The sequence below is a fragment of the Miniopterus natalensis genome, chromosome X (assembly GCF_054644295.1).
Source record: "Miniopterus natalensis isolate mMinNat1 chromosome X, mMinNat1.hap1, whole genome shotgun sequence".
NCBI classification, from domain to species: domain Eukaryota; kingdom Metazoa; phylum Chordata; class Mammalia; order Chiroptera; family Miniopteridae; genus Miniopterus; species Miniopterus natalensis.
The window spans coordinates 20,930,279-21,074,457 of NC_142103.1; the positions used below are offsets into that span (position 1 = coordinate 20,930,279).

A 144,179-nucleotide genomic window follows, 5' to 3' on the forward strand; every position below is an offset into this window, starting at 1 on the left:
GGGAAGAATCCATTTCTGAGTTCATTTACTTTTCATGTTTTCCATGTGGACTCCTCTATCTTCAAGCCAGTGAGACTGGCTCAAGTCCTTATCATGCTTCAAATATGTCTGACTTCTTTCTCTGCATCTCTCTGTTTTTAAAGGCTCTTGTGATAACATCCAGAATAATCTTGCAATCTTAAGGTCATCTTATTAGTAACCACAAATACACTTGAATAATTTATTTTGCTATAGAATGTAAACATAGCAACAGGCATGGCACCAGAGGGTGAAGGTTATGGGTGCCAAAATTCTGCCTACCACAGATAGAAAGGATATTCTAGGTAGAGGGAGCAACATGAACAAGTTCACTGAGGTGGACCCCAACTAGGCATATTCATGGAGTTGAAAAAGCCAGTGTAGCTAGAACTTTGTGAGTAAGAAGGACAATGTGGCAAGATGAGGTTGGAGAGGTGGACAGGGGCCAGCTCACACAGGGCCTGCAGACAATGGTCAGGAGTCATCTGTATTTTAGTTGAAGGGCACTAAGAAGCCATTAAAGAGGTTAAAGATAGAAAATGACATGATCTGGTTGACATGTGAGAAAAATAATTCTTGCTACTGGGAGGAGAATAAATTGGAAAGGAGCAAAAATGAAAGGGGGAAAATTATCATGCAGAATAAAGATAATGAATGCCATCTTTAATTCTAGAGCTCCTAACCCTGTTTCAGTGACACAGTACTAGAAACCAAGAGCTCTTTGTAGAATATCATGAAATATTCATGTTTAAATAAAAAATATCTACAAATATAAGTCTATGCAATATTTATAGGAACACATTCTAACCATTAACTTATTGCTTTTCCTTGAATTTTTTTGGGAAAAAGACCATCATTTTCTTTCATATTTTATTTTTAGTGTCAGAATACTTTGGTTTTGTTCACAGAACACAGTATCCTCTGAGAGGATAGTTTGAAAAACACCCTTAAGAGAAGAGCAATGTGTTGGGGCATAGAGACTGATGTAGGCTAGACCCAACACCTGGGTCTTTTCTGTGTCCTCTCAGTCTCCTCTTATACTCTTTGCCAGTAGTTTTAGATAGCTGCTTGCATTATCGTTATGGGAAGAAATGCAAGGTCAAAAGGCTACACAGTATGAAAATCCCAGGTTCAGTCTACCTTATCTGATCAGTGGGAAGCAAGATACTTTGGTCTGATTCCTGTGAGGGTCCTCTGGTTCCAGGTTAAACAAACAAACAAACAAACAAACAAACAAAAAAAACCTGCTCTCGCTCCACCGGCTTGGCTCAGTGATTGAGTGTTGACCTATGATCCAGAAGGTCACAGTTCTATTTCCAGTCAGGGCACATTCCTGGGTTTCAGGCTCCATCCCCAGTAGGGGACGTGCAGGAGGCGACCAATCAATGACTCTCATCATTGATGTTTCTATCTCTCTCTCTCCCTCTCCCATTCTCTCTCTGAAATCAATAAAAACATATTCTAAAAAACTGCTCTGAATCTACCTGGCATCTTGATCAGACAGGCTCCCATGGACTCCTGTCCTGGAGCTCTTTGTATAAAAAGGCTCCAGCTTCTGGTAGTTCCCCACCAAGGCTCCTCCCCTCCTGCCCTGTGGCTTTTAAAAATTCTCTGATCTATGCTCCTTACAGGATCTCAGACTTCTTTCTCCTACTTTCTCATGCAGTCCATCAATGTATCCACCTCTCAATGAGTCCTTCAAATGTCCCATTTTTTCTAAATAACCCTTATGTTTCCTTTCATTATTTCTCAAGTCCCCTCCTCCCAGCATCACACATCTGGGGCTTTGATAGCACTTGTCCATTCCTGTCCCTCACATTCACTTTGTTCAGCTCATCCATGCTCAGAACATACATTTGCATGTCTAAAGTCCCATTAACATTATGATTATGCCTTCCCCATTCATCCTTCAGTTTTCACAACATCACATACATTGAGAAGAGAGAAAGTGTTTCTATAGGAGCCAGGATGCAGGTGTCAGAATTGTGAGTGAGGCCTTAAAGGTGACACTGTTGGATTCCTGAGAGCCCAGACTGAAGTAGCTAGGAGTGGGCTGAAGAGGCGCTGGAATGTCCACTTAAGGATTTGTGGGAGATTCTAGGATCTGAAAAACAAAAGCAATATTGTCATCTTTTTTGGACAAGTCTACCCCATTTCAAATGAAGCGGGGCCTGTGTATTGCCCCATCTTTATATCTATTTAGAGCATTGGGGGTTTCTTTGGTGATGGCAGGGGACGATGGTTGTGGGGAGAGAGCACAAGAGAGCGTGAGAGAGCTGGAGAGGGCACTAAGGCGGCACAGAGATGTATAAAAGAAACATCTTTACAGCATTTTGAGAAACCATATGCAAAAATGTGGAGGGTACAGGCTAGTCTGGTTCTGGCAATTGCTATGAACATGACATTTCTGCAAATATGGCTCAGGTGGAAGCTCTTTCTTGTACCAAATTATAAGAGAAATGTTAAATATTTATTGAGTATTTACTACTATGTGCTGGGCTGTGTGCCAAGCTTTTTGTCTTAACTCATTTAATCCTCACAATAACATTAGGAAGTGGAAGTTATTATTTTGATTACATTATATGTGAGAAAACTGAGGCACTGAGAGAAGAAGCAACTAGTTCAAGGACACATATCTAGTAAGTGGCAGAATTAGGATTCAAGCCTGTGTCTGGCTAAACTTGATGCCCATATTCATAATAAGTATGCCATACTGGTATTGTTGGCCAGTCAGGGAACCATTGTAGAGGCCAGAATCCCCCTTCTCATCCAGCTCACCTCTGTCCCGAATCCCTCTTCTCTTCTCTGCACCCATCCCCAGTACTTCTAATGCTTTCTGAGAGGCCCAAAGCTTAGGGAATGGGAAAGACTTAGAGTAGGATTATAGTCAGGTCACAGCAGAGAAGCACCCTTTGGTGTCTGTGCTCAGGCAAGCACTAATGACCAAAGAAATTACAAGCTGTCTTCATGTGAGCCAAATGCTTATTTTGTATTTTTCACAGAGGAAATTAAAAATCTGTACACCCTTCCATGTCTGTTCTAGGGTCAAGCATCTGCTGGATGTGTTAAAGCCTAAGGCTCCCATCTGGATTTCTTCAACTCTTTGTCCTTCACCTTGCCTTTCTCCCCTTGCCTCAGCAATGTCTCCTGCCTCTCTGTTCCTTTATCTTTTTGTCTCCCACTTCCCTCACTCCCCTTTTCATATTTACTTGCTAAGCCATAGACAGAAAAAAAGAGTTTTATTTCTACTCTCCAGGATGATTTGTGAGCTGGTCACATTTTCTTCTACTGACTGCCTCTGATCATTATGTTCTCTCAACAGCCACCCATACAGAGGTTTGAGATTTAGGAAATGAAGGGGGTGCACTCGTGGTCTGTGTGGATAAAGCTGAAACCTGGTCCTTCCATTGAAAAAAAGGTGTAAAATACCAAATAAAAATAATAGTCACTTAGTTAAAATACTGCTTTCAATTTCTCAGAATGTTTTTTCAATCTTTGATATTACAAGGCATGTTCAAGGTGTGGCCTGTGCAACAAACTATAAAGCTATATTTGTACTATTCTCTCTCTTTTGGGCTAAAACTCTGTGAGGTAGACTAGGCACGTATGATTAACTTTATATACTGACACTCAAGTGACTTCTCCATGGTCATATTGCAAAACAGAGGCAAAACTAGAGATAGAATCCAGGGATCTCATCCTTAGCTCTAGAGATCTTTTCACTGTTCCGGACCCAGTGGATATGATCCTTCCCCTATGCTCTGGATTTTAGGAGGCTACAGTTGCAAGTAGCTCATGGATGGTGCTCTTGAGTAACAGGAGACATATAACAATAATGCTAACTTTTCCTGAAAGCACTCCTGTGTTTTACATGCTTTTTTCCCCATTGAGTTCCCACAAAATCTGATGTGATAAGTACTATTATTGCCCCATTTTATAGATGAGAAAACTGGATTACAAAGAGGTTGAAGCCTGGGGTACTTAGCAGAAGTACCCTTTGACCAGCTCAGGCTGACATTACTAAGTCCAGAATGCCTGATAGAAGGTATTATTTGCTTCATTATAACTTTGGATTTGGGTCATGGCATCAGATATGTTCCCCTCTCAATTCCCACTTTCCAGTTAGAAATACCTTACTCTTCATCTCTCAAACTCAGACAAGAAAATCCTATTCATATTTGAACATTTCCTCCAGACAAAATGTGAAAACCATGACATGTGCAATTTGGTAACAATACCAACAATCTTACCTTATATAATCTAGGAGTTAAAAAAGTTCTAGAATGGCTACCATCAATAAATCAACAAATAACAAGCGCTGGCAAGGATGTGGAGAAAAGGGAACCCTAGTTACACTGCTGGTACGAATGCAGACTGGTGCTGCCACTATGGAAAACAGTATGAACTTTCCTCAAAAAAATTAAAAATCAAACTGATATATTCTTAGGAATATATCCTAAGAATCCTGAAACACCAATCAGAAAGAATATATGCGCCCCTATGTTCATAGCAGCGCTATTCATAATAGCTAAGATTTAGAAACAACAGCCCAAGTGCCCACCAGTAGATGAGTGGATAAAAAAGCTGTGGGGCATTTACACCATGGAATACGAGGCAGCTGTAAAAAAGAAGGATCTCTTACCCTTTGAGACAGCATGGAGGGACCTGGAGAGTATTATGCTAAGCAAAATAAGCCAGTCAGAGAAAGACAAGTATCATATGATCTCACTTATATGTGGAATTTAATGAACAAAATAAACCGACTAACAAAATAGGTCTAGAGACGTGGAAGCATGACACAGACTGACGAATCTCAGAGGGAATGGGGGAGGGGGAATGGGTAGAGAATAACCAAAGAACTTATATGCAAATATGCATAACTCATGGACACAGATCATCGTGTGGTGAAGGCCTGGGGTGGGACGGGAACTGGGTGGAGTGGGGCATTGGAGGAAAAATGGGGGACATCTCTAATACTCTCAACAATAAATATTTTTTTAAAGCTGGGCTCAAATCCCTCCAATTATTGGCCGTTTTGACTTTAACAAGTCAACCTCTCTGTTATCCAGTTTTCTCACCTATAAAATGGAATGATAATTAACATATACTTTAATATGTTTTTACTTACTTCAGAAAGAGGAAGGGAGAGGGAGAGAGACAGAAACATCAGTGGAGTCATTGATTGGCTGCCTCTTGCACGCTCCTGCTGGGGATGGAGTCCGTAACCTGACCGGAATCGAACCTCAGTAACCTGACTGGAATCGAACCTCAATCTCCTGGATCATAGGTCAGTGCTCAACCACTGAGCCACACAGGTGAGGCTCATAATTAATATTAATCACAGCAAGTTTTGTGGGATTTAAGTGAGAAAATGCTTATAAAGTACAGAAAAGCTTCTAGAAAATGTTACTGCTATTGTTATACTTTTCACTATATTGTCTCCTGTTACTTCTTTTGAAAGTGTCACTATCCATTCTGTGAGGCAAAAGCTGGGACAGAAAGTGAAATGACTTACTCAGGACCACTCAGAGTCCATACAGACAGGATGGCGTTGGCTCTGGTGACGACAAGAGCTCCTCCTCAGGGCTCCAGCTCCCAGCTGCCTGTGTATGTTTTAAAGGACTCCATTGAAAACATATGTGCTGCTTTCCAACCCCCACCCCTTTTCTTTTTTCTTTTCTTTTCCTTTTTTTTTTTTTCTTTCTTTTCTTTAGGGAGGAGAAATGAAAACAGATGCTGTAAGACCAGGGGAGAAATCCCAGGAAAGTCTTGTTTTCAGTTAATTCTGTATATTTTATTGGCATGGTTTATGTCTTTCTCTCTATCCCCTCTGCACCTCTACTGCCTTCATCTGCACTTAAAGTGGCCCAGGTGAACCGAGCAGTCTGAAAGCAGCAGGGGCAGGAAAATTTCCCTGGGGTCTCCAGGTCCAGATTGCGATAGATTCCGTGTCCTTGGAGAGTGGCTTCCTTTTCTGCAGAGCTTGGAAAAAATATCTCATTCTCTTGGGTTTCACACAGTCTCAGGTTCCTTCCTTCAGATTTTCTGGGCCTCTGTTGGGGGTGAGGAACAGGCTGCACCCCTCAGCCCTGGTCTCCTCCCCCTCCCCCAAACACGCACTTCCTTTATAGCAGCTGCAGCTGCTGGGTCAGCCTGGGAACCCAAACCCCCTCCTCACACCCCTTTCCCCCAGGTAAAAATAAATAAAATGTCAGTGAGCTGATTGCTTTTTGGATTGCACCTCACCGATTTCTTCCTGTTTTGAGTTTTCTGGTTTCTTAGTGGGAAGTACAAACCTTGCCTTGACTGGCCTGGGTGTGATTTCCTTCTTTCTGGCTCCTGTCCCATTCTTCCCCCTACTCCCTCCTTTCCTGCCTTGACTCTCTTATCTTTTTAATTGGAATTTCTCAGTAGCAAAGGGTTTCCACCTTCTCCCAAATTAGTGCCTGGAAAGGATAGTGGAACAAAGTTTTCTGTAACCCAGCAATTGGAGCAGAGAAGTGGAAACTTCTCATCTATCTTTTACCCAAGACTTACTATGTGACTGTGAGCCATTCTCAGTGACAGTGCCATTTGGCTTTGAGAAGGGTGTATTAGTTACTATCAAGTTACCCCAAATAAGCTTACAAAAAGTGTGCTTGCTGTTCTACAAAATACCTTCAAAACAAATCTCTTAAAACTTTACCTGTGCCACCAAGCCCCTTCTCATAAACAGAGAATGTGAAAACAAACAATAAAAGATACTTGGAGGGAGGAGAGGGCGGCTTCCCCATATAGAAATTCTGTAGCTACCACTGGCTGTTCACATTATATTCTACTCTCTTTCTCAAGACTGCAAAAACAATACCAACATTTAACATCTTTGGAATGGACTGTGATGGTTGTAGAATTTTGCTGCTGTGTATAGGTCCCAGATTGTGGCCTAGACATATCAATCAGAATAACGACCTGGGTGGTGCTTTGGCAGTACTGTCTGTAATCATTATAAAACTATATAAAACAGTTAACTAACGTTGATCAAAATCCTTATGTAGTGTAAAACCCTATCCTATTCACCTGTTGTGTACTCGAGTGCTCCTCAGGTGGATCTGGAATGCATGGAAAACAGAATGGAATTTCCTCAAAAAATTAAAAATGGAATTGCCATTCGACACAGTGATCTCACTTCTAGGCATATATCCTAAGATCCCAGAAACACCAATTAGAAAGAATATATGCACCCCTGTGTTCATAGCAGCATCATTTACAATAGCTAAGATCTGGAAACAGCCAAAGTGCCCATCAGTAGATGAGTAGATAAAAAAGCTGTGGGACATTTACACCAAGGAATACTATGCAGCTATATAAAAGAAGGAAATCTTACCCTTTGGGGCAGCATGGAGGGACCTGGAAAGTATTATGCTAAACAAAGTAAACCAGTCAGAGAAAGACAAGTATCATATGATCTCACTCGTATGTGGAATCTAATGAACAAAATAAACTGATGAACAAAATAGAAACAGAGGCATGGATGCATAGAACAGATGTGACTGATCTCAGAGAGGAGGGGGTGGGGGGGGACAGGAAGAGATTAACCAAAGAACATATATGCATAGAAATGTAAATAAAACACTTTGTTTTAGGGCAACTGAATAACAGGGGCAATTGAGGAAGGAGTAGTAAAGTTCTGGTTGTCTAAGCAGAGTTAAGGGCTGGAAACCTTGTTCCTATCTTCTCTTGGGAGCAGACCTGAGAGACTTAGGGATTGTGAGTCTAACTTTTGGATGAAGGCAGGGGTAGATCCTGTCATAGAGAAGTTCACATGTAGTAGGGATGAGAAAAGTGCACAAAGAAGTATATTGGTTATGAGAATGGCCCTTGTGCCAGTGCCAGGACAGATGGATTCAACCAGGTTTTCCATTAACCAGTAGTGTGACCTTGAACTAGTCATCCCACCCTACCTAGTCATTGAAACACAGAGATAATAGTTCTACCTATCTCATGAAGACAATGAAATGAGTTCATACGTGTAAAGTGCCTGGCACATACTGAGAACTCAATTGAGAGGTACTATTTATTCAGTGCTTACTCTTTGCCAAACTCTGCGCTATGTGCTTTACATGCATTGTCTCCTTTACTTCTTACAACTACCATATAAAGTAGAAGCTATTATTATTATTACCCATTTTCCAGATGGTGAAACTGAGGATAAGAGAAGTTAAGATTATGATGGTAACTGAGTGTAGAAAGTGCTACAATACATAGGTGCAACAGGAATACAAAGATAGACATGTGTAACTCTGCCTGGGAAGATCTGGGGAAGGCGTAACAGAGGAGGACACATTTAAAGTGAGCTCTAGCCCAGCTGGGCGTGGCTCAGCGGTTGAGCATCGACCTAGGATCCAGGCGATCAGGGTTCGATTCCCGGTCAGGGCACATGCCCTGGTTGGGGGTTCCAGCCGATCAATGACTTTCTCATCATTGATGTTTCTATCTCTCTCTCTCTCTCCCTCCCCCTTCCTCTCTCTGAAATCAATAAAGATATATTTTTTAAAAATAAATAAATAAAGTGAGCTCTAAAGGATAAATAAGTGTTTATCAAGAGGGGCAGAGAGTATGCAAAGGAAAATGCATGGTAGTTGAGCATAGCTAGAGTGAAGATGTGGGAAGGGTAGGTACTGGCAAGAAATAGGCCTGAAGGTTGGCTGAAACCTGTTTGTGTATGACACACTAAGGAGTTTGGACTTTATAGAGAATCATCAAAGACATTGAAAGTCTGCATACAGGGAGGCAATTTAGGTGACTGATAACGAGGGTCTGTACTAACATAGTAGGGCGGAATAAGTTCACTTGCAATGTAGCCTCAACTGTCACCTCAAAAACTCACAATACGGTGCAGAAGACAGATCCCAAATCAAAGAAAAACCAACAGTTACAATACAATGTGGTATGCTCAGTGAGAGAGAGGCACACACAGGGTGCTGGAGAAGCACAGATGGCAGTCAAAAAAGGCTACTCATAAGAGGGGCAAAAAGAGTTATGCAAGCAAAGTAAGGATAGGAATAAGGTTGTCATTCCAGTAGTAGGCATAACATGAGCAAAGGTGCAGAGGTATGCAACAACATGGAATGTGGAAGGAGCCACAAGTATTTCAGTATTGATGGAGCAGAAAGTGCATCAAGAGAAAGGTTAGGAAAGTGGTAGGTGACAGGCTTAGGGAGAAAGGCAGAGGCTGAGTTTAGGGGGATTTTATATGTCATGCCAAGGAGTCTGGACTTAATCTAGTAGGTGAAGGGGAACCATTGAAATAATTTAATTAGGGATCTACCAGATGTACCGATGCACTTATTAGACTAGTAGTAGTATGGAGGGTGGGATTGGAAGGAATGAGATTAGTAGAGGCAAGACCAGAAGCAGAAAAACTTAGTATAAAATTACTGTAATAGTTTACACTAAAGATGATGAGTGACTCAACTAAAGCTTTCCAAATCTCAGTCTCTCGCCTCAATAATCTCCCTAGAGCTCCAGACTCCAGGGATGATAGAGAGGAGGGGAATGATTGGGAGAACTGAAAGTGGCAGAACTTGGTGACTGGTTTGATATGGTGGTTGAAGGAAAAGAGTTGAGGAGGATTCCCAGGTTTTTGGTCTTAATGATGAGTGAATTTTGGTTTCACCAACCCAGATAAAAAATGGAGAACAGATTCTGGAAGAAAAATGATGAGTTTAGTTTTGGACATCTTGAGTTCCAGATGGTTGTAGGGCATCCAAGTGGAGATATTCACTGGAGATTTTTTGATATATGGGTCTGGAGCTCCAGGGAGATGTCAAGGCAAGAGATTGAGATTTGGAAAGCATCAGCATATGAATGATGGTAAAAATCATCAGAGGGAATGAGATCACCTAGAAAGGAGATGCATTGTGAGAATAGAGGAAGGCCAAAGATAAAAACTTGGAGGACTATCAGTTAGCACTCAAGGGGCAGACAGAGGAGAAGGTCCAAGAAAGGTTGGTACTAGCCCTGGAGTATATATTTTAGGAACTGTGGCACTGAATGAGAAAGCCAAACATAGTAGCCTCAATCTTTCCTTCTTGGAACTTTCTAAAACTATTTTGTGGCCTACAGGATTGAGGATATTAAAATTTTTAAGATAGCATATTTTCTAACTTTTAATGTAGTACTTTTTTCTCAATATTGTTGCAAATTGCTTTACATCAATACTCATAAGAAAGTTTTCTGAATTCCTTAACTGAAAACCTGTTTAAGCAGAAAATTGTATTTATTTTCTTTGTCCCATTTACTTAAAATGCTTTTGAAGTATCATATTCCTTTTGACCCAGGAAGAGTTTCTTCCTTTTAGTTTGAACATATGTAAAGCATTAAGCACCAAGCACAGTTGTAAGGACCATAGTAGGTGACCAGCACAATTCAAGTGGCATTGCCTTGAATCCATTGTTTTTACCTAAATATGCACACTCTATCCTGTAGCTACAGGCACACACAAATAAGTTGGGTCTTTCTGAAATAGTGATGGCTCAATTTAAATCTTGCCTTTCAGGTTTTTGTTTTAATTTTTTTGGCACTGAAGGGCAAATTAGAAGAAGAAGGAAAAAAAAGGCTATGTAGATTCCAGGGACTGTTTCCTTTTAGATTATTACAGCATGTTAAAAACTGATCACAGTTGATATACAGCAGCTTGCCTCTCTGCAACATGCCTCAAATGCAAAAATCCTTGGTGATGGACGACTGTGGGTAAAAACATACATGCATCAGATTTCTTCCCTGATAGTTTCCAGACCCTATTTTAGTGGGTTTGGCTTTCAAGGCAAACTCTATTCGACAGCACAGAAGTAGCACTCAGTCATTTCCCCCACACTTGGCCTACATTCAGCAGGCGGGCCTGACTAGCTGCTTACATCCTCTCCCTCCTAAGGGAGAAGGGAAGTTAGAGAACTCCCTGGTGAGTGCTGAGTTGCCATCTGTGTATATGGTTTTATAGGAGAGAACCAAACTACTCTGCTTTCTCTCAACTTAATTGTAATAAAGCTCTGAAGAGATTCTCTGGTTGGATTACCTCAGAGAGAAGGAGAGAGTGGGAGAGAGAGAAAGGAGAGGGAGGAGAGACAGAGAATAAGGAAAAGGAAAAGGGGAGGAGGAGAGAGGAAGGAGGGGGAGAGAATATGAGAGAAAGAGAGGAGTATATGCATTGCCACTGACATGTACTACTTTCCTGTGTGTGCTTTTTATTTGTGATGGTTAATGCCCAGATGTGTCCTAAATCCCATGAAGCTATTTCCTTCCCAATGATGAGTTGTAGCAATCCAATCCAAATATAACCCTTGGTATTTTTCATGAGGAGAGGATAGAGTCCTTTGTTTCCTACATACCTTTTTTTGTTAGTACAATGTTAAGTTAAAAAAACAACTCTAGTCAATGTTCTAATAACCTACTCCTCCTTGCCTCCCCCTACAGAACTGCTGATCTTTGCTGCTCTGCAAGTAAGCTGTGCTCTCATCCAAGACAAGACTTCATCGATCAGTTAAGATAAACTTGTTATTCCCTTGCCAGTCTATAGCTAACACAAAAAACACATCAGCCTTCATCACCACCAAGTCCCTGTTGCTGTTGCCACTCTATTGACCTCTGTTCCAGAAGATGAGGGTAAGGGAAATTGTTTTTTTCATCCTTTGGCACCAAAAGAAAAGAAAAGGTAAGATAAAGAAAGGAAGGAACAGAAAAATAGAAAGGGAGAGAAGAGGAAAGAAAAAAAAAGAAAACTCCATAAAAACTATCCCTAGGCTCCACGCCTAGCTCATGTGGCTTTCCCTTCTTCTCTGCTCAGGAATTCACTAAACAAATGGTATTTCTTTGAGCCATAACCTTTCCATTTCCTACTGTGAGGTCAAGGAAAGTATATGATATAATGGAGAGAGGCCAGACATTGGAATCAGATCACCCTGGGTTCCAATTCCAGGAAGCAGCAGTGTCTGACTCAAAGAAACTCCCTTTCTTAAGCAGTTTGTGCTTGAGTCTCCTGTAGCAATGCCAATCCTTCTGAGCTGTATATATTTTTCTATTATTATGTGGTGCTTGTACTATCTCACTGGGAATCCACTTTCCTCGAATGTGTTTGGCTATGTCAGAAACGGAATCCAATCGACAAAGTATGTTGTTGCTTAACACAAATATATGGACACACACTTGTACACACACAATGTGTACATGGTAAACATTCCAAACCTAACAAAATAAATACAATAAAAAGTCTCTATCCCTCTTGCACAGCAGCTCTCCGTTCCTCTTCAAATGTTACTGCTGAACCACTGTTAACTACCCTTGTCTGACAGGTAAACTCTACCATGAAGAAGAGGTTGGTCCAAGTTGCTCCTGGTTTGTACAGGGTGCTGAAGTAGAGAGTCCTCAGTAGTTTAGGGTGGGAGGCATGAGGCCTTGGGCTCTAATAGGGATAATAGTCCTGAAAACAGGTAAGATGACAGGGTGGGAAGCATTACCTGCTTTATAGTTACACTTCCTTCAGGGTGTGACTCTTAGATCATGGAATGAAAGAATCCCATTGAAGGAAAAACCTGAGGTCCAAAAAAGGAAGGGCTTGTCCAAGGTCACACATACACACACCCATTTAGAGGCAGAGGTGGGATGCAAAGCCCTAGGTCTCCAGCTTCCTTTCCTAATTATTTTCCTAATTCTTCAGCACCTCCACCAGTGATACAAACCAGTCTAAGAACTCTGCTTCTGGCACCTTCCCTTTATCTATACAATGAGACTTACAGATCTCTTGGGTCCCTCAAAGGGAGTTTTCCTATTTCCTTCTCTTTTTAGTGGAGACACGACAGTTTGGGTGTCTAGAGAGAAAATTTTCAAACTCTAAAGTGATCTGAATCACCTGACCTTACTGTTAAACGTGCCACTCTCTCCCAGCTGTTTTGAATCTCAACGAATTCTCTCTCGCTTTGAGAAAGGTATAACACCCAATGGAATTTTTTGTATTTACACAATAACTTTTCTTCCAATGCAGCCCTATATCTATAGAGGAAAATATCATCTTTTCTTTTTATTTTTATTATAATGTTTCTGTTTGGTTATAACATTAATACACATTTATTAGCAAAATAAATATTATGGAAGAATACTGGGGGAAAAATAAATTAACATGCTGTTCTTAAAACCTTTTTGCCAACTGTCAAGGAAATCCCCACTCTGGGCACAAGAGGGAGCTTTTAGCTAAAATGAAAAAAAAAAAAAAAAAAAGGGCAGTTTAATGTAGGCTCTGTTTACCCTCTTTATTGTCTTTTCATTAAAAATTTAACTTTGTTATCTTTGAAAACCCATTAGTTAACTGATCATGGAATCATATAATGATAGAGCTGACAGGCTCCTTAATTATCATGACCTCTCCCCAGTGGTTGATATGGTTGCCTCCTCTTTTCTTTAAAGGTTTGTGATCTTTGGCTCCTGAGAGAATACTCTGTCCCTGGCTGTGTTCATAAGTTTTTGACCATTTCTCTTCCTTTGCTCTCCCCTTCCATGCGGATGCTTTTTGTCTTCTCATTCTGCAATATATACACACTTTCCTTGGCTGACCTTATCCATTCCCATGGTTTTAACTTCCATTATGTGCTCATTAATAAGTCGCCGTGCATATATCCTATTATTAAGTCTATGCCAAGGTTCAGGTTTATATATTTCCTTACTAATAGACAAGTCAAAGAATATAAAAGCTTCCCAAAGGGAAGGTCAGTTAGCCTGACCCAAGGGGCAGTAAATTTGAAAACTACAGAACAAGTTGGTTAGGGAGTCTCTGAGTTTTCAAGGTGCACAGTGAATCACCTTGGATGACTATAAGAACTGTGATATTATTGAAAAAGAAGAAAAAAGAAAAAATAGGGAAATCAACAACAACAAATACTTGAGAAGGTTCTCAACACTAGAGCACAACAAAAAGTATCACATAGAACTGAGTTGTCCAGTATAGAAGTCACTAGTCACAAGTGGCTATTGAGCATATGAAATGTGGCTGGCTTGAACTGAGATGTAAAGTAGGCAAAATACAGTTCATAGTTTTTATATTGATTCCAGAACAGCTCTGGATCATATGAAGTATTCAACAAATTTTAGCTGCTACTATTATTAGACCCTCAATTCTGGTCATTCCAAATTTTTTTATGTAATCCAAACCATTCAGGCATTTTGATGCTTCTCTACCTTTGTGAATGCTGTTTCTCCTGCTTGGAATGCTCTATCTTAAGTTCTTCACTTATTAAACTCTTACTCATCCTTCAAGACCCAGCTTAAATATCACCTGCTGTGTGAAGCTTCCTTATTTCCAGGGATAATTTTTTCCTCTGTACCATCGTGTATATACTGCTGCCATTGCAAAAATTATAGTACAGTTATGGTTGGTTGTGTTCGAGTCCCTTGTATCAATGCCAATGCTCCTGGGCTGTATATATTTTTCTATCATTATGTGGTACCAGTATTATCTCACTGGGAATCTACTTTTCTCAAATGTGTTAAGCTATGAAGGAAATGGGTTCCGATTGTGGCTTAATTTATGTGCTTCTTTCCTCCATTAAACTCTTAAACTCAATAGGGATAAGGGCTTGCCTGCTTCCTCCTGATATCTCCAGAATCTAGCACAACATTTGCCCCATAATAGGCACTCAATAAATATTTTCCAAACTGAAAACTGAATTATCTAATCAAACCACCTATCTTTACACGTGAGGAAATTAAAGTTCAGAGAAGTAATGGGGCTTTTGGGATAAGATCACGCTTTGGATCCCAGGGGACAAGGGACCTATACTCTTGCCCCTGAAAAAAACATGCAAAAAGCAACCACAGAATACAAGTGTAACTAGAAGTAGAACTTAGATTAACCCAGATCCTTCAGTTTCTCTACCTTGTGAGACAATATCATGAGAATGAACGCCAAACCCTGATACTGAACTAAGCATATGACCTGTATCAAAACTCCCACTAGTTTCTGATCTCAGGATGTTGTTCAAGAAAAAAAAAAAATTTCATTTATAACCCTTCTTTGGCTGGTTAGATAGCAGGACCTGCAAATGATTGTAGGGTCCAAAATTGATGTACCTTTGGTGGTAAAAATACTCTGAGTCAGATGACTTGGATGCTAGTTATTATTCCACTACTAACTTCTTAGTTAAGTTACTTAAAATTTCAGCAACCATTTTCACATCTGTAGAATGAGGGTGTTGGATCAGATGAAATCTAAAGTCTAAAAAATTCCCTGTGACTATAACGGGATTCTTTATAACCAATGGGACTCTCTTATTTTTAGAGCTTCTTAGAGTAAGCATACATTTCCCTTCGGAATGCCTTTGGTTTTCTTACATCTCTGAGATCAGCAATTAAACATGGAAATAACATCTCAGATTGAAATAGTGTTTGTAGATTACAAATTACTTTCACACGCAATATTTCTGTTTGTAAAGCCTTTGTGAGGAAAGTAGGCTTGTTTTTATACCAGTTTGCAGATATTGAGGGGTGATGGAGGAGGAGGAGAAGACAGAGTTAATATTTTATTGAGTGTGTCATATGTTGTTGTTAGAACTCTGCATGTACTACCATATTAAATTATTCTAGATGAGGATTCTAAAACTCCATAAGATTAAGTGACCAAGTGAGTAATTACAGAACCAGGTTAGATCTAAGTTGGCTCTAATTTCTGTGTTCTATACCAATCACTTATCTTCCTGCAATAGACTGTTTCCCTTGTTTTGTGCACCATCAAAATAAAGAATGAGTAAACATCTCTTATGACAGCCTTTCACATTGGGAAGGTAATACTTTTTACCCTTTTAACTTTCTCTTCTGGTCACAAAGCTAAAGTTGGCTCACATCATCTCATGAGAGCTAATTCTGCACACCTCTTCCTGACTCGCCACTCAATGACATCACTCTGGTGGCTTGAAATGGCCATGGTGGGAGATTTTTACACTGTGAATATATATATAGATGCTACAAATTAAGGCCTCCTTTCCCCTTAGGGAATCTGATGTTAAACATTTACAAGCACATGCCTGGTTCTGGAAGAAAGAGAGAAATACTTGAATCTTGTTCTGGATTCCATTGAATGAAGTGGTCACTTGTATTTGAGTAAAAGATAGCAGTGTAGACCACAGCATCTTCCTTAGTTGAAGAAAGGGAGCAGTTATTCCTCCTTTGCTATATTTCCAGATATACCTAGATTTGAAGAGAGCTGATAGAGCCAAGAAAGAATTTGCTATTCCAAATTGTTACTATTCTCCTTTCTGTTGGATTCTGAAAACTGCAAAGATCCAGGCTCTGATCCATTGTGGAATTGGCAAATATTTTTAGATAACCTGCTTCAAGCAATTTATATTGGTTTAGGGTGACAAGTGGTGAATGGTAATGCTTGTGTTTCTTGATGACCAATTCGTAGCTTTTGTCCCCCATCAGTGTACCTATACAAGGCATTATTTGGAAATATTTGCAATGTGTATTTATTGTCAGTAGTATATGAAAAAACTTACATTTTATAAATAATCACTCTGAGCATCTTTACTTGGTGTACACACTGTTCAGTCATCAGAATTCCTGTATGACCAGCTAATACACGTACTCCCATCTAAGGAGAACTCTATGTCTCTTACAGTATTTTAGAGCTGGAACAATCTCTGTCATTCTCTTGAGGAAAGGGATGATGGAATATCTAATCTGATAGTGCACAGCATTGATCACATGAACACTTCATAAAGTTCAGCTAACTGAGTTATGCTCATTTTAGTGAACTGAACTTCAGATTCCTCCAACAAACTACCCTAAACACACTCCCTGGAAACCAAAAGCCCTGTATCTCCCAAGGTAGCTTCAGTTCCAAGATTTCTGTCTGAATTTAAATCTTAATGCCAGAAAATGTGCCCTACTTTGTGGTTCATGAAAATATCATCACTACATACACTGAGAATGAGACTATTTTTCTGGAAAAAGAAAAAAAAAAACATCATTATTTATACATTTCATTAGGGTATTAGGTTTTGGAACTATTGTATGATCTGCATAAATGGGCAGAGCTCTTAAGCTGAACTGATGGAGACATGACAGAAACCAGAAGAAAGTCACTAGAGCTCAGGCCTCAGGCATATCTCTTCTCAGCAGCTCCCCCCACCCCTGAGGAGCTGTGTCCATGACCCATTCCAGAGGACATGCATGTCTATCCACATGTGTATCCTGAAGGGAAGGTTTCCTGTTGGACACAGGACAGGCAGTATCCACTAAACCCCTTCCTGCAAACCCAGCTGTCTGTTGCCATAGCTACAATACCTGAGCAGGTTTCCCTCAAGGCCTTGGCTGGGCCCAGGGCTTTGAAGGAGAGGCCAGGCAACTTAGCTTATGGCACAAGGAGAAGCCTAAGCAGAGGTGTTTGTGGGGGCGAGTTGAGAAAAATATCAAGAACAGGCACAGACGGATTGATTGAAGGAAAACTGAGTAGAACTCCCCTCTCCAGGAATTTCTGCAAGGGCAAAAGCATGAGGACAGAATGTTCTGAAAGAAGCTGATGGTGGGGCGCAAGGTCAGATGTGTTTGGTTGAAGGATAGCTAAACTAAGTCCCCTCCCCTGGGTGTTTCTCTGAAGATGGAAAACTGAGGACAGAACTTTTTGGAAGAGATCTACGTGATAAAAGGCAGAACCTATCAGAGAGGCTGTTTCTGGATAGGGAGACTGATTATCATATATGATTGTGATTCTCAAGGTTCTAAATAGACAGCAAATAAACTGCTTTTATTATATGGATTTTCTTTCCTATATTAAGGCAAACAGTCTTCAGCTCTTTCTGATTGTAAGCCACATTATGGGACCAATTTCTTTGTACTATCTTGCTTCCCTTCTGCTTCTCCTTTCTCTCTTTGTAGTTTAAAATATGGTCTCTGTACATCCAATCCCAAGGCTTGAGTGTATCAGCCACAAACACTCCTTAAACCAGATACTCAACAAATTTATAGATGCAAAGTTGAAGAATCTTGTATTGTTGTGGGGAAGAGAAGAGAAATAGAGTGCTAAATAGAGTAGAAAGAACAAGTATGGTACTAGAAAGAAGGTGACATGAGGTTGGAACCTGGCAAAGAAACTGACAAAACCCCAAGGCCCAGGGGAAGCTTAGGCTCTAGGTAAACATGAAAATTAATTCCAGTGATCTTTGAGGCTGAATGAGATAGCTCTGGGTTCTGGGGAATATGCTTAAATGCTTATCTGAAGGAAGAAAAGATTAAGAAGTCATCGCCAAAATTGCATCCAGCAATGTTTGTTTATCTACTAGTTGTCTGATCCATATAAGTGAATACTTATTGAAAGAAGAGGGGGAAAACTGTTACCAACAAAATTAATCCAAGTGATATTGGATTGTGGAAGAATTAGTTGTAGGGTCTATCCATATAAGTAGCCCCTCTCTTAAGAGGAAGAAGGAAAAAAAGCCACTCCCAAAATACATGAAGTGATGTTTGTTTCTAGACTGGTTATGTGTGTTATAAAATACTTGTAAGTAAATGCTTATCTGAAAGAGGAGGGAGACAAATGCTAATACCAAAATTAATTCCAGTTACATAGGATCCCAGGCAAGGTAGTGATGGGGCCTGAACAATGTAAGTAAATGCTGATTTATTTATTTATTTATTTATTTATTTATTTATTTATTTATTTATTTATTTTTTTAAAAACATATCTTTACTGATTTCAGAGAGAGGAAAGGAGGGGTAGAGAGAGAGATAGAAACATCAATGATGAGGGAGTCATTGATTGGCTGCCTAGCCCGCAACCCGGGCATGTGCCCTGACCAGGGATCGAACTCTGATCTCCTGGATCCTAGGTTGATGCTCAACCACTGAGCCACGCCCGGCCAGGCAGTAAATGCTGATTTAAAGGAAGAGGGGGAAAAATGTCATCCCGAATTAATTACAGTGACATTGGTTTCTGGAATAGTTATTAGTGTTGCCTGATTCATAGAAGTAAATGCTTACCTGAAGAAAGAGAGGGACAAAAGTCACCACCAAATACATGTTCAGATAAGCTGCATTATATACCACTTATTAAAAAGACCATGTGGATGTGGCTGGCATTGGCTTTTGTCCCAAAGTGCCATTTTGGTGATGAAAAATAAATAGAAGAATGAGAGAGTCTCCTCATACGATGAGAATACTGGGTGTGGTTGAGGCAAGCCATAGTAGACAAAAGTAGTAGAAGTCTTGTCTCCTAGTAGGCAGGGACTGGAAAGTAGTGGCAACAAGTTATCCTAAGTCATAATGGAAAAGAAAGAGGATGGCTAAAGTGGGCAGGAAACTCCAGCTACAATGGTAGAGGATGAGAAATCTGTCAGTAGATAGGAAATTCCAACTACAATAGAAAGCAAATCTGCTTTCTTAGTGGAAAGGAAAGTGGGCAATTGCACAGCCAGGGAATACTGATTGTGGATGAGCAAATCTTACAGTGGAAAGGGATGTGTGTAACTAGGAGAGGACAGAATATTGCAGGTAGCCAGGAATCACTGACCAGGTCTTCAAGCGGATACAATTGTGTACAGATGGCGGCCCCCGAACCATGATCTGCAAGGTTAACAATATAGAGGCAGAGTTCTTGAAGACTGGACTGTGAGACTTTTGAGAGAAGTGCCAGTGAGCTGTGGAACCTTCTATACCACTCCTAGTTGATAGCAGCAATAGAAAGATCAGAATCTGAATTGAAAGCCAAAGCTTTCCTCCAGATGGGTAAGACACCAAAAAGTAACTTAAATTCATTATAATGATTTTAGGGAGTATTTGGGGAGGGGGATTAGGAACTGTGTTTCATTGTTCTGAGCCTTAAGCTCCCATGAGATAGCAGTTGTATTGCACTAAAGGATAATATTCAGAGTCTTCTCAGTTATACCATGGTCTAGGCTTTTCTCATGATGGTAGAAGGATGGGATTGGAACACTAATAATACCAATGAACAGTTAATAAGCATTTTTCAATCCAGAGGTATTTTTCCTATCAGGAAGCATTTATGCATTCAATATTTTTTTTAGAAATGACAATACTAATCATATTTTAAGTGTAAACATTATTTTTAGAGGTTAAAATCAGTAAAAATCTGTCCCTGAAATTTATCTGAAACGGAATTCTTATGCCCTCCCTGACTTCTTAGTTAAGTATTTCATTATATAGCAAGTCAAACACATTTTTAGCTTTTTACAGAAAAATATCTCATATTTCCAAAAATAGGTAAGAAAAAAATCTCAGGAATAGCAGCTCCTTGGAATACCAGTGTTGGTATATTTAGCTAAAACATATTTTAAAGTATTTAAAGTGCTAATATATCTTAAACTTATTTCTCTTAAAGCATTTTTCAACTACAGCTAACTTGTGAAAACCTTTTAAGCTTTATCTTATAATTCCATAAAAAGATAGTGCTACTCAAAATCTATTTGGTAAGAACAGAGATATAGAGCTTCAAGAAAATTTTGAGGAGACAAGTTCAACGTTTTAAGTGATTTGATTTAGAGCATAGCTGGGGCTAGCCCAAATCTTGCATTCAGATAAATTCTCCTTCCATTATCCATATGGAGTGAACTATAAAGTACAGCTATAACACTGAACACTTAAAGTTTAGTAAGATATAAAATTTCCAGATGGAGTTGGCTATTTTGTTGGCACTGGTGTTAAGTAGCAGTATAAGTACAACTATAAAGTGGGACATTTCAACTTTAGCAAGATTTTAGAAGTTTTCTAGGTACAGCTTTTGTTGGCTTTGGTTTTCTGTGGTAAACCAGGTAATGGTGTTAACTGGCAGAATTTGTCTAAATTTTTGTGCATACTGTTTTCTGAAACAATTCTCTGCTGCTTAATTTGTTGAAAGCATAAGGAAACAGCATTTATAATACAAATAATGGAAGTGATGAGACTTCTCATGGACAGAAGCTGAGAAATGTGTTTTATTATGTCTTTCTCCTCCCACCCTCTCTCTCCCTTTCCCTCTCTTTCTTCCTTCCCCCCCCCCCTTGCAGGGTTCTGAATAATCCCTGAGTTGTTCATTATTTCTTAAGCAACTGGACTATTTCAGACCTGCTTAACTATATAAAATTATGTATATTTTGGGCTGCGTATTAGTATCTCATTGCTATAAAATGAAAAGATACCTGAAACAACATATTGTGTTTTTTTCTTTTTTAATTGTTTTCAGTTACAGTTTACATTCAATATTATTTTATATTAGTTTCAGGTGTACAGAACAGTGGTGAGAAAATCATATATTTTACAGAGTGATCCCCCTGATATTTCCAGCACCCAACTGGCATGATACATAGTTATTACAATATTATTGACAATATTTTCTATGTGGTATTTTATATCCCTATGACTATTTTGTATCTACTAATCTGTACATCTCAATCACTTCACCTTTAATATCTAGTACCCCAACCCCTGTTTCCTCTGGCAACCATCAGTCTGTTCTCTTATCTATGAATCTGTTTCTGTTTTGTTTACTCATTTATATTGTTCTTTAGATTCCATATATAAGTGAAATCATGTAGTATTTGTTTATCTCTGACTGACTTATTTCATTTAGCATAATACTCTCTAGCTCTATCCATGTTGTTGCAAATAGTAGGATTTCATACTTTTTAATGGCCAAGTAATATTCCATTGTATGTATATATATCACATTCTCTTTATACAATCGTCTACTGATGGGCACTTGGATTGCTTACATAGTTTTGACATTGTTAATAACACTGCAATGAACATAGGGGTGCATATATTCTTTTGAATTAGTTTTTGGGGTTCCTTCAGATATATACCCGGAAATGGAATTGCTGCATTGTAAGGCAGTTCCATTTCTAATTTTTTGAGAAACCTCCATATTTTTTTCAATAGTCCTGGACCAATCTGCATTCCCAACAACAGTGCACAGGGTTCCTTTTTCTCCACATCTTCACCAACACTTGTTTATTGATTTATTGATGATAGCTGTTCTGACTTGTGAGGTGATATCTCATTATGGTTTTAATTTGCATTTCTCTGATGATTAGTGACTATGAGCATCCTTTCATATGTCTATTGGTCATCTGTATGTCCTCTTTGGAGAAGAGTCTATTTGGGTCTTTTGCCTATTTTTAAATTGGATTCTTTGTTTTATTGGTGTTCAGTTGTATGACTTCTTTGTAAATGTTGGATTTTAACCTCTTATTGGCAAATATGTTCTCCCATTCAGTGGGTTGTCTTTCCATTTTGTCTTTCCATTAAAGAACAATATAAATGGTGTTCTTTGCTGTGCAAAAACTTTTTACTTTGATGTATCCTCTTTGTTTATTTTTTCTTTTGTTTTCCTTGTCCAATGAGATGTATCAGAAAAAATATCACTAAGAAAAAGATCTGAGATTTTAATGCCTATGTTTTCTTCTAGGATTTTTATGGCATCAAGTCAAGCATTTAAGTTGTTAATCTATTTTTATTCTTGTATATGGTGTAAACAGGTGGTTGTTTCATTTTTTGCATATACCTGTCCAATTTTCCCACCACCATTTATTGAATAGACTGTTTTACTCCATTTTATGTCCTGTCTCCCTTGTCAAATATTAATTGACCATATTGGCATGAATTTATTCCTGGGTTCTCTATTCTGATGCTTTGACTTATATGTCTGTTTGTATGCCAGTACCAGGCTATTTTGATTGCTATGGCCTTGTAATATAATTTGATATCAAGTAGCAGGATTTCTCCAACTTTGTTCATCTTTTTCAATATTGCCGTGGCTATTCAGGGTCTTTTGTGGTTCCATATAAATTTTTGGATTATTTGTTCTAGTTCTGTGAAATATGCCATTGGCATTTTGAGAGAAGTCACCTTGGATTTATAGATTGCTTTAGGTAATATGGACATTTTAACAATGTTAATTTTTTCTATTCCTGAGCACAGTGTATGCTTCCATTTACTTGTATTTTCTTCAGTTTCTTTCTTCAGTGTCTTATAATTTTCCCAGTATAGATCTTTTACTCCTTGGTTAAATTTATTCCTAGGTATTTTATTTTATTTTTAGATGCAATTGTAAATGGGATTGTTTTCTTAGTTTCCATTTCTGATAGTTTATTATTGCATTAAAAATGTTACTGATTTCTGGAGATTTATTATGTATCCTACTTTACTGAATTTATTTATCAGTTTGTAGTTTATGGTGAATATTTAGGTTTCTCTATAGATTGTACCATGTTAGCTGCAAATAATGACAGTTTTACTTCTTTCCTTCCAATTTGAATTCATTTTATTGGAATTCAAATAAAATTTGAATTTTTGTTGTGTGATTGCTGTGGTGAGGCCTTCCAGTACTATGTTGAGTAAGAGTGGTGAAAGTAAACATCCCTGTCTTGTTCCTGATCTTATGGGAAACACTTTTAGTTTTTGCTCATTGAGTATGATGTTAGCTGGGGTTTGTCATATATGGTCTTTATTATATTGCATTATGTTCTTTCTATTCTCATTTTCTTGACAATTTTTTAAATCATAAATGGGTGCTGGATTTTGTCAAAAGTGCTTTCTGCATCTATTGATATGTTTATATGATTTTTATCCTTTATTTTGCTTATGTGGTGTATCATATCAGATGATTTTTGGATATTTGGACCAACCTTGCATCCCAGTAATATATCCCACTTAATCATGGTGTATGATCTTTTTAAGGTATTATTGGATTCAGTTATTTAATATTTTGTTGAGGATTTTTAAAAATTGTTTACAGTTTTATTTAATGAATATTAATTACCTTGCAGAAAACACAGGATTTCTACCAATTAAATAATAATAATATAAGAAGAAAGATGTATCTGTACACATATAACCTTGTTCAACAAAAATCTTCTCTTTGTGGATCCAAATTCACGAATAGGCCTAAATCAGCAGTACCTATTGTTCATTTATTATGGGTAGATTCCCCATTTTACAAACAAACTTCTTATTTATGGAAAGAGGTTCAGGGTTTCAGAATGTCTTTGGTGTATATTTCCTGATACCAGAGGGCAGAATTCTCCTGTATTGAGGATTTTTGCATCTGTGTTCATCAGGGTAATTTTATTTCTTTGTAGTATCTTTATCTGGTTTTGCATTTAGGATAATGCTGGCCTTGTAAAAGGAGCTTGGGAATCTTCTTTCCTCTTGAATTTTTTGGAATAGTTTGAAAAGGATAGGTGTTAGTTCTTTGAATATTTGATAAAATTTCCCTGTGAAGTCATCCAGTACAGGACTTTTGTTTGTTGGAAGTGTTTTGATTAATCCTTCAATTTCATTAGTTGAAATTGGTTCAGATTTTCTGTTTCTTCTTGATTCAGTTTTGGGAGATTTTATGTTTCTAGGAATTTGTTCATTTCTTCCAGATTGTGCAATTTGTTGGCCTATAGTTGTTCGTAATATTTCCTTATAATACTTTGTATTTCTGAGGTGTCAGTCATTACTTCTCTTTTGTTTCTGATTTTGAGTTTTCTTTTTTTTCTTGATGAGTCCGCTTAAAGTTTCACCAATCTTGATTATCTTTTCAAATAACCCCCTCTTGATTTCATTGATTTTTTGTATTGTTGTTTTAGACTCTATTTCATTTATTTTTGCTCTGATCTTTATTACTTTCTTTTACTCACTTTGAGTTTTGTTTGTTGTTCCTTTTCTAGTTCCTTTAAGTGTAAAGTTGGATTGTTTACTTGAGGTTTTTCTTGTTTATTGATATGAATGCATCTATTTTTGTTTTATTCTTTATAACTGTGTTCCTCTCCCCCTTCTTCCCCACCTTCTTTTTAAAGGAAACCCTTTAACATTTGTTGTAATAATGGTTTGAAGGCAATGGACTCATTTAGCTTTTTCTTGTCTGGGAAGCTCTATATTTCTCCTTCAATTTTAAATGATAGCCTTGCTGGGTAAAGTCTTGGTTTTAGGTCCTTGCTTTTCAACACTTTGAATATTTTATGCCAATCCTTTTGTCCTGTAATGTTTCTGTTGAGAAATCAGCTAGCAATCTTATGGAAGCTCCCTTGTAGGTAACTGTCTTTCTCTTGCTGCTTTTAATATTCTCTCTTTAACCCTTGCCATGTTAATTATGATGTATCTTGGTGTGGGCCTCTTTGGGTTCATCTTGTTTGGGACTCTCTGCACTTCTGGGACTGTATGTCTTTTTCTTTCACCAGGTTAGGGAATTTTTCAGTCATTGTTATTTCAAATAGGTTCTTATTTCCTTGCTGTCTCTCTTCTCCTTCTGGTACCTCTATGATATGATGTTGTTACATTTCATGTTGTCACAAAGGTCCCTTAAACAATCCTCATTTTTTTAATATTCTTTTTCTTCTGCTCTGGATTTGGTGTTTTCTGCTACCTTGTCTTCCAAACCACTGTTTTGATCCTCTGCTTCATCTATCTTACTGTTTATTCTTTCTAGTGTATTCTTAATTTTAGATATTATATTCTTTATTTCTGACTGAAAATCTTTTTTTAATCGTTTTTATGTCCTTTTTCATACTGTTGAAATTCTCTTGAAGTTCCTTTAGCATCCTTATAATCACTTTTTTTTTTTTTTTTAAACTCTATATCTGGTAGATCGCTTGCTCTCATTTAATTTAGCATGTTTTCTGGATATTTCTCCTGTTCTTTCATTTGTGGCCTGTGTCTTCGTCTCCCCATTTAGCTACCTCTTTGTCTTTGTTTCTGTGTATTAGGTAGATCTGCTATGTGTCCCGGTCTTGGTTGGGTGTCCTATGTATTATGTGTCCTGTGGGACTCAGTGACACAGTCTCCTTGATGACCTGAGTTGGGTGTTCCAGGAATGTCTGTTGTTTGGGTTATGTGAGTCCTCCTGTTATAATTGCCTTGATTGCAGTTTGCCCTTTCATTCACTGGGTCCACCCTCAGGGTGGCTGACTGTGAAGATTAACTCCCACCACCATGTATTAGCTGCTGTGCAGGTGCTGAACACATGAAGCAGAATTCACCTCAGCATAGCCTGGTGCCTGCTGAGATATCTTTTTAGATATGCTGTTGTGAAGCTAATTGGATCCTGACCTGATGTGGCCTGAAGCTTGCCACTGGGTGTGTTGGTTCTGGAGCTTCCTGGAAGGGACTCTGGCACAAGTCAATGTCACACACTGCCTGTGACTAGCCCTGAGCAACCAGTTTTGAGCTGCCAAGTGATCCAATTTGTGGCTGTCTTTTCTGGGCCTGGGTGTGTGCAGAAAGACCAAGCTGTGCACCAAGTCTGTCTTCAACCAACACTGAGCCTGGGGGCAGGTCATCCAAAGGCCCAAAGCATTCTGAGATCCACTTCTGCCTGCTTCTGCCTCCTGGCTGCTTATTATGCTCAGTCACTAAAAGAGCCTCTGGTGGTACACAAGTTGCTGGAGGTAGGTTCTCACTGAGTCAGGTAAGGATGAGTAATGTTTACAAAATTGATACAAGTTCAAACTCAGTGCTAGTGCTGGGTCTGAGGTCACTCGACAAAAATCCAAGGGTACACTAAAGCTAGCTGACATCTGCTGAGTGTTGCAGACCTTTGCGGTAGGGTGGAGCATCAGGGAGTCATCAGAGTGAGGCAAGCAGAGTTTATCAGGCCCAAACAGTCTAAGAATTGGCCAGGTGAAGGGAGGGGTCTGCACTGGTCAGGTGTGCAAGGGAAAAATGGCCTCCATCCTGGAGCCACACAACTCAGTCTGTCTGGGATTCTTCCAAAACCTTCTGGGGAGCTTGAGCTTGCCAGGGTGGGGCTGCTGGGAACCTGGAGGGTGGAGCTAGTGCATCTCCAGTGAGAGGGAGGCACCAGTCAGGTTTGAGAGAAGGTAGGGGAAGTGGCTCCTGCCCCAGAGCCATAAACCTCAGACTATCCAGGATTCTTCTCAGACCTCCTGGAAAGCCAGGAGTCTGGAGGGTGGGGCACCAGCATCTAGTGTTTTCAAAAAATACTTTTTTATCATAAAATTGAAAAGATATAGGAAACCCTATAAAACAAATGTGTAGGTTAGTTTCTATGAAGCAAAAAGCTTTACAACCACTACCTAGATTAAAAAATAAATTTTGTCATCCACTCATCCTAATCAAAACTGCTTCCCTCTTCTCAAAAGTAATCACAGTCTTTTTTTTTCTTTTTTTTTCTTTTTTATGTCTTTATTGATTTCAGAGAGAGGAAAGGAGAGGGAGAGAGAGAGACAGAAACATCAATGATGAGAGAGTCACTGATCGTCTGCCTCCTGCACGCCCCTGACTGGGGATCAAGCCCTCAGCCCAGGCGTGTGCCCTGACCGGGAATTGACCCCCGATCGCCTGGATCCCAGGTTGACGCTCAACTGCTGAGCCACGCCCCGGTGGGCAAAAGTAATCACACTCTTGACATTTATGGTAATCACTTCTTTATTTTCTTTATAAGTTTATCACCCAAATATTCATAACTTATTCAGTTATGCTTTCCCCTTCCCCAGAGATTTCTTTAATCTAGGGACTATTCTGTTTTTCTTTTAATGTATCTGTTGAATAAATGATATCTTTTGTCCTGCAGAGTTCCCCATAGTCTTGATTTTGCTTGATGGCTTCCTGTACTGTAGTTTAATATATTGTTCTGCAATGAATTTCCTATAGATTGATAGTTGATTCTGCAAGCTGGATCAGATTTTTTTTTTTTCTTTTGGCTTCATAGATGGTGGCGTGTTCTATAATGGAGGCACATAATGTTTGGTTGCCTCTCTTTTCTATGATGTTAACTGTTGTTAATGATCAATGACATCAGATTTTAGGTTGACAATGACTTTCCAAATATTTTGGTTGTTAGAAACTCATTCTCTAAACAGAGGGAATTGTAAGAATGATATTTCCTGAGTCCTCACATGTTGATAAATTTCTGACCCTTTCATTTGAAAATCAGGCTGGATACAAAAATCTTTGGCTCACATTTTCTTTCCTTGAGTATATGAAATATGCTATTCCATTTTCCGCTGGCATAATGATTTGTTGCCAGTCTGACAATAATCTGTTTTTCTTTCTTTTATGAGAGATTTGGGTCCTTTCATTGAATTGTTTCCCTTAAAGTTTAGTAGTTTTATTAGACTATATCTCTTTGTTAGTTGCTTTGGTTGGGTTAATTTCCTTTCTAGATATGCAGCTCTAAATCTTATTTCGGAGATATTGAAGTATACTTTTTTGGAAATTGTTCTGTTTCCTTACTTGATTTTCTTCTTTGAGTATTGAAAGCATATGAAAAGTAAAACACTTATATAGTTGCTGGAGGGACATTAACATAAGAATGAAAAGAGAATTACTAATCAGTATTTAAGGCTGAACTGAGATTAAATGGCATACATTGGTAGTGGAGCAAACTTTCTATTGCAGAATTCAGCAGATACAAACAAAACAGATGTTTGGGTATAGTGGCAAAGCAGGTAACATGGAAGGGTAAAGGATTGAGAGATTTTTGGATGCTTGTTGAAGTATAGCTGAAATATCTGCCAACATATTAATTGTACAAATAAGTCAAACAATGCAAGCAGGGATATACTGAACAGTTTCGATTTTTTACTATTTTAAATTTAGAAAATGTAAATGCATGACTACATATGATATAATTCTTATTCATTTGTAAGAATGTTCATAATATATTAGCAAATCAAAAAGAAAATCTTGATAAACCATCTGTCCCAATTTCTGGTTGAAAAAATATATTACATATCGGTATATCATCAGCCAGGCCATAAAAATAGTCACACATGGTTGTTTTGTTTTTTTTTTAAATATATCTTTATTGATTTCAGAGAGAGGAAGGAAGAGGGAGAAAGAGAGTTGAAACATCAATGATGAGAGAGTCTTCACTGATCAGCTGCCTCCTGCATGCCCCTGACTGGGGATCGAGCCCGCAACCCGGGCATGTGCCCTGACTGGGAATTGAACCTTGATTTTCTGGATCCTAGGTCGATGCTCAGCCACTAAGCCACGCCTGGTCGGGCAACACATGTGGGTTTTTGTTATGCAGTGATGACATCAATGAAAAATTCCTGAGAGTAAGGATCCTTTAATTGGAAACTCCTTTTTATCAGTCATTTTGGCAGGTTTCAGATTTCTCAATAATATTATTTCTGCTAAAGTTTAGACCTGTGAGCTGAAGTTACCCACTTAGAAAATGAGCAGTGTGGGTCTCTGTGCACAGACTGCCTTTCTGAAATGGGAATCCTTCAGTTTCTGGGTATTTTCTATGTCTACACTCAGTTTAAGGTAATACTAGACAAAAATAGTAATGTTAAACAAGTATATCATTTTATTGGTTATTTTCTCATAGAAGTGGCAAAAGTGTCCCTTAGTCAAATCCTTTTTTACTCTCTTTTAAGTTTCTCAGGGTTCCTCTTGTCACATCTGACACCATTGATGTTTACTGATTAATTTGCTTTCTTTACCACTTTCCCCTAGGTTCCTATTAAACAGGGGCAATGTAAGGAGTTGAGATACTGATGTTATTCTGGAAAAAATGTTTATATCCAGATGGTCTTGCCTTGAACAGAAGAGAAGGGAGAACCTTGACAAACATCAACTCTCATCCATAAATCTGAAGGAATTTTGCAATCAACTTTAGAATCTTACACGAAGTTTTATTACTTTTAGCTACTTACTTCTCTTCTTCTTATTACTACAAAGTCAATTCCTCTTTGACCCCCTTGCTTGCAATTGGCCACTCAGTAGCAATTTCTTGCTTACCTTGACTAGGATGGTGAAATGGAGTTGGAATATACTGGGATCAACAAAATAGGATCTTAACCTATGGTTCTCGACTAATTTACCCAGTTTGCAGTCAGTCCTTGCAATAATCTGTTAATGGATCTCAGCCCATTTATGTTCCTATCTACTTTTAAGGTGTCTTTTGCTGCTACTCTTCAAAGATGTCTTCAGGATGCTGATGCTTTCACCAGGAACCCTAATGCCTAAACATTTTGTTGGAACAAGGCAACATTACAGAAGCTGAATTGCTCTTTGTGACAATGCTGCAGATGCCTACATTTAGACTGCCAACACTGCCTCAAAGACGGTGTATCAAATTCTTGCCAAAGCTACTGGCACAAATGCTGCTGATTCTTTGGCTTTCGATGTCCTATGGAGATTCATTCTGTTACTGCAGCCTCTTTGCTAAAGTATTTAAATTTAAGTCTCAGCCTGGCAGGACGTGGCTCAGTGATTGAGCATCGACCTGGGATCCAGGCGATCGGGGTTTGATTCCCGGTCGGGGCACATGCCCGGGTTGCGGGCTCAATCCCTGGTCAGCGGCGGCTGATCAGTGACTCTCTCATCATTGATGTTTCTATCTCTCTCTATCCCTCTCCTTTCCTCTCTCTGAAGTCAATAAAGATACATTAAAAAAAAATTAAGTCTCAGAGGACTGGCCTAAAATATAGTCTGATATGCATCATGCTATACTTAAAGTCTACCTCCCCTCTGTTTTCAAACACTGGTATATTTTCATTGAATCTAATTTGTTCATCTTAGTACTTTCCATATGAGGAATCCTTAGATCTTAGTATAATATCCTCCTAGGCCCACCAATTATCAGGATAATGCTCATACTGTGCTAAGTGCCCCTGCTATATTTGTCCCCTCCTCATTACACTCAGTGAAATTTTTATTGTCTTTGTTAAAAGGCTACCTTTACCCAATAACCAGTATGAGTAACTGACACTCTTTCAAGAGAGATCTTACACAATGTCAAGGTATTAAGGAGAGGGAAAGGTGGTGCCACCTGGTTCTTGCCTATTTGTTCACACAAGTTTCCACTGCCTTGTTGCCACTGTCTCTGTCTGATGACTGAGGGGGCCCAGCAGAGAGCTGCTTTTCAGTGCCTGCTTGGGACATGGTGATCTTTGTGTTACTTCTATTTCACATTTGGGACATTGGTATATTTTATGAGATTTCTTATGGTCCAGTCCTATCTTAGACACACATCCCATAGCCATTTTCTTCCTGGAGTCATGAACCCTCGCTAGCCAAGAATCAGGATGCTGGCCTTTGTTTTTGTTATCCATGTGCTTCTTTCTTTCCATTTTTTCCCCTGTCTCTTAGCCCAGGGCAGTGTTCAGACTGAGATAAACCACAATCTCCCCACCTTTCACTACCCCTATGAATTAATAAAATTCAACATACTTCTCTCATATAACTCAGCTGAGGTGAAGTGAGGTGAGGTGCACAGGGGCAGTTTAAATATCTGTTGCAAAGCCTTGGAGTAGGTGTCTAACTACTGCTTGATGTTTTTTTAAAATGTGTATCTGTGAAGAAGTAGTTCACTTTTACTATCTTCAGCTTTGGGATATTTAACTGAAATTGTGACAAAAAGTCTTATTTAAAAGTCTATAAATCTTTACCATTAAATGTCAATCTTTCCCCTTAGTATAGCAAAGTACAGGTACTTCCCTAAGTCTTACATGTTGTTTTAGGAACATTCCTCTTCTAAGACTGGAGAAGGCTCTCTCTAGCATCCTGAAATACAAGCATGCTTAACATAATCTGGGATAGCTACACTGTGGGATGACCCCAAGGGGAGTGCTGAGCAGAGGTAATGAGGAAAAAATTAAGGAGGTATTTTAGTTGTATAATAGGACAAACAAGGCTACGTGCTTAAGTTTCTCATTGATGTAGTCACCAGTTAGTGTTAATAAATGAGTTGTTAGCATAGAATTCCAGGAGAGAAAGCAAGTTCATATGACAAAGGGATAAAAACACCTTGATATCTTGCTATGGATAGGTGAAGAAGGGAAGAAGTTTGGCACTGTGGAGAACACAGGCAATAGATTGTTTTGAGAGTAGCAGGTTAATTTGGGCTACCTTTCTTATTAGGGGGCTGAATTAGTAGATAGAGACCATTTTCAGTTCAATTTTGGGATGCTATGAAGCACAAAGTTCCTAAGAAATATGGAAATTAAAAGATTTGAAATATGTAGAAAAGACTTTATGGGTAAGATCCAGTGAGTGGGGTGTGTATGTATATGTAGCAATACTGCAACGTTTTGAAATTTTGCAAGAAGACGGATGGGTATCTGAAATATCACTCAAAGAGGAGACAGTTTGAAGATGTGCATTTTTCCAATGTATGGTGACCATCACAATTATTGTTTCTTTTTTTTTTTCTTGGTACACTTTCTTTTTTCCTAACACCACCTGAAGTCATGTAGTTACCTAACCAATGTCTACTTGTACTTCAATCTTTTAATAACAGTGCTCTGCACCTTTTGAACCTAGCAGGATGATCCTCTTTTGGATGGCCTCCTCAGTTTTTGGAACAAAGTCAGAAGGAACAAAATCTCAGGATCTCAAGGGAGCCCTTTAGGTACCATTCAACTAGGACACCCCACACCAGGACTTGTCTCCAGGTGCCACACATATGAGAATGATCACAGCACTTGGGGAAATGCCAAAGCCCTGATGGTAAATTTTTTCAACTGCCTTTATTAACAGATGCTAGACTTTAGACAATGGAAATTGATGGGCTATAATCCTGTGCAATTCCAAACTTGGTAAAGAAGAAACTCGAGATAACTTCAGTTGGAATCATTTAACTACAGAGGTCTTGACAGAGCTACTAGCTGGATCAACTAACTTTTTTCTTTGTGGTTTCACAATATGTTCAATAAAGGCAAGTTGAATTGGATCTTCATGAGGAAGATGAATAAATCTAGATTTTTGTATACCAGGCACCTATAACACTTTCCATAGTGAATAATTTATACTTTTTCCATTATTTGAAGACATTTTGGAAGGTAACCCATACACAAAAGCACTTCCACTAACACCCAGAAAAAAAGATGCTTTCAAGTCTTTGAATGAGCTTTTCATAACAGGTTAAATGATCTGTCCTCATTTGCACACAGGAACCTCAAAGACAAATCTATGCATTCTACCTTTGGGTGGTGTGTGGAGTGCTGCTTTGGATGTTTTCTATTATAGAGTGACCAAGTTGGGAGGGTTGTCTTTTGTTATAATATGTAATTCAATATTTTTGTATATTTTAAGCTAAAACCAGTGTCTTATACTAGTTCTTGGGTACTTTCTCTTCTTAGTTGACCAAAAACGAATAATTTTATCTGACCATTTTTGTATTTCATCCGAGATCACAGTTGAATTTTACTATGGCCTATGCTAGCAACAGAAGTTTAGATTATAAAATATGCATTGAATACTGGGCGAATTGCTTTTGCCTGGGAAATGTTTTCTGTGGGGGAGTACATATCTAAATTGAGCTATTGCTGTGGTTACATTTAGTTCTTGATTATGGCTGTGTTTTCTGACTTTTGTGGGAGTAGGCATAGAGTAACATTTTTTGGTTTCCTAATGTTTAACTGTAACTTTTAAAAAATAAAATCGTGAGAAATTTTCGGTGTAGTAATTTAAACTCAGAGGCAGTTTAAGGGACCCATGAGTTTACACTAAACTGCAACATGTTATCATCCTTCTATCTGGGACAATGGAATAACCAGAAAATGAGAGAGGATGATGCTTCTTCCACATTTTTGAGAAGGTATGCAATTGGCTTTATTTATTTATTTATTTAGTCAGTCGGTTAGTAATGCATTTTGATTATTAAGTTGACTCATATTTGTAGAGTGGCAGCTGAGATTCATTTTGTTAGAACACTAAATTTGAAACAAAAAGATGAGTTGATGAGTGGATAGACATTGCAACCCTATATTTTACAGAAAAGCTATATTTTGAAGTGGCATATCACTGGCCATGTGTGTGTTTCTTGAACACATTATGTATAGAACTCTGGCCAATCTGGACAGCATAGTTGAAAATAAACAGTAAAATGAGAAAAATAAATATTACCACACCAGTGATTACATTAAATGTAAATGGATTAAACTCTCCAGTTAAAAGGCAGAAATTGGCAAAATGTATTTAAAAACATAATGCAACAATTTGCTGTATATAAGAGACACATTTTACATTCAAAAACACAAATGGGTTGAATGGGGAATCCAAGATCATGGTGGAGTAGCTGGAAGCTACACTCACCTTCTCTCAGGACCAAACTGGAATTACAACTAAATTATTGAACAGTTACCCTGAATAACCAACTGAAGACTAGCTGAAGAGAAGTTTTATAACCAAGGATTTACAGAAGCCACATGGAGATTGGTAGGAAAGGCAGAGACATGAAAAGGGCTGGCCCTGCTCCCATGGGTGGCAGCTGATGTTCCAGAGGGATATCTCAGCTTCAGGGGTTCCTACTGAGAAGTGTGGAGCCTAAACACCAAGCCAGGCTGCCTAGCCCAGAGCACCAGAACCAGAAAGAGGCATCCATATAACACAAGGCTGTGAAAAGCAAAAAGATTTCTGTCAATCAGTGTGAGAGAGAGGGGTCCACTAGAGACACTGGCTTCATTTTAAAGGGCTAATGCACAAAATTTCATTCATAGCCACTCAACCTGGGCTCATTTGAGGAAAGACTGGTGTTTGTGGCTCTGGGGAGAGAGCTAAAGGGACAGCTGGATAGAACTTCCAGACAGAAAATCAATAAGGACATCGCAGCCTTAAATGACACACTAGATCTGAGGGATTTAATTGATATCTTCAGAGCGTTTCGCCCCCAAACAGCAGAATATACATTCTTTTCAAGGGCACATCAAACATTTTCTAGGATAGAGCACATGCTAGGACACAAAAAAGGTCTCAATAAATTTAAGAATATTGAAATCATATCAAGCTTCTTCTCTGACCATAATGGTATGAAACTAGAAATCAATCACAAGAAAAAAACATGAAAAACACACAAAGACATGGAGGCTAAATACTACATTAATAAACAATGAATGGGTTTACAATGAGTGAAGGAATTAATCAAAAGATAGCTTGAAAAAAAAGAAAATTTGAACACAACAACCCAAAACCTATGAGACACCTGGAAAGCAGCCCTAAGATGGAAATTCATAGCGTTACAGGCCTATCTCAAGAAAAAAGAAAAAACTAAAATGAACAATCTAACTTTACATTTAAAGACACTTGAAAAAGAACACCAAACAAACCCAAAGTGATTAGAAAGAGGGAAATTGTAAAAATCAGAGTGAAATAAACAAGAGTCTAAAAAAACAATTCAAAAGATCAATGAAATAAGAGCTGATTCTTTGAAAAGATAAACAAGATTGATAAACCTTTAACCAGACTCATCAAGAAAAAAAGAGAGAGGACCCAAATACTGTAAATAAAATCAGAAATGAAAGAGGCAAAATAGCAACTTACACTAAAGAAATACAAAGAGTTGTAAGAAAATGTTATGAATGACTATATGCCAACAAATTGGACAGCCTGGGTGAAATAGATAAATTGTTAGAAACATGCTATTTTCCAAAACTGAATCAGGAAGAATCAGAGAATCAGAATAGACTGATAACAACTAATGAAATTAAAGCAGTAATAATAGTAAAAGAAACTTCCAGCAAACAAAAGTCCTGGATGAGTTGGCTTCACAGGTGAATTTTACCAAACATTCAAAGAAGAACTAAGAAGAACTAACACCTATCCTCCTCAAATTATTGCAAGACATTCAAGAGGAAGTAAAACTTCCAAACTCTTTTTACAAGGCCAGCATTATCCTAATTCCCAAACCAGATAAAGACACTAAAAAGAAAGAAAAATTACAAGCCAATATCCCTGATGAACATAGGTGCTAAAATCCTCAACAAAATATTAGCAAATCAGATCTAGCAATACATTTAAAAGATCATATGTCATGACCAAGTGGAATTTATTTGGGGGATGCACGGCTGGCACAATATTCACAAATCAATAAATGTGATAAAACACATAAATAAAATGAAGGATAAAAATCACACAACCATATCAATAGACACAGAGAAAGCATTCAACAAAACCCAGCACCCATTTTTGATAAAAACTCTCAGCAGGAGTTTTTTGATTAATGCTTCAATTTCATTAGTTGTTATCGGCCTATTCAGGTTTTCTGCTTCTTCTTGATTTTGCTTTGGAAGATTGTATGCTTCTTGGAATTTGTCCATTTCAGCCATGTTGTCCAATTTGTTGGCATATAGTTGCTCATAGTATTTTCTTACAATCCTTTGTATATCTGTTGGGTCAGTTGTTATACTGCCTCTTTCATTTCTGATTTTATTTATTTGGGTTCTCTGTCTTTGTTTCTTAGTGAGTCTGGCTAAAGGTGTATCAATCTTATTTATCTTTTCAAAGAGCCAGCTCTTGGTTCCATTGATTTTTTGTATTGTTTTCTTAGTTTCTATGTCATCAATTTCTGCTCTGATCTTTATTATTTCCTTCCTTCTACTTCCTCAGGGCTTTTCTTGCTGTTCTCGTTCTAGTTCTTTTAGTTGTTGTGTTCATCAGATCTTTTTTTTGTTTCTTGAGATAGGCCTGTAATGCTTTGAATTTCCCTCTCAGTACTGCTTTTACTGTGTCCCATAGATTTTGGGTGGTTGTCTGTTCATTTTTATTTCTTTTCACGAAGTATTTGATTTCTTCTTTGATCTCATTGGTAACCCATTCATTGTTTAATAGCATGCTATTTAGCCTCCATGTGTTTGAATATTTTTGAGGTTTTTTTTATAGTGGTTGATTTCTAGTTTCATGGCAATGTGATCTGAGAAGATGCTTAATGTGATTTCAATCTTCTTGTATTTGTAGAGACTCGCCTTGTGCCCTAACATGTGGTCTATTTTTGAGAATGTTCCATGCACAATTGAGAAGAATGTGTATTCTGCTGCTTTGGGATGAAATGTTCTGTAAATGTTAATTAAATCCATTAGGTCTAGTGAGTCATTAAAGGTCTGTGTTTCCTTGCTGATTTTTTGTCTTGTTGATTTGTCAAATGGTGACAGTGGGGTGTTAAAGTACCCCGCTATGGTTGCGTTGCTGTCAATCTCCCCCTTAAAGTCCCCCAAGAAGTTTTTCATATATTTATGTGCCCCTGTATTGGGTGCATAAATGTTTATAAGGGTTATTTCCTCCTGTTGGATTGATCCCTTTAGTATTATGTAGTGACCATCTTTGTCTCTTGTTATGGTCTTTATTTAGTAGTCTGTTTTGTCAGAAATAAGTGTTGCTACTCCAACTTTCTTTTCCTTTCCATTTGCATGGAATATTTTTTTCCATCCCTTCACTTTTAGCCTGTGTGAGTCTCTTGCTCTCAGTTGGGTCTCTTGTAGACAGCATATATTTGGGTCTTGTTTTCTTATTCATTCAGCTACTCTGTGTCTCTTGATTGGACCATTTATTCCATTTACATTTAAGGTTACTATTGATATAAACTTATTTAATACCATTTTTCTCCTTTATGCTGATGTACCTTTCTCTCACTATTTCTTCTTTTTCTTAGAGCAGTCCTTTTAGCATTTCTTGCAATGCTGGTTTGGTGGTACGGAACTCCTTTAGTCTTTTTTTTGTCTGGGAAGCTCTTTATTTCACCTTCAATATTAAATGATAGCCTTGCTGGATAAAGCAATCTTGGTTGCATGTTCTTGCTTTTCATTACTTTGAGAACTTCATGCCACTCCTTTCTGGCCTGAAGAGTTCCTGTTGAGAAATCAGCTGTTAGCCTTATGGGGGTTCCCTTGTAGATCACTGCTTGTCTCTCTCTTGCAGCCCTTAATATTTTCTCTTTGTCTTTGATGTTTGCCATTTTAATTATGATGTGTCTTGGAGTGGGTCTCTTTGGGTCCCTCTTGTTTTGAACCCTCTGTGCTTCCTGAACTTGTGTGGCTTTCTCTTTCAATAGCCTAGGGAAGTTTTCTGTCATTATTTCCCCCACCAAGTTCTCTACCCCTTGCTCACTTTCCTCCCCCTCTGGCACTCCTATAATGCGAATGTTGTTTAGTTTCATGTTGTCCCAAAGCTCCCTTAGACTGTCCTCATGCTTTTTAAGTGTGTTTGCTGCTCTGATTGAGTGATTTTTTTATACCTTGTCTTCTAAGTCACTTATTCTGTCCTCTGCTTCATTGAACTTGCTTTTAATTCCTTCCAGTATATTCTTTTTTTGTGGAAAAGAAATATATCTTTATTGATTTCAGAGAGAGGAAAAGAGAGGGAGAGAGAGAGATAGAAACATCAATGATGAGAGAGTCATTGATCAGCTGCCTCTTGCACCCCCAGGGGCGATCGAGCCCAGAACCCAGGCATGTGCCCTGACTGGGACTCGAACCCCAATCGCCTGGATCCTAGGTCGATGCTCAACCACTGAGCCATGCCCAGCCGGGCTCCAGTATATTCTTGATATCAGATACAGCATTATTTATTTCTGTTTGATTTTTTGTTTATGTTATGTATCTCTTTTTTTCATGTTTTCCCTGAAGTCCTCGATCGTATCCTCTATTTCCTTGTTTTTCTCATTAAGTTCCTTGAACATCTTCATAATCAATACTCTGAACTCTGTTTCTGATAGCTTGCTTAACTCCATCTCATCAAAAACTTTTTCTGGAGATTTTTTCTTTTCTTTAATTTGGGGGTTGTTTCTTTGTCTCCCCATTTTGGTATGTCTTACTGTTTGTATCTATATATTAGATATATTTGCTGTCTCCCTGTCTTGTGGGGGTAGGATTTTGTCTTGTGAGTCCAGTGGAGCCCAGGGGTGTGCTTTCCTTATACTTCTGAGCTCTTTGCTCTAGGTGTGTCCCTTCTGTGGGTGTCCATTTTGTGGTTTCTTTATGTTGTCCTGTTGTGGTTGTGTCTAGATTGTCATTGACCAGTCTTTGGGAGGACTCTCCTCTCAGGTTGGCTAACTGTGTGTCTCAGCCCCAACCTTATTGTGTAAGCTGTTGTACAGGTGCTGGCAAGGCAGGATAATACACAACTAAACTACCCGGAAACAAGGGGTATCTTAAAAAATATCTTGACAGTCACAATGAAAACAACCCAAATGAAAATAAAACTGGGAAAGTGAAGGGAGAACACACACACACACACGCCGCAAAAAATCTTTAAAAAAAGAAAGAGGGAAAGAAAAGTAATGCTTAGAGAGAGAAGTATATTGTTGTTAATAGTGATGAAAATTTAGAAAATAATAAACTAAAATGTAAAAAATAGAGAAGCTACTGGAAAATAATAGAGGCAGAGAAAAGATTCTGAAAGAAAGGCTAGCAAAAAATTAAGGGAGAGAGTAGAAATAATATAATAGTTGAAAATGAGAAAATAAAAATATAATAAAGAGAATAAGAGAAACTAACAATCAAACAAAAAGACAGGAAGACACAATGGAGGGTAAGAAAAGAATAAAAGAAAAGAATAAGAAAAAAGAAAAAGTTATGCCAATGGATTGAAAGGAGAGAGATAAAGCCTGGGCAGGGAAGGAGTCCAATAAGAGATTTGGGGTAAACTATGGAGGAAGGCAGTAAACTTGGTTATAATGATAAAGCCCCAGTCATTAAGCAGAGGTATCAAGAAAGTCTTGATAGTAGAAGCAAGGATAAAACAAAGCAAAGCAAATAAATAAAACAAAACAGAGAAACAAAAGTGAAAACAAGCTAAGCAAAACAAAATTCTTTTATTAAAAAAAGGAAAAAATTTAGTTAAAAAATGTTTTTAAAAAATTATAAAAAATTATTATAAAATTTAAAAAGAAAAACCAAATAATTTTTTCCCCTTTCTCTTCTTCTTAAGGGAAAAAGAGAAAAAGTAAACAAACAAGCACACAAATAAAAAAAAACCCAAAACAAGACAAAAACAGAGGGGAAAAAAAAACAGTCAATCAGGTGAGCTTCTTCTGGGCAGCTTATATTGTCTGCTGCTCTTTGTGATGTATGCTGATTTCCGTTCTCCTGGGAGGTACTGGTGTATCAGCCAATGTGAGGAGCTATCTAGGTTTGGCTCTGGTGGCCTTAGGTAGATGGTTGATCTGAGGCTCTCCATCGACCACCTCCTCCTTTCAGCTATTTTGCCACTTTGTAGTTGCCTGGTCTTGCTCCAGAGTCTTTTGTAGAGTCTTTAGGGTGTGGGATGGCTAGTGTAGCTCAGGGTTTCACTCCCCTTACTTAGAGGTTTCACTGTCAGGCACTCACTATTGGGAAGTTAGTCTTTGCTCCAAAGCCAGCTCCTCAGTCCTTACCCTGTCCTCTGATTCTAGTTCCCCATGCACTGGCCTGCTGCAGGTTCAGATCTACTTCAGCCTGTTGCCTTTTCTGTATGGGGTGTTTCAGCAGCCTGGGCTCACTGGGTTTGATTAAAAAAGCATTGTGGTAAGTAAGCCCTTTGCCTGCCCAGCCCCCAGCAGGGGTTTTCAGCTTTTCCTCCAGTTCCCAAACAACAGTCCCTTAGAGTCTTATTCTTGTAATGTCCTCCTGTGAGCTGTTCTTCCTTCCCCCTCAGGACTGTGCCCTGCGGGTGTGTCTGGGGCCTCATAGAGCTGGACCAGCTCTTTTCCTGTTGGGGTTGATGCTCCCAAGCTGCAGGAGAGGCAGGCGGGCTCTGCCCCTCCTTTCCCAGATCTGGTTGGCTGGTCGCACCAGGTCTGCCCCTCAAATAGTCTACTGTGCGGACACCAATCCTAGCTTCCGCTGGGCTGTCCACCCAGTGCATGCTGGGAAGGTGGGAGCCAGTTCCATGATCAGAACTCAGAAATGCAGAAACCAACACACAGGCAGAGAGTCTGCCCTGCAAGGCCCTGCCATCCATGGGCCACAGCACCCAGCAGGAGGGGAACCAAAGTAAGCTCCATGCAGCTCCCCACACCGCTGATCTCAGCAAAGCTGGGTAGGTTCCACATGCCACCACGGCACCCCTCAGGGCTGGTCACAAATCCCAGACTTTCTGCACCCGGAGCTCAGGGCGGGAGGGCTCTCCTCCCCTTCCCCACACCATGCAGATTCAATGCTTTCTAGGGCTCAACACACTGCCTTACAAGGGGGCAGAGGGTCCCTGTGTGTGGCTGCTCAGTGCCAACCTCTGGTCCCTTAATACTCGGGTGACACACACTTTGGGACAGCCTTTCCTATGTTCAGCACCCTGAGCATTAGACTCCAGCTGCGTCCGCCATTAGAAGTTTTGTTTCACTAGGAAGGTGCCGTCCTCTCCTCGTGGACTCACCACTCCCCTGGGTCTCTCTGCCCTCCTTCCCCTCTCCTCTGCTCTGGGTGTGAGATACCCACTTTTGGATGCTGGTCTGCACTCCTGAGGGGAGGGAACTTTGCAGCTTCCAAGCCTCTGGGCTCGGAGCTCATCATAGACTTCAGGGGGACTCCCCCTTCCTATGCCTCCCCTCTCTTACTGGACTCTATGATGTTTCTTCAGTGCTCCCTACTCACACACTGTCCACTCAGGTATGTTTCTCTGGTTTTTCCAAGCTGGCTATGCAGTATTTTAGGAGTAAATGGAGTCTGTGGCTGGGAGCGGGGGCGATCTTTTGCTTCTCACAGTGCCACCATCTTCCCTCCTCCTCTGTTGATTTTTTAGAGAGAGTGGAAGGGAAGGAGGGGAGACAGAGAGAGAGAGAGAGAGAAACATCAATGCAAGAGAGACACCTGCCCTTGACCTGGAATTGAACCTGCCATTCTTCAGTGCATGGGCCGACACTCTAACCACTGAACCACAGTGGCGAGGGTGCAATGCACTTTTATTTAAAAATAACAGAACAAGTAGATGTTGATGAGGGAGAAACTTTTATAACGAACAGCTTTTCACCTTGACCAGCCACATGACTGAACTCCTGCTGTTGAAATAGAAGTTTAATAAATATATAACCTGAAAAATATACTATTAGTATCTCTTCATGGGATAACAGCTGAAGGCCACCATTCCTTTGTGTGGTGCCAGGATACTTAGAATAGGACTTTATTACTTAAGTGGATAATGAAGTGAGAATATAAATTTTTGTGTTGATGCAAGGAAGAGGTCTGACAAAGGTCTGGCTTCCAGTCAATAAAACAGCTAAAATGCAGAGATCCTCTTGGAAAGGCAAACTACTTGTTTAGAGGGTCCCTTGGAGAGGCCTCAAGAGGGAGCAGAATTCTCAGATAAAAACACTTAGGACTCCAGAATATGCAGTCATCCATGAGAAAATGTTTAGCCTTCACAAGGAAATCTGTCTAATGCATGCTGCACACTTGTAGCCAGCTGCATGTTAACATTCTCTGTTTTAAAGATAAGAAATCTCTCCCTTTCCCAAAAAGGGGAAAAATGAAGGAAGAGGAGACTACCACATTGAGTCCTTCCAGTTGTATATATTCTAAATTACAAAGCCCAAAAGTGCCAAGGCTGCCCATAGAAGATTCTATTGGCCTGATCCAGGGGGTATAATGTGCTATTACTTAAAGATTAAAGAATAGATTAGAAGTCTTTAAGGTTTTAGGACCCACAGGGGTTTGCCTTGAATGAAAAAACAAAGGAGATATTTTCTTAAATAAAAGAAGAAAACGAATATTTTTGAAACTATATAAAATTGCAACAGAAAGTATTGATGCCAAGGAACACTCATGAAATCTGTCACTCCTTTGTGTGATGCCAGGACTTGTATGAGAAAACATAATAGATTGTTTAACATGGTGAGGCCTGTGGAGTCTCTTAGAATACTGATTCCTGTATGAAGGGGTGGGGGGCGGTGTAGACTGAAGAAGTTAGCAAAATCCAACATAGATCTCCCAGGAAGGCCAGCTCCCTGTTAGAGGATCCACTGGCTAGAACCAAGAACAGGGTGAGCTGCTGGCCTAGAAGAGGCAGTAAGTGGTAGGCAAGTCTCTTAAGCTTTCTGATCTGTTCTGGATGCTTGCTTTAGCAAAGCTGAAGTGGTCATCCTCTATTAAAAGATAAATAATAGCTTCCTCTCACTAAAAAAGGAAAATAAAGAAAGTAATTTAGCAAAGAAACACTGCACATCACTAAAAAATCACTAAAATGGGGTCTACCACATTGAAACCTACCAAAGATGTTTTTACTTCCTGATAACATCATTTGTTTTTATATTTGTTTGTCTCTTGTGACAAGCTTACCAATCACATATTTTCAGTGATATAATGTGGTTGGGTTTTTTTGGGGGACTTCCTTTGTTCCCAAGGGGAAACGTTGGAAAGCATTCCCTACCCCTGCCCAAAGGAAGAAAACAAAACAAAATAAAAGCCAATAACAGAAGCTAGCAGAGAAACCAAGGGCTTATAAACACAATAAACTGTACACTTTGTATAAATTCTACATTTTGTTTACTTGACATATATATTGAAAGTTAATTTTTATAGAAACTGTTTGGAGAAAGAAAAAGAGCACCTGGAGACTGGACATTTGAGAATTCCACAAACTGGAAAATCAGGTTATATGCATCAAGGATCAACTGCCCTTTTGGGAAACATGAAGAAAAGCTGATGCAAGACTCAGTTAAAGACACAGTCCATCTGTGAGTAAAAAATGTGATTGTCATCTCTTATTCTGGGCTAAAATGGAAGCTCTGAAAGGGCAGTGGTTACTTTGAATAGCAACCCACATTTTAATGATTTCTAGCCAAGTTTTGACCAGATGACCTTCAGGACAATTGGCCCATTAATCAGCAGGATGCCTCATGATTATTTGATGTCATTCAGCTCTCTATTTTCACACAAAACTCTATTATTAGCCTTATTTCTATCAAAGGGCCAGGAACAAAGCCAGCTATGGCCAACCTGAATATTTGCATTTACAGGAAGATGTTGTTCTAAAAGAGAAGGAAGTCAGTGAGGACTGAAGCAGGCTGTGGTGGGGAGATAAAAGTGGGAGTGCATGTCACTGGTAGAATGATAGCTGCAGTAGTGAGCTTTACTGCCACTGCCCTGGTTTGTGAGTGGTCTTCCCTATAGGCAGTGTTCCCAGAGATTACTTTGAAGTGTCCCACTCGAAAGAATTGCTCAGGAGCAGTGGTGGAACACAAGCACTCAGATATAAGCAACAAGGTTCACTCTGAAAGCACTCTTGCATTAGTTCAGAGGACCTGACTTTCAGATAAGTTGATTACAGGTCTAGCAAGAATCCTTGTTTTATACAGCCTTGACCACAACCAACTCTAGATTTTAAGGTCACAGAGCACGCTTGGAAAAAGATGAGGTGACGCAGGTTTAAAAGGTTGAGACTTCATTAAGCTCTGTTACATTTCAGTGGTGAGCAATATCAGAAACCCTTAAAAAAGGCTTGAGTTGTTGAAGTACCATCTCATTGGTTAGAGGTGGTTACATAAGAATAGGGAGAGGTTTTAGAGAAGTGGCCTCATGAATGTGCAAGCAGGAATCTCTGATATTCTAGAGACCTCCTTCTCTGAGGGTGCCAACCATACCCCTGGATGGCCATAGAACTTGTTCATTAGTCCACTGAATTTATAGAAAAAAATAATAAAGTATCTTAATTATACATACCTAAGTTCTAGAAGGAACTCAAGGTGCCCTCTCTTACTCCACAAGAGGGAAGTACCAAAGGGCCTGAGGGAGACAGTACAATGTGGGGGTCTAAAAGTAAGGACTTTCTTGTATATGGTAAGCAAAAGAGAGCAGGGATAGCTATACTAATATCAGACAAAATAGACTTTAAGTCAAATACTGTCACAAGAGATAAAGAAGGAAATTGTATAATGATAAAAGGATAAATTCAACAAGAAGATATAGTAATTGTAAATATTTGTGCAGCAAATCTCAGAGCCTCAAAATGTATGAAGTAAATTTTGACAGACTTGGAGGTAGACATAGACAGCAACACTATAATAGTAGGAGATTTCAACACCCCACTTTAATAATGGATAAAACAAAGAGACAGGAAATGAATAAGGAAATAGAGGACTTGAACAATATCAGAGACTAGTTGGGCTAATAGACATAGACAGAAAACTTTATCAAACAACAGCACAATATACATTCTTCTAATGGAACACATGGGACATTCTCCAGGATAAACCATATGTTAGGCCACAAAGCTAGTCTTAATAATAAAAAAGATTGAAACCACACAGTATTTTTTTCCAATTACAATGTAATGAAACTAGAAAATCAATAGCTAAAAGAAAGCTGGAAAATCCACAAATATGTGGAAATAAAACAACACATTCTTAAACATCCAATAGGTCAAAGAAGAAGTCACAAGGGAAATTAGAAAATACCATGAGACAAATGAAACACAACATACCAAAACTTATGTGATGCAGTGAAAGCAGTGCCAAGAGGGAAGTTTATAGCTGTAAAAGTGTACCTAAAGAAGGAAGAAAGATCGCAAATCAACAACCTAAGAAATTAGTAAAACAAGAACAAACTAAACCCAAATCTAGCAGAAAAAAGGAAAAATAATATTGTATCAGAGATAAACAAAATAAAGAATAGAAAAATAACAAGAACATTTATGAAACAAAAAGTTTGTTTTTTGAAAAGATAAACAAAATTGACAAACCCTTAGCTAGATTAACTAAAAAACAAAGAGAAGATTCAAATAAGTAAAATCTGAAATGAAAGAGTGGACATTACAAGTGATGCTATAGCAATAAAAAAGGTTTATAAGAGAATACTTTTACAAAAATTATTAATTTTGATGTAGTCCTATTTGCCAATTTTTGCAGAAGTGAAAAAAAATTATCCTAAAATTCATTTGGGATTTCAAGGAATTCCCAAATAACCAGAACAATTTTGAAAACAAAGAACAAATTTGAAGGCTTTGCACTTCCTAATTTCAAAACATATTACAAAGCTACAGCAATTAAAACAGTGTGGTACTGGCAAAAAGACAGGCAAATAGACAAATGGAATAAAATAGAGAGCTTAGAAAGAAACACCCATGTGTATGGTAAAATGATTTTTGACAAGGGTGCCAAGACACTTAGTGGGGACTGCTCTTCAACAAGTTGCATCGGAAAAACTGGGCCTCAACATGTAAAAAGAATGAAGTTGGACTTTTATCTCACACTATATACAAAAATTAATTTTATTTATTTATTTATTTATGTATTTATTTATTTATTTATTTAAAAAATATATATCTTTATTGATTTCAGAGAGAGGAAAGGAGAGGGAGAGAGAGAGATAGAAACATTAATGATGAGAGAGTCATTGATCAGCTGCTTCCTGCAAGCCCCCAACTGGGGATTGAGCCCACAACCTGGGCATGTGCCCTGACCGAGAATTGAACCCCAATCGCCTGGATCCTAGGTCGACGCTCAACCACTGAGCCACGCCCGGCCTAGCACAAAAATTAATTTTAAAATGTATTAAAGACCTAAACATAAGACCCCAAACTATAAAACTCCTAGAATAAAACATAGGGGAAAAGCTTCATGACATTGGACTTGGCAGTGGTTTCTTGTTTATGACTCTAAGAGCATAGACAACAAAAGCAAAAATGGACAAATGGGACTTAATCATACTAACAAACATTTGTACATCAAAGATACAAAAAACAGAGTGAAAAGACAACATATAGAATGGGAGAAAATATTTGCAAATTATATTTCTGATAAGGGGTTAATATCCATAATATATAATGAGCTCCTACAACTCAACAACAAAAAAATAAAATAACCTGATTGAAAAAGTGGACAAAAGATCTGAATAGACATTACTCTAATGATGATATACAAATGGCCTACAAACCTATGAAAAGATGGTCACCATCCCTAATTATTAGAAAAATACAAATCAAACCACAATGAGATGTCACTTCATACTAATTAGGATGGCAACTATAAGAAAATCAGAAAATAACAAATGTGGACAAGGAAGTGAAGAAACCTGACCCTTGAGCACTGTTGGTGGGACTGTAAAATGGTTCAATCACTATAGAAAACAATATAGCATTTCCTCCACAAATTAAAAATTAAAAACACCATATGATTTAACAGCCTTATTTCTGGGTATATATCCAGAAGAATTAAAAGCAAGGTTTCAAAGAGATATTTCCATACCCATATTCATAGCACTATTCACAATAGCCAAAAAGTGGAAATAACCCAAAAGTCCATTGACAGATGAATGGATTAACAAAATGTGGTATATGCATTGCTATAGATGAAAATTCATATGTTAAATCCTAACATACTATAGACCCCCAAATTCATATGTTACATTCTAACTCCCAATGTGATGGTGTTTAGAGGTGGATCCTTTGGGAAGTAATTAGGTGATGAGGTGGAGGCCACATAAATGAGATTAGTGCCATTATAAAGAGACTCCAGAGAGTTCCCTTACCCCTTCTGCCATGTGAGGACACAGACAGAAGATGGCCATCTATGAACCAGGAAGCAGGCCCTCAGCAGACACTGAAACTCTGCTGGTACCTTGATCTAGGACTTTCCATCCTCTAGAACTGCAAAAAATAAATTTATATTGTTGAAGCCATCCAATCTATGTAATTTTGTTATAGCAGCCTGAACAGATTAAGACATACATACAATAGACTATTATTCAGCCTTAAACAGAAATCCTGTCACATGTTACAACATGAATGAAATAAACAGACATTATGTTAAGTAAAACAAGCCAGTCACAAAAACAATATATACTATATGAATATACTTACATGAGGTATCTAAACTAGTCAAATTCATAGAAACAGAAAGTAGAGTGATGGTTAACAGGGGCTGAGGAAGGAGACAAGGAACTTTTTTTGTTTAATTAGTATATAGCTTCAGTTATACAAGATGAAAGACTTCTGGAGATCTTTTGCACAACAATGTGAATATACTTAACACTGTAGAACTGTATACTTAAAAATGGTTAAAATGGTAACTTTCTTATATATGTTTTACCACAATTAAAAATGTTTAAAAATTAAGGGCTCCGAGAGCTGACTGACTGAAATTGGACATCATTCAGTTTCAGTATATTTTTAACTTTTTTTTCCAATTACAGTTTACATTCAATGTAATTTTGTATTAGTTTCAGATGTACAGCATAAAGGTCAGACAATCATAGACTTTACTAAGTGATCCCCCAATATTTCAAGTACCCACCTGGCACCATACGTACTTATTACAATATTATTGACTATATTCCCTATGCTGTATTTTACATACCCATGACTATTTTGTAACTACCAATCTGTACTTCTCAATCTTATCACCTTTTTCACCCAGTCACCCAACCTTGTCCACTCTGACCACCATCAGTCTGTTCTCTGTATCTATGAGTTGTTTCTGATTGTTTGTGTGTTTATATTGTTCTTTAGATTCCACATGTAAGTGAAATCATATAGTATTTCTCTTTCTCTGACTTATTTCACTTAGCATAATACCCTCTAGGTCCATCTATGCTGTCATAAATGGTAAGATTTTATTCTTTTTAATGGCTAAGTAGCATTCCATTGTATATATGTACCATATCTTCTTTATCCAATCCTCCATTGATGGGCACTTGGGTTGCTTCCATATCTTGGCTACTGTAAATAATGCTGCAATGAACAATGAGCATATATTCTTTCAAATAAATTTTTTTGGTTTCTTTAGATATATGGCCAGAAGTGGAACTGCTGGTTCATAAAGCAATTCCATTTTAAAATTTTTGAGGAAGCTCTATACTGTTTTCCATAGTGGCTGCACCAACCTGCATTCCTACCAGAAGCGCAAGAGGGTTCCCTTTTTTATACATCCTTGCCAACACTTGTTGTTTGTTGATTTATTGATGATAGCCATTCTGACATCTGTGAAGTGATATCATATTTTTGTTTTAATTTGTGTTTCTCTAATGATTAGTGACAAGCACCTTTTCATATGTCTGTTGGCCATCTGTATGTCTTTTTTGGAGAAGTGTCTGTTTGGGTCCTTTGACAATTTTTAAATTGGATTCTTTGTTTTATTGGTGTTCAGTTGTAAAGAGTTCTTTATAAATGTTGGATTTTAACCCCTTATCAGTTGTATCATTGGTAAATATGTTATATTCAGTGGGTTGTCTTTCCATTTTTTTATGGTTTTCTTTGTTGTGCAAAAGCTTTTTAGTTTGATCCAGTTTCATTTGTTTATTTTTTCTTTTGTTTCCCTTGTCCAAGAAGATATATCAGAAAAACTTTACTAAGAGAAATATCTGAGATTTTACTGCCTATGTTTTCTTCAAGTAGTTCTATGTTTTCTTCTAGTAGTTTCGTAGCATTTTAAGACTTTAATCCATTTTGAGTTTATTCTTGTTTATGGTGTAAGAAAGTGGTCTAGTTTCATTTTTTTGTATGCAGGTATCTGTCCAATTTTCCCAGCATCATTTATTGAATAGACTGTCTTTATCCCATTGTAGGTTGTTGCCTCTTTGTCAAATATTAATTGACCATATTGATGTGGGTTGATTTCTGGGCTCTCTGTTCCATTGATCTATATGTTCGTTTTTATGGCAGTACCATGATGTTTTATTACTGTGGTCATTGCGGTTTAATTTAATATCAGACAGCATGATTCCTCCAATTTTGTTCTTCTTTCTCAAGATTGCTGTGGCTATTTGGGATCTTTTGTGATTCCATATAAATTTTTGGATTATTTGTTCTAGTTCTTCGAAATACTCAGTTTCAGTATTTTTATGCATTGAGAAATCTAGGACAAGTTTGTTACAGCTGTTTTTCAGTTCTTCCAATTATAAAAAGTGGATGATGCCATAGCTACTGCACAGGGTTTTTGTCAAGATCAAATTAGGTAATTTCTGTAAAAGCACTTACCACAGTGCTTACTAGATAGTAAGTGTTTGTTAAAGTGATTGTTAGCTAAGGACCTTCAGGCTACAACTCTGGAGTAAGGGTTTTCATATGATGAGTGAAACAAAGCTTGAACTTTGATGACCACACACTCTTTCTCTTTTCTCACAGACCTCAAATGGATCACAGAAGCAGCATCCTGGAAGGGCACAGAGAAGACATTTCTGATATCACCTCTAAAGCAGCCAGCTGTATAAGTTTACCAAAGTTGTTTATTTAGTCCATTAAATTCACCAGAAAAAAAAGGTGTGAAGAGCATACCACTAACTTCTAGAAGGATTTCAGAGCTCCCCCTCCTCACTCAATAAAAGAGGAGCACTGGAACTCAGAGGAGACACGGCAGTATGATATTGAGCTTCAGAGCAAGTTTAGATTGATAGAACTTGAGTGCTCCTTATTGTTTATAAAATCTTAGGCAAGGTTTTGACCCAGTTTTGTCTCAGTTTCCTCAGCTGTCAAATTGGGGATTTTAAAATCCTCACTGGATTGTTGTGTGGGTCAAATGAGACAATCTATGCAAATTCACTTAGCATAATGCCTGGCACAGAATAAGCATTTAATAAATGTAGCTGTTAATGTTAACCAAGGTAATCCTTGGGCCACATTTCTAGAGAGTAGAGTTTTTGATGTCATGCCATCAAACTTCCATGTCCTTGGAGCAAGCCTATTGCATCCTCTCTCCATTGCTCTCTTGATTCCTTTGATGTCTACGGAATATTTAGCTGGGGGGGGGGGTGTTGGAAGGAACCTCCCACCCTGAATAAGACTAAGGAGGGTAATTGGACTAACCCTGCTCTAGATGCAGGAACAACATTTTCTTTCTCCCCAAATTGTTTTAGGGTTCTCTGTTCTTGATTTTAGAGTAGTAATTTCTAAAAGGAAAGAAAAAGCTTTGGGCCTAGCCCAAAGAGGCTGAGGAAGCTCCTCACTGTATGTTCAATATTATGAGCCTTAGATCTGCATGGGGGCTTAGGAGGATGGCATCCTTAGGCAATTTCTACCTCTGCCCCTTTTATCACTTTCTCTCACTGTTCTCCTATAACATTAACCTGCTGTTTGTGATAATAACTTATTATTGAGATATAATTCACATACCATTCAATTCACCCATTTAAAATGGTTTTTAGTATAACCACAGTATTGTGGAACCTCACCATTATTTAGTTTGGGAATATATCACCATTCCTAAAAGAAACCCTGTACCTATTGAGCAATCACTCCTTCATCCCTTCCTCCAAGTGCTTAGCAACCATTGATCTATTTTATGACTCTACAAATTTGCCTATTCTGGACATTTCATATAAAGGAAATCATATGAAATATGATCTTTTGTGCCTGGCTTATTTTACTTAGCATAATGTTTTCAAGATTCATGCTGTTGTAGCATGTGTCAGAATTTCCTTTTTTAATGGATGATTCCTTTTCATGGATATACACTATTTGTTTATCTGTTTATCAGTTCATGGACTTTAGGGTTGTTTCAACTTTTGACAATTGTGAAAAGTGTTGTTGTGCATATTAATGCACAAGTTTTTGTTTGAATACCTGTTTTCAGGTTTGTTTGTTGTTGTTTTTTGTATATACCAAGGAGAAGAATTGCTGGGTTATATGGTCAGTCTATGTTTAAACTTTTTGAGAAATTGCCAAGCTGTTTTCCACATAAGCTGCATCATTTTACATTCCTACAAACAATGTGCAAGGGGTCCAAATTTTCCACTTCCTCTCAAATACTTCTAATTTCCCATTATTATTATTGACATTTTAGTGGATGTAAAGTGGTATCTTATTGGTTTTTGATTTGTGGTTTTGTGGTTGTTTTTTTTTTCTAAAAATTAATGATGTTGAGCATCTTTCCATGTGCTTATTGGCCATTTACATATCTTCTTTGGAGAAGTGTCTACTCAAGAACTTTGCCCATTTTGAAATTGGGTTTTCTTTTTGTTGTTGAGTTGTGCTTTTTTTTGTATTTTGACTACTAAGCACTTATCAGATATCTGATTTGCAACCATTTCTATGGGTTGTCCTTTCACTTTCTTGGTAGTATCCTTTGATGCACAAAAGTTTTTAATTTTGATGAAGTCCAATTCTTCTGTGTTTTTACTCTCTCTCTTTTATTTCTTGCACTTTTGATGTCATATGTAAAATACATTACCTAATCCAAGGTCATGAAGATTTATGTTCAGGTATTCTTCAATGAGTTTGATGGTTTAAAGTTCTTATATTTAGGTCTTTGATCCATTTGGGGTTCATTTTTGTATATGGTGTGAGGTGAAGTAGGGGTTCAGCTTCTTTCTTTTGCATGTGGACATCTAGTTGTCCTTAAACTGCTTTTAGTTCCTTAAACACTCCAAGCATTTTTATGACTTGACACCTCTTCATATTCTTTTTCTTCTGCCTGAAAGTTTCTTACCTTGGCTTTTACCTGGCTTTTCCTGATCTTTTAGGTCTCATGCCAAATATCACCTCAGAGCCTCTTCCAACTTCCCAATCTAACTAAAGTTGCCCTTATTCCCACCCAACACCCTATCTTATAACCAAATTTTATTTTTGTTTTAGAACTTACCACTGTATTTTATTAATTGTTCACTTGTTTTATTAGCTTTCCTCCTCACTAGAATGTGAGCTTTGTGAGAGCAAGGACTTTGTCTATCCTGTTTTATCACTGTACTTTCAGTGCCTGACTCATAATAGACAGTGACAAAATCATTGTAGAATGAACATAATGGCCCTATTATTAGTATAATACTGACAACAATGTCCTCCAAATTATTTTGCAGCTTAATGATCTGTGCATGAGGATGGTTTTTGATCTTTCACTTTTTTTTCTAGATGGAAAGTAAGTTCTAGAAAGGATAAAAGTGATTTCTCAAGGTCAACAGAGAGGCTTCGATTTGTGGAATGATTCCCACAGCATTAATTTAGCTGGCGGTATCCCACAAGAGTAAAAGACAGAGACACAGGTGACTGTTCAAGGCCAAATCCAAGGTGCCTGAACCTGCTTTCAGTCTCCTTGTTGTTCCTCGAAATTTCTCTAAATTCAAGAAGGAAAACCAGGTGGTATCACAGCTGATGGCTCTTTGCCAACCACAGCAAACATTGGCTACTTAAAAACTCATTAAAAATGAAAGAAACATGTTAAACAACCTGCAAATACAGCTGCATTTCTGAGTGAGATTATTTTTTTACAATTCATCCGTGGTTATCTCCGGACAATGGTTGGTCGATAAAGCTCTTAACACTGAAGGATTTTTAACCATTCTGCCCCCCTCAACCACTTTGTCCTCATATCCTTCCTGAACCAGTTCTTCCTGAGTCAGCTCTTGTTCTTGAGAGGCTGTGGTATATGGGAAAAAGGAAAGCGAAGGACTGAGCAATCTTTATCTCCTTCACAGGTCCTTGTCTCTTTACCCATCCTTTAAATGTGGATGTTTATCAAGGTTGTTCTTGTCCATGGCCTTCATATATGATAAGCATCTTGATCATCTGCTCTTAGGGCTTGTCTTCCACAAGTGAACTCTCAGCCTCGAACTTTCCTCCAAACCTGTATAACTGTTTACTACACATTAGGAGGTACCAGAGGTGCTTCTAACCTAATAGCCAAGCTGAACTCAATTATTTACAGCTTTTCACTGCCCATCACCAAAGAGAATAGGTGTAGGCAGGTCACACTATAATCTGCTTTTATTCTTATCTCAATGAAGGATATCTTCACGCACCCTGTTTCTCAAAGCAGAAATGTAGGATTCATACCATATATTTTTTTACCTCATACTTCTTTGGCCTTTCCCATCTGTTCCCATGCAGCCTGTTTTCTGTCTCCAAGTCCTTTTCTGAATCTATCACTTAGTAGAACTAGAGATCTATGGCTATGGGAAAGTCATGTAACTTTTAATTTTATTTTTCAATGGCAGTTTATATTCAATATTATCTTATATTAGTTTCAGGTATACAGCATAATGGTTACACAACCATATACTTTAAAAAGTGATCCCCTGATATTTCAAGTACCCACCTGGCACCATACATACTTATACTATATTCCCTATGCTGAATTTTACATTCCCATGACTATTTTGTCACTACCAATTTATACTTCTCAATCCCTTCACCTTTATCACTCAGCCCTCCAACCTCCCTCCCTTCTGGCAACCATCAATCTGGCCTTTGTATCCATGAGTTGTTTCTGATTATTCGTTTGTTTATATTGTTCATTAGATTCCACATGTAAGTGAAATCATATAGTATTTGTCTTTCTCTGACTGATTTCACTTAGCATGATACCCTCTAGGTCCATCTGTGCTGTCACAAATGGTAAGATTTTATTCTTTTTAATGGCTGAGTAGCATTCCATCATATATATGTACCATATCTTCTTTATCCAATCCTCCATTGATGGGCACTTGGGTTGCTTCCATATCTTGGCTACTGTAAATAATGCTGCAATAAACATTGAGGTGCATATATTTTTTTTGAATTGGTATTTTGGGTTTCTTTGGATATATACTCATAAATGGAATTGCTCTAAACATAGTCTATTCAATAAATGGTGTTGGAAACATTGGACAGATACATGCAAAAACTGAAACCAGACCACCTTCTTACACAATATGCAAGAATAAACTCAAAATGACTTAAAGATTTAAATTTTACACTTGATGCCATAAATGTCCTAGAAGAAAATATAAGCAGTAAAATCTTTTTACATTTATCTCAGCAATATTTTTTCTGACATATCTCATTGGACAAGGGAAACAAAAGAAAAATTAACACATGGGACTACATAAACTGAAGTGTTTTTTGCACAACAAAGAAAACCTTCAACAAAATGTAAAGACAATCTACTGAATGGGAGAAGATATTCACCAATGATACATCTAATAAGGGGTTAATATCTAAAATTTATAAGAAACTCATACATCTCAACACCAAAAAGAACAAGCAATCCAATTAAAAAATGGGCAGATGACCTGAATAGACGCTTCTCCAAAGAGGACATATACAGATGGCCAACAGACATATGAAAAGATACTCAGTGTTACTAATCATCAGAGAAATGCCCATTACAACCACAATGAGAAATCACTTCACACCTGACAGAATGGCTGTCATCAATAAATTAACAAACAACAACTGTTGGCAAGGAAGTGGAGAAAAGGGAACCCTTGTGCATTGTTGGTGGAAATGCAGATTGGCGCAGCCATTATGGAAAAAACAGTATGGAGGTTTGTCATTTAACCTTTCTGTTTCCTGCCCTGAAAATGGGGGTAATGCCTACTTCATAAAGATGTTGTGAGGATCAACTTTATTTTCCAAATTTAAGGGACAGTTACTCAGAAAAAGGCAAGTTCTGCTTGCAAAAATTAGGAATGCTGTCCTACAAGGCCCAGCAAATATCCATGACAATAATTTCCTAGACAGATCTATTAAAATCCCTGGTATGCCAATGATGTCTGCAGGAACCAGCATTATATCCCAGAAAAAGATAGAACAAAGTTTGTGGTTGTCAGTTGTATTTTAGCCACAGCTGCTAAGAAAACATGGTATATGCTGCAGGTCACTAGGCAAATGCCCAAATATGCTCTGGGGATGTATTACCCCAGTACCCATATGCTTACCCAAAGAACAAAGCTGAGTTTCATAGAGTAGGGCTTTTCTTATTGTGTGGTCCTTGCTTCCAGCAGCTGTTGCTTCATGGGATTTTCTGGGCAAGTAGTCTGGTTTGTAGCACTGTCTCCACTGGCCAGCTACTACGCTATCAGATTACTCTTGTGGAAAATTCTGTCGCATATTTCCTGAGCTCTACATCTCATTTCCTAAGCATTTTTTGCTTATCCTATTACCCTCATTTTTCCTTCAGCTTTTAAGGCAATACTAAAATGTCAGAAGACACACTCATTGTTTCGTCTCTCTTAATATCCTTCTGTTGTGTGCCTGCCCAGGTCTTTTGGAGCAGCTTGGCTGGCTACACCGTTTAGCAAAACCCCAAAGTGTAGTAATGCTGTAGTAACCCACTGGATGCCTAGAAACCAGTCTTTGTGACTGAGGTTCCCAAATTGACAAAGCTCCATGACTTGCTTTAGGAAGCAGAGGCAAAGATAATAAGGATTTATTAGTTCTGAAATGCCGTTTCTCTTGTTTCATTGTAACTCATATAACCCAATTAGATTATCCTCTGGAAAATGAATCAGGGTGGTTTAGAAAATCAGTTATGGTACCAGTGGCCACGCCCCAACATGGTTTGGCCAACTGTGAAAATGGGGGTGTTAGGGCTAGAAAAGCTTCAAAAAACACTGATGGCTTTGTGGTGAGAGGGGTGGGATGGGGAAGTATAACAGGAAGTACTGTTGATAGACTTAGGAGGAGACCATTTGTTCTTTCAACTATCTGGACTATCATTTAGGACACCGCTTATAGGAGCAGAATTCTAGTGAAACCTTGATCAACTAGAGCGTGAGAGAGTGGACCTTCTGTTCCTAGGCAAATCAATCTCATAATTAGTTCAACATCATGTACCTTGAATGCAGGGGCCAAAAGGGAAATTAAAAATGAAATTCCAAGTTTGTAAATGCAAGATGATCACTGAAAGAAGAAAGCTTTAAGGATGATCGGGGACCTGAAAATGCCAATATTACAAATTTCTTTATTTTCCAAGAAGACAGTTTTCAAATGTGAATCGGATAATGCTTTAAACCAGGTAATGGCTTCCCATTGGTCTGTGCTAGGCAAGACCAGAAAGCATGGTCAAGGGTCAAAGACTAGTGAAGATAATGACTCATACTAGGTCAAGGAAGCCTAAGTAATAAAGTTAATAACCTCAGGCCTAAGTAGTAAAGGTCAGCTTACTACTAACAAATCTGTGAACAACAGTACCTTGAAAACCCTGAGATAAAAGTAAGAGTTGATTGCTGTTGTTTTTTGTAGCTGTTCCTGTTTTATAGAAGTATGTCTCAAGTTGTGTGGTCTTAAAAGTCAAGACACTGGAGGTTGGCCACATCAGCAGCCTAGGACTTCCCTATTTGCCCCAGTTACCTATGATTTGCCATCTATTTATTTTGAGTGTGTGCTACACTGAGCTCATGGAAGGCCTGCCCATAGTTTGCCACTGTAATTAAAAGGAAATCCTACAAATCCCTGCATGATCTGCCTTTTGCTTACCTCTCCATCCTTACCTGGTACCAATCTCTGCTTGGTGCACCATTCTCCAGTCCCACGGGCCTTTCTGTTCCTTAACATGCTAGGATCCTCTCCTCCTCAGAGCCTTTGAATTTACAATCTTCTCCCAGCTTCTTCCAGCTCCTCTTTTCCTTCTCATCCTTCAGGTTTTCAGCTCTATGCCACGTCAGAGTAGCCGTCCCTGATTCCTCTATTTAAAGTTAAGTATCCCTCACCCCCATTACTCTATAAATATCACTATATTTTAAATCACTCAGTATTCATCATTGTGCATTATTATCATGTTTGTTTGCTTGTTTAATCTTTTCCATCTCCTTGTGTAGAATATAAACTTCATAAGGGCAGGGACCCTGTGTAAATTCTTAAATCTTATGTTTCCAGGACTGAACACTGCTTGGCTCATGTTAGTGATTAGTAAGTAATTTTTAGTGGGTTGCCTTCTCCAAAAGGGCAACAATCAATGTGGGTGATGGATCTTCCTCACCCAGTATAGAGGACATTTAAAGAGCTTTATTTAACATTTTGATGAAAAATGTCTCCATATTTTTGAAAGTTTATTTCAGTATAAATATGCTTACAGAAATATACTCATGGTGGTTACTAGAGTGCTATTTAGTTTAACTTACACTGTACAATTTGAACAAAAAATATGGTACATGACTGAAGTTTTAAAAAGGGGATTTTCAATCTGGTTTATTTTTCATCTATTATAAATATAATAAAGATCCTCTCTCAAAAGTTATTAAAGCAGGTAGCAAGACCGGTGGACAACTTATTTTGGTTTACTTCTGAGTAACACACAAATTGTACTCTAAGAGCTTAAAAGTTGGTGTAGCAAAATATTTTTTAAATGTTTCAGTGCCAGCTAACATAGTATATAGTGGGTAGATGTCTATGTGCCACATCTGAAACAACTATGATAGTTATCTTTATTTTTTTGTTAATACTGTATGTAACTTATAAATCTACACAAGCCAAGACTGAAGTAATTTCTTGAATCTAAGTTCCAATGATGTGCTGGAACTGACTTGTACCAGCTCATAAGAGTAGATTGTGTATGTATATATCTTCCCAACTCCACTTTCATTGACTTCAAGTTGGTAGCTTGAAATTGGCCATGGTAGGAGTATTTACCATGGGAATCAGCAAATGCCACAGCAGCACTCTCTTGCTCCCCCTGTCACCCAAAACCAGTTATTAAATATTTACCAGCACACCACATCACTGGTTAACACTATCAGTTCATCCTTTGAGGTCAATAAGGAAACTCAACAAAAGTTGTCAATTCTGACTTTTATATAAAACAGAAATATAGGTTTCATTTCTAGGTTTTCACTCTAGAACCAAAACTATAGGATAAGCAAGGTGTGCCTTCCCTATGCAACCTGCATGGGTGACAAGCCATGGAGTCTATGTGGTTTTAAATTTGTAAGCATTTATATGAAAACTCTCCAAATTTCAAGGGCAATGGGACTCTAGAAATTATTTCAGAAATAAATTGCTCCTTCTTGTAAGACTAGAGCAGAATATACACCCACAGTAAAAAGACATTTTATTTAAAAAAAGAAAACAGCAACAACAAAAACAAAAGACCCAAGTAGCCCCCAAAGAAGAAGCAGCTCTGACAAAAGAGAAAAAAATAACTTAAAGTCTATGCTACCAAGTATGGGGTTTGTTTTGGAAGTGATAAAAATGTTCTTGAGTTACATAGTGGTGATGGGTTGCACAGATTTGTAAATCTACTAAAAAAACCCCCAGAATTCCACATTTTGAAAGAGTGAATTGTATGGTATGTGACATATCTCAACAAAGTTTTCAGCGAAAAAAACTTAGGGTATATAAGAAAATAACATAAACACAGGTTTAAAGGAGAGTTAACAGAAAAATACATTTTCATAAACTTGCCAAATATTTAGCTTATACTAATTTATAGTGGGTTGTTACCTTCACAGATTCTAAAGAATGATGACAGTTGACTAGCACGTCAACAAAGCTGAAAGCAAGCAGTATTTCCTCTTATCTCACTCCCCTCCCCCTTTTTTAACCCCTTTCTCCTAACAATTAACATAATGCCTCTATTATACTCTATTGGTGTGGGTCTAAATGGGGCATCAGCATTGTTTTTCTTCTCTAAAGAGCCAGATAGTAAATATTTTAGATTTTGTGGACCATAAGATCTTTGCCACAACTACTCAACTCTGCAGTTGTAGCATGAAAACAGCTACAGATGATAAGCAAATGAATAAATTGTTGCTATGTGCCAATAAAACTACAAAAACAGGCAGCCTATTGGAGTTGGTGCATAGCACAGGCTCTGGCTTCCTGATCCCTTGTCTAGACCTTGAAATGTTGTGGGAGTGTTGATTTATTGTTGTTGTTGTTGTTTTACTTTATTTTTGTTGTTGACACTACTACAGATGTTCCCTATTTTCCCCTTTGCCCACCTCCACCCAGCCACCCACTCCCCACCCCCAGGCCATCACCACACTGTTGTCTGTGTTTTGCTACTATCTTTTCACTTTTTAAATTTAATTTAATTTTATGTTTTCGCTGTGGAGAGAATAAATGTTTACTGTTTTAAGCTCTTAAGTTAGGGGTAACTTGTTACACAACCACAATCACCCTTTTAAAAATGACATGAACAAGTTGACTGGATCCCAAGTTCCTCTCCTAAACACCTGAAGTGGTTCTGTTTTTATTGTTGATTCTATCACAGATGTCCCCCATTCTCCCCTCCCCTTTGCCCCCTTCCACCCAGCCTCAGCAGGAGTTTGGGAAGCAGATAAAGAAGTGAGACTTGAACTTGCAGTTCAAGTGCGGGCGCCCCTGTGTGCGCGTGCGCACTCACTCACTCACTCACTCACTCACTCACTCACTCACTCACAGACAGATGACTTAGCAGCTGTGAAGATGGAGATGGGGGACTCAGTGACTGTTAATCTACTTCAAGTGCTTGCATGTCTGAGGCTGGAGTTGAAGCCTCCAGCGTGTTTGGAGTTAATTCCCATTAGGTTGGACTCCGCCCCTCTCTCCCAAAGGTAAAGAAAGGTTTTCAGGCATCTCTGCAAAGAGCAGCTGGGATTCCCATCCCCTTCTGACAAGCTGTAAGGAGAAATTGTTTCTCAGATCTGAGTTCGAAGAGAGGGAACAAGTCAATCAGCCTTCGTGGCCAGAAGGTAAATTTGCAACTTGGGCCAAATGCAATTGAAACAGCTGGATAAAAAACTGCTTTGCTCTCCCCTTGCTCAACCCCCCTCCTCCCTTGCCTTTCTTGGGCTTCCTGTCCTTTCATCTCACAGCTCGGAGAAGCTGTTTCTTCCCAAAGGCAGCCTGGTACATTTTTTCCTTCTTCATAGTTCGTTGTTTGCACAGAGGCTAAGCGGAATCAGGGCTGGATTCCTATTTCAGATTGACATAGTTTGAGGACCTAAGGGTTAAATGCTAGTTGGTTTCCCCAGAAGAATTTGTAACTTGAGGAGAGGAAGTGCATGTCTCTGGGAGTGGACGGAGGGATTTTATTCTGACTTGTCTGTAGAAGTAAAGGTGGATCTGGTTTGCTGATGTGCTGGGTTGATCTTTTAGACTTGCCTAAACTGGGGCAATGAGACTGAAATGGGGTAATGGCGTTAAACTGAAATGCAGATGTTGAAATCAGTAGGGCTGGAAATAAAAACTGCATTCACTCAGTAAATATTTGTGAATTCTTAACTATGTGCCAAGCATGATGACTTCCAGAAAACCTGAGATAGTTTAACTATAAATCCATTCTTGAAAAAAACACTGGGCCAAGTGTTTTCATTTTGTGGTGGAAAACTGAAAGCAGAAAGAAGACTAAGAGTGAAGAAAAATTACTTAGAGAGTGTTTGGGGAAAGAGAAGGGAGAAGAGTGATGTTCTACTTTTTGGGTGACTTCAAGTCTTCTCTGTTACTTATGGGAGAATGGAGCCTTCTCTGGCAGGAAGGAGAATTTACAACTATCCTAGTGTTAGGTAGACCACAGATGTTATTTCACTTGAACTTTACATTCCATCATCTCCATTTTATAGATGAAACTGAACCTCAGAGGTTTTAAGCGATCCTCTCAAGTTCATAGAATCTATAAGGGACAGACCTCAGGACTCTATCCCAGATCTGATTCCAAAATCTGAACTCTTTTCTTCTAAAAGAGTATTTTCTAACCATTAGTTCCCATCAGGATCAATTGAGGATTTTTAAAAAATGCAAATCCCATAAATTCTAATTCAGTGAATCTGAGGAGTTGTGTAATAGACTGCATTTTGAATAAGCATTGAAGGTGATTCTGGTACAGAGGGTTTAGAGCTCCCATTTTGAAAAACTCTTAATATGCCATGCTGCCTCTCATGTCTGTTGAAGTGGTTGGAGAAGCATTCAGCCCACCTTCTTCTTATGCTTGCCACATTCACTGAATGGAGGTGGCCAGCTGTGATGGGATTTTATTCCATGTTGAAGCCATGGTTAAAGGGACTGCTGGGGCAGCAGTAGCAGGGCTGGGGCTAGAGCCTAAATGTGCGAGCAGATGGTTTACCAGTTAGCCCATTGTTGATAGTGATTAACAATGTCTTGCCAGAGTGGGCCTGTAGGAGTAGTTTCTAACTGGTATAGGGTATGACACTCCTAGCCGATCAACTGAGCACTGAAGATGGTGGTACCTGTCAATTCAGAGTAATAACCAGGATGAAGATCTCTAATTGGCACCCTACTTTTCAACGCAGAAGGCAGATGGGGAGCTCAATGAACATTTTTTTTTTTTTCAAGGAATGGAGAAGCTCATATGAAATTTAGAGAAATCATTCTAATCCCTACTTTTCTAACTTCAGACTCTGGAGCAAGGGAATAGGTCAGGACAGGTTCTTTTTATGGGCTCTCTCTGTCTTTGCTTGGCCAACTTGACCTTCTAGGTTGTCAATGACTTGGTGGTCCTCTCTCTGTAGTTACTCTCTTGATTCTTGTGTTTTAATGCCTAAACTGCTTGTGATCATCCCCACCTCAGGATGAAAATATGAGAATAAATAAATGAACAGACTCAGCACAGCTAGTTTTACCAGTCTTTATACTCCAGGATAAAAGAGGAGGGAAGGAGGGAGAAACTTAGAAAGAGGATAGAAAACATTAAGGCTGAGGAATTTGAAAGATAGATAAGGCTTAGCTTAAAAGTGAGGTCTTCTTAAGCAGAGAGTAGTAGAATGGTGGTTGCCAGGGGTTTGGTGGAGAGGGAAATGAGGAATTGTTGCTCAATGGGTGTAAAGTCCCAGTTAGGCTGTTGAATAAATTCTAGAGATTTTCTGTTCAACTTTGTGCCTATAGTTAACAATACGGTGTTGTGCATTTTAAAATATGTTAAGAAGATAGATCTTATGTTAAGTGTTCTTAACACACACACACAAAACAATACAAGGAACTTTTTAAGGGTTATGAATATGTTTAGTACTTTAATTGTGGTCATGGTTTTACAGATGTAAGCATATGTCTAAACTCAGTGAGATGTACACATTAAATGTGTACATTTTTTCATATAACATTTATACCTCAATAAAGCTTGAATAAAGTGAGATCTTCTTCAAGCCACAGAGATGCAAATGGGAAATAAAGGCCTTGGTGTAGCTACATTGTGATATGATATCAGGCATAGGATAACCTGAAGCAACTCTCTTTGAGAAGATATACAGAGGAGGAGAAACTTCGGAGGGACTCCGGTGGCAGAAAATGATTGGGAAGTGGTAATAGATACTTTTTGAAGTTGTGTCTGAAACATAATGATCTAGAATGGTCAGGCTGCTTATATACCCAACTTGATACAAAGAGTCACATTGGGCAGAGACATTTTTCTGAAACAGGACCCTGTTTACACACTGGAAACATATATGTTTGTTTATTTTTCTCATTTCCTAGGGAAGTCTCAACACTGAGTATGATGTATTTGTAACAGGGTTGGCATGTAAGCAATGCACACTATATGGGGGCATGAGTAGAAAAGCCTGTTCATGTTTCTTTGCCAAAATCAGTGACAACAAAGTGGCTCCTTGAAGACCAGTCTGAACCCAGTATTCTTGCAGCCATGTTTCCCTCAGCAGCTGCATATCAGAGACTCCCTTTCTGATCACTTCATGTTCTGGTCATTAACTCACTGGATGCTTTACCTGGGCCCTATTACCCTTAGTAAGGTATTGCTTTCCTTAACTCAGAAGTTGTATGGCAAGGTCAAGTGGGAACAAAAGGATTTTGAGTCTTCTTCTGTAGGGACTGGGGAGGAGATGAGGTAGAGGAACAATTTGGTTTTTCTCCACCAAGAAAAATATAAGAGCAGTGTTTCCAGTTTTACTGATACTAAGTAAGTGCCCATAATGAGTAGGTACACACAAGAGTGAAAAGGTAAGAACAAATGATTAAAGACAGGGCAATGAGTCATTGCAGGGAGAGTTAGAATGCTCATTTTGGGGAAAAAGTGCCAACAGTAAGCCACCACTAATCTGAGTTGACGAAGGGCTCTCATCTGGAGGACAGTGGCCAACCTATTCTCCATTCCATCTGAGGACCTGACCAAAGGAATTGGCCATAAATTGCAGCAGAAAATGTTTAAAATGAGATATAACAAGTAATTTCTTGACAATGAGAGTTGTTAAACTACTGAGAAAAAAATGTAGTCTTCTTTAGAGTCCTTTAAAAACATTATAGACAACCATTTGACATCTACAGCTTAGGTGGGTTTCCTGACTCATATAGTTTGAAGTGATCTCTAGCCGTGATCTGTGTTAGAATGACTACCATATCTCTAAGAGTAGTGAACAGCAGTCTTTAGTAAGGACAATAAATTCAGAACAGACTTCATGTTTCTACCCTGGTTGTTACAACTTTCTAGCCACATTCACTGCATCTCATATAACCCTCTCAGAAACAGACATGTGACCCATTTAGGACATGGAAAAACTAAAGGGTGAGGGATCATGTAACACTAACGAGAGAGGGTGAATAACAATTCTTTCAATGCCTCGTTACTGGGACAATTAGCAGAACCACCATGTTGAGTTCTTGGTTTCCGAAATCCAGGGTAGCTAGACATTCCAGGACAGGGAAACAAAGCTATTGTGTATACAAAATATACAAGAAGAATAAAGATAGAATGAAGTACAGAATTATGTGTGATTTTATTTACGTGAGTGCAAAGAGTTGGCTAGTTCCTGGGAATGAACTTGGATTGCTTTGGAGAAAAAAAAGGAAGTTACTCCATCACATATGATGCAGGAACTAAAAGCATTTGCTTGAATGCACTTCTCTATCCAACATATGTGAACATGTAGCAATGTGCATGCACAGACTCCGCACAGCCCATTACCTCTCTATCCAGCCATAGAGGAAGCTGGGCTGGGGCCCATTTTGTTTCCAGAAAATACTGAGCCATTGGATCGCTGAGATCTCTTCCTTTATTGCATGAGGTCAAGTCTATGATTTACAAAGGTTTACATTCAAAATCTACAGGCTTTATCCCTCCATTGTCTAATTCCGTTGTCACTTGTAACTTTATACTGCTTGAGACCTGCAGAAAGAACATTAACAAACTATCTGTGGCAGTGATTTTCAACCTGCTGTCCATGGATGGTGCTGGTTCACCACCCCTCTAGTCCTAAATAGGGTAAGTAACTCATTCAAGTTTGGGACATTCCTTGTTCTATCACTGAGAGTCCCACATCCCAGGAAACTCCTTAGTATCAGGCAAACCGGCATGGTTGGTCACCCTAGTCCTAAATGAAATAAGTACAAATGAGTTTTTCCTGATGTGAAAGTATTTCATTTAAATTTTGAAAATCAATGTTTTTCTAAAGCTAAATGTATTTAATTTAAATTGAATTTTGTGATTCTGCCTTCCCAAATCTTGACTTTAAAATACCATTTAAAAATACCATTTTAAAAATAAAATTATGGTGACAGTGGTTGGTAGTTTTGTAATATTTTTATTAAAGTATTTTTGACATACACTATTATATTAGTTTCAGGTGTACAACATAATGATTATGCATTTATATACCTTATAATGTAATCACTACAATATGTCTAGTAACCATCTGTCATGGTACAAAGTAATTAGGATATTGACTGTATTACCTATGTTGTACATTATATCTCTATGACTTATTTTATAACTGCAAGTTTGTACTTCTTATTTCCCTTAACATTTTTCACCCATCTCCCCACTTCTACCCTTGTGGCAACCATCACTTTCTTCTCTATATCTATGAATCTGTTTCTGTTTTGTTTCGTTTGTTCATTTATTTTGTTTTTTTTTAAGTACATATAAGTAAAAATCATATGGTATTTGTCTTTCTCTGTCTAACTTATTTCATTTAGCATAATATCCTCGAGGTCCATCCATGTTGTTGCAAATGGCAAGATTTCATTCTTTTTTTACTGCTGAATAATATTCTGTTGTATATATGTGTGCATATATATGTGTGTGTGTATATGTATGTATATATGTGTGTGTGTGTGTGTGTGTGTATATATATAGCATCTTTTTTATCCAATAGATAAAGTATCAATAAAGTATTGTTTTTTTTTTAAATAGTTCGATTTGTCGCAGATGATAATCTTATGTGAGAACCCCTCCTCTTATTTCTAGTACAGTCTAAATACTACTTACTGATATAGTTCCTTTCTCTTCTTTAAGTTCTCTGCCTTTCTATTGGTTGTCATACTGGGACTTTTGATCTCAAGGTGATGACATTCATGAAGGACATATGGGGGTTAGTTCTAACTGCAGTTTCTGAGCTTGAAACAACTTATGTTCTTGTTCTGTTGGTTTATACACTGCTTAGAGAAAGTGACCTTCCTCCTACCATCCCTGTCTTACCCTCTAATTCTTTTCCCATCCTTAAACATTTTTTTTTTAAATCCTGTGTGGGAGACCATAGAAGCTTTTAATTGTAATACTTTTGGGGTCATGAAGCAGAATATGGGGGAAGGTTGCAGGTGAAGAAGTGGGAAATGATGGCTTCTGCCATTGAATCAGTGGGTAATCTAGGTTAAGTCACTTAGCTTTTTGACCCTCAATTTTCTCATTTGTAAATTGGGGGTAATAAGTTGCTTATCAACCTAAGGAGATTGTTGGGCAGAACACATGAAAAAAATGGGCTTGGAAGAAACTATGATGATGCAGCCGCAGATGTTTATCAGCTTGTTTCCTCTCATTCTCTAGCCTCGGCTTCTTCACTAGGAAATGAGTCCATAACAGAGGGCTGCTTGCACTTTTCATAATCTTACCCACTTTACTATAACAAGCAGAGGCATTACCTCATTGTGGCCAAGCATACTTGCTTTCCAACAGCAATTACTCATAACGAGTTTCACTTCTCCTCCTGTTAACTTTCAATCCCTCATCACATCTTTCTCTCATTCCCCCCACTCTATTGCACAAAGCCTCATTCCCAGGGGCCCAGCTCAGGGCACTTTCTTCCCAAGCCCTAACATTCCAAAGTAAGCACCTGCAATTTATGATCTCTGCTCCCTTCCAGCACAAAGCACATAGCACACAATACATGTGTATCAGGAGAGGAATTGCAATGTAGTGAAAATAGAACATTATACTAAGACTCAAATAACTGGGCTGTGGTCTGGCCTGTGTATCTCACTAGCCCTTTACCCTTGGGTAAATCACTTCCTCTCTGTAATCCCATCTGTAACTGATTGGGGGAGGGGGCCTAGCACTGTGTGGTAGAAAAGTATTGGCCTAGGAATCTCCAGATCAGGTTTCTTATTCTGTTGTTGCTTGCTAACTTACTCTGTGACTTGGGAGAAATCATTTCCCGCTTTACCGGGCCATACTCCCTCATATGTAAAATAAGAAGGTTGAATTAGGTGATTCATTAAGGTCCTTGCCAGTCTGGAAATTGGATGCTTTTATGAAATGAGTTTCATTAAATAAACATGACTTGGAGTGTCTACTCTGTGCCCGGCACTGTATGATAGTGGTTATGAAAGGGATCATGGCTGGGCACAGTCCCTGAGACCCTGAGTACAATTCCTGCTTGCTCCTGACTGTCACAGATTGGTCCCGTAGAGTCATTTCCTATACTTTTCTTGTCTTGTGTCTCTCACCCTTGAACCCCCCTCCCAGCACCTGTAACTTTAACCAGTAATGATGAAACATGGAGAATCTTCTGAGACATACTCCACCATTTGCCTTTTGGAGACATTCACAGTGCTGTCATCAAGCTGTAGTGAGGTCTCTGGCCGCCCTAATCGAGAATCAGGCCAGCAAACAATGGCAGATTAATGGAGTTGGGAGGAAAAGTGGTTCATTTTTGACAGAGAGGACTGTGAAAGCCATTTGTGAGCTGGGCTGAGGAGATTAGATCTAAAAAGACTCTCAGCATCTTAAATCTGAGGTAACTTGTTCTAAAGTCACCTTTCAAGGTCCCTGTAACTACTTATATATTCCTGCTGCCAGGCAGGGGGTACCTGATCTATTTCAGAAAAATGAGAAGCTTTCTTGATTATATTAAGGAAAAGAAGAGGCAGCTTTTCTTAGTAACCAGTCTAGAGTTAAACAACTCTCACTGGTTAGAAAGTTGCCTTACATTTTGATTTTGGGAGAAAGAGGCTGAATGGTGCCCTAGCTGGTTTGGTTCTGGGGTTAGAGTGTCTGCCTGCTGACTGAAGGGTCCTGGGTTTGATTCGGGTCAAGGGCTCGTACCTCTGTTGCAGGCTGGATCCCCAGCCCCTGTTAGGGTGCGTATGGGAAGCAACCAATCAATGTCTCTCTCTCTCTTGCTCTTGCTCTTCCCTCTCCCTTCCACTCTAAGAAATCAATGGAAAAATATCCTCAGGTGAGGATTAACAACAACAACAAAGTGGCTGAATGGTGTTTACTCAGTAATAAGCATAGAGTGTGAGACTAAGCATCCCTTTTTTTATTCTACCCATTTCAACCTGGCTGATGCATCCTTGTGAAAAGTCAACATGAATGCACTATTGCACATCCTACCTAGGTCAAATGAGCACATCCTGCAACTCCATAGTGAGCTTTTCTTCCCTCTTCTCCCTTATATTAAGAGCAGACCCTGTGAGTGGTCTTCCTTCTTCCTTTTCTCACTGAAAACAACTTGGTTGCTGACCCTCTTGAGATATCACCTCCTTCTAGGCTTCCAAGTCAGAAAGGCCATTCCTTGGGAAGCTGGAGTCTCTCTGGGCAGCCTGGGTTTCATTTGGGCTTCCCATACACACCCTAACAGCCACTTGTTTCATGCTGGATGTCAAGAGTTAAAAGCTGACAGATCAGGCTGCATTTGAGTTGGCAGAGAAGTCACTAATTCAATTCTATGGTTTTTTCATTGCAGCCTAGAGACCATAGAACTCTAAATCAGGTGGAAGGAAGGAATGATGGAAAAAGTGCTGGAAAGCAGAATCCCATAAGGACCCAAATGGTCCTTGAGAGAATAATTTTATCAAGAAGCAAGGGCCAAGTGACACATGAATGAGCCCCAGGACTGGCCAGACAGATGAAAAATAGGCTGATGGAGCCTACGTGATAACTTTTTGTATTTGGTCCTGTGACCCAACTCATCTCCCCATACCTGCAGAGAAACCTGGGACCATGAGGAGCAGCCTGACAGTGGTGGGGACCCTCTGGGCCTTCCTGTCCCTTGTTACTGCTGTGGCCAGTTCTACCAGTTACTTCCTGCCATACTGGCTCTTTGGATCCCAGCTGGGGAAGCCAGTGTCCTTCAGCACATTCCGGAGATGCAACTACCCTGTGCGGGGAGAGGGGGACAGTCTGATCATGGTGGAAGAGTGTGGGCGCTATGCCAGCTTCAGTGCTATTCCAAGCCTTGCCTGGCAGATGTGCACGGTGGTGACAGGTGCTGGCTGTGCTCTCCTGCTCCTGGTGGCACTGGCTGCAGTTCTGGGCTGCTGCATGGAGGAGCTTATCTCCAGAATGATGGGACGTTGCATGGGAGCAGCGCAGTTTGTGGGAGGTAAGACGGTGTTGGTGGGATTGGGTAGGCTGGGGAACTCTGGAGGAGGGAGGTGGGAAGGCAATGGGAAATGTTACCTTATGGGAAATCTACTCTCCCTCCCTCCCCTATGTCCATCTTTAAGGCTACAAAAGGGGAATTGTTTGCAACAGTCTAGGACTCTGTAAAGTGTAATCGACATCCCGCTTTTATTCACAGCAAAATTGGTTAGTAGGCAGTTGATATGTGCTTTTTATCCTCTATTTTCATCACCTTCTTCTGCCTGCAGGGTGTCTATTTAAGAATATCATCCAGGTCTACTTTCCAGGGGCAGCAACATGTATTCTAGTATTACTGCTTCAAAATAAACTTGATCTTTAAATGCCCCGATACACACAAGTGCTAATTACTAACAAGAATTTAATGTGAAATCCTCAATAAAGAAATACATCTTTAAAGTGAAATGCTAGGTGCCAAACAGACTGCAGATAACTGCTTATTTTGCCCACATGTAAGGCTAGCCCTGTCTGGTAGCCATTAACAGTCTATCCAGCTTTCTTATGGTCCTGTCCCATACTATCTATCTTTTCCCTCATCCAAGCTTCCTCTAAATTAGTGCAGGTAAACTGGGGATGCTGCCACTGTACGAATGGGCTAGGAAAGACCAAATGCAAAATGTCAACCTGCAAGAAGGCAATGGGAGCAGTTTAATTTGAATTGTATAAAGTAAAAAAGCAAGTTTAAACAGATAGGCAAACTATATATGTACATGTGAGTTATATTTTATACCTGGTTGAGGTACTGGGAAAAAGTGCTGATAAAAGCTATTGTTGAAGTGTGTTGTTGTTGCTCATCAAGTTTTGAAATTCATTATTATTATTATCTCAGTAGCACAGTGTGGGCGACTGGAGCCAAGAAATTTGGACCTCACTTCTGGCTGTTCCACTAAGTTGCCCTGTGACCATGGGCAAATGACAGTGACCTTTCCTGTGTTCACTTCCTTTCTTTCCTTGAATTTGTTCACTGGGAAGATAGGCCAGATCCCAATGACTGCATTCAGGTGGTCTTGGGATGATATGGTAGTGATGAGCTAAGACAGTGGTTCTCAACAGGGGCTGATTTTTCACTTTCTTTCCCTGGGGACAACTAGTAATGTTCTTGAGACATTATTGGTAATCACAATTTGAGGAGAGTGCTACTGGCTTCCAGTAGGTAAAGAAAAAGAAGGCTGTTTGATACTCCACAGTGGACAAGGACAAGACAGCTGCCCATTCCCAACAACAAAGTATCTGGCCCAAAATATCAATAGTGCTGAGGTTGAGAAGCCCTGAGCTAAGGTATCATGGTTTCCTGGTCTGCTTATGAAAAGCATCAGATTCTTTTTATTGAATCACAGTTAAGGTGATGTTTTTCAGGTCCTCTCTTTCCTCAGATTCATTGTAAAACTTTAAAATTTGAATTAATATTCTAGTCTGCCTTATCTCTAAATTTGTCCACTCTTTACTAATGGTTTTCTGGCCACACTGGAAAATCATTAGATTGTTTCTTTCTTTCCCTTGAAAACCATGGTATAGAAACAATTACTAAGGCTAATCAAAGCCAATTACTTGATCCCCTTGTGGGGCTCTCTGGATATCACAGATGAACCTTAAGCAGGCTCACCTTTCACTTACCTGTCAAGAGTAAGATGTGGTCCTTGGAACTCATGTTTATAGCTCCAGGGCTCACTTCAGTGCCAGGCACAGAGCAGGTTTTTAATAACTGTAAGAAGAATGTACACATGTTAAGGCAATGTCCAGTGAATGTTGGGATAAGATGGACATATGAGAGCTGGATTCATTCACATCCTTTCCTTTTCTTCCAGGCTTCCACTCAAGGGTGTTAACATCCCGAGTTATCTTCTTTTCTGACTTGAGAGTGACAAGTTAACCTCACTTGCATTTCTAAGAATTTCTGACAGAGACTGAAAAAGTGCTAACTGTTAGGAATCAGAATTTCAGTGGCAATAGCCTCCATCAGACTCTAAGAATTAACAGTGGTTCCTACTCCCAGCTTGCATTCCTATCTTGGGATTGGCTGAGCCTTTTACAAAATCTTTATGGTTTGCCACATAACATATTTTAGTTGATTCCACCTCCTAGGTCTAGAAACTAAAAGGAAATTGTTGAGAAGAGATGTAGGTAGGTAATGGAGATTTAGATACTCATGAACTGAGTGGGGAAGAACTTCAGTCAAGTGTAGGTGTCACATGGGGGAAGTCAAAATAGTACCATTTCTGTCTCATGATTCTGCCATTCTATGTTCCTCATTGATCCTTGCTCATATGAACATGGTCACAGTATTTACACTTAGATGAGGGTCTTTAAAGTTCAAGAATAAAATGCCATTTGACAGTAGTCATGGAAAGAGTCACGACCCAAAGAGTGCTGTAAGATTTTTCTCTGGGCAAGGGAATGATATTGGACAGATAGCTAAATTTCCATAGCTTTCACATCTGTAACACCAAACACCAACCAACTAACAATCATTACCACCTACATTTTAGAAGCTTGTGCCTGTTAAATTTGCATCAGGTGTGAAGGGATGGTGAAAACTGCTTGGATATATCATATTTTCTGAGTCCCTTGCCACATGACCATTACTGAAGGTTCTTTAGAGATCTCAGGTCTGACCCCTCAGAGACAGGCTCTACCAGTGGCAGATAGCCAAGCCTGAACAGCATTTTGAGCGCCATGGATAAAAGATGCAAGTAAAAGAGCTGTGGGGGTTTAGTTTGAACTTGTTGTTCAGCTGAGGGGAATTGATTTTGTTGCTGCAGGCCTGGCTGATTCTCGGCAGCTGGTGCATTAACCGAAATACATTAAGGGGAGGAGCCAATTTGTTTCAGGTCTGGTTTATCTCTGCCAGACCCCAAACCACTGAAGAGATGGAGTATCCATTAAGAACTATCTCCTCCCCCTACCTCACTCTTGTTCCCCAGTTTGGCAGCTTCCCACAGAGATGAGCGGTGGGAAGTGGGAGAGACAGGAAGAAATAAAGATCTGCTTGACTGAGTCATACTCAGCAAGGTGACCTGATGAGGCCCATGGGTCCCATTTGCTCCACCTGCAGCTGATCCAGCTGGACAAGCCTAGGGTCCAGAGAGCCTTCCACTGGGACCTTCATGCCCTGCTCCAACCAGTGAAGGAAACATCTGGCCAGGAGATTATTTCAACCCTGGGGATGCTGAGGTTTCCAACCAGCTGGCCACTGGCCCCTGAGAACAGGATCATTATTCACATTCTCCTGTGTACATATATATAAGATACTTGTGAATTATCCTCTATCTTCAGTGAGAGCTAAACAAAGAAGAAATAGGTGAGAAATAAATATAAGGAACTTCTTGGCAGGAAGAAGTGTAAGATCTTGGATCAGATTACTTGAGGGAGGCCAAGAATCTTTCCAGAGTAGGGAATGTATCAGAATCACCTGGAGGGCTTAAAAAATGTGGACTCTACAACTCCCCAGACCTCTTTCCCATTCTGATATACACAACAAAAGGTGAAAGGCTGTGTGTTTTGAAAAATCACCCTAGTGACTCTGATGTGTATGCTGTGTTCCCTTTCTCCAACCCAAGTGAGAACCACCACCCTGGAGATTTTATATATATACAATTTAATACACTCAGACAGGCACCAGTGTTTTTCTCCATGTATGGTCTTAATGCTACATGCTTCAAGCTAGATGAAAACTGCCACTGTAAACAGATCACTGAGAACTTGAGTCAAGGAAAGGGTACTATTTTTCTCTAAACCATTATCTTCTTTGGAAACCATTCATTTCCTGGAAAGTCCTCCAGAGTTTCACCATGAATCATTTAACTTATCCTTACCATGCTGAATAAGGATTATAAAAGTGGCTTTCTGTTTGGGAAAATGGTTTTCAAAGAAGTTAACCTGTTATCAAAGACTCATGCAGCACATTGAAGCACAGCTGAGAATATGGTTCAGGGATCTGGGCTCTCTGAAAAATGCTATTGCAGTGTTTTTCAGAGTGGTCCATGAAGCACTTGTATAAGTATTACCCGGGGTACTTGCTAATATAGATTCCTTGGGTCATTGTAAGACTCCTGAATCAGAACTGATGCCTGGCACTCCGCATTTTACACAGCCTCTCACGCTGATTTATTTTGGAAACTATAGTATGAAATATTTCTGATGTATGTACCTCTCAGCTGAAGAAATAGAGTTTTACCAATACAGTTGAAGTCTCCTTCCTACCCTGATCATATTCCCTTGTCCCCACAGTAAAGGTAACTACTGTCTTGGATTTGTTATTTATGATCCCCTAGCAGATTGCAGTACACATAAAAATTTGAGAACCTCTGCTCAGTTTTGGTATAATGTTGCTTTTTAAATGGAGTTCCCTTTTCTTCCATGTCTGCTTGAACATAAATATCTCTCTCTCTCAAAGGACAAGTCAAATGCAACTTCTCTGTGAAGCCTCCACTGATCTACTTTAGAAGTCTCTAGCAGAAGCAAACTGTCTTATAACTCTGACTGAAAATATTAGGTACAAGGAATGGGAGAGTTGAGTAGGGGAGATCCCCAGAAAGGGAAAGTTGAGATATAGCTGGAGGGCAGATATAAATTTTCCACTATGTTTGAGTTGAAGTTACTACAAGAACAATAAATTGAACAAATTAATAACAAAATAACTTGTACTAGGCTTCTGCTTAGGGTAGTAAATTCAAAGTACTAATAACCGCTTTTGGACAGATATTTATGGATAGGGTGGGGTGTGTAACAAAATCACTGCCCACTCAAAAGTTACACTTGTGAACAGCTGGGGGGGAGGGGCACGAAGGGGGATGGTTACACCCAGTGAGGGGACTTTCCCTGCCCAGAGACTGAATTTAGGCATTTGCCTAATTGAGAATGTGCAATTGGGAAGCGGTTATACAGCTATTGCATATGAGGAAGTAGTAATTCTGGCTGCAGCGGAACATTGAAGGCAGCTGGGATATAGCTGCAGGTATGGTTCCAAGATCTGTTTGAGATTGTGTGCCTGAGGGTTTGTATTGGTGCTGAGGTTGTCACAAAGGCTGAAGCTGAGTAAAGTGTCCAACTCTGGGCTTCTACTCTGGTCAGAGAAGTTAATTCAAACTATAGCAATCATGTTCGGGGAGAACATTTGGTACATTTGTGAAAAGAGATCCTTGTGGAAGGAGAAGTTGAGGAAGGGAAACAAAATGGTCACCTGCACACGTGCGGTAAGGGAGTGAGGATGGTACACTCTAAAGGGCTTTACTTTCCCTTTCTATAGAAAAGTTCCCTGCTGAGCCTATGTAGTTAAGACAGATTTCTCTTTGCCTGGCCGGGCGTGGCTCAGTGGTTGAGCATCGACCTAGGATCCAGGAGATGGAGGTTCGATTCCTGGTCAGGGCACATGCCCGGGTTGCAGGCTCAATCCCCAGTTGGGGGGGGGGGAGGTGCAGGAGGCAGACAATCAATGACTCTCATCATTGATGTTTCTATCTCTCTCCCTCTCCTTTCCTCTCTCTGAAATCAATAAAGATATATTTTTAAAAAAGAGTAAAAATAAATAAAAACACTAGTATTTGAAAAAAAAAGAAAAAAGAAGGTAGACTTCTCCAAAGGGCATGCGTGGTTGAAGGGGCAATAAAACCCGGAATTAGCAATGACACATTGAGAAGTGGGAGCTAATGCTACAGCTCATACATGGCAGAGCCAGGATTTCAACTATTTTTGTTTGCCACCAGATCCCCATGTTCCTAATATTTTCAGTGGTGTTTTTCTTAAATGCTGGTACCAGGACCAGATGCATCAGATTACTAGGGTGCTTTTGAAATACATATTACTGGGCTGCAGTTACTGAATCAAATACCTGCAGGTGAGGCCCCCAAATCTACATTTTTAATAAGCTCCCACTCTTCCAGAAGATGGTAGGGCCTGGTACTGGTAAATGACTTCTGTGTTGCTATTTGAAGCAATTCACAATTTGAAATTGATGAGAACTGCTGGGGACAAATATAATGGAGAAGAAATTCCCCTGTGACATATTTTAAACTATGTCTTCCAGGGCATCTTTCTTCAACTATGATCAAATGTAATGAAATCAGCTGTCAGTTACAAGTCCAATGTTTTCGAGAAGAATGTGTACAACCTATTGTGTTCACCTGTCTAAAAGGCAGGATGAAGGATAGGGGATGGGAGGAGTGGAAAGTCAGGTTGGGCAGAGCATGGAGCCACATGCACTGGGAAAGAAGACATGCCTGGCAAAGATTTCTGATCTCTGGCCTGGTGCCTATGAAACATTGAAAGATAACAACTCCAACCAGGCAGCTTTTGAATGGAGCCCTATTCAGCTTTTCACTTTCCAGCCATTTGTTATGAGAACAAAGAGGTGAGGGAAAATATTAGCATGAAGAATATAGGTGGAAAGTGAAAGAGGAGCCATAGGGAAAGGCTACTGTTTAATAATATATCAATCTTTGTTGAGATGCTTTCTATGTGCCATAAACTTTATGAATATTACTTCTTGAAACATCCTTGTAATATAGAGTGCTACTATTCCCATTTCGAAGATGAGGTAACTAAAGTACAGAGAGATTAAGTAACTTGCTTGAAGTCACACAGTTTCCAGGTGGCAGAGCTGGAATTTGAACTTAGATCTAGTCTGACTACAGAACCCATTCTTTCTCTCTTTTTTTCCTCCAGCTTTATTGAAATATAATTGACATTTAACAATGTCAATTATGTAAGTATAAGTTTGTGGTATACAACATGATGATTTGATACATGCACATATTGTGAAATAATTATCACAATAAGGTTTAATAACACATCCATCACCTCACATACTTACCTTTTGTGTAGTGAGAATATTTTAGATCTACTCTCTTAGCAACTTTCAAGTATAAAATACAGTATTGTTCTCTTAACCCAGGGATGGGGAACATCCGGCCTGTGGACTGAATAGGGCCCAAGAAATCATTTGGTCTGGCCCTGCCAAGGAAACCGCAGGGGGGACTCAAAATTCAATAAATTCAATTAAATGTCTGGCCAAATATAAATTAAATGTCTGACCAAATATAGCAGGCTAATTTTTAAGCTGATGATTTTGTATGGCCCATGACTGATGTTATAAATATCCAAATGGCCATTGGTAGAAAAAATGTTCCCCAACCCTGTTTAACCCATCATGTTGTACTGTCTCTCTGATTCTAATGCCTTTAAGATTCCTAGTACCTGCTAGAGATATTGTTGCCAAAAGGTGGTCATTTCTGGACACCTATCTCTGAAAGGACAGAACTTCTAAGGGTTGATGATCTTTGTGATTAGTGAGAAAAAATGTTGCCAGTGACTGACCATGTGACTTTGGATAAATCACTTTCCCTCTCTGGGTCTCAACATCCACACCTGTAATGGAGAGGGGTTAGAGTACATAATCTCCAAAGGTCTTTCCCTCTCTTAGGTGTATTGCTGTATCAGGTATCTAGGATGATCTACCATTTCTGCCATAGGGACCCCTTCAGGAGTCTTCCTGCTTGGGTAGTGCATGTGAAGGAAGCTGTCTGTAAGGTGGGCAGAGCACACTGCAAAACATGCATTTATTGAGCACTTATTATGTACCAGGTACCAAGGATACATAGTTGAAGATAAATATGGCTCCTCCCTTCAAGGAACACACACTCTAGTGAGGGATACAGACAACAAAAAGTTGTGAAAGATATATATCACAAGATATTTTAATCACAGGAGTAAGCACAGGCTGCAATGGGAAGAGAGACAGAGACTGTGTAACTTTGCCTGGGAGTTGGGGATGGTGAGGAAAGGCTTCTTTGAGGAGGGATTCCCTGATCTGAGCTCCTCAGCATGGTAAGGTTTGAAGAGCAAGGGGGCTGAAGAAGATGGAAGGTTCCCCCTGCCATGTCAAGAAAGGCATTTCACCAGCAGCACTTCTTGCTTGAAAAGTCACAGTTCATGCCAGTTCCAGGGTTTTGAATGTGAAGGTTGGAAAGCTGAACTGCTGTTCTTTCATAAACGGGTGCTTTTCTTCCTAATCTGTGTGAGAAAGCTCACTTTTTATTAGCTCTTCCTTCAAAAGGCATACACTGGAAGCAGGAAAAGGCTTAGGTTTAATCTCCAGTTTTGTCCTTAACCTATGTGCAAACTCTGAGCTCATATACTCTGGCTCATATTTCTTCATATCATAGGATTTCATTTTTTGTGTGGTTAAAAACAACAACAACAACACAGAGAAGTGTTTTTCCATTGCCACTGGATAAATTCCAGAGCCTAGAAAAGTCTTTGAGTGACCAGTGCCATTTCCTTTAAGACTATGAGACAGATAACAATGCCTTCTAACTTAAGCATTCCACTGAAGGGAATTTCCAACCTTAACTGATCATTTTTTAGTTACTAAACTCTCTCTCACTGTCAGAATGTTCTCTCTGTTTTCCTGTTTAAAGGCTTCTTGCTATTTCTTTCTTTTTTTTTTTTTAAATATATCTTTATTGATCTCAGAGAGAGGAAAGAAAAGGGAGAGAGAGAGATAGAAACATCAGTGATGAGAGAGTCATTGATCGAGCCCACAACCCGGGCATGTGCCCTGACCGGGAATCAAACTCTGATCGCCTGGATCCCAGGTTGACGCTCAACTGCTGAGCCACGCCCGGCCGGGCTTCTTGCTATTTCTTAAAGTCCTTGTCTTTTTCTCTGGACTCATTGAGTACAAAAACCTGGTAGCCATGTTGCAGACAAACTTAGAGAGTACTTGAGATTTTCTTCCAAAAGGCTTCATCTGAAAGGAAAATGGGCTTATTAGCTTCTCAGAGTATATATGGAATTTTCCTCATTGAAGAAAGATTAGTAGAGGTGAGGCCAGCAATCCCTGAAGCAGCCTTTCCTTCACTGTCCAGCTGAGCCCCAAAGCTCTAGAACCTATAAATATGCAATTCATTCATCACTGACCAAACATCTGCTCTCTAGAGGTTCTGTGTTAAATGTTAGTTTCTGCATTCACATTTGTGGCAGGTGGCCACCCCATGCCCTTTGGTGTAGCACTCAAGTATTGTGTTCTTGTAATTATGCTCTCTTGGGTACAAGTAGGAGACTCACTTGAGATCTCTCAGTGAAAAGGAAATTTATTATAACATAAGAAAATCTGAACTCAAAAGCCATTGGGAAGCACTGTGGTCTTTCTAGCTCTTTAATGGGCAGTATGGAGTTTTCCTTCATAATATATCTGCTTCATACTACTGTATTCTCTCCCTTTATCAATGAGTTTTCTCAGCTTACCCAGAAGTTATGTGTGCTCATAACTTTAGATTGAACTTGGCTTCAACTTGACACAGACTTGATTCTATCTCCTGGTGTTTTTTTTCTCTCAACTCCTTCTGTATCTGCTAACTAACTCAGTATTTCTATGTTTCTTGATTAAAACTTTCAGAAACAAGAGAGTGGCATAGATCATATCTTCTTGCCAGGTTATCATGTCACCCATTACTGTCCAGCCAATAAATTTTGTTGTTTTGTATCAGATGCTAACGCTAGGCCCAATTCACCGTCACCAAAGGCATGATGTAGGGAGGTCAGAGGTTATAAAATGTAAACCTAGGCAGCAGCAAGAGCTGTGGATTTTGCAGTTGCCCTTAGAAGGTAGTGCTGGCAAGCACCAGATTTGTATTTCTGGTTGGAATAGTAAAGTTATCACTAAGATCCCACAAAGTTTCCCTGTAGTGACTAAATGATCTAAACAAAATGGAGATGAAGGCAAGGGGCACAGTGGAAGGTATGGGAAGTTAAGAAAAAAGATGTGTTTAGCATGAATTTGGAATGATTTTAGAAGAAGGAAGTGTTTCTGGAAGAGGAAGTGTGGTGCCCTGCTCACCAGGAGAAGCCTGTGCCACATGTATGCTTTCTGTAGATCTCAGTATGGCAGCTGATTCTGTTACAGAGCTCATGACCTACCTTCAACTACTAGGGACCTACTTGACTCTTCAAAAATGCTGAATTTTCAGAAAACAGTAGTAGTCTCTACATTGTGATTCCTTGTAAATCAGACCAAGATAGTAGAGGAGTCTAGTTGGAGAGTCCAACTTAGCTTTGTAAGTCATTGTTGAAAACATTTTGACTACAAAAATTACATTGGCCTGTCTCAATTCCCAATACTGCCCTTCACAAGTTATCCTCTCTACTACCTACTACAACTTACCACCTATGGCATGGCAAAGATATCCTGTTGAGTTGGTAGTATTATAGACATTTAGGATAAAAAGGGAGAGGTAAACTCTGAGTAGAAGAGGCAGAATTTGAGCTGCGCTAATCCAGAGGGAATGTTGGGGTGACAGGAAACCTATGATATTTTTTCTACCTGTGTGTATGTTTTTCTTTCCAGGGCTGCTGATAAGCTCAGGCTGTGCATTATACCCCTTGGGATGGAATAGCCCGGAGATAATGCAAACATGTGGGAATGTCTCCAATCAATTTCAGTTAGGTAAGGTGGCCTGAGCAGGATGGCAGTGGTGGTTCATCTGTTTTTCAAAGTGCTTTACCTCTTGAATAGGCCTCTGCTTGCTAGTGGTGCTTGCCTGAGCCTCTATCACTGTTGTAGGTTGTGAGAAGTGGTGGCTTCACCGGACTCATCTGGCCTTGCTAACTCACAAGAGGTGGACATAGATTCCACTTCCTTGACTATGTTTCTACACACCCTTTCTGTACTTTTACCAAGAGTCCTGTGACCAGTTTGGGGCAACCCTATCTACAGAAGGTTTTCAAATGCTTGGAGACTGATGATCTGTCATCCTCTGAAAAAATCCTTGTTCCTATTAGTATTTCCTTCTAGGTACTGTTTTTCAAATACAAATCAACAGTATCTCTTCAAACTCTCCACTGAGGATATAACAAAGGGTAATTTGGTTTACATCATGCGTTAAAAACCTAGGTCAAATATTGGGAATTGTTATTGGCATGTTATGGGCATTGTTACTTTGTTACTGGCATGTTAATGGCAAGAACTGTTAAATATTAGGAGTGACAGAAGTAGCTCTTGACTCTTCTATGATTGCCGATTCTCCTTGAGAATGGCTTAAATTCACTATTGTGAGTTGGGAGTAGATTGGGCTCTAATTTGAAGACTTCAAAATATTTTCCCATCCTACCATGATGGAAAAGAGTAAGAGGGGAAATGTATAAATTTCCTTGAGTATCCTCAATTGTAGGAGAGAACTTTGGAACAATGAGGCCACCCATCTCCTTTAGCTTATGCCCCATTACTTCTATTTCTCTCTGTTGCCTCACACTATCTTTTGTTTCATGTGACTAACTTTTGGAGGAAGAGTTGTTCACTGTACAAACATAAGGAAAGGGCTGTAAAGAAGATACAACAAGTGTGAAGCAAGAAAAGGGAAGCAAGCTACTGGTCCTGCTAGCTGGGGTAGAGAAAGATAAAGATTTAGCACATTTCTTCTATTTGGTTGTTAGACCTGTAATTCTGCTTTTAAAAGCATTATTGATATATAATTTACATACCATAAAATTTTCCCTTATAAAGTGTACAATTAATGGTTTTCAGTATATCCATAAGGTTGTGCAATCATCACCACTATATACTTTCAGAATATTTTCATAACCCAGGAAGAAATCCCTTACCCATTAGCAATCACTATCGATTTCCCCCTGTGCCCAGCCCCCAGCAAGCACTGTCTATAAAGATTTGCTTATTCTGGACATTTCATATAAATGGAATCATATAATATTTGGCTTTTTGTGTTTGGCTTCTTTTACTTGGCACAGTGTTTTCAAAGTTCGTCTGCATTGTAACATGTATCTGTACTTCTGCTTTTCATGGCTGAATAATATTTCATTGTATGGATAGGATACATTTGATTTGCTTACTCACCAATAGGCAGATACTTGGGTTTTTCCACTTTCGTGCTATTGTGAATAATACTGCTTTGAATATTTGTGTACATGTTTTTGTATGCGTATATAGCTTTAAAAATTTTATTTTAGAGAGGAAAGGAGAGAGAGAAAAAAACATCGATTTGTTGTTCCACTTGTTTATGCATTCATTGGTTGATTCTTGTATGTGCCCTGACTGGGGATCCAATCCACGTCCTTGGTATATCAGGATAACGCTCTAACCAACTGAGCTACCTGGCCAGGGACATATATAGTTTCATTTATCTTGTGTATGTATCTAGGTGTAGAGTTGCTGGGTCAAATGGTGGCTCTATGTTTAAGACTTTGAGGAATTGCCAACCTATTTTCCAAAGTGACTGCATCATTTTATATATCCACCAGCAATATACAAGTGTTCCAATTTCTCAAAAATCTGCACCAATTCTCATTTTCCATTTTTTAAATTATAGATATCCTAATGAACGTGAAGTGATAGCTAATTGTGATTTTAATTTGCATTTTCCTGATTATGGATGATGTTGAACATCTTTTAATTTATTTATTGGCCATTTCTATATCTTCTTTAGAGAAAAGTCTATTCAAATTCTTTGCCTATTTTAATTTTATTTTTTTATCCTCATTGGACAACATTTTTTCCATTGATATTTTTTAGGGAGGGTAGAAGGGAGGGGGCAGGGGAGAGAGTAGAGAGAGAGAAACATCAATCTGAGAGAGAAACATCAATTGGTTGCCTCCTGTACGCACCCCGACCAGGGCCAGGGATCAAACCTGCAACCCAGGTGCATGCCCTTGATGAGAAATTGAACCCTCAACCCTCTGGTGCGCAGGCCGATGCTCTAACCCCTGACCAATGCCAGCCGGGGCATCTTTGCCTCTTTTAACTGGGTGATTTGCCTTGTTTTGTTGAGCTGTAAAGAGTTCTTTATGTATTCTGGATACTAGACCCTTTTCAGGTATATACTTTGCAAGCATTTTTTTTTTTTTTCCAGTCTGTGGTTTGTATATTCACTTCTTTGATTATATCATTTGAAGTACAAAATTATTTAATTTTGATGAGAACCAATTTTATTTATTTTTCTTTTGTTGTGTGTGCTTTTAGTGTCATATTTAAGTGTATATTGCCAAATCCGAGGTCACGAAGACTGTTTTGGCTACTCTTGCATTTTCATGTGAATTTGAGGTTCCGGTTGTCAATTTCTGTACAAAAGCATTTGAGATTTTGATAGAGATTGTGTTGAACCAATGATTAGTTTGGAGAGTATTTCTACTTTAGCAATATTAAGTTTTCCAGTCCATGAACATGAGATAATGTTCCATTGAGTTAGGTCATCTTTAATTTATTTCGATGATATTTTGTAGTTTTCAGTATACAAGTTTTGGTGGCTTTCTGAAATATATTCCTAAGTATTTTTATTGTTTTTGAAGATATTATAAATGGAATTGTTTTCTTAATTTTATTTTGGATGGTTCATTGTTAGCATATAGAAATACAAGTGGTTTTTCTATATTGACCTTGCATCTTGCAAACTAGCTATACTCATTTATTAATTCTAATGATTTTTAGTGGAGTCCTTAGGATTTTGTATATACAAGATCATGTTATCTGAGAATATATGTAGTTTTACTTCTTCCTTTCCAATATGGGTGTCTTTTGTTTATTTTCCTTGTCTAGTTTCCATGGCTAGAACCTCCAGGGCAATACTGAATAGAATTTGTGAGAGAAAACATTCTTGTCTTATCCCTGATCTTAGGGGTAAAGACCCCAGTTTTTCACCATTAAGTGTTGATATTAGCTATGTGGTTTTTTTTTTCCATAGATGGTTTTCATTACATTGAGAATGTTCCCTTCTATCTATTCCTACTGTATTAAGAGTATTCATAATGAAAGTGTAATGGATTTTGTCAAATGCTTTCTTTTCACCTACTGAGATGATCATATGAATTTTATTGACTGATTTTCATATGTTAAACCAACCTTGCATATCTGGGACGAATTACAGTTGGTCATGCTGTGTAGCCCATTTCATACTTTGCTGGATTTAGTTTTCCAGTATTTTGTTGAGGATTTTTGCATCTATATACATTAGGAATATTGGTCTGGAGATTTCTCATGATGTGTTTGTTGGACTTTGGAATGAGGATAATATTGGCCTCATAGAATGAGTTGATATGATTCTACTTTGATTAATGTAAAATGACAAAGTAAAAAATTAGAGACATGATTTACACATAGTCATTTGATGGTTTTCTGCACTAATCAGCATCCCCAAGGACCTAGTTCACAAATGGGCAATTTTTTGTGTGGATGCTTCTGTCCCAAATTGATGGCCTTCAATTGTGTTTATCACAGGATCATTAAGTATCTCTTTCTTTTTTTTTACTTGATTTTTAAACATGTTTTTGTTGATTTCAGAGAGAAGAAGGGAGAGGGAGAGAAAGAAACATCAATGATGAGAGAGAATCATTGATTGGCTGCCTCCTGCATGCCCCCTACTAGGGAACGAGCCTGCAACCCGGGCATGTGCACTGATCGGGAATCAAACCATGATCTCCTGGTTCATGGGTCGAAGCTCAACCACTGAACCACACCATCTGACTACTCAGTATTTTTTTGTTATTGTTTCTCTTTCCATTGCATTCTCCTCCTTTACTTTCCCTTCTCTCCTGCACCTTGTGTCTGCACAAGGGTGCTAGCTACCCTCTCCTCAGTGCACTGGACAGTGCTGTTCTGTGAATCTTTATGGATAAAGGGATTGCTAAATCCTACTTGAATCAAACCCTCCTAGTTCCTTTTTTGAAATACCTTTGCATTTTTACAACTGACTAAGTGTCTCTCATCCTTCTTAGACTCACATTTCCTGCCCATATTCTCCAATTACATGTCCCCATATTTACACCTTAATTGTTAATGCTGAAAAGAAGAGACAACCTGTGCCATCCTTGGCTCTTTTCTGGTCAGCTGTCCAAACATACATGACAGTGTCAGCTGTATTAACTGTTCCCTTGCAAAACAAAGGTACCCAGGAGCAGCAGAAAAACATATAGTAGAATTAAAATTTCTTATAATGTGTTGGGAATGCCAAGCTTGTGAATATCAAGTTTGGGAATGCAAATGCAAAAAAAGCTTTCTTTAATATTCTGGAGATTCTGGCAGTGTGGAAGGATCCTCAGCATACATTAGATTTTTCTGGATGGATGAATGAAATAGAAGGAACATACATGGAATGTCCATTGTGCAGTCTTTTGTTCCTTTTTTCATTGAAAGGCAGCATGGTATACTGAAAGATCATAGGCTATGGAGTCAAAGATCTCAGTTGGTATCCAAGATCTTTCCCCTATGCAATGTATGGAAGTGAAGTTGCTTGATGTTTTTTGTTCTCTGTAGAATGGGGGATTATAATACCTCTACCAGTGTTTTTTTTTTGTGTGTGTGTGTTTTTGTTTTTTTTTTACAATGAAATTTAAAGGTATATTGAAGTACGTAGCACAGTGTTTGACTTAAAGTAGATGTGGCCTTCTTTAAAAGATAGAGTAGAATGCACTGGGGGGAGGGATAGTAGATTATCAATTGATGGCATTTACTTTAATTTTGCTGTAGGCTTTATGCTCTACTGTGTATTCTGTATTTTGGGAAGAGAGAGTCACAGAGCCAAGAAAGACATGGACTTTATTTAAGGAACATGGCTTCTTACCCTGACTTCCTTGAGAGAAATGAAGTGGGTAGGAAGAAAAATAGAAGCGGGCATTATCTGTCTGCCAAAATGATTTTGAGGCTGAGTAAAAAAGACTTCCCCTCTGAGACTTTTAATGGCCCCCTATAGCCTCCAGTATAAAGGGGTCCACCCATGTCTTCAACTTCTCTTTTCCTAGGTTTCCATTCAAGTTATCTGAAACCATTCACAGTTATGATTTTTAGTCTTAACCTGAATTACCAAAAATATAACTTGTATTAAGGCAGCAGTCTTGATGTCTGTGTTGGATTAAGGATAGCCACTGATTCTTTGATACTTGTCCCATAGTGAAGCTGGGTCTATCTGTTACCTCTGTCTCTCGAATCTGGGCTGACCTATAATTGCTTTAATCAATAGAGTATGGCAGAAATGACATCAAGCTTGTTCTAGGCCTAGCCTCTACAGAATGTAGTTTCCATGTTGGTTTCTTAAAAATCTGCCATCATTTAAAAAAAAAAAAAAGGCTACCCTGCTGGGGAGGCCACATGGAAAGTCCCAGAGATATTTAGAGACAGGGAGAGTCCCAGCTGAGATCAAACTTTCAGCCATTTCGGCCACAGCACCAGACATGTAATTGAAGCAGTCTTGGGTCCTGCCCTAGTTAATGCCAATTGCAGTAAAAGTATCGCTCAGCTGAGCCCTGATCAAATTGTGATCAACAGATTCCTGAGATATATAATAAAATGATTGTTGTTTTCAGATACTATGTTTTGGAGATAGTTTGTTATACAACAATGGATAACAAGAAAATTCAAAATCATATACATATAAACTTAAAATTATTATTTGTAATCAAAGGTAATTAACATATGTAACAAAATAAAACAGTACATAAAGGTTTAAAATGCAGTCAGCCTTTTTCTGGACCTCAATCCCATTCCTCAAAAGGACCATTAAATTCCCTTTTATCTCTCCAGAATTATTAATAAATACAAAAATATGTGTTTCTATGCATATCTTCATTTTTTAACCAAGATCATATTATGTATATATCTAGCCATCTAACTAGCTATACCATTCTGCACATTGTGTTTTTAACTTACTAATATGTCTTGGAGAGTTATTAATGTTTATAGATCTCACACCTACAGTTTAGGTATGCCATAGTTTTTCATTGTAAGGATAGCATGAAGTCCAAGAGGGAAGGAATTTTTGTCTGTGAGACTGAATAACTCAGCTGGTACAGTGGCAGAGCTGGGATTCAAATTCTAGAAGTCTGGTCTAGGTAGGATCATACAAGTTTCTTCAATGATGAAAATGTTCTGTGTCTTACTGTTCAATGTGTTAGCCACTAGTCATGTATTGTTGTTGAATGATTGAAATGTTAGGTTAGTAAGACTGAATTCATAATTTAATATTATTAACTTAAATTTTATTTAATAGATATTTAATATTATTAATTTATTTAATTTTGTGAATTTAATTTAATTTAATTTAATTTATTAATTTAAATATAATAGCCACAATGTGACTAGTGGCTACCGTATTGGATAGCAGGGCTTGACAGTCTGTGCTTTCAGCTGATACACTCCTCTGTAGACTATTAGGGAGACTCAGAAGAAGTAGCCAGAGAGCCATGTAAAGAAAATCAAGAGTGTGGGGTCACAAAGCCAAGAGAAAGAGAGTATGTCAAAGAAGAGGGTGTAGTCAATTTTGCTTAATGCTATTCCAGATTGCTATATGAAGATAGAGGAGTAACCATTGGAGTCAGCTAGACAAAGGTGACCTAGAGGAATACTTTTGCAGTTATAGATATTGGAGGTATTGTGAGATAAAGAAAATGAATGCAGCATATGTAGACAATTCTTTCAAAAAGTTTTACTATGAACGAGAGCTGAAAAACTGAGCAATAGCTGGAGGAGAATGTGGAAAAAAGAGAGGCTTTTTCTAAGATGGCCAAATACTTGAATTATCATGGTAATGATTCTATAGTGGAGAGAGACTGATGCAAAAAAACAACAAAAAAACCAATAAAAGGTCCTTGAGAAAGTGAAGGTGCAGTGAGGACTCTTGAACTGAGATTTCAAATGTTTTTAACTGATTTCCTAATAAATATATTTCAGTTTTGCTGTGATTTTCAAAATTCTCTTAGATCCACAAAACTCTTAAGAGAATTTCTTCATACCCAGTGGCCTATAGACAATGGACATCCAAATTAACTCCATTGAGAATTTAGTAAAGCTAAATACTTCTAATGGGACATAGCCATTTTGGACAAGCTTATAAAACCACTGTGTTATCAATAGCACTTAATTCTGAGGTATGGTCTGTACCATGTATCAATAGATAACATTTGCAACATGTTATCATGAATCTAATCTAATCTGATCCTTAAAAGTGCATGCATAGCAAATTATAATATGCCTATTTTATAATGAGGAAACCCTGAGATATGGAGACGTAAAATGATTGTGTAAGGTCACACAGTAAGTTAAAGGTAGAACTCTGAATGGAGCCTGTCTCCTATTTCACTGTCCTGTGTGTGCTACAATGATAGTTTTCCTTTCCTTTGGTTGGGGTATGTCTTAAGGCGTTTGAGAACTTTTTCCCTTAGGACACACTTTAGCTCAACCGGTTTCAACAACAAATCCCTGAAACATCATGGAAAGTGCTCAGTATATATATATATACTTGTAAGCAGTTCTTTTTTCTCCCCATGAGCCCAGCATCCAGGTTTGAATTACTGTTCTTCATCAGGAGATGATTACTCACCATTAACTAAAAGAAAAACATTTATCCTGAATGAATGATAACACGATATCCTGAATTTTCATGATTGTCAATTCCATAATTAATGTTGGGCATTTTTGTTTACACATTTGGCACTTTCAAGATGAATATGACTACATTAAGTGAAAAATATTTTTTCACAATGAGAATATTTATTTTAACAATAAAACATCTTCCATATTATTCTCCCCTGGAGTATTTGAGAATTAAATTTTATAATTTTTATTGAAGAACAGCTTAAAAATTTTGTTTATGGGAGCGAGAGAAATGTGGAGTATGTGTGTGTGTAAACTCTGTGAGGTGGCTATTATTATCCTTACTTAACTGATAAGGAAATTGAGACTCCAAGAGAAATCATTTGTAATATTGAATGTGTGTGGGTATCTTTATGGAAATACATATGCATGTGTGTTTGTATATATGTAATTTGCATTAAGAAAAACTGATTATGGAGGGTGGGGCAAAAGTAAGTTTACAGTTGAGAGTATGGGAAACACAGAGTTTATTCTTATATCATTATTTATTAATTATTGTATTATTTTCCATATGAACAATTGTAAACCTACTTTTGCCCCACACTGTATTTACATTATGTTAACACTTCTCTTCTCTGTATGGTTGATATTTCAAGAGGCATATTCATATGTATTTTTATTTTATTTTTCAATTACAGTTTATATTCAATATTATTTTGTATTGGTTTCAGGTATACATCATAGTGTTTATACAATCATATAGTTTACAAAAGTATTCCTTCCCTCTGATATTTCCAGTACCCACTTGGCACCATACATAGTTATTACAGTATTATTGACTCTATTTCCTATGCCATACTTTACATCTTGTAACTATTTTGTAACTACCAATTTGTACTTCTTAATCATTTCACGTTTTTCACCCAGTATCTAAAATCCTCTCCCTTCTGGCAACCATATTCTGTTCTCTGTATCTATGAGTCACTTTCAATTTTATTTGCTGATTTATTTTCTTTAGATTTCACATATAAGTGAAATCATATAGTATTTGTCTTCCTCTGACTGATGTATTTCACTTGGCATAATATCATCTACATGCATCCATGCTGTTGCAAATGGTAACATTTCATTCCTTATGGCTGAGTTATATTCCATTGTCTATATGGGAAAGTACCCAGTATTGCATCCTGTCTCCCCCACCCCCACCCCCACCCCCACCCTCAGCCTGAGTCTCCTGTCTATCTTTTAGTATAATCAGAGTACAAATAAATAAGGCAGTGGCTGGTCCTGATGGGATTCTGAAAGAAGTCCTCAGTGGAATAGATAGGTGTGGGAAAAATTAAAGTGCATCTAAATTTGAATTGCACTAATAAAAGCACCTTAATTGTCTTGCTAAACTTGATTACAGAAGAAATATATACAAAAGTTTTTGTGTTTCACATGTTCTAAGATTATATACAATTTACCTAGGGCCTCTTTCTGGTCTTCTGGGATATCTACTCCTTATTTCAGTCTCTCTTCTTGAGAGAAAGAGATGTGTGTATATGTGTGTGGGGGTGGGGTGGGATAAAAGATTGGAAGGATGTTAGAAAAGACACAGCTCTCAAGACAAAAACTTACAGTTGCAAATGAATCCCAAGCCCCTTGTCTCCTAAATGTTCCACCTTCTTCCTTTTACCACCTCTCCTGTTTCTAGGATCTCCTCTCATGTCTCCCAGTCCATCTTCCAGGTCACCTGCTGTCTCAGTCCCCTGTCCCAGCTCTACCCCCCCAAGAATATCACTGACCTGGCTCTCACCCACCAGACTCATCAGTTCAGCAGTGTAGAGAATTGACTCTCTTTCTTCTTTTTATTCATTTTAAAAAGAAATTAACTTGTATAAAACCCCAAAAGACCCCAAATAACTAAAACCATCTTGAGAAAGAAAAACAAGATTGAAGGCATCACACTTCCTAATTTTAAACTATTGCGAAGTTATACTAGTCAAAACAGTGTGGTATTGCTATAAAGACAGATACATAAATCAGTGGAACAGAATAGAGATCTCAGAAATAAACCCATCCAGATATGGTCAATTAATTTATGACAAAAGAACTGAGAATATACAATGGAGAAAGGAGAGTACCTTCAATAAATGGTATTGGGAAACGATAGTCACATGCAAAAAAATGAAATTGGACCACTATCTTATACCATACACAAAAAGTAACTCAAAATGGATTTAAGGAATTGAACATAAGACCTAAAACCATAAAACTCTTAGAAGAAAACATAAATGGTAGGCTTCTGGGTATTAATCTTGGCAATGATTTTTTGGATTTGAAACCAAAGGCAAAGGAAACAAAAGCAAAAAGAAACAAGTAGGATTACATCAAGCTTTTAAAAGGTTTCATGGCTGTGTCTCACCCCAGTTCAGCTGGGTGAAGGAGATCAAAAGGTACAAACTTTCAGTTATAAAATAAATCAGTCCTAAGGATACAATGAGCAATACGATGACTTTAGTTAATAATATATTGTATATTTGAAAGTTTCTACAAGAGTAGATATTAAAAAGTATCATTATAAAAATTTATAACTATGCATGGTGATGGATGATATCTAGGCTTATTGTGGTGATCATTTTGTATATATATACAATTTATATATATTATACATATATATCAAATCATTATGTGGTATACCTGAAACTAATGAAATGTTATATGCTAATTATATCTAATAAAAATAAGAAGTTTACAATTAAATATTTAAAACAGAAAAAAACCAGACATTAATCATGGGCTTGCACTGGTACCTACAATGGAAGGGACCTTGCAGATCAATCAGTGTTTGGTATATAGTAATCTAGAAATTTTCAACCAGTGTGCCACAAGCATCTTTAAGACATGCAGTACCAGCCCTGGCTGGTGTGGCTTAGTTGGTTGAGCATTGGCCCATGTACCAAGAGGTAGCCAGTTCAATTCCTGGTCAGGGCGCAAGCCAGGGTTTTGGGCTCGATCCCCATAGGAGGCATGCAGGAGATAGTCAATTGATGTTTGTCTTTCATCAATGTTTTTCTCTCTCTCCCTCTCCCTTCCTCTCTCTCAAAAAACAACAATAAAAACATATTTTAAAAAACATGTAATACCTTACTGTTTAGTCAGGAGCAATGACGTCTTTTCTCTTAGATTGTCAAATAAAAAAATGACAACAGCCAACACAACAATAGCTGTTTGGTGTGAATGAATCAAAATTATACTTATTTTTTTTTTTGTCAGATTGGCAAAACATATATTTTTGGTGTGCCAAAGAATTTTAGTAATTAGTTTATGTGTGCCATGAGATGAAAAAGGTTAAAAATTGTTGTAGTAACCACTCAATAAGTGCTTTCATTTTCAGAAAAAGAAAGAAAAAAAAAAAGACCGATTACAGCAAGGAGCTACTATATAGCATCATGGATAAAAACACAGGTTAATGGTAGAAAGTCCTGAGTTCAGATTTGAACCCTGTCCCTCACTAGTTGTGTACCTTTGGGCATTATACTTAACCTCCCTGTATCTTCATTAATGGGGATTAATAAAAATATTTTTCTCCATAAGGTACTGAGAAAATTAAGGAATACATACATACAAAGCATTTATTTATTTATTTTTTATTTATTTATTTATTTATTTATTTATTTATTTATTTATTTATTTAAAGTTTCTTTATCTTTATTATTGAGAATATTACAGATGTCCCCTTTTTATCCCCATTGATCTCCTCCACCCCCTATTCATCCCACCCCCAGGCTTTCCCCATACCAATGTCTGTGTCCATGGTTTATGCTTATAAACATATAAGTTCTTTGATTAATCTCTCCCACCCACACCCCCATCCCCACCTTCCCTCTGAGATCCCTCAGTCTGTTCCATGCTTCTATGTCTCTGCATCTACTTTGTTCATCAGTTTATTTTGTTTATTATATTCCACATATAAGTGAGATCATGAGGTGCTTGTCTTTCTCTGACTGGCTTATTTCACTTAACATAATACTTTCTAGTTCCCTCCATGCTGTGCCAAAGGATAAAAGATCCTTCCTATTTACAGCTGCATAGTATTCCATAGTGTAAATGTGCCACAGCTTTTTTATTCACTCATCTACTGATGGGTACTTGGGCTGTTTCCAGGTCTTAGCTATTGTAAATTGCGCTGCTATGAACAAAGGGGTGCATAAGTTCTTTCTGTTTGGTGTTTCGGGTTCCTTAGGATATATTCCTAGAAGTGGGATCACTGGGTCAATTGGCAGGTCAATTTTTAATCTTTTGAGGAAACTCTATACTGCTTTCCATAGTGGCTGCACTAGTCTGCATTCCCACCAGCAGTGTACTAGGGTTCTCTTTTTTCCAAACCCTCGCCAGCCAGCACTTGTAGTTCATTGATTTGTCGATGATAGCCATTCTGACAGGTGTGAAGTGATACCTCATTGTGGTTTTAATTTGCATCTCTCTGATGATTAGCGACCTTGAGCATTTTTTCATATTTTTCTTAGCCATTTGTATGTCCTCTTTGGAGAAGTGTCTATTTACGTCCTTTGCCCATTTTTAAATTGGATTGTTTGTCTTCCTTTTGTTAAGTTGTATGAGTTCCCATACAAAGCATTTAGTACAATAGGCTGCACTAAATGTAACTTGCTTTTAGTAGGTAGTCAGCTCAAGAGCCTCTTTGAAGAGGATGCCCCAGGCTTGGCTGCTGGGTGGGGTGGAGGGACCCACTCAACTTGACAAAGGCCTGCTATAGAAGCTACAGAAAGCCCTTGTGTGTACTCCCTGTGTTTCCTCTCTCAGAGGCCCATTTCCTTTGTATTCCCATCATTTCCTCTCATTCTTACCAGTTCAAAGCCTTTTATGGTGATTCTGGGTTTGGCCTTTGTGGGTTCAGTTTCCAGGCATTTCCTATTACCTTTTGTCTCTGTTAGTTTCCTTCTTTAAGGACAGTCTGTTTTCTTGTGCTTACCAGAGTCCAGTGAAGCAGCTTAATACACCTTCATGTCCACAGAGGGGCAGCAGAGTGTGGTAGAAACAGCCCTGGCCTAGGTATAAGGATAGCTGGATTTTAATTTTCCTAAGCTTGCTTGGGCACATCACTTTCCCACTCTGAACCTTGGTTTCCCTGGTTTTACAGAGTACATTGGACTGGACTGACGAGCAACCTGAGGTTCCAGATACCTAACTAGCTCCCTGTTGTGGCCTGCTTACCTTGAGAGTGAAGTCTTTGATCTAATTTTATATTTATCTATTTTGTTCTTAAAGACTAGAAGGATAATGAAAAAAAATCAACCTGTTTAAAAATATCAGTCTATTTAAGGCAGCCCTTGCAGAGGATAGGAGACTTTTAATATTACTCACCCATGTGGGTGAGTTTCAGGGATCAGCCAAGGGGATTGCCTAAAGCAACTCATTCATTGGGCAGCATCAGCTAGCCCATGAATGCCTTGGGCAGCCAGTTTTCAGGTAAACTCATGACTAAGGAATTGCTTAAGGTTTCTTAGTTGCCTTCCTAACCCACACAGAGAGGAGTCTCCCTCCATAAGAAAAGTTGAACTAAGCTAGAGGAGGCAGGATGGAATCCATGGGTCAGGGAGCAACTAAATTCATCTGCATATCCCTGGTGCCTGGCACACTGTTGGCACTCTCTAAATGTTTCATCGAGTGGAATGAAAAAATTCTAAGGCATCTCTGCTGCCATCTTACTGTGTGATAATAACCAAGTCAGTTCAGTTCTTTTTTTTTTTTTTATTGAAATGCATTTGACATATAGCACTGTATAAATTTAAGGTATATAACATGTTAATTTGATACATTTATGTATATGAAATATTGCATTGTAGCAATAATTAATATATCACATTGCATAATCATAATTTTTTAGTGTTTAGAATAATTAAATTCTAGTCTCTTAGCAAGTTTGATGGTTATAATACAATATTGTTGTCTATATCCACTATACTGTGCATTAGATCTCTAGGGCTTATTTACTCCTCATTGCAATGTTGTACCCTTAAATAACATCTCTCCTACCTCTAGCATCCCCCAAGCCTCTGGTAACCATCATTTTGCTCTCTGTTTTTTTATGAGTTTGGCTTTTGTAGATTCCACGTATAGATTTTAGTTCTTTAAGCCTATTTCCCCATAACTAATATGAGGATGATTTTCTCTACCTTCTGGGGTTGTTTTGGCCAAGAAATGACTAAGTACACATAAATATGCTTTATGTAAACAATGTCCTACATGTGTAAGGGGTAAAAGATAAGAAAGCCAATATACCATTACATTTTCTCCTTCCTATCATTTTATTGCTTAAAATTCAGAGCCGGGTTTTTCACTGACCATCTTCTACTCAAAATAGTGAAGAACTTAAAATAATGAGACTCTATACATCCATTGGATGCTAAGCTCTTTTCATTTTGAATAAAAATTATATTATGCTTATAAACATTCCTGTCTTTCCTGAAATAGCCCGCATGAGAAAAAGGTGCTTACCCCTCTAATAGTTGTAGTTGATGCCTAAGGTGACTTCCAGCCTGGTGACTCCAGAGGGAGACAAGGCTCTATAAAAGGCTTCAAGGACAGGTCTGCTTTATATGGCCTTATTTCCCCACTCAGTGCCTTGCAAAGGGTCCGAGAAGCTCACTGACTAATTAATGCAGAATTGCAAAAACAGTTGTCTATATACATAGGACCACCACGCGATGGCAGTAAAGTCAGGTGAATTCATTCTGTTCTATGCTTTTTTCTCAGCCCTGTTTCTGGTCTTCAAATCAAAGAATGTGATTCAGGCTTAATTGACTAGTTTCCATTTTCCCTACTTGATTTCCTTCGATAAACCTCATCATCAGCTTTCTTTGTCCCTCTCACCATTAGCGAGCATTTTTCTAGCCCTGTCTCCTCTGGAGTGATTCTGTATCCTAAGCCCTTGTTTAAAAACAGAGATAATTTTAAAATGGGGGTGTTAGTACTGTAGCATCCATTTCACAGGGCTCTCATGAGGATGAAATGATGTACCTAAAATATTTAGTACAGGGCTTGTACCCATTAAGTGTTAACAATTACTGCTATTGTTATTGTTATTATAGGTTAGACTGAATCAGAAGATTTTTTAACAACATAAAATGGGTTTCAAAGCCAGGAACCAGAAGAAAAATAAGGGACAACTCCTGCACATCCTAGGAGCAATTCTCTGACACTTACAGGTGTAAAAATATATGTTTGTATGCTGTGTCATATAACTTTTTCAAACCATTTTCACCAAGTGTCACCCAGGTGAACTGGGAGAATTTACATACAAATACATCTTTCCAGAAAAGCCCCTAGCATTGCATCAACCATAATAAATATTTATTTCCTTCCACTTTTCATTTAAAAGCTAGACTAGTCAGGATTAAGGATATGGTCTGGTTCAGGAGGTTGCCCACTGAACTGTGCATCGGAATCATCTGGGCCCTTTCCCCAGAGATAATAATTCTGTAGATCTGGAGCAGGGCCTAGGAACCTGTATTATAAAGCTCTCCCCAGACAGTTTTACCAACTAGTGGACTAGTTAAAAAGTGTTTAGCTGAGAGGAAAAGGAGCTGAGAAGTATTGATAATTCTTGGTGCTGTGTTAAGTGCTTTATATTTGTAACGTCATTTGACCTTCGCAGCTGCTCTGTGAGGTAGTTGATGTCGCTTCCATTTTACCCATGGGAAAGCTGAAACTCAGAAAGGTTAAATGACTTGCCCAGACATTCAGTTTGTAAATGACAGGGTATGGTTTCAAAAACAGTTCCCTGTGACCCCCATCCCAGGCTCTTTACCTTGTACACATGCTTCCCGAGCACACACAGGGCTGTCCTAGTCTCTACCTTCTGACTAAGTGGGAACCTTGGTCCAACACTTTAATCTGATTTGATACCCCTCATCTATATCCTCGTATTACTCTGTGTCATAGCACTCAACAAACCAGTAGTCTATTTACTTGTTTCATGTCTGTCTCTGGCTCCCTTTCATTCATCTCATTTGTTGATCATACCTATGTGAGAATATGTTTAAAGAGTTTACCAGTGTCTGGCACATGGATGCATTTGACCAATATTAGCCCTTACTATTCCAGTTCCAGACTTAATTAGCTGAGGAAGTTCAAGTGGATGCAAACAGAGGTGTATTAAGCAGATGTTAGAGGAGAGAGGTCAATTTCTTAGAAACCAAGTATCCTAGAGAACTCATGCTGAGTCAAAGAGGTCCAATACTTGATTAAATGGGTTTTGACCTATCTCTTTGGGGAGGGTATCTGTCTTAGTCTGTTTGGGCTACTATGAGAGTTACCAAAGACTGGGTGGATTATAAACAATAGATATGTTTTTCTCACAGATCTGGAGGCTGAGAAATCCAAGATCAAGGTACAAGCAGATTCAGAGTCTGGTGAGATCCTACTTCCTGAATCATAGTCATCTTCTTGCCATGTCCTCACATGGTAGAAGGGGCAAGGGAGCTTTCTTAGGTCTCATTTAATAAGGGCATTAATCTCATTTATGAGGGCTCTGCCCTCATGATCTAATCACCTCATAAAGGCCCCGCCTCTGAGTACAATCACATTGGAGATTAAGATTTAATTTATGAATTTTGGGGAACCCAAAGCTCTTCCAGGAAGCTGCTCCAATGTAGTTGCACAAAGGACAACACAGAGTAGCATGGAAGTTTTTTCAGATACAGGTGGGGATAAATCTTCAGAAAGACCCAGAAGCACATTTTTTTTTAATTTTAATTTTTAAAAAATATATCTTTATTGATTTCAGAGAGAGGAAAGGAGAGGGAGAGAGAGATAGAAACATCAATGATGAGAAAGTCATTGATCAGCTAGTCCGCAACCCAGGCATGTGCCCTGACCGGGAATTGAACCCCGATTGCCTGGATCCTAGGTCGACACTCAACTGCTGAGCCACGCCCAGCCAGGCAAGAAGCACTATTTAAATTGGCCTGAGATGTGGTTTCTCCCCCTGGCCCACCAGTGAATAAAAAGATGAGTAGGTCAGCTAAAACTCAGATTAGCTATGCAAGAGATGATATAAATAAGAAAAACTGGTTGACAAAGTATGAGGGTAAGTCAGAGCAAATGCTCAATAGTCATGGGGAAGATTTCAGTAGATGGACATAATTTGTTTGGCAGACTGTAAGAAAAAAAAATCAACCATATTAGGGTACCTCTGTCACCATGAAGATTTGACTCTTTACTAACTGCTACTTTGACTTTCTAACAAGTACTCTGGTCTGCCCTTACCCTTTATGTTGCTACCTATGGAGACCCTAAAGTTAGCAGTATCTCTCTCAATAGATGGGACCAGTAGCTTCTTCCAAACCCCTGCTGCCCATTTAACACAAAATTCAGGTCCCAGTGGCAAAAATATGTTGAGTAAATAAGTAGCAACTTACCCTCTCCCTCCCTTCAACCATACATACAAAACAACATTTAGGAGGTGGGTTGCAGCCCTGGTTTCATAAGCTTAGATGATGCCACAGTGATGGGAAGAGCAGTTGGCTTTCCTGTGCTGGACCTTCCTTGGAAAAAATAGCACCCTGTTTAAGAAGTCTGTTGGGAGACATGTGAAGATGGCGGCGTAGGTAACAGCTGCATGTGCCGCCTCCCTCAACCACATTAAAATTACAACTAAATACATAACCACCATCACTCAGAACCTCCTGAAATCTGGCTGAACAGAAGCCCTACAACCAGGGAACTGAAAAAGCACCAAGACTGTAGGAGGGGCAGAGACATGGGTAGATCTGGACTGAACTGTGGAGACTCAGCCATGGGCCCATACCTGGTGCTGCCATTTAAACCTGGGAGGGACATCTTGGTGGTGGGGGTTTCCTGGAGTGAGGGGTCCCAGCCCCACAGCAGGCCCCCAGCCCAGGGCTCCAGGGCCGGGAAGAGAAGTCCCCACAACTCTGGGCTTTGAAACCAGTGGGGACTGTGGCAGAGGGTCACGGAGGCTGCAGGAGTCCCAGGCTTTTCTATTAAAGGGCCTGAGCATGGACTCACTCAGACTTGCTCCCTCTGAGCCCCAGCGCCGAGCAGCAGCTTGAAAGGAACTGGGGACACTCGGGGAGGAACTAACTTGCTTGAAATTGGGGTGAGAGGTGGAGGGGCAGCTTTCTCCCAGGCAGAAGAGCTGGCAGAGGCCATTGCTCCTTTGGTGAGTCCTCCCCGCACACAGCCAAAAGGCAGGAGCCATATTTGAATCACCAGCACCTGATTCACACCTTTGGCCCTGCCCTGTGATTCCCAGAGGCCCTGCCCCTACCAACCTGCAAGCTCATCCAGGCAATTTCCAGGGGCTTTTCTGTGCAAGTGGCCTCTCGAGCCCCATGCTTAGGACTTTCCTAAAATCTCTCAAACAAGCAGCAGCATGCCCCATATGGCTTGATAAGTGGCCCCAGGCATGGCATTAGCAGCAGCCTGCATTGGCTCATAGCTTGGCCTCTCCTGGACACCTCCAAGCCCAGGACAAGTAGCAGCCAACTACGGTTTGCTGTGTAACTCATGCTGGGTGGCCCTAGGCAATGCACAGGCAATGGCTGACTTTGCACCTCCCAGAAGGCTCCAGAGACAGTGCACCTGGTGGTCAGACTCGACCACGCTGGATTACAACCCTAGCACATCCACAAGTGACACACTCAAGGGGCACACTTGGTGAACACCAAAGCCCTACTGAAGTAAATCCTGCTCCATAGGGGTGTCTCCAGCATAGCAGCTCTCTGGTTGTAGTTGCAGCTGGTTCTCACAGCTGATTGGCCAGGGGGTCAATTCCTCTCAGTCACGCCAACAGCAACCAAGTCTCAACTACAACAGGACAGTGCACACAGCCCACACAGGGGAGCACCTAGAAGGCCCAGCTCAGGTGACTGAGGAGGCTGAGCCACTGGACCCTATAGGACACGTAATACACAAAGTCACTCTACAAACTCCAGGAGACATAGCAGCTCTACCTAATACATAGAAACAAACACCTGGAAGCAGCCAAAATGTGGAGGCAAAGAAACATGTCTCAAAGGAAAGAACAGAAGAAATCTCTAGAAGAGGAACTAAATGAAATAGATCCAAGCAAGCTAACAGACACTGAGTTCAGAATTTTGCTTATAAGGATGTTTAAGCATACTATTAAGCAAATAACTGAGAAAATCGATGACATAATAAAGTACCAATTTGAAATGGAGGCTACAGGAACTGAAATGAAGAATAATTTACAGGGAATCAACAGTAGAGTAGAGGCCGCTGAGAATCAAATCAGCAATTTGGAACATGAGGAAACAAAAAGGACACAACCAGAAGAGCAAAAAAAAGAAAAAAAGAATCCAGAAATATGAAGATAGTATAAGGAGCCTCTGGGACAACTTCAAGAGTCCCAACATTCATATTATTGAGGTGCCAGAAAGGGAAGAAAGAGAGCAAGAAATAGAAAACTTATTTGAAAAAATAATTACAGAAAACTTACCCTACCTGGGGAAAGAAATAGACTTATAAGTCCAGGAAGCACAGAGGGTCCCAAACAAGAGGAACCCAAAGAGGCCCACAGCAAGACACATCATAATTAAAATTCCAAAGGTTAAAGACAAAGAGAGAATCTTAAAAGCATTTAGTTATCTACAAGGGAACACCCATACGACTGTCAGCTGATTTCTCAACAGAAACCTTGTAGGCCAGAAGGAAGTGGCAAGAAATATTCAAAGTGATGAAAAACATGGAACTACAACCAAGATTGCTCTACCCAGCAAAGCTGTCATTTAGAACTGAAGGTCAAATAAAGAGCTTCACAGACAAGAAAAAGCTAAAGGAGTTCATCACCACCAGATCAGCACTACAGGAAATGTTGAAGGGTCTTCTTTAAGAAGAAGCTAATGAACAAAAGAATCTGATGAACTAAATAGATCCAGAGTCATTGACACAGGCAACAGATGATCATATTTCAGAGGAAAGAGGGAAGGGGGGTGGAGGTTGGGAAGAGATTAACTAAAGAAGTTATATGCATAACCCATGGGCACAGTCAATAATGGGGTGAAGGCCTGGGGAGTGGGTGGGAGCAAAGTGGAGGGGGTCAATTGGGGAGAAAAATGGGACACCTGTAATACTCTCAACAATAAAGATAAATTTTAAAAAAAGAAAAAGAATGTTGAAGAGCTTAATTTCTGCACTTCTCAGCCCATAGGCAACATGTTTTCTAGTGTTCTAATCTTCTAATGTTCCCTAAGCACCCCCCCACCTTTCTTCTCTTCTTCTTCCACTAGACCCATCAACCCTCCTTTAGTCTCTTTCTCTTCTTTGATCTTTCTCTGTTTCTTTCCCTCTCTATTCCATAGAATTCCAGAGGAATCTTAGGTGTCTCTCTGTAGCTGAGGATATTGGCCTCAGGGCCAATGCAGGCAGCCTAGTTTGATATGATTAAGGTTGTGAAGTTCCTCGCCCTCCCTGGAGGGTGGCTCCCAGGCAGACATCTCTGCATATCTGCTCTGGGTGGTGAGGTTGAGGGCAATATGCTGGTTTCCATTACAGTTCCTTTTCCATCGTTGTGTTTACTCCTTATTTTATTTGGCCTATCTAAGGTTAGAGCAATATGTCTCAAATTCCCTGTTTTTTGGAGTATATTAGATAAAATAACAGATGTCATTATTGTTTACTTTGCATTCTACCTGAACTACCTCCCAACATCCTGATTCCTTGAGTTCCTAGATTTTGGATCTAATCTTTGTATAGGAATACAATCCCCTCTCACACCCCTAAGTTGTTTATATTCTTAAAACACATTTTTCCCTTCTTGCCCTACCCCAAAGCTCCCAGCTATTCCACAATTCTTATCTCCTCCATCAGCCTCTCCCTCACCAAACTAATATTTGTGGCTTCTTACCACTGATCCTAAGTCACAAGCATGTTTTTTTCTGGAGTATTAGCTCTCAGAACTTGATACTGGCAACACTTGCATCAAATAAAAACTTCAAATATCTGAAAGTTCCATTACATTTTTATCTAGCCTAGTTTTATAGGTGTTAGTGGTCATTATGTGCTTACCATTTCCCTGCTTCGCTGTCTCTTCCTCCAACCTTTCAGGGGCCTAGAATTCCATCAGATGATTCTCTAAAAGGGCAGACTTGAGAAACCCAAAAGACAGACTTACCTCTCTCTTTCTCTTTTTATTAAGACTTTAATAAAGGAGTTTAAGGTTCACAGCTAAAATTGAGGGGAAAGTACAGATTTTCTATATGCCCATTGCTCCCACACATGCACAGTCTCCCCATTAACAACATTCTGCACCAGAGTGGTATATATGTTATAACTTATGAACCTACATCGACAGATTTTAATCACCTAAAATCCATAATTTACCTTATGGTTCACTCTTGGTGTTGTAGAATCTATGGGTTTAGACAAATGTATAATGACATGTATCCATCATTATAATATCATGGAGAATATTTTTACTGCTCTATTAATCCTCTGTGCTCTTCCTATTCATCCCTCCCTACACCTCCTAATTCATGGCAAACACTGATCCTTGTACTGTCTTCACAGTTTTTAATTTTCCAGAAAGTCATACAGTTGGCATAGTATAGTTTGCAGCCATTTCAGATTGGCTTCTTTCACTTACTAATATGCATTTATGGTTCCTCCATGCCTTTTCATAGCTTGAGAGCTCATTTCTTTTTTTTTGGCTCTGAATAATATTCTATTATCTGGATGTGCCACAGTTTACTTATCCATTTACCTATTGAAGGACATCTTGTTTGCTTCCAACTTTTGACAATTATGAATAAAGTTGCTATAAAGACCTGTGTGCAAGTTTTTGTGTGGACATAACTTTTCAACTTCTCTGGATAAATACCAAAGAGTGCTATTGCTGGATCATATGGTATGAGTATGTTTAGTTTTGTAAGACAGTCAACTGTCTTCCAAAGTTGTCTCAATCTCTTTTTATGCATTTCCCCTCTTCCTCCAAGGAGGACACCTTTCTTTTGATTAGTTCTTTACTATTCTTGGCTCCTAAACTGGTATTCTGAACATGCCCCCTGCACAGAGAGCCTCTCTTTTAAACTCTTCAGATTCTTTCCTACTCTGATACGCAACCCTGAACCCCCACCAATGCTAGGCCCCACTCACAAAAGCATTGGTTTGTGGCTAATTTCTCCCAGTACTTCAGTATGATCCATTAACAGCTGGCCAGACACCAAGTGTCTGAAGGACATAGGACTGGGGCTCTAGGGAAGGGGGTCAGTTGTAATAATACAAGTTAATGCTGAATCAGAAAGTAAATACAATCAAACATCAAACTAATTTGATTTGCAACTTGGAATAAAAGCAACGTGTCTTGATTTAAATGTCAGACCCACTGCTGAGTGATGACTTAATAACTTTTATGAGAAATCTTGTCACAGCAAATTCAACGCTGGGATAGAATGACTCATGATAGGGTGTTAGAAATGATATAGAGGAGCACAAAAAGGAACAGGCTTATCTCAGGGCTCATCCAGAATCTTTGCATAAAGTTAATTTGTAATTAGGACTTCTTCTCTCCCCAATCTTTCTCTTCACAGATACCTATGCATGTATGTAGAGATAATCTCCAGGTGCAATGTCAGTTTGCATTCAGTCCACCAGGCAAGGCAGCAATGAGACTGGCTATTTTTGTAAGGGACCTCAAGAACTCATCTGGTCCTATTGCTATGTCTTTAGGCAGGCACTTAACTATTTTCTCCTATTTTAAGCGTGATGGAGTTGTGTTCAAGTAGGTTAAGAGATTTCTTCAGACTCAGTTTCCCAGAGAATCAGTGCTTCCTCCTCAATACCTTGTGAGATCTCTCTTCTTGACCTTCCCCAGCTTCCTTGGGCTAGCATACTAGAATGCTTAAGGCTGACCGTGATCCAGTTCCAGCGAGCTTCCCAGGTTAATAAGGAACAACACACAGCTGTTCTTAAAGGAGAAGATTCCATTCTTTTGGGTTAATCTTTCAGTCATCAAGATTCATTTTGGAGATAATTCAGTGTAAATATTTGGTGTTTGCCTGGATGAAGGCTGTCAACCTCAAAAATATTGACATTTTTGGCCAGATAATTTTTTGTTGTGAGAGGCTGTTTTATGTAACAGCGTCCCTGACCTCTAGTTAACTGGTCTCTGCCTAACTTCCGAGTACAACTTCCTCCGAACTTTTTTAGGTTAATCTTCCCAAAGAACCATACCTCTAACTCAGTGGTTCTTAATGGAGAGCAATCCACCTTCTCTACCCCTAGGAACATTTGGCAATGTCTGTTAATATTTTTGGTTTCCACATCTCAGAAGTAGGGACAAGTTGTTAAAATCTAGCAGGTGGAAGCTAGAGTGCTACAATGCACAAGATAACCCTCCCCACCCTGCTCCCATGCAACAGAGAATGTTTTGGCCCAAAATGTCAATAGTGCCAAGGATGAGAAGCCTTGCCCTATCATATCATCTTCTAATCAGAAACTTTTCATTGTTCCCCACTGCTTGTGGGAAAGATGACAGATTTCATGGCCCCTCCTGGTCTATATTTAGTTCATTATTTGTCAACTACAGCACCTTTTCTGAAACAATACTGAATGGAGGGCTTTTTCTGAAACATGTATTTTGTTTTCTCACTTATATAACTTTGCTCACACACCAACCACTCCCAGTGCCTAGATGCTCACTTACCACTACTAAAGTCAAGTTGAAATGTTATCTTGTCTACAAAACCTTGCCTGAGCCTGAATTCTCCCAGCGACAAATAATTTCTCTTTCTCTGGATAGCCCTTTGGCATTTTACTCATATGCCTTTTAAAGCATTTATCACATTCATAGCAGAAAAAATTTGAATTAGAGGGGGGCTTTTAGAAATCTCTCCAGTAAAATTACTTTCATTTAGGGAAAAATAAAATTGAGACAAAAAGGTGAAGTGATTAGTTAAAGGCATATTTTCCCATAAAATTTGGACCAATTTTGTGACCTTGGCTCTACTCTCCTGGCATGGTTGAAATAAATAATCACGGACTTCCAGTCCTGGTATTCAAATCTCAACTCTGACACTTGAAAATTGCCAAAGTAATTTGCCTTTCTGAGACTCAGTTTCCTCAAATGTAAATGGAAATAATTATGGCTCTTGTGAGAATTAAATGAGATGGTATATTCAAAGTGTCTGGCACATAGTAGGTACTTAATAAATTTTTGTCAGATGAATGGAAGTATTAGCAGTGCTTCAAGGAATAGGTTTTAGGGATTGGAGATGGTTATGGGATTTTACTAAAGATTATTGGAGGTAAAAGGTGGTAGTTCATTGCCCCTGTTCCCTAATTTTACAGCCTTCTGTAGAAAACACAAGCTCTTCTATAGGCCACCAGAGAAGTGTCAGTTTTCTGTGGAGTAGGTGAATACTGACAGAAGTTCTTAACCTTGAAATGTAGTTTTTAGGAGGTAGGCTTTTCTTTCCATTTGCAATGCTAGTGATATAACCTCTCTGTTCCCTCAAGGAGCTAACAGGTAGGGTTGTGGGGAGAGGGTTGGATAGAAGATATATTCCCTCTATTTCTTTTGGATTTCTGTGTGGCAGCAGTCTGGGCCTTAAATGCTATTCATTGGCCTAATAAAACTTTCTGTGGAGAAAACTCTGAGTTCTTGGTGTTGACTCCTAGCTCAGTGATACCTGGTTATGACTTGATTTCAATAAGGTTTATTGACACCTTTCTAGTCAGTTTTCTACTCTGGAACTTCCCACTTTGTTGGCTTGCTTCCTGCTTCAGGCTTTTGGGTAATGGCATGCTATGCATTTATTCTTTTCATTTACAGAAGCAAGTCTTTCCCTGGTTCTAATAGAAATATCACTGCTACTCTAATGTGGATGATGACCTGACAGGCAAGTGAAGAAACAGAATTAGACCTCTGCTGCCTTGTCTAGACTAGATTGGGAGAATGGGAGAGAGGAGGACGTTGCCTTACAGTGGGCCTACCCCAGAGCTAGCTCCTGTCTACTCAGCCATATTAGCACAGGAGATTTGGGTTGTAGAGGATAAGGGAGAAGCTCAGGTGAGTGTATTACAAATTGATTTGGGAGCCCCCTCTTTAAAACTTACAGGTCAAAGGTCCTGTAAGAGGAAAATGGCTTTTGGGAAGATTAGAAAACCAGGAGAGGGTAGGGCACCAGATTAAGAGCAGAGAGTTGGTCTGGATTCCTGCCTCTACCTCTCTGCTCCTGAGAGCGTTCCTAGGATTGTCAACTGAACCTCACATTCCTCTCTGTGTAGTAGATGCAATAAAGCACGCAAGGCTTTCTCCCAAGGATGACAGAAGTTGAAGGTTTGTCTGTTTTTAGAGTTGTCAACTCTGTGAAATCTAAAGCATTAGATAAAACCTCATACTTTTAGTGAGTATGTGTCTAAGGGGAGGTGCCACAAGATGCCTCAATATGGTATTCTTTAGTTTACGCTTTCCAGAGTTCCATCAAAATTATTCATGTTGAAGCCAATTTGTAGATAGGTGAATTTCTTTCTTTAAGAAGGCTTCTCTTTCAGATTCAACTCCTCTCTCTTAAAATTGCATTGTTTCCATAGCTATTATAGTCTGGCTTTTACCATGATTTTGGGCCGGGCCATGGAACATCAAGAAGTTATATGACTATCTCAGTCTATAGGTAAAATACTATTTCCTCTGAAGAACTAAGATTTGACACTTTCCATAGGAAAGGATAAGGGGTTCACTTGTTCATTTTAAGTACAGAAGAAAAGGTACACAATGCTAATGAGGGCCTCTGATAAGGGAATTTGACTTAGGGAGGTCAGAGAAGGCTTTACTAAGGAATTAATGATTGAACCAAGCTCTGTAATGTGATGGAACATTGACTAGTAGAAATATAATGGTGGGAAGTGTATGTGTACACGTGCACTTGAAGTAAGCAGAAGGTACAGAATGTGCATAGGCCTTATGGTAGTAAGGCCCATAGCACATTCCAGAAACAAATATTTTACAACTATAACTCGTTTTGTAACTTTAATTTAAAATTCAAGCCATAGTTTGGGGTGTTGAGGGTTGAAAATTCAAGTATACCCATCTTTGAAGTATTGTTAGGCTAAATCACACATACTGAGCACCCGCTGTTGAGAGAGCATAGGAGGCATTATCAAGAAATAAACAAATACACCTGCACTGTTGAGCCAACAATATGGTAGAGGGTAAATGGCAGATGAAAAATACGTGATATACAAATCTTCCTCCCAATGTTTTACCCAACACGTACACCCACATAAAGGGTGTATAGACAAATTCCTAGAGGACTACTTGGTTGAGGTGACTTGAGCCCCACATAGTGGTCCGAGGACAATATGCACTGGTGAATAAAAAAGATGTTGCTGGCAGGAGAGATAGCATGAATGAGGACTTGGTGTAGAAAGACTTTCTGAGGTGGAAAATTTGAGATAAACTAGCTTGGCCTGACTAGACAAGTAAAACAACCTAACCTGTGGCCATCTTAGACTCTATCTGACATGCCAACCAGTCAATTAAAAGAAGAAAAATTAAGGTTCACTGAGCACCATGTGAGCATAAATAATTTGTTATTAAAAAGTAAATTGTTACAAAGATCAGTCTTGGCATCCCCAACTGACTATGTTCATCCAAGACTGTGAGGTAAGTGAGGGTTGCTGCTTACCTCTTTTCCCAGGACTCCTCTGCAGTTTTGTAGCACTGGGCATCTATCCCAATTTCTGGAGTTCTGTTTCCTTCAGTACTTGATTTTTTACAGTTAGTTGTTACTCTGATCCCTGGTAAAATAATAGCTCTCCTATATTTGGGCATTGACATTTTCTGGGGGAAAATTCTCTGAAGAAAATTCTCTGAAAAAACACACAGTCCCAAATACTTCAAATGAAAGAATATACCTCTGATAGAGTATCAGGTGGTGGGGTAGATTTTTTGAGCAGATGACCTTTCCCATTTTCCTTCAAATTGAAACTACCTGCTTAGTAACTTGGCCTTATTTCCAATTTATATTTCCTCCCTGGATATTTTAAAACTAGGTTAGGATAGAGACATAGAGTAAGCTGCAAGAGATATGATTTTGCCTGTCACATCTTCTGATGATACAGGCTATAGTTCTTTGAAAACAATCCATACACTGTAGTGTATCAGTGTGGTAAAAAGTGTGGAGCGTGAGTCGAGATGAGCCAGGGTTTATATCCTGACTCTATGACTTTCTAGCTATATTGTTTTTCACTATTAACCTGTGTATTGATTGCTTCATGTATAAAAAAACAGGGATAATAAGAGTATCTGTCTCATACAGTTATTGTAATGATCAATGAGATGTATGTCTAAGGACCTTAGCCTAGTTCTTGACACTTTATCATTGTCTTATTATCATTGCCAAAAGCGTCATCACCACTACCACCACACACATCACCCCCAGGTTCCTACTGTAACAGAATAAAAATTTATAACCTCTTGCTAAAGCAAATACCATCCATCAGCAAAGGAGGAAAGGAGGACACAGGAATCCCAGTTGCATTCACTGCTTCCTACTCTTACTTTAACCCTCATGTCTCTATTCTTGTTTCTACAGGTACTTGTAGGCTTGGTTGGGCCTATTATTGTGCTGGAGGTGGAGCGGCTGCAGCCATGTTGATCTGTACCTGGCTCTCTTGCTTTGCTGGAAGAAACCCCAAGCCTGTTATGTTGGTGGAGAGCATCATGAGAAACACCAATTCTTATGCCATGGAGCTTGACTACTGCCTCAAGCCTTGAGCTTTGTCAGAAGGTTGGAGAGGGTGGGAAAGAAGAGGTAAGGGAGCCTTGAAAAGAGGTACTAAGGCTAAGGCAGTTGCCATCCACCTCTTAGCAGTGTAGCCTAGAGTTGCATGCTTTTAAACTCACCATTCATTTTCACTTTCCCTTAAGCCAGTGGGTCAGTGGCTACTTACAAAATTCATCAAGAAATATGATTTTCTCAAACCCCCAAGTCCCAAAGTACCCCTTTATGCAAAATAAGGAGAAGATCCTCACTTGAAAGGTAACTGCACAAGGCTAGGTAAGGACACTTGTGCAGGAAGGGACAAGGAGATGGACAGGGCTGGTTCCTGCCATTCCATTCTTGTGGCCCTCCCTCTGGTATTGATTGCTATCTATAGAATGCCACTGCTCAAATATTTGAGACTTTCTCAGGACTACACCTTGACTTCTTTCTCTTTTATCCTGCCTTTCTTCCTTTTCATTTGTGGGAAAGCTTGTGGAGAGGGTGATTCCCAGGAATGAAAACATTAACCAAGGTTAATTGCTTATAGTCTAAGACCCCTTCCTCATTATGCTTTAGAATATTCATAAGAGTTCAGTTTTTCTTTTGTCTGGGTGACTGACATCAACATATAGTGGCAAGTATTCTCTAGTCCTTTATAGATTCAGAAATGGTGTTCATTAAATGTTCTGAGCATAAAACAGCATTTGTTGTGCACTTAATAAACATGATTTGATGATCATGATGACAAGGATGTTTCTGCTGGCTCCTTATTGCAATTTCTGTCAGAATTCATTTTTATTGACTAGGAAATCCACAGTGGCCTTTTGGCCTTATAGTCATTCCCACCATGATATGTTTCTTAGCCTATTTCAAACACTGCTCATCAAATGCTTTCCTCTCCATCTGGGGTGAGTTAGACATAAAAGAACAGCCCTGATGTCACCAACGGCTGATGTATTTTTAGGCCTGGCTTCCATCCCAAATGTGCTCAAGGCTGACGGATGGTATAGAAGAACTTGGTGTTGCTCAGGGACAGAATTTGTCTCTCCCTCACACCCAATTAATTCAGGCCAGCTCTACTGTTCCATAACTACAGCTTTAAGGATTAGGCAGGGCCTATGACTCAAAAGTCCAGCTCATCTGTTTTTTTTTTTTTAATTACTCCAGAGTGTTAGGGTATAGGAAACTCTGGTGCTACAGTCCATTGAGGTCAGGTTCCTTTGGCACAGAGCATGGCAGAGAAGGGCAGAGAATGAACCTTGGGGGTGGGAGGGGCAAAGTGCAAAAAATAACAGCTCAGTGAGTGTTAGCCCCTGATGCTACCATTCCCTTACACATTGCTTCCCAGGAAGACAATGCTTTGCTGCTATCCATGGCTCAGATACCTAAACACCCTGTGAAGTAGTGGCACCCTAGAGAGGAGACTGATCAAGAAGGGGTTAATTTAAAAGAACTATTTTAAATGACTGTCACCTTGTTTTAACGTCCTAGCCAGTTGGAATGTTTCCTCTCTTTTTCCAGGGTAAGGGGATCAAATTTAAAAAGATTTTTTTTTTCTATGAAGAAACCAAGCCTGCAGGGGTTTATATTCAAAGAGGGATCCAGTCCCTGTTCAATTTGGATTTAAATTCCTTCCTACCTGTGTCCGGTTTCTTTCTTGTCAGGCCTTGTATTTTGCATAGATGTCTGATTAGCCTGGGTTTTCTTTCCCTGTGGCCTGCAGCAGGTTCTTGAAAGCTAAACTTACCTCCTCTGGCTGCCATTGAGCAGAGGAAGAAGAGCCTATGGGTCAGGTTGAGGGCTGAACAAATGAAGTGAGGACCTCAAAGACTGGTTTGTCCTATGCCTGGCTGGCTATCATGCTTCCTACATGTACACAAATGGAATGCTTAACCATGGGTCCTTTCTGATTTTTAGAACCACTTAAATCTTATGTGTGTGGAGGGGAGGGGAGAGAGGTGGGAAGCTATTCATCTGGGCTAGCTCACAATCAACTGAGAATTCATTAAAAGTCCATTTAGCAGAGATGGCAGGTGGGCAGCCACTGCCCGATTGGCATGTGTTTGTGTCTGCAGGGTTACAATTTCTACACCTGCAGTGGCCCTTGGTATACTACAAGTGTTAAGTCACTCAGGTCTGTCTTGAGTGATGCCCTCTCCTTAATGTCACTCCTCATCATCCCTGCTCCCATGGAGAATAAATACCTCCATTCAACTGTAGCTTCTGGTGACTTCCAGGCAGTGGGTGCCCACCTTACAAGAGCATGTGTGGTGAACCAAAACAGACAGGTTCTGGTAAAAGGAGTTCTGACTTCTGCAAGAATAGGTGGCAATAAGAGGTTTCTGGAGGAGAGGAAACCTTGGGAGGCTAAGGGGAAAAGGAAGCTGCTAGAAAGCAGACACTTTATACACTGTCCAACCAATTGCACTAAGAGGGAAGGCCTGCCCCTTCAGAACGTGATAAGGATTCAGTCTGGCATTCACTCCTGGTAGTAATACTAATGTGGAGAAGCTTAAAGACTGTATTTGATCCCAAGGAAGACTGTCAGTGGGGGGAAAAATTGAAGTTTAAAAAAAACTAATAGGGAATGCATTTTGTAAAAGATGGAAGGTATCCCACTTGGTGGCTTAAGGGGAAAGGTGTGCTATTTCTAGAACTCATAATCAATTTCCAACCAGGCCTAGTAAAGCTTTCTTAGCAGACAGGAGGCAGGAAACTTCCAAAAAGTCATCTCTGCCCTGTGTCCTTGGTTTAAAAGCATTATTTTGAGCTGGAGGGGGACTGAAGTTGAAGGATATTTATTACTGGCCTCTCTTTCAAATGTAGAGAGATGCATTTTCAGATTTAATTTTCATTTTGTCTACATATGAGATTAGGCTTTCCCAGAGTTGATCTCTTTTCTAAACACATTGAACCCCCACTGAGTCCTCAAAGCTAACAGCAAATAAACAGTTGCTATGTGTGCACACAAATGATTTAGATTTTCATTATACAAAAGTGCTGATATGTTAGGAGGCAGAAGTAGGGGAAGACAAAATGCTTGGTGTCCTGCACCTTCCTCCCTCTACAGAAAGGAGGACCCAGCAAACAGTATTTGGGGAAGAGTGACATTGAGGCCAGCTGGCATCCATGAGGGCAGCCCCTAATGTTGGCTCCCTTTCATGTAATGCCTCTCCTTCCTGGAGAGGTTGTGGCAACTACAGAAAGGGAACAAAGAAAAGTAGAAAGATCAAGGGGAATAAAGAGGGGTAGATAGAGAGGTAAATATTGGAATTGTTCCAGAGACATGTTTCTGCCCACTGTGGCCTATTAGAATTTCATTTGTGGAACTTAAATTTCTTTCCAAGATATCTCTCTGTATCTTCTAAGTTAAAATATTGCACCTAGACAACATGGTAAAGTGAAGACAGTCAAGGCTTTGGAGTCAGACAAATCAAGGTTTGAACCCCAGACCAAACACTTCTGAGCTATGTGTCCTTGGGGAAGTTACATAACTTCCCTGTGTTTACTAAATTTTCTAAGACAGCATCTCCTATCTGCTGTTGGCCTCCACTCTCCCTGGGAACTATAGAAGACATTTACTATCCAATGGCCCCATCCCTTCCAGTTTTCACAGTGATTTTTAATCCTGGTTTACAATAGAATCCTCTAGAAGCTTTAAAAAAGTTTGATGGCTATGTCTCACCCCAGTTCAACTGAGTCTGAATTTATGGGGGATGCTGGATCATACTACCATATCTTCATTGTTGATATCACCTACTGACTTCCTAGTCATCTCTCATCCATCGAAAACTTTAGCACCTGGCTCACTCTCTTTTTCATTCCAATTTCTGTCAGCCTTTTGTAAACTTCAACATCCATGTGAACCACTCTATCAGCTTGTTGGCCTCTAAGTTCGTTAACTTCCTTACTGCCAGTGATATTTTTCTTCCACCCAACCTGTGCTTTTCCCACTTCTTACATCACCAACAAATGCAACATCACCAAAATCCAGATTTCAAGCATTCCATTCCTGACCAACACTTCTTATCCTTTCAGCTCATGTTCTTTATTATTTTCACTTTGTCAACTCTTTGATTCCTTTCTACTTACCCATTCTAGAGTCCATAGCTCATCAATATAATCACCTCTTAAATAAATATCTTACTCTTTTGCCCCTCATTCACCCTGTCATATATTTGTCCAACAAAACCCTAATCCTGGTTAAATGTAATTATCTGCCTGATCTGTGCTTGCACCAAATTTTTAACCATTGATAGAGAAACACAAGCACTGTCCTTGCACCTTTTCTCTGTCTACACCTACTCTTTTGATGAGTTCATCCAAGCTCATGGCTTTAAATATCTATAATCTTGCTACTCAAAGTGCGAGGTATAGTCTGAAAGCATGGGAGTACATTAGAAATTTAGAGTGTTAGGCCCCACCCCAGACCTACTGAATCAGAATCTGTGTTTTAGTAAGAGTTCCAGGATCTATAACAGTGATTCTCAGCTCTGATTGCAAATTGGAATCAGCTGGAGAGTTAAGACTCCTCTAACACCTAGGTCCAATTTCAAAGGTTCTAATTTAATTGGTCTAGGGTAGGGTCTGGACATACATAAATTTTATGTCACTATGTGTTGTTAATGTGCATCCATGTTTGAGAACCACTGACTAAATATTGATGACCCCCAAATTAATATTTCTAGGCCAAGCTTTTCCTATTAACTCCAGGTTCGTAAGTCCAACTACATATTCTATATTTCTACTTGGATATCTAATAGGCTTGACAAATTGTATATATTACAACCAAGATCCAAATCTTTCTCCCTAAACCTGCTCCTTTTCATTATCCCCATCTTAGTAAAAGGCACCATATTTAGCTGGTTTTCACTCTACCTCTTTGGGGGGCTCTTCTCACTCTTTTCTGACCCTTTGCCTTTGTTCTACCTCTTAATGTTGAAATGCTTCAGGGCACAGTGTTCCTTGCAAGACGCAGAATTGCAGAATCTTCCCAGGTGATCTTATAAAATGAGCTAATGATGCTCTGATTTAAACGCGGTCAGGTTGCTCAAATTTAACTTGTACAAAAGAAAATCACTAGTTTTCTTTCCCCCTTCTCCAACCGGTTGCTCCTGCCAAAAATCTGTAGTAATCTCTGATTTCTTTCTTTCTCTTGGCCCCTACCTCCAATCCATGTGCACTGTCCTATAACTTCTACCTAGAAAATATATTTTTCTCTCTCTACTTCTCTTATCTCTACTGCCATCATTCTAATACATTAATGATTTTTAAAAGTTTTAGAAAACTGGGACTAAAAGGGGATATTATAACCTGATAATAGATAGCTATCAAGTCTTCAGCAAACATCATACTAAATAAATTTTAGAAACATAATTTAAGTCAGAAAAAGACAATGAAAAATATTTAGGTCAATAATAGCAACCAATAACATCAGGCACAAAGACTAAATCCTAGAAAAGATGCAGAGAATGTTACAAAATATCATTCAAGAGCATGGGGAAAGACTAAAAGAAGAGATAAATATGTTACATGGATGAAGACCTGATATCTTAGTCTATCAATTCTCTAAACAAATTTGTAAATTCCATGCAGTTCCAGTAAAGACTGCATCTTTTTTTAGTGTAACTTTACTTGCTGATTTTCACATAAGTATTCAGATATCAAAGCTTAATGCAAAGATATAGTACGTAACAAGTGTAATGTTGACACAGGGATACACAAATAGACCAGTGGAACAGAATAGAGGATTGCTATGGACTGAATTCTTCCCAAAATTAATATGTTAAAAGTCCTAACCCACAATTCCATAGTATTTGGAGATGTGAGCCTTTAGGAAGCAATTAGGTTTTGATGAGGTCATGATGGTGGGGACCTCATGATGGAATTAGTACCCTTATAAGAAGAAATACCAGAGAGTTTGCTCTCTTTTGTCTTCATCTCCTTCTCCTTCTCCTTCTCCTTCTCCTTCTCCTTCTTCTTTCTCTCTCCCATGTGAAGGCGCAGCATGTCCCCTGAGACTTTTCCTTCAGTATCAGCCTCAGAAGGAAAGAAAACCTGTCCCAGCTGACATGTAGAATTGGGAGAAGAATAAATGCTTGTTGTATGAGACTTGGTTTGATATACAGACAAAACTGAAAAGTAAAATGTTTATGAATACACATACACACACACACTCGCATATCTATCTATGTATACACACATTACATATATATTTGTAATGTATGTGTGTTGCCAGTGGAAGTGAGGTTCTTGTGGTGTTGCAAGAAAAAGCAATTGCTGGGACCCACAAAAGAGGATGAGGTCTGGTGGTAATATTTACTTGTAATGTAAAATCAAAAAGAAGCTCCTCTGATGGCCCATCTCTGTCTATCTGATCTCCATCTGTCCCGCTGTGAAAATCAGGGCCAGAAATAGAGTCTATGTCCAGAGATTCTGTGCCATCTTAAACCTTAGTCCTAGTCTAGCATCTGGCTAGTTTAGTTTACATTACTGGCTGCAATCCATTGCTTTGCTGCTGTACACAGCCTCCCTCCTGGAGCCTGCATGTGAAATCCAAGCAGCCAGTGATCATGTGGCTGCTAAAGCCACATGAGTGTGGAGAGAAAACAGGTGAGCACATGGGACAAGTGTGGGTCAGGAGCAAGAGAGAGAGACAGCTTTTTCTCCTGGGGTTATAAACAGGAGCTTTTTCAAAATAAGCAATTAACTTCCCAAGATTTTTCAGGCTTGCATTGGTTCCACCCCCCCCAGCCAATAATCTTTTTCCCAAGTTAGACTGACAGGCCTCTATGGTGGAACACCTCCCCCTGAGCCAATTGACTTTATCACGTGTGTTTACCTTCCCTTTTGTTCTATCCCTTCCCCCAGTGATCTGCAGGGAATGAACTGGTGGTTCCCAGGGGATAGTGTGAAGCTGTAGCTTACTGGTGAGGCAAACAGGCCCCTCTGCTTCCCAGCTGACCATGCTTAACAATGTCCGACTTTCCCTTTGCTTCCTTTCCTTTCTACAACTAGCTAATTATGGTAGCGTACATAATAAAAACAGGAATATTAAACTAAATTTAGGAGAGTGGTTATTTTTGAGAGAGGGAACAAGGAATCCCCACCCCCTTATTCTGATTAATTTTACTCATTGCATGTGTTTGTTTCCCTCTCCCTCCCACGAAAAATGTAAATTCCACAAAAGCAGGAAACTTCCCTTATTTGTTGACTGCTGTGGGCCAAGCATCCAGTACCTTGCCTGGCACACAGTAGGCACTCACTGAATACTTGTTGAAAGTATACAGTCATTTACACATCTGTAAGTAGGGACAATACTACTGGCCTTGCAGAGTTATACTGAGGGTTAAATGAGAGTATGTCTGTGAGCATGCATAGTGTTGAACTTGTCATCTAGGTACACAATTATGTCAGTCTCCTTTATTTTTCTATTTTGGATCTGCAGTTTCTCTGTTGAACTATCTGAATAACGTATATAACACTCAAGGTGTAGGTTCCACTGCTTCTTAGCTGTGCAATGTTGAACAAGGTATTTAGCCTCTCTCTGTCTTAGTTTCCTTATCTGACAACAATACCTACCTCAAAGGTTGGTTGAGAGTATTAAATGATATAATTATATTAAGCACTTAGCAGAAGGTGTGACACATAGTAAATGCCAAATAAATGTTAGCTGTTTTATTATTATTACTATTGTAATTATTATTATTGCTGTATTACTACTACTACAAAATAGGCAGTTGCTTTGTGGTATAAGTTTAAGAGTATTTGGGACGTTTCTTTACTAAAATAATATGTTCCACAGTAGTCTGTCATTTACATCTTAAATTTTACCATTATGAAATTATTCTTTTGGTTTATGTCTTGTCCATTCCATCTGCTTCTTATAAACTTTATTGGGATTATGCTCTCAACAGTTTAGCTTCATTAACTTTATGTGCTATCTTTGGCAGATGGGCAACATGAGGGACTTGGGTACAGGTTTGGGAAAAGAAGTGAAGGGATAAATTTTAAAGGCAACCTTGGATTACTTACTGCTTTTCCTTAAGCATGGACCTGTTCAGAATTGCTTCTAGTTGCTCTGTCTTAGGAGTCAACTCTCAGCCCGGCTGGGTGTGGCTCAGCGGTTGAGCATCGACCTAGGATCCAGGCGATTGGGGTTCGATTCCCGGTCAGGGCACATGCCCAGGTTGCAGGCTCGATCCCCAGTCGAGGGCGTGCAGGAGGCAGCCGTTCAATGACTCTCTCATCATTGACGTTTCTATCTCTCCCTCTCCCTCTCCTTTCCTCTCTCTGAAATCAATAAAGATATATTTAAAAAAAAAAAAAAAGGAGTCAACTCTCTAGTGTCTGTTACTTATAATGTGGGTGAGAGTTTGGAAATCTATGAGAAGTTCTTCTGTTAGGGTTCCCAAGTGTTCCATGTTCTGAGACTATTTCTAGCTGTTTTATATCCCGTTATCTTTCCCCTTTGTTGGGGACCTGCCAAGAGAAACCAACCTCAAATTCACTACACAGGTGTTATTAGCCAGACTTCTTCCTGAGCCTGGGAATAATATCCTTAGCTCTCCTGTTTAGAAGGCTGTATTATTTAGCTCATATCTAATTTTATGGACATGTGTTTAGAACTCTTTGAAGTAAATTTGGGAGTGATTATAATCAATGTGTAGGCATGTGCAAAGGTTTGTGAAAATACCTATTCCTAATTGATTTCTTTTTAAAAACAATCTTATTAAAGTATAACTTAAACATCATAAAATTCACCTGTTTTAAGTGTACACTTCATCTATTCTTAGTAAATTTATAAATTTGTGCAATCATCACCACAATCTAATTTTAGCATATTTATGGTTACCTTCTGAATGCATTCCTTGTTCCATTACTCAGTATTCTTGATGGGACTCCTAGAAAATATCTAAACGTTAGCTACATAGCCTTATGGAATAAGTGTTTTCCAATGAAGTGGTACAAAATGAATTTCTGCAGAATTAATACAAATTTAAATGATCAAGAGTTTTTATCATTTTTATAAGAGTTTTTACAATCAGAAATGCATTTAATGACATGTATGGGAGGAATATGGTTATCATGCAAAGGAGTGACTGCATTGGATATTTTCATGAGAATATTGCATTAAGGTTAGTTACTGCTAACTGCCACAGAAGATAAATATAAATTTCAGTGTCTTGACACAACAAAAGTTTATTTACTCAAGTCTAATTCAAGTTGGTGAAGATTTTCCTCCAAGCAGTGACTCAGGGATTCAGATTTTGCCCATTTTGTGACACCATTATCCCAACATGTAGTTTCTAAGATCATAGGAAGAAAAGAGAAATATGGAGGAGGAATACCAGCTCTTAAGTCTATGAACCTGGAATTGGTACACGTGACTTCCACTTAGAGTCCATTAGTCATAACTAACTACGTGACTCCAACCTAACTTCAAGAGAGTTTGGGAAAGTAGGTTAACACATAGATCATTATGTGAGCAGCTATAGTGGTCAAGCATTTGGTGCTTTATTCTCCTTCTGCCCTTTCCTCAAGCCCTTAGAGTATCTCTAATATATCACAATCTTCTGATTTCACATTTTTGGCTTCTAGAAATTAGATTCACTCTTGGTCATTTAAAGTGTGTAATTCCAGCTAGACTAAAATACCCTTGTTCACCAAGAGGTGACACAAGTGAACATACTTGCTCTTCAGCCTGGAAGAATCCTTTTCTGAGATTATCAGTTCTGTAAAAAAAAAAACAACTGTTTTACTTTATCAATTCAGTAAGAAATTCTTTGTTAAATTTATATATCAGTACCAATAGTTATCAATGCTTTTATGAATGTTTACTTTTTCCAGCTTTATTGAAATATAATTGAGAAAGAAATTTTGTGTATTTAGATTGTACAATGTAATTTTTAAGGTATACAATATGGTGATTTAATATATGCAGACAATGTGAAGTGATAAACATAATCTAGTTAATTAACATATCCATAACCTCACATCATTACTATTGTGTGTGTATGGTTAAGAATCTTTAGATTGTCATGTGTTATATAACCAGCTCAATAAATCACCAATGCTTTTGGTCACTGTTTGATTATTCTTATTTAGTGTTCACAATAAATGTAATGAAGGGGTTTCTTTCCCTGTCTTCTAATCTCCTTTTCCTCAAAACCTGCTTTACTTAATACCATCTTACAATAATGTACTCCAGGTGAAGAGCCCAGATGAAAGCTGCTAAAAAGGCCAGGAGATACAGGTTCCAGCCTTGGATCTTCTGCTAATTAACTGTGTGACTTCGGGTGAATCTGTTAAACTCTCTGAGTCTCTGCTCTATTCTCTAAAAAGAAAAATCATAACCATAGCCAAAGATGGATGAGTGATTAGGGCGACCTCCATAGGACTACTTTGTTGTCTGTTGCTAGCTAACTCTCCCTTCCTGCATTCCAGAGGTTTCTTTTCTGAGAGCTTTGCTTTGCAGTCCCAGTCCTTAAATTTCTGGTCTACTTATCTCCAATTATTGTACATTGAAATATAAATTGTGCTGTTATAGCTTTCATTGGTTTATTAGATTTCCTTATACTTCTATATGCCTTGTCTAATGCCACATCTCTGTCTCAACTCTCTTGCCCCCCTAAAATGAAGAGCCCTTTGGGGCTGCCTTTATATATTTCATCTCTCCTTTCTAGGTCACACATGTTCTCATTATTTATACAAAATTTTGACATATTAGCATTCCAGGATCCCGAATGAAATGCCAAAATCTTTGGCATATAATCTAGGAAAAAAGACCATTCTCATTGTTATGCAAGCATTTCTCATCTCTCTGACACTGAACTTCCCCACAGATCTCTAAGTCCTCTAACAGTTTTGCTCTCTCAGCAAAGACCAACATATCCCCACACCATGCTTTTAGGTCTGAGTCAGCGGTAGTTTAGAACATTAACTCACAACAAAATTGTCTTTCCTTACTTTAAACTCTTGCCTGACTAGGGTTGTTTCCAATTAGCAAACTTGGAGAGAGAGGTCTTTTCCCTCCTTTTTTTGCATAACCATTCTTTTTACAGGGTAGTTGGTAAGCTCAAATGAATCCATGTAAATATACATTGTATATATACATATTATAGATATAAAGCATAACTCAGATAAAGGGTGGAGATATTTAGGGAGCTATCCTCTATAATTTCTCGTTCCTTGGTTGCTTTGAGAAAGAAAAAGGCTAGACTCTTAATACATCTTAAGCTTCAAAGACTTTTATCATTTGTATGGCTGGCACATTACCATCCAAAAATAATCGTATTTATTTTCCATCCCTATTGGGCTCTGAAGAATAATGAACATCTTTTTTCTTCTGTAAATCATAGCAATGCATGTACATTAGCCCTCTAGTTAACCTGACTCCCAGCCGCAACACTAACTCTAATGTATCCTGTTTTCATGTTTTCATTCATGCACTATCTTATATATATATAATGACACACACTGACATTTCACAGAACTAGAATAAATAACCCTAAAATTCATATGGAACCACAAAAGACACTTAATAGTTAAAACAATCTGAGAAAGAAGAACACAGCTGGAGGTATCATGCTCCCTGATTTCAAACTATACTACAAAGCTATAGTAATCAAAATAGTATGGCACTGACACAAAAACAGACACATGAGTCAATGGAACAGAATAGAGAGCCCAGAAATAAACCCATGCCTATATGGTCAATTAATATAGGACAAAGGAAGTAGGGATATACAAAGGGGAAAAGACAGTCTATTCAATACATGGTATTAGGAAGTCTCTTTGGGCAAGGGCAACCAAAGCAAAAATAAACAAATGGTACTACATCAAACTAAAAAACTTTTGCACAGTGAAGGAGACCATCAACAAAACAAAAAGACAACCTACTGAATGGGAGAAGATATTTGCAAATAATATATTTGATAAGGGGTTAATATCCAAAATATATAAAGAACTCATAAAACTCAACAGCAAAAAAACCCCACATACAATCTAATAAAAAAATGAGCAGAAAGCCTGGCCAGCATGGCTCAGTTGTTGAGCATCGACCTGTGATCCAGGAGATTGAGGTTCCATTCCTGGTCAGGGTATATGCCTGGGTTGCAGGCTCAATCTCTAGTAGGGGACGTGCAGGAGGCAGCTGATCAATGACTCTTCTCTCATCATTGATGTTTGCATCTCTCTCTCCCTCTCACTTCCTCTCTCTCTAAAAAATCAATAAAAATATCTTTAAAAAAATGGGCAGAGGACCTGAAAAGACATTTTTCCAAAGAGGACATACGGATGGCCAACAGATATATGAAAAGATGTTCAACATCACTAATCATCAGGGAAATGCAAATCAAAACCACAATGAGATATCACCTAACTATTATGAAAAAACAACAATAAATAACAAGTGTTGGATGTGGAGAAAAGGGAACCCTCTGGCACTGTTGCTGGGGTTGCAAATTAGTGCAGCCATTATGAAAAATATTATGGAGTTTCCCCTCAAAAATTAAAAATAAAGCTACCGTATGATCCAACTCCTGGATATTTGTCTACAGAAAACAAAAACACTAATTTGAATTTATATTTTAGCCTACCGGACATGACAGCAGTCAGAAACCCATTTTACTTCTAAATAGTAGAAAATCGCAAGCATTTAGGTAAATTGCAGTACTTTCAAAATGAGCAACTCAAAAAGATCTGGGCTTCCAGGGAGCTTATGAAATGTAAATGTCCACCACTCACTGCTACACAGGGTTGTGAACTTTTATAAAACCAAACCAAAACAAAACAAACAAAAACAGTTTCCATTCTCCTGGCCAACCATGGGGGAGAATTTGTTCTCAAAGTAGTGTTCTCAGTCATTCTTTTGCAATTTAAACTTAAGGACTACTCTAGTATATGAAATGAGGGGAATGGTAGGATCTGCTATATTTCTAGAATCATGACAAGAAAAGGAGAAGTTCGGGGTAGTTCCGACTATTGCTATCTCCTGGATTTGTACTGATTTATGTACTCATAGGTCGGCAAAACTGTGCATGGTGAAGAGGGAGGGGTAAAGAGTTTATAATGGTACACACACATATACAACTGTCCTTTTATTACTCGTGTTAGGAAGAAATCTAAAAATGCATTTCCCTCTCTACCCAGGTTCACTGTCTAATATGATTAGATATCTGCGATTATATTATGTTATATGGCACAGTTGACCTTTAGATAGGAAGATTATTCTAGTGGGCCTAATGTAATCACATGAACCCTTAAAAGCAAAAAAGCTTTTCTGATTGGTGGCAGAAGGAAAGGCAGAAGCGGAAGTCAGAGAGATTCAAAGCATGATAAGGATTTGAAGTGCTCGTGTGGATTCAAATATGGAGGGGGCCATATGAAAAAGAATGCAAGTGGCCTCTGGGAGCAGACAGTGGCCCTCTGGCTATGGTCAGCAAGAAGTTGGGGACCTCAGTCCTACAGCTGCAAAGAATTTAATTCTGCCACAACTACACAAGCTTGAAAAAAAGCCCTGGACTTCCAGGTGAGAATGCAGTTCAGCTGACAACTTGATTTCCACCTTGGAAGACCCTAAGTAGAGATTCCAGTTACAACATGTTGTACTTCTTACCTACAGACCTATGATCTAATACAGTGATTTTTTAACCCCTGTGCCACAACACACTGGTGTGCCACAAGAATTTTTAAAACATGTGGTACCTGACTTTATTCAGGGGGCATTAACCTCCTTTCCCTTAGATTGTAAAATAAAAAAATGACAACAGCCAACACAACAATAGCCATCTGGTGTGAATGCCCTGTCTTGAACCATAAATATATAGGTCATATAATAGTGTTGTAGCTTATTAGTCATGTGCCATTGGTGCCAGAAATCTTTATATACAAGTATAGTCACCTGATTTTTTAAAGTCACTTTGGAGCAAAAAGGTAGATAATTACTACTTTTTTGGTACATCAAAATTATACCTATTTTTGTCAGATCAGCAAAAAATATATTTTTTGGTGTGCTGCAGAATTTTATTAGTTTATGTGTACCATTAGATGAAAAAGGTTGAAAATCACTGATCTAGTAAATGGGTATTATTTAAATCACACATTTTATAGTAATTTGTTAGCAATCACTTAAAACTAATACATTACTGAATTAATGTTATCCTAGGATCATGGAACTCCTGAAGGCATGGATCATGTCATCTCTATGGAAAAGACCCACTGTCCCTAATGCAAAATCTTGTATTCAGTAAATACTCCAGAACTGTTAGCTGGTGACAAATAAACTCACTGGGCCAGGTGTAATTGCTCAATGTGCTCATTGAACTTGGAGTGTCATTGAGCTGCTTTTCTAGCTCACTAATACTACTAAACTGCTGGCTGGAAGACAAGGGCCAGGGAGCCAAGGGGTTCAGCTTGGGTTCTCTTTTCTCCTACAACAGATAGAAAGTGTTCCTCAGGTACACATGAATTTAACCGCAATATCATGTGATCTTAAATAAGCCAGGCTGAACTCCCTCTGGGATCTGGGGGATGATATCGGGGATAAAAATAAACCAGTAGGCAATTTCTGTCCTCATTCTTGGACTGATGAGGAGCCAGATGATGAAGTTACACTTTTAACATGATCATAAGAATGGAAAAGGGCTCATTTCTCTTGCAGTTCTCATTAGGGTCTTTGTCCAGAGAAAGGCTATATTTATAGGTACTTTGCAATATGTAGCTCCGTTCCTATTAGCAGATAGGGCAGCAGTGGGCACTGTAATGTTGGCTTAGCTTTCTTTTTCACTTTTATTCCTTTCTTTTCTTCCTCCCTCTTTCCCTTCTTCCCTAATTCTTAATATCTTTTTTTTTTTTTCCCTATTAAGCTGTTTGGTTGGGAGAGTGAGAGTCCCAGAGCAGTGGCAGGAAAAAACTCAGCCTCTCAGAGTGAGATAAATGCCCTTTATTCTTATTTGAGTTTCTCACTGCCTAGAGTGTAAGGGTAGAAAATAGAACAGTCTAACAGAAGCAAAGAGCAAGACCTTTTCCATGGTGTTTGGAAAAGACTAAAAAAGGGAAAAGAAAGGAGGATGAGATGACCCTGTTCCTGTCCCTTGGCAGTCACTCAGTCAACATTTCTGGAGTGCTGTGACATTTACTGTCATTTCATGTCATGTCATTAAACAGGGAATAACGTGAATTTCAGTGCAAATGCCCCATGTATGCCCAGAAATTTTCTGTCTCTTGGGACACAAAAGAAACAGTCGGTTTGGTCCCTGCCCTTAAGGAGCTAACAGAGTTGCTGGGGAGTATAGAAGCCATATATGAAAAATACATGCAGAAGACACATGAGGAAGAACTGAGGGGGTGGGGTATTGTAGGGCAGGGGAAGAATGCAAGGAATGTGACATAGTGGAAGAAGCATTGATGGTTATAGAGGGGTGGAGTAAGGCTTGTTGTGGCATGGAGTTGGAAAAGAGGACTTAAATAAATGTAGTTTCATGAATGCAGGGTGAGGTGGGGATAAACATGCTTTCTACCCAGTTGTCACAGAGTTAGCTCTACCAAACCTACCCTAATCACACCACCCACCTGAATTTGGTAGGTCCCAAAACTACTGAAGCCCATACTAGAAATCCTGAGTTCAGCAGAGTAAGTAGTAGAATGATTGAGCATCTCTTCCTTTGGCTTTGATGAGCCTCTAACCCAGGCAAGAGATTTATTTCTGTTGTCAATGTTATTCCAGGGCTCAGGAATTAGTTGTCTACTTGGCTCTTCTGCCAATCATATGCAGTGCTAAAGAGGGGGCTGGAAGGCAACAAGGTCTGCTGGGAATAGTGCAAGTTATTTTGAGTGTAACTTACTCTTCGCCAGCAGCGTAGGGCTTTGGTTTCTGCACATGATTTAGTTTTGCCTGGTGGTGGTAGCAGCAGGACACTTCAGGTGCTTGGTGTTTAGTATTACAGAAATGAATTATGGGAAAAGCAGTTTTCTGATGCCAACCCAGTCTTCCAGTAGATCTGGAGGGTCAGGAGGAAGATTTCAGGTAGGAAACCCGCTATGTGAGCAGATGCAAAAATGCCAGGGCCCTCAGGGCATCCTGATGCTTAAAACAGAAAACAACTAATCTGGCACCACAATATTTCTGGTCTGATTGAGAGAGGCAAGAAACTAAGGCCTCCATCATTCTGATGTGGCAAGAGTGGCAAGGCACTGGGAATTGGGACAGGGCACTAGGGAAGGAAAGCCTTACTCCTTGTATTCCTACCTCTGAGAGAACAGTGATGCAGAGTCAACACTTGTGCCTTCTGAGTGAATTGCACACTAGGTGATGAGCTACTTTGGTTCCCAGAAAGCTTTTCCCCATGATCTCTGCACTTCCAAATTCTTGGTATGTATAATTTCTTTTTAAAAATTATTTATCTTTATTGTTGAGAGTATTATAGGTGTCCTGTTTTTCCCCCCAATTGACCCCCTCCACCTCGCTCCCACCTCCTCCCCAGGCCTTCACCCCATTATTGTCTGTGTCCATGGGTTATGCATATATGCATATAAGTCCTTTGGTTAATCTCTTCCCACCCTCTACCCCCCTTCCCTCTTCTCTCTGAAATATGATCATTTGTTGCATGTGTCAGTGTCTCTGGATCTATTTAGTTTGTCAGATTCTTTAGTTCATTAGCTTCTTCTTAAAGAAGACCCTTCAACATTTCATGTAGTACTGGTCTGGTGGTGATGAACTCCTTTAGCTTTTCCCTGTCTGAGAAGCTCTTTATCTGACCTTCAGTTCCAAATGACAACTTTGCTTGTGGATTCTTGTTTTTTATCACTTTGAATATTTCTTGCCTCTCCCTTCTGGCCTACAAGGTTTCTGTTGAGAAATCAGCTGACAGTCATATGGGTGCTCCCTTGTAGGTAACTAACTGCTTTTCTCTTGCTGCTTTTAAGATCTCTCTTTGTCTTTAAACTTTGGCATTTTAATTATGATGTGTCTTGCTGTGGGCCTCTTTGGGTTCCTCTTGTTTGGGACTCTCTGGGCTTTCTGGGCTTGTAAGTCTATTTCTTTCCACAGGTAGGGAAAGTTTTCTGTCATTATTTTTTCACATAGGTTTTCAATTCCTTGCTCTCTTTCTTCTTGTTCCAGTACACAAATAATATGAATGCTGGGCTGCTTGAAGTTGTCCCAGAGACTCATTACACTATCTTCATATTTCTGGATTCTTTTTTTCTTTTTGCTCTTCTGATTGGGTGTTTTTCGTTTCCTCATGTTCCAGATTGCTGATTTGATTCTCAGCATCCTCCACTCTACTGTTGATTCCCTGTAAATTATTCTTCATTTCAGTTCATGTAGCCTTCATTTCTGATTGGTACTTTATTATGTCATTGATGATCTCACTAGGTTTCTTAATAGTCTTAGTAAGATCCTTGAGCATCCTTATAACCATTATTCTAAACTCTGTATCTAGCAGTTTGCTTGGTTCTATTTCATTTAGTTCCTTTTCTGGCGATTTCTTCTGTTCTTTCCTTTGTGACATGTTTCTTTGCCTCCACATTTTGGCTGCTTCCAGGTGTTTGTTTCTATGTATTAGGTAGAGCTGCTACACCCCCTAGAATTTGTAGAGTGGCTTTGTGTAGCAGGTGTCCTGTAGGGTCCAGTGGCTCAGCCTCCCGAGTCACTTGAGCTGGGCCTTCGAGGTGCTCAGCTGTGTGGGCTGTGTGCTCTGACCTATTGTAGTTGATCCTTGGTTGCTGTTGGTCTCCCTGGGAGGAATTGACCCCCAGGCCAATCAGCTGTGAGGGCCAGCTGCAACCACAGCCAAAGAGCTGCTGTGCTGGAGACACCCCTATGGAGCAGAATTTACTTCAGTGGAGCTTTGGTATTCACCAAGTGTGCCCCTTGAGAGTGTCACTCGTGGATCTGTTAGAGTTTTAATTCAGCATGGTCAAGTCTAACCACCAGGTGCACTGTCTCTGGGGCCTCCCGGGAGGTGCAAAGTCAGCCTCTGCCTGTGCCTTGCCCAGGGCCACCCAGCATGAGCTACACAGCAAGCCGTAGTTGGCTACTGCTTGTGCTGGGCTTGGAGGTGTCCAGGAGAGGCCAAACTATGAACCAATGCAGGGTGCCACTAGTACCAGGCGTGGGACCACTTATCAAGCCATATGGGGCACACTGCTGCTTATTTGAGAGATTTTAGGAAAGTCTCAAACATAAGGCTCAAGAGGCCACTTGCATAGAAAAGCCTCTGGAAATGCCTTGGATGAGCTTGCAGGTAGGGAGGGGCGAGGTCTCCAGGAATCACCACGGTGGGGCCAAATGTGTGAGTCAGGTGCTGGAGATTCAAATATGGTGCCTGCCTGCTGGCTCTGTGGCCGGAGAGCTCGCCAAAGGAGCAATGGCTTCTGCCAGCTCTTCTGCCTGGGAGAAAGCTTCCCCTCCACCTCTTGCCCCAATTTCAGGCAAGTTAGTTCTTCCCCAAATGTCCCAGGTTCCTTTCAAGCTGCTGCCCAGTGCTGGAGCTCAGAGGGAGCATGTCTGAGTAAGTCTATGCACGGGCCCTTTAAGACTGGGACTCCAGCAGCCTCTGCTCACTCAGCCACAACCCCTGCTGGTTTTTACACCCTGAAGTTGTGGGGACCTCTCTTCCTGACCCTGGAACCCTGGGCTGGGGGCCTGATGTGGGGCTGGGACCCCTCACTCCTCCGGGAAACCTCTACCACCGAGATAACCCTCCCTGTTTTAAACTGTGGCACCTGGGTATGGGACATCAGCCGAGTCTCCAGGATTCAGCCCCGATCCACCCATGTCCCCACCCCTCCGACTGGTTTTGATGCTTCTTCAGTTTCCTCAATGTAGGGTTTCTGTTCAGCTAGATTTTAGGAGGTTCTGAATGATGGTCATTCTGTATTTTAGTTGTAATTTTTATGTGGTTGTGGGAGGCAACCGGTACAGTGGTTACCTACGCCACCATCTTGTTCAACTATATGTGTATAATTTCTTAATAACTCAAATTCCTTTCTTAACTGTCCATAGGAATGCTTAACACAATGCTGGCTTCATAGTAAATATTCAATAATTTTAGGAATGAATGAAAAAATAGTCTTAATCAGTAGCTTTCACACTTAAAAAATCAACATAACCCTCTCTTTCATATATAATCTTACTCTGAAACAGTGTACAGAATGAAAAAAATAGAACCACTCTGATTATCCTGATGCTTGGGGTGGGGGTTGAAGAACTATGCCTCTCAACCTTCCCTTCACTTTCTCGAGTGGGAAAGAGTCAAGAATGCTAAGAATCTCTCAGCAACAGTTCATTAATTATCTATGGTTTGCCCAGCCCATAAGCATTCTGGGGGGTTTAAGAGGAGTAGAAAGCTTTATCATAGGAAAGACAAAGTTTAAATGGACCATAAAATGTATATATTAGAAAGAGATCCAAGATGGCAGCAGAGTAGGTGGAAGTTACATGTCCCTCCTCCCAGGACCAAATTGGAGTTACAACTAAATTATAGAACAATCATCCTGAATAACCAACTGATGCCTAGCTGAAGAGGATTTATGACCAAGGATTTACAGAAGAAGCCACATTGATACTGATAGGAAGGGTGGAAACACGAAAGGGGCTGGCCCTGCTTCCACAGGTGGTGGCTGAGGTTCCAGTGGGATATCTCAGCTGCAGAGGGTTTCTCCTGAGAAGCTGGAGTCTCAACCCCAAGCCAGACACCCCAGCCCAGAGCACCAGAGCCAGGAAGAGATGCCCACATAACATCTGGGTGTGAAAAGCAGTGGGAGAGATGGGTGTCCACTAGAGATATAAGTGCTCTCTTAAAGGACAAATGTACAAAATCTTATTCACAGTCACTCGCCCTGTGCGCCAGTGGAGGGAGGTGGACTGGACTAGAGTTGTGTGGAGAATCTGGGGTTTGTAGCTCTGGGGGAGAGAGCTGAAGGGACAACCACCAAAATACCTGTACTGAGTCATTCTCCCATACTGCAGATGCCATCTTTCTGAGGTGCAGTACTCCCTTTCATATAGCATCAGCCTGGGGGAATGTAATAGCCCCACCTTCTGGATGTCTGAAACCTATATAATATTATTAACCAACATCATCCCAATAAACTTATAAAAAAAGATATATGAGAGGACCAGGAAATCATGAGGAAAAAAAATATCACAATAAACTGGATTCCACAGAAAATGTTTGCTTTAAGCTTGACCTTAAATACATGAAAGATTTCAATTTAAGTGAATAGTGGAAGTTTTCCAGATTGAGGCTACAGTGTAAACAAAGACACAGAAGTAGGAATGAGCATAGCACTGGCACCAGGATGGAGGAAGGGGATGGTAGTGGAGCAGCCTGACTATGCAAGCAGAAAAGATACTCTGTGTGTGTGTGTGTGTGTGTGTGTGTGTGTGTGTGTGTGGTGTGTTGGGAAGGGTGGGATTTACTAGGCAGCGAGGTAGAGTCAGATTATAGTGGTTTTGAAAGGCTACCAGAAGAATTGAGAAGCTGATAGGATAAACAGTAGCCACTGGAAGTTTTAAATATGTAAATAGCCCAATGAGAAATGTCTCTAGCAGTGACCTAGAGAACACATACATGGAAGTGGTGAGAGTCCATAAGTTCATGTAAGACATTACTGCATTAATCCAAGTTGGAAGCTAGTCTCCTTTTTCTACTCAATGTGACTTAGTCCCTGTTGAGTTGAATTGGGTTAAAGCAAACTACAGAATTACTAAATGCTCCATTGCAGGGTGTATGGCCTGTTCAACTTCAATTAATTTTTAAAGCAAGTAACATCATTAGTCTATTTGAACACTAGATACCTGACTATTTCAGGCAGTTCAATGAGTTTCTGTAAAGGGAAACAGCCTAGGAAAAGCCTCTTCTAACAGCACTGTCACTGAGTACCGGCTTGAGCCCAAAGAGGCCTGTGTTGAGGCATTGACTTGGTGTGGCATTATGTTTGGTGGCACTCAGATTAGACATGCACTGAGGATTTTCTTTAAAGCATCTGAAGAAAATTATATAGTACAATTGGATTACAAGGATCCTGGGGACCTTTGCTGGAATTATAATCTCTAGACAATAAATTTAAGCAGCCCAGTCTGTGCACAAGCAGTAAGCTGCTTTGACCTCAAGGAATGTAATCAAATATAGAGTTAGTACATTTATTCCATGTTGTCTCTCTAGTGCTGCATGCAGCCTTTGCCAATTCTTGACCTGACCATGATTCAGATGCTCCCATGTGGGGCCCAATTTTAGCTGTCCTCTCTAGGTGAGGGTGTTAGGGAAAAGAAGTGGGAGTGGTGGTGATAAGTAAAAGGGTCACAAGGTCTAGGCAAAAAAAGTTCACAGAAAAGAACATCTCAGGAGAGACAGATGTGACAACTAAGAACTTTCTTTGACCTTGGAAATGTGACATCTGTCATTATCATGAGTGAATAGGACTCATAAGAGAAACAAGAAAGAATAAAGAAAGGATGAGAGACTAGGTGAGGCCAAATGTGACTATGTGGTCCATCCATTGATATGTACTTAAGACACTTAAAATCATGAATTCTACATACTCAATAATTTTTAGTAAGTTAAATATAGGTACTAAAGAATCTCCAAAGAATATGAATACTTGCCACCACAGAGCTTATATTCTAGGGCAGGGCAAGAGACAGGTAAGAAACAATATAAACACATTCTCCCTGAATGATCTCACTTAGCTCCATGGTTTTATTTACTATCTATATTCTGACTCCTAAATTTACATATCTAGCCCGGATGTTTCTCTGGGACTTGAGACTCATCAATCCAATTGCAATTCAATATCTCCTCTTAGGTCTTATGGGCCTCTCTAGTTGAACATGACCAAAACAAAACTTGTGACATTTTCCCTCAAATCTGTTCCTCCCACAGCATACCCCCATCTTGATAAATGGCTTCACTATTCCTCTAATTGCTCAGGCTGATCCCTGAGAGTCATCCTTAACCTCTCTTTTCTTTGCCATCCAACTTCTAATCTGTCAGCAAATCTTTTTGGTTCCACCATCAAAATACATAATGGATCTGATCATTCCTCACCACCTCCATGACTATCACCCCAATCCAAGCTGTTATCATCTGTCACCTGAATAACCATAAGCAGCTCCTAATTGGTGTCCCTAACTCCACTTTTTCCTGCATCTAGTCCATTTTCCACATAGCAGTCAAAGATCTTATGTGCTATGAATTAGATCACATCACTCTGCCACTTAAAAACTAATGTCTTCCCACGACTAAGAATTAAATGAAAACACTTTTTCAGGGCTGTCCATAAGGTCTGTCAATATCTGGTGACACAGATGGCCAGGAAGCCTGGAAGGGATTTAGTATGGCTCCCCTCAAAGAATGCCACAAATGCAGTACAATCAAAAGAAGTCACTTAGCTCCTGCATGAGGGCATAAATTCTGACAGTTAATCATACTAATAGCTGTTCTTGATCACAAAATAGGAGCAGCAGTGAATTATCAATCCTAGAATTAGAAAGGAATATTTCCTATGAATATTTTTAGTTAATTATTGACTTTCAAGGCTCATTAAACAAGTGCTAAAATATGGAATTTTATGATTACTTTGTATAATTATGTATAGACGGAGAGAGCCAAACTCCCTTTGTCAATAAAATATATGCATGAAGAATGAGAGGTAAAATTGGTCTGTATGTATTTTTAAAATTTTGCTGGATATAGAATTTAATATTTTGAAATGATAAAAGTATCATCCTGTTTTCAAATAGACTATAAAGCACAATAACACTAATTTATCTAGATAGCTGTGTTCTTCAGGGAACTCATAGCATTTTGCAGCTGTTATCTTAGTTAATTTCATAATAGAAGCATAAGAGGTTTTAATACCTGTTTTTTCCAGCTATGGAAACTGAGGCACAGAGAGGTCAAGTGATTTACTAAAAATAACACAATAGGTTGTTGACACATTTGTTTTTTAAAATGAGATTAATAATACCTGCCCTATATCATAGTGTTGCTCTAAGGGCATGTATAGGACACCTGTTGTGTGACCTTACCTCCTACTCCAGCTACTACTGCCTTGTTTATTTCCTGGAAGACACCTTGGATCTGCTGCTGCTACTTTTTGCTCCTTACCCTGTGGTTTTGAGAATACCTGAGGTCAGATGTCCTTGGGGCCACTCTTGATCAATGGGAGCCAGAGTCGATGTATAAATGCTTTTCACATTTTGTCCTTGGGCTGGTAGTGCTGAGACACAGTCTTTGTTTCTTCAGCTTTCTAACCATATACATAGATACCAACTCAAGAATGCCTCCCAGTATTTTCTTTCCCTATTTCACTGCTTTATCTCTCTCCCTGGAATTGCTTCTCAAATATACTACCTGCACCCAAGCCTTTTCCTCAGGCTCTGCTTTCAGGATAACTAAGGCCAAGAAAGCATGACATGAAATAACATGTGTGAACTTGAGAACTCTAAAGTGTTATATAATATAAACTATTACTGTATCTTATATAATTTTAGTAGCATCTGTATCAGTTATAACCATCATAATGCTCAAGTTGACGCTATTGAAGCATTGAAGCAAAAATTGTCAGGTCTTCTGAAACCTTGCAATTATAAATGAGTAGAATTTTTTTCTTTCTGGATGATCACAAAGACTTTCCAGGGAGTATTAGGCAAAAAGAAAACTAAGAGAATCAATTTCCTTCCCGCTGACATGGCTCAGTGGTTGAAGGTCGACCCATGAACCAGATTACGGTTCGACTCCAGGTCAGGGCACATGCCCGGGGCCTGGGTTGCGGGCTTGATCCCCAGCAGGAAGTGTGCAGGAGACAGCTGATCAATGACTCTCATCATTAATGCTTCTATCTCTTTCTCCCTCTCCCTTCCTCTCCCTGAAATCAATAAAGATATATTTTTTAAAAAGAGAATAAATTTCCAGTATCATCTCAACTTTCTTATGTATAATTCCTAAAATTGATCTGTCAGAGAACATGGCTGCAGTCATGGTGTCCTATACATAATGGCAGAGTAAACCATGCATTTGTTTGCTTAAAGCTGTATTTGTGCCATATACTTTGTTGGGTATAAGGTACTGAGGGCACACAGATACGAGAGATGCCTCTTATCTTTCTTGCTTACCATGTATCTCAGTACCTAGAACAACATTTGTTGTATAATAGGTACTCAACAAATATTTGTTGAACAAATATGTGAACAAATGAATGAATAACACTAATTACGCTATATTGTAATTATTTATCTGTTTGCTTTCCCCATTAGACTGTGAGCTTATCAACAGCAGAAACTATATTTTGTTCATTGCTGTGTCACTGTCACCTTCCACATGACCTGATGCACAGTAGACACTTAATATTTGTTGAATAAATAAATGGATGCAAACAAGGTGTAAAACCTTACACATGACTAGAAAAGAGGAATCAGTTTTGTCATTTATTAGCCTCAGGATAAAGAACCTCTTTTGGCATCAGTTTTCTCATCTGTTAAAAGGGTATAATAGCACCTGTTGTACCCACCCCTTGAGATTGTTTTAAGTATTACTAGAAATAATGGATGAATAAGTCTACTGAAAATTATAATGAGCTATAAAAATGCAAGGTATTTCTCATTAAAGTAATGGACTTGATAGAATGAACATAATTTACCTTCCAAATCTGGATCAATTTGGATGTCAAAGAATTATTAATGATTTTTAATGATTTACAACAGGCATAAAATGAGATTGTCCTAGGCAAACCCAAGCTACAGTCACTCTTATATTGATTTTTATTTCATTCTCTCCATCCTGCCCACCCCTTCACTCAGCTGATCTCCTACTCCTTCATTCTAAAATGTTCTGCTTTATCTTCTAGCCCAGGCATCCTATTCAGAGACAGCAGGAAAATGTATGTGTATAATTGTGTGTGTTTTTTTGAAATATCTGACCCAGAAAATAGTTGGGCCATGAATAAACATGTCTTTATTATAACCTACAGATTCCCAAATAAATTGCTGCAATGCTCAGCTTTGGCCGATGATTGATTGCTCAAATGGGCTCCAGTTCTCCCCTGGGCTCTTTTTGTTTCCTCCCCTCTAATACTAGTCTTTTTGCCTCTGACATGTTCCTAAGTATAGAGCAAGGCAAAACCACCAGGCTGGTCTGGACAGCCTCCCCAGATGAGCATCCAGGAACAATGGCTTGGGGCACATCTTGGGCGGATATCCAGTGGAGAAGCTGAGAAGTGGCCCACTTTGGTTCTTGCAGCAGAATAAGCAGGTGGCCGGCTTTGCATAAACTCTTAGCTTAGGGGCTGGCCTCATCCTTTCCTACAGGGCTTTAACTCCAAAATTTACACACAGGACAAAGGGATGAGCTTACCCCTCTTTAGGGGATTGAAAAGGCTACCCTCAAATGGAAATGGGTGAGAAATGCTAAAGCTAAAGGCCAAGTGGCTGGCTAAGTTTCTCCACTGTCCCTTTATCATCATAATGATCACCAAATCCAGGAGGCTGGGTGAACATACATGAACAAAATTCATTGGTTTAAGTGAAATAAAATTTATAGCATAATTAACCTGATACATATATATTTTTTTAAACACTTGATTTTTATTTTGAAATGTAATCTGATACATATTTAACAGTAAATGTTTATACTGCTGTTTCATATATATTCATATATATTCATAAAAATGCCATAGCTGGAATTGCTTTTAGACAGTAATACAAGTATTTCTGAGGTCAGCTATGGACATCTGAACCTTATTTTTTAAATCCAAAACAACTTGGTTTGGCCCAACATTATGGCACACACAGGCTAGTATAACAACCACATAGCTGGTCTCTGCTTCCCTTGTCCCCATCTTCCATGGTACCTAAATCATAACACTCTTTTACTCAAGATTGTGAATGACTTTCCTTTGTGTTCTAAAATCTGACCCCAACTGATGTTTCCTACCTGATCTCTTGCTATCATCCTACTGACACCCTATCTTCTAGCCACATACACAGGTTTTTATTTTATGATCATTTTTACATTTTATGCCAAATCTTGCATTCTATATCTGTCCCTTCCTCTAGAATGCCAAACTGCAGATCCAAAATCCTGCCTATAAAGTAGAAAGAATACTGAACCAGGAGACAGTAGGTCTGGATATTGGTTGTGGCTCTGCCATTTATTTGCCATGTAACTGTAAGTAAGCCAATTCATTTCTCTAAGATTTACCTTTCTAGATCTCTAAAGTTCTTTCCAATTTGAAAAGTTTTAAAATAAGAAAATCAATGGGTAACATAAATAATCATACCTGTTATTTTCTTTTTTATTGAATTTATTGAGGTAGCACTGGTTAATAAAATTATTTAGGTTGCAGGTATACAATTCTATAATACATCATCTGTATATTGGATTGTGTGTTCACCACCCCAAGCCAAGTCTCTTTCAATCACCATTTATACATCCTATACACTCTTTTAGCTCCCCCACCCACTTTCATCATATTGTTTTCTTTAAAAGGTTTTTTAAATTTGATTTTTAGAAAGAGGAAGAAAGAGGGAGAGAGAGAATCATCGATGTGAGAGTGAGACATCAATCAGCTGCCTCCTGCATGCCCCCCACTGGGGATGGAGCCCACAACCCGGGCATATGCCATGACCAGGAATCAAACTGGCAACATCTCTGTGCACAAACGATGCCCAACCAACTGAACCACACTGACCAGGGCTCGCCATATTAGTTTTTTCTCCCACGTGAATATAATAATAATAATTATTTTTTATTGTTTAAAATATTACAGATGTCTCCTTTTTTCCCCATTGACCCCTTCAACCCTGCCCCCACTCCCTGCCCCAGGCCTTCACCACTCTATTGTCTGTGTCCATGGGTTATGCATATATGCATATAGATTCTTCAGTTAATATTTCCCCACCCACCTACCCCCACCATCCCTGTGAGATTTGTCAGTCTGATCCATGCTTCACTGAATCTATTTTGTTCATCAGTTTATTATGTTCTTTAGATTCCACATATAAGTGAGATCATGTGATATTTTTCTTTCTCTGCCTGGCTTATTTCACTTAGCATAATATTCTCCAGGTCCATCCATAATGTCCCAAAGGGTACGAGATCCTTCTTTATGGCTGAATGGTATTCCATGGTGTAAATGTCCTACAGCTTTTTTATCCACTCATCTACTGATGGGCACTTGGGCTGTTTCCAGATCTTAGCTATTGTAAATTGTGCTGCTATGAACATGGGGTTGCATATATTCTTTCTGATTAGTGTTTCAGGATTCTTAGGATATATTCCTAGAAGTGGGATCACTGGGTCAAAAAGCAGTTCCATTTTAAATTTTTTGAGGAACCTCCATACTGTTTTCCACAGTGGCTATACCAGTCTGCATTCCCATAAGCAGTGTACCAGGGTTCCCCTTTCTCCACATCCTCCCCAGCATGTGTCATTTGTTGATTTGTTGATGGTAGCCATTCTGACAGGTGTACAGTGATATGCCTCATTGTGGTTTTAATTTGCATCTCTCTGACGATTAGTGAGGTTGAGCATTTTCTCATGTGTCTGTTGGCCATCCGTATGTCCTCTTTGGAGAAGTGTCTATTCAGGTCCTTTGCCCATTTTTTAATTGGATTGTTTGTCTTCCTCTTGTTGAGTACTATGAGTTCTTTGTACACTTTGGAAATTAAGCCCTTATCAGATGTATCTTTGGCAAATATGTTCTCCCATACTGTGGGGTTCCTTTGAATTTTGAGGCTGATTTCTTTTGCTGTGCAGAAGTTTTTAGTTTGATGTAGTCCCATTTCTTTATTTTTTCTTTAGTTTCTCTTGCCCTAGGAGATGTATCGGTGAAAAGTCCACTATGTGAGATATCTATGACTTTACTGCCTGTGTTTTCTTCCAGGATTTTTATGGTTTCATGACATATTTAAGTCTTTTATTCATTTTTAATTTATTCTTGTGTTGGAGTAAGTTGGTGATCTAGTTCCATTTTTTCGCATGTACCTGTCCAATTTTCCCAACACCATTTATTGAAGAGACTGTCCTTACTCCATTGTATGCTCTTGCCTCCTCTGTCAAATATTAACTGACCATAATGGTGTGGGTCTATTTCTGGAGTCTCTGTTCTGTTCTGTTGATCTATATGTCTGTTGTACTAGTACCAGGCTGTTTTTATTACAATGGCTTTGTAGTATAGTTTGATACCTGATAAAGTGATCCCTCCAACTCTGTTCTTTCTCAAGACTACTGTGGCTATTTGGGGTCTTTTTTCAGTTCCATAGAAATTTCTGGAATATTTGTTCTAGCTCTGTGAAATATGCTGTTGGTATTTTAATAGGAACTGCATTGAATCTATAGATTGCTTTGGGTAGTATGGACATTTTAATGATACTAATTCTCGCCATCCATGAACATGGTATATTATTCCACTTGTTTAAATCTTCCTCTAGTTCTTTTTTCAGTGTCCTGTAGTTTTCTGAGTACAGGTCTTTTACCTCCTTCATTAAGTTTATTTTTAGGTATCTTATTTTTTTAGTGTCAATGGTAAATGTTTTTGTTTGTTTGTTTGTTTTTAGTTTCTCTTTCTGAGAGTTCATTGATGGTGTATAAAAATGTCATCAATTTTTGGATGTTAACTTTGTATCCACCTATCCTGCCGAATTCATTTATCAAACCTAGTAGTACTTTCATGGAATTTTTAGGGTTTTCTATGTACAGTATCATGTCATCTGCAAACAATGACAGTTTTACTTCCTCCTTTCCATTGTGGATACCTTTTATGTTTTCTTCCTGTCTGATGGCTGTGGCAAAGACTTTCAGTACTATTTTGAATAAGAGTGGTGAAAGTGGACATCCCTGTCTTGTTCCTGTTTTTAAGGGAAATGGTTTTAGTTTTTGACCATTGAGTATGATGTTGGCTGTAGGTTTGTCATATATGGCATTGATTATGTTGAGGTATTTTCCCTCTTTTCCCACTTTGCTGAGAGATTTTATCAGAAATGGGTGCTGGATTTTGTCGAATGCTTTTTCTGCATCTATTGATATGATCATGTGATTTTTGTCCTTCATTTTGTTTATGTGATGTGTCACATTTATTGATTTGAGAATATTGTACCAGCCTTGCATCCCCAGAATAAATTCCACTTGGTCACGGTGTTTGATATTTTTAATGTATTGCTGGATCCAGTTTGCTAGTATTTGGTTGAGAAGTTTAGTATCTATGTTCATCAGGGATATTGGCCTGTAATTTTTCTTTTTTTGTAGTGTCTTTATCTGGTTTTGGGATTCAGATGATACTGGCCTCATAAAAAGAGCTAGGTAGTTTTCCCTCCTCTTGAATTTTCTGGAATAGTTTGAGGAGAATTAGGTTAGTTCTTCTTTGAATGTTTGGCAAAACTCACCTGTAAATCCATCTGGTGCAGGACTTTTGTTTGCTGGGAGGTTTTGATGACTGCTTCAATGTCATTAGTTGTTATCGGCCTATTCAGGTTTTCTGCTTCTTCTTGATTCAGCTTTGGAAGATTGTATGTTTCTAGGAATTTGTCCATTTCACCCAGGTTGTCCAGTTTGTTGGCATATAGCTGCTCATAGTATTTTCTTACAGTTCTTTGTATTTCTGTTGGATCAGTTGTTATATCTCCTCTTTCATTTCTGACTTTACTTATTTGGGTCTTCTTTCTTTGTTTCTTGGTGAGTCTGGCTAAAGGTTCATCAATCTTCTTTATCTTTTCAAAGAACCAGCTCTTGGATTCATTGATCTTTTGTATTGTTTTTTTAGTCTCTATGTCATTTATTTCTGGTCTGATCTTTATTATTTCCTTCCTTCTACTTCCTTGGGGCTTTTCTTGCTCTTCAATTTCTAATTCTTTTAGTTGTTTTGTTACATGGTTTTGTAGAGCTTTTTCTTGTTTCTTGAGGTATGCCTGTACTGCTATGAACTTTCCTCTCAGGACTGCTTTCACTGTGTTCCATAGATTTTGAGTTGTTGTCTGTTTATTTTTGTTTTTTTTTCTGGGAAGTGTTTGATTTCTTCCTTGATCTCATTCGTAACCCGTTCATTGTTTAGTAACATGTTAGTTAGCCTGCATGTGTTTGAATATTTTTGAATTTTTAAATAGTGGTTGATTTCTGGTTTCATGCCAATGTGGTCCAAGAAGATGCTTGATATGATTTCAGTCTTCTTGAACTTGTAGAGACTTGTTTTGTGCTCTAACATGTAGTCTATTTTTGAGAATGTTCCATGTGCACTTGAGAAGAATGTGTATTCTATTGCGTTGGGATGAAATGTTTTGTAACTGTCAATTAAATCCATTAGATCTAGTGTGTCATTTAAGGTCTCTGTTTCCCTGTTGATTTTTTGTGTTGATAATCTGTCCTGTGGTGACAGTGGGGTGTTAAAGTCCCCCATTATGATTGTGTTGCTCTGTATCTCCCCCTTGAAGTCTACCAAAAATTTTTTTATATATTTAGATGCCCCTATATTAGGTGCATGTATATTTATAAGAGTTATTTCCTCCTGTTGGACTGATCCCTTTCATATTACGTAGTGACTTTCTTTGAAGGTCTATTTTGAAATCTATTTTGTCAGAAATAAGTATTGCTACTCCAGCTTTTTTTTCGTTTCCATTTTCATGGAATATTTTCCCCCATCCCTTCACTTTCAGCCTGTGTGAATTTTTGCTCTCAGGTGGGTCTCCTGTAGACAGCATATATTTGGGTCCTGTTTTCTTATCCATTCAGCTACCCTATGCCTTTTGATTGGAGCATTTATTCCATTTACATTTAAGGTTATTATTGATATATACTTATTTAATGCCATTTCCCCCCTTTATGCTGATGTACCTTTCTCTCAATATTTCTTCTTTTTCTTAGAGCAGTCCTTTTAGCATTTCTTGCAGTGCTGGTTTGGTAGTACTGAACTTCTGTAGCCTTCTTTTGTCTGGGAAGCTCTTTATTTCACCTTCAATTTTAAATGATAGCTTTGGTGGATAAAGCAGGCTTGGTTGCATGTTCTTGCTTTTCATTACTTTGAGAACTTCATGCCACCCCCTTCTGGCTTGAAGTGTTTCTATTGAGAAATTTACTGTCTGCCTTATGGGGGTTCCCTTGTAGGTCACTCCTTGTCTCTCTCTTTCAGCCTTTAATATTCTCTCGTTGTCCTTAACATTTGCCATTTTAATTATGATGTGTTTTGGAGTGGGTCTCTTTGGGTTCCTATTGTTTGTAACCTTCTGTGCTTCCTGAACTTGTGTGGCTTTCTCTGTCACCAGCCTAGAGAAGTTTTCTGTCATTATTTACTCCATCAGGTCCCCTATCCCTTGCTCACTTTCCTCACCCTCTGTAATCCCTATGATGTGAGTGTTGTTTCACCTCATCTTGTCCCAAAGTTCCCTTAAACTGTCCTTATGTTTTTTAAGTGCACCATATTGTTTTTAAGGTCTAGTTTGAGTACCATCCCAATTTGTAGCTCATAGCTTATAATAGTCTCTCTCTGTTCTGAGCTTCCATTATGCTTCCTTGCCCTCATGATTGTATGATGGGTGCTTTAACTTCAGTCTCACCTGCTCTGCCAGAAGAAGAAAAGAGTAATGTCTCACCATTCCCAGTTAAGTCCTGAGATTTGCTGTGCTTGTACCAACCACTGAATTAATTACTGGCTAGTAGAATATGATACATTGATTGGATTAAGCCTGGTTCACATGTTCCGCCCTCAAAGGTTAGGTATGGACTGAAGCTGGGAAGGGAAGATCAGGACCATTGACAACAGAAGGGAGAATGGATCCTGGAGAATCAAGTGTCCATAACACTGTCCCACTGTATTTGTTCTGCACTGCATTGTACAGTGGTTACTTCTGTATATGCCTTATCATCTCATTCATTCATTCATTCAACACATATTTTTGAGCAACTACTATATGCCAGGCATAGTGCCAATTGTTGGAGATTCAATGGTGAACAAGACTCAGTGCCTACCCTCGTGATATTTACATTACAGTGAAAAAGACAATATAAATAAACAACAAACAAACAACAAAACAAAACAATTGTCAGTTGTAATAAGTTTTTTAAAGAAAAATAGGATGATGGGAAAAAAGAGTAAAGGGAAGAATTACTTTAAGTAGGATGTTCAAGGAAGGTCTTTCTTAGCTGGTAATAATGAAAAGGAGACATTTAGGAAAAAATTGGAGTTTCCAGCATTCAGGCAAAGGAAAAAGAAAATGCAAAGTCACTAAGTAAAGAACAAACATGGTGTGTTCAATAAACAGAAAAAAGATGTGAGTGACTGATGCATAGTGAGAGGACTAGTCCAAAATGGAGTGGGAGAGGCAGGCCAGATAAGGTAGAATCTTATGGACCATGACAAGTCCACTTGTCTGCAAACTTCTTGAAATCAAAATGATATCTTATTTATTTCTATAACTCACTGCCCTTTTCATAGTGCTTGGTATGTATAAGTACTGTTTAAATGCTTATAGCAAAATGGAATGAATATGTGACTTGGGATATTTTTCTGTGTGTAGCTTGAAGTAGGGCTTTTTATTTCTTATTGTAACATCCTCAAGCAAATAGTCTTCCAGTGGTTTATCTTGAATATTGCCTGGAAGGAAGTTACTTTCCACTCTACTTCTCTATCATAGCCTCCATGCTCTTGGCTTTTTCAAAGATTTCCTCCATCAGACCCGAGAATGGTGTGGCTCAGTGGTTGAGCATTGACTAGGATCCAGGAGATTGTGGTTCAATTCTGTGTCAGGACACATGCCTGGGTTGTGGGCTCAATCCCCAGCAGTGGGTGTGCAGGAGGCAGCCAATAAATGATGCTCTCATCATTTTTGTTTCTATATCTTTCTCCCTTTCCTTTCCTCCCTCTGAAATCAATCAAGACATATTTAAAAAAAAATTTCCTCAATCAGGATATTCTGTTTCTTGGGAATTCTGCTTTGTTCTTATGTTGTAGTTACGATCTGCAATTATAAAAGTCTTTGCTAAAGACAAGCATAATTGGCCTTTTGGTGTCAATGAGTGGCCAAAACTTAACAGTGGTTTATTGATCACTATATATTTCTGATGTAGGCGAAGAAGAAGAAAAAGGAGACTACTTCACAGTCATTCAGGAGGCCAGGAGGCTGGAGGCCCCATCTTGTAGTTGAACCACCTACAGTATATATTTCAGACACTTTGTCTGTTCTTCACAAATTGTTTCTCTACCAGTAGCCTTAAGCAACTCTGAGAGTACTAAACCCTAATGCCCTGAGGTAACCATCGCACATAATGCATTAACTTCTCTCCTATGAATCTAGAATGGTATTCATGGTCTATCTTTGGGAGAACTACAAATAGGCATGTGAGTCATTTTCTGTGATATTTGGTTCAGATGAGGGACCTTGACTGAGAAAGTCTGAAAGTCTAGGCAGGTTTTTGGCACATAGTAGGTGGTTGGTCTATGTCTTTGCCTTTTTGTAAATAAGGGGCCTCCTCTGTTTATGTTAGATTTAGAAAAGATCTTGTAGACCAATAATCCAATTGTTCTCAACCTTGGATATGCATAACAATCACTTGATGAACTTCTTAAAATTTAGATTTTTAAACTCCACTTCTAAAAATTCTGATTTAATACATCTGGTGGGAAAATAGAATGGTTAATTTTAAATAAGATCCTCAGGTGATTTTGATGCAGTCATCTAATTACTTCTTTTAGCTAATAAGCAAATATTTGAGTATCACTTTCATTTTTGCATTTGCATTAGTCTTTGTCTCTTAGACACAGAATAAATTCAGAGGAAGAAGTTAGTTTTGGGTTTGTTTGTTTTTTTCCTTGAAATTCAAACACTCTTTTAACCTTAAATTTTTGTTTGTTTGCTTTTCTTTTTTTTTCTTTTTAATTTATCTTTATTGTTGAAAGTATTACAGATGCCCCCGTTTTCCCCCCATTGATCCCCTCCACCCAGCATCTGCCCCCCCCAGGCCTTCTCCACACTATTGTCTGTGTCCATAGGTTATGCATATATGTATATAAGTTCTTTGATTAATCTCCCCACCCCCACCCCCACCTTCCCTCTGAAATTCATCAATCTGTTCCATGCTTTTACGTTTCTGGATCTATTTTGTTCATCAGTTTATTTTATTTATTAGATAAGCCAGTCAGAGAAAGACAAGTATCACATGCTCTCACTCATATGTGGAATCTAACCTTAAGTTTTAAAAACAGTTCCTTCTAGGATTAAATTGAACCATAACAAGCCTAGGTGCTTTGCAAGGTCTTCAGCTCTAATATTCTGTGAGATTGCAGTTTTAAGCCAGACCTTTACTCCCAAGTTTCAGAAAGCAAATGCGGAAATTGCTTTTAGGAATTATCTTTTCAAAAAGACAGGAGTACAAGCAGGGATAAAGCTGGCCACATTGGAAAACACTGTATGATTATGTTTCTTTCCAATCTCAGATGAACTAAGAGTCCTATAAAATCACACAGAAGCTCTTCAGAAGTCTACCAAAATAGCTTATGCCTGTGCTAGTCTCTTTAATCAGACAAAATCAACTATAAAATTCTAGGATTTTAAGGCTACATTCCTTGGCCTAACACTGATTTCTTGTTTATAGCTATGTCTTTCAAAACACATCAAGTCCACAACCTTAGCTGTGCTCAGAAACTTCCTGGTCTATTTGGCTGAATAATGAAGCATAACCTATAATTGTTTAGGGGCAGCACACAGGGCTTAGAAAGCATGCTGGGGAAGAAAGGTGCCAGCTCAGTGGAGAGTTTAAGTGTTTGGCTCACTTTCCCAAACTTTACTCCATTTCACCAATAGTCAGAGGAAAAGGACTTTTCCTTGTTATTGGTAATAAAACATGCGTTTCTAACACAGTTCCAATGTGCAATTTCTTCCACCAGTCCGCAGCCTAGGAAAGTTGTACATGTATTCGGTGCAATCTTTTTCCTTCATGATTTCCAGGACTAAAGACATATGTATTAATATAACATATTTATAAAGCACGTTTTATATAGTTGATAGACCAATATTTCCCAAATTATATTCTGATGTACACTAGTCCCTGAAGATGCTCCTAGAAAAAATGGACTCCATCATAAAATAAATTTGGTAATGCTGCATACTTTAAATCTCATCTTACATATTTAATTTGCATATAATCATGTTAAAGGCCCTGAGAAGTTCTGGCGTTATGAAACCTGTTTATCTTTGTTAGATCCATCATATCCAAGTCATATAAGCATGGCAAATTTTCTTAAAGGAAAACCTTATGATATACTGCAGATCACCATTTGGAAAATGCTTTCAAAGACAGAGATATTAAGGAAGGGACCTCTGGAAGTCATCTAATGCAACATCAAGCTTGCATTAAGGGCTTATTTGTATTGTATACTTGTAACCATATCTGTCATTCCCTAGGTCAAAAAGGAAAAACAAACCTTTCATTACTGAAAGGGTCAGTAAAATTTTATAGTAACGAACATCGACATTTCTGTAACACTTTCTTTTCAAGTTCTTTCTGAAGCAGCATGGAATATATTTTTAACAGGTATTGGATTAGGAGTCCAAAGACCTAACTTCTCTACCAGCTCTGCCACTAACTAGCTATGTGCCTTTACACCAGTTAATTAATTCCCTTGGGTATCGGTTTCTTCTTTCATAAAGTAAGCGTAACAATACATGTCCACCTCAAAGGGTTGTTATGAGGATCAAATAGCCAAATACATTGGATAATTATTTCCTGGAATTGTGAAATGGCACAAATGACACTGGGGCCAGGACTACTAAAGTGAGAGACAAGATTATATTAGGGTCTGGAATTATATACATAAAACACATAGCCACCATTGTCCCAGAAATACTGGAAGTCAAAACAGTGCTGAGAAAATGCATAATTTAGAGCTCAAGTTTTGCAAACCCCTCCACCCTCTCCCAGCTTTGATTGATTAGAAACATCAGAGCTGAGAGCAGCTAGAGCACAGGTAACGAAAGCACATGCATGATGTCTTAGCTCTGACCTTCTTCCTGCCTCAGGTTACCCCACAACCCCTGTCCCAGAAAGCAACAAAGCTTGGTATTTACAGGTGACCCTTCTTCCTCTCACCATCCTGCCTAGGTTAATATTCCCCGTTCACCTTCCAATTGATTTCCTCTTCAATTCACATAGCAAATTTTGGAACCTACAAATGCAACAGGAACTTTCTATTTCCCCCTTCTCATTGAATTGTTCAAGGGAAGACTTGAAAAGGTAGTCACAGAGGAGATTTCTCTTCCATTAGATCTCTGGTAAAAATATATGTCCAGACTGATTACATCATGAGACTGACCCAAGCTGCCAGTTATTTTGGGCTTCTGGCCTCTGGTCCTTAGTTGAAATTTCCTTCTCTTTTTCCTTGATTATGTTTCCATATGTGTCCTTGGTAACAATAGGGCAAGGGGTTTTTATAGGATATTATTTCTCAAATAATCTCCTTCCTTGCTGCCTGGCAATGATCAGCACTGAGATCTAATATTTGTTGCCACTTGTATTCCCCAAATGTTATAAAGTCATCTTTATCTTTCCCCTTTCCACACAAAAGCTCAGAGACTGCTTTCTCTGTGTATTAGTTATTTATTGCTGCATAACAAATTGCCCCAAATGTTAGCAGCTTACAACATCATACATTAATTACCTCACAGTGTCTGTGGGTCAGGAATCTGTGGAAGGCTCAGCTTGATTCTCTGACTTAGAGTCTCTCACGAGCCTACAAACAATGTAATGACAAGGGTCAGAGTCACCTGCAGGTTCTGCTGGGACAGGATGTACTTCTAAGCTCATTCAATGGTTGTTGGCAAGATTCAATGCCTTTAGGGCCATTAAACCAAGGATCTCAGTTCCTCACTGGCTGTTGGCCATTGGATGCCCTCTCTTGTGACATGGGTCTCTCCATAGAGCAGCCCACAACATAAAAGCTGGCTTCATCACTGTGAGCAAGTGAAAGAGAGTAAGAGAGAGGGAGTGTGCAAACAAATCAGAAGTCATAGTCTTTTATGACCTAATCTAAGAAGTAGCATCCTCTAGTTTTTGTTTTTTTCTATTCTTTAAAACCAAATCACTAGATCCAGTCCAAAAACTAGCAGAGTGGGTAGCTTTTTCTGGCTCTGTCACTCTGGGCCGGGGAGCATAGCTTGGGGTCCAGGCCTCACTCCTCTCAGGGGAACCCCACCCTCACAGCCAAGGTATCACTTGCAACCTCAGCCTGCTGCTTGTGGGAGCCCCTTTTGCAACCTCACCCTTCCTACTAGCCTTGAGGTAATTTCTACACTTCCTTGTTTAAAAATCTCTTCTGC

At 39.0% G+C, this 144,179-nt stretch overlaps 1 protein-coding gene across 2 annotated transcripts; it reads left to right on the top strand.

Annotated features, from left to right (window-relative positions):
* The first annotated feature begins 5,181 nt into the window (after positions 1 to 5,181).
* Positions 5,182 to 116,961, top strand: LHFPL1 (LHFPL tetraspan subfamily member 1). 2 transcript variants are annotated; one of them, XM_087829271.1, is made up of 5 exons: positions 5,182 to 5,305; positions 11,470 to 11,535; positions 68,142 to 68,780; positions 79,161 to 79,259; positions 106,706 to 116,961. In XM_087829271.1, exons 3-5 carry the CDS (start codon positions 68,399 to 68,401, stop codon positions 106,885 to 106,887), a joined length of 663 nt encoding a protein of 220 aa, XP_087685397.1. In that variant the 5' UTR covers positions 5,182 to 5,305; positions 11,470 to 11,535; positions 68,142 to 68,398; the 3' UTR covers positions 106,888 to 116,961. The 2 variants fall into 2 exon arrangements, with proteins under 2 accessions (XP_087685397.1, XP_016053528.1); XM_016198042.2 differs by lacking the exons at positions 5,182 to 5,305; positions 11,470 to 11,535 and adding an exon at positions 59,839 to 59,969.
* The last annotated feature ends 27,218 nt before the right edge of the window (positions 116,962 to 144,179 follow it).

Coding starts and splice junctions, on each gene's coding strand:
- LHFPL1 (XM_087829271.1), top strand. CDS start 68,399: ATGAGGAGCAGCCTGACAGTGGTGGGGACCCTCTGGGCCTTCCTGTCC. Junction 68,781..79,160: donor AGCAGCGCAGTTTGTGGGAG/GTAAGACGGTGT, acceptor TTTTCTTTCCAG/GGCTGCTGATAAGCTCAGGC. Junction 79,260..106,705: donor CTCCAATCAATTTCAGTTAG/GTAAGGTGGCCT, acceptor TTGTTTCTACAG/GTACTTGTAGGCTTGGTTGG.